Below are 144,179 nucleotides of genomic sequence, written 5' to 3' on the forward strand. Positions count from 1 at the left end.
TACTAGAAATCGATTTCCTGTTAGATTCAGGAGCAACATTGAATTTACTAAATGAAGATACTTGGAATGAGATAAAATATAATAACCCAGAAATACAATTGGAAAAAGCAAACAAAACATTAACTGCAGCGAACAACACCACAATAGAAATATACGGAACAGTCAAATTACCTCTTACATCAGATAGAATCTCGAATAACAGAAGCAAACCCCAAAACAATTTTTACATTCATTTTTATGTAACCCAATGCAATCATAACATCCTAGGCACCCCTTTCTTCAAAGAATATATTGAAACGATAAATGTAAACACAAATAGACTAACCTTAAATACAAATACAATCCTAGATAACGATATTATATTCTATATGAATAGTACAAAAGGTTACCCGTATTACTCTCGATTATACCCAATATTTAACAGAGAAACAATTTATATCGAACAGAACCAAAATAAAAGCATAACATTTCCAATACCTATATTTAAACAAATGAAAAAATCAAATGAAAAAACAATTCATAAATCACATTTCTATTTTGAACCGATAAACAAATATCACAATATATCTTTTACAGATATAAAAGACTTCATAGCAGATGAAGAGTACTTCATAGACATTTTACTAGTTAACAAAAATAGACATAGAATAACCATAAATACAGGGTTAATTGGTTTCATGAATAGAAATTTTACATTTAAAAAACAAAATAACGAAATATATCAATTGACTTATTCACAGCATTGTATCATCTAACATACGAAAGTGAACACGATATTAGTGAAATACTAAACATACAAGAAAACGAAACAATCAAACAAGTAGCAACATTTGAGAGAAAACCAAACTTTAAATGCAAATTTAATATTAACAAATATTCCGAACAAGAAAAAGAATTTATACAAATGTTTGATTTTCAACATTCACACATAACACAAGAAGAGTTCGAAAAAGTAGTAACAACCATATTACAATACAAACAAGCATAGGAAACAACGAAATTTGACGTCGGAAAAACAAAAGTAAAATTGAACCTACCGATGAAAAAAGATGCAATTTTCAAAAAACAACGAATAAGCAAAGTACCGATACACCTTCGAGAAAGAATACAAAAACTATTAGATATATTAAAAAAAATACGACATCATCGCACCCGTTAACAAAGAACAACTATCAACAGGGAACACATTCACAAATCCAAAAATCGTGCTAGATGCAAGATACTTGAACAGCATGATAGATGAATCCAAATGTAACTGGCCAATCGAACCAGTTGATGTAGCCCTAACAAGGATTAATGGATTAATATTCACAACAGCAGATCTAAATAGCGCATATAACCAAATACCACTAGACGAAGAATCAATGCGATATACACATTTTACAATCGGAAATGAACAATACTGTTTTAAACGCTTATTCTACGGAATATCAATTGGACCAGCAGCATTTGGATCAATACTAACACATTTTCTATATCCCTTAATTAGAAAAGGAACAGTCATTACATACGTAGATGACATATTTATCCAAACAAATTCATATGAACAAATGTTCGAAACATTGATAGAATATCACAAAATACTACTTGAAGAAAACCTCAAAGCAGCACCCGACAAAACATATTTTATGTTAAAGAAAATAAAATTCTTGGGACATATAATTGAAGATAAAAAAGTGAAACCACTTACATCACGGATTGATGGATTCCAAAAACTGGAACCACCAACGAGTATGAAAGCTTTACAGCGATACCTGGGAACAATAAATTTCCTAGCGAAATACGTATATGGTATGCAACCAATACTACAACCATTATATAATCTCTTACACAAAGAGAACGACTTTAAATGGACAAAAGAACAATAACACATAAACTCGGATTAACAATGCCAGACACTAAAAAACCACTTTACATCATATCAGATGCATCCAACACGGGCATTGGAGCAGCATTATTACAACAGCATCCAATTGAAAAGAAAATGAGATTAATATCAGCAAACTCTAGACTTTTCACACCAATTGAAATGCGACTATCTACATTAATTAGAGAATGCTCAGCGATCATATTCGCCCTTACGGAATATGAATTCCTACTAACAGGTTCAAATCATCCAATTATTCTATTTACAGACCACAAACCAATAATCTGTCTATTTACACAAAAGAATAAACCGAATCACAGAGTTTACAGATTTCAACTTAAACTAATAAAATTTCCAAATTTACATATTATTTGGACAGAAGGGAAAAACCTAGCCCTACCCGATCTTCTTAGTAGAACAATAGATGAAGAACATTTTACTAAAACACGAGACATTACAGTAGAAATACCGGAAAACATAAAATTCTTTTTTGCAAAAACACCATTTGCAAATAACCTAGAATGCAAATACAGCATATGTAATAACACAGATGAAGACAATAAAGAAAAAACGCACTATCCAGTTTTAGCTAACATACATAATAACTATTTCGAAATCAACATTGATAAGAACGAATATCACCCAATCTCATACGAGAAGTATAACACAGAGACAAAAACAAATTTAATACCGAAATACAAACCAAAAACAAAAAATTGGCAATCACCAATTGTAGAAAAAGACGACTTGATTATTGAGAAAAACCAAAAAGGACCATATGCGGTTCACCATGACGATGACTATCTTAGACTAATTAACAATGTTAAACAAGAAAATAATTACGATAACGCAAAAATAACAGACGTTTTCTATGATGAAAAAACGAAAATCACAGAAGATCTCATTAGAGAAACACAAATCATAGATCCAGTACTTCACAAAGTAAAAATGTGGAATTTTATATTTACTAACGAACGAAATTCCAATATTAAAACAACCTACTATAAAAACATCACACAAGAAACATATAGCACAAGATGACATTCAACAAACTCATAATTACAATCTTCGTAAGAAGAAAACTTTATTAACACAATAACGAAAGAACAATAATACATAATATTAATAATAATAATAATCAATTTAACACTAATACTAATAACCCGTGTCAATTAATAACCCATATCAATACAACGCTATTCACTGTATTTGTAACAACCGACATTGACGAATTCATACATACGTACCGTAAAACAACCCACTATGGATTGGGGATTCAACTTTAATAATCTCACTTTAATACTATCACTAACACATATAATATTACACACAAACTCGAAAATTTCTAACATTATAAAATATTCATTTCATTTGACCGACTATACCAAAAGTCATTTCATAATCATCCGTGCATACAGCTATCATTAGTAAAACTACTAAACAGATCCCGTAACCGTTTAATGCTCCAATACTACCTAATATAATCAATTTTCAAAAATCATCTTCATAGAGTATTCGAAATATCATCTATGAACCATCCGAAAAATCTGTCACATTACAACAATAAATCTATCTCTATGTACATTCCTATGTATATTCCTATGTACATTCACTATTTTTACGGGCACACATACCTAACCCGAACCTTGTGTGCAGAACCACATATATATTAGAAAAGAAACGATAAATATATCTAAATTAATACAGAGCATACTACAAACATAAATACATATGAATAGAATTAAAAATAAATAGTACTAAAAGGTGCTATTATTCAACTAACCACTAACCGACTATGATTTATTGGATCATACCCCGAGATATATCATCATAATTTTCGAACAAGTTATAAATTCCGATATTAACATTCCATAAATATCTTTGGGAACAACCATCACCAAATATTTTACACCTTTTAGTGGATACCTTATCTAAATCAACAAAATATAAAAACACAAAGGAGATCTAACTGTTTAGGAACACTGGAAGTTTAAACATACGTTATACATACATCCTCTGACAAACATCCTCTGACATACATCCTCTGATAAATCATCAGTTAGCAAACGCCCACCCGGATTGACAAACGTCCCACCAAGCAGTAATTGACAAACAGCAACCATTGTCATCGATAGAAACAAATAACAAAGATTCAAACAACAAATAACAAATAAAACATATCCATACATGATATTCTAACACAAATAGGTTTTGATAGTAGCCCTTGAAACCTCAACTATGACTGTCACAAAGGGTAATTTCTCATATAAACAAAAATGCAAAAACACAAAATTCAAAACACAAAAGGTATGTTTATTTGATGTTCACAAGCTTAGAACTGGAATAGACGTGTAGAGATAATTGATATTAACAGTAAACAATAAACAAACAACAAATATTCAAATAACAAACAATCAAAGAACAAATAATTTTATATTTTATAAAAAAGATCGAGGATCTATCCACCTCACGGAATGGAATAGATATTTTGAAGATGTCAACATTCACGAACATTAATAAAAAAAGGAAAATTTAGAAATAACAAACAACAACGATAGGAAAGAGTAAAAAATAGCAACAAATAATTAATAACAGGATAAATGGTAATACTAGTAATAGAAACGGAAGCTAAAAATAATGAGTATGAACTAATAAAAAGAAATCCATCTAAAAATAGAGTAACGTATCGAGTGGACGAATATGTTCACCAGAACAAAGGAATAACTTCTGTTCAAAATGTAATGAGAAAGAAACGTAAACAATCTCAGTATAACAATCTCCGTATAACAGTCTCCGTAATAACAATCTCCGTAATAACACGCAATAAAAGCCCATCCAGTAATCTCCAACAACAGGATCTAAAATACACGTTTACTGTCATACACGTTATCTTTGAATACATATATTCACATAGATGGATAATACATCCATTCACATTCTTAACATACACGTCCTACATACATAATTATACATTCGGCTATCAGACATTCGGCCAAATAGAACTTGAACTGAAACATAAACATTCGGCTAAATAGACCTTCGATTCTATGAACGGTCAATCCGCAGTGCACCTTTTTGCACAGAACAGAACAATATACGTCATACATACCCACGTCATACCAAATACGGACGTCATACATCTCATTAGTGAAAATACGGACGTTATTGAAAAGCGGACGTTAACAACTAACGTCATACAACTAACGTCATACACATCATTAGTCCACCTAATTAGAGATAACTCAAACTGTAACTCATTAGTGATAATCACTAAAACCCAACAAAGACATCATTAACGGGAGAAAACTCAAAAATTGACAACATCCATAAGGAGATGACAGAGATGTTAAACAATTCGCAGAGACACACTGTCTCTTTGCAGACGCCATTAGTAACAAAAAGTAAATTTTCAGACCAATTAACATTTACCAACACCACAAACAGATGGTGATTAACAAGACTGATCTTACCAAGATCATTAGTAGTTGAAAGAACATTTCAATCACGTCAAAGCTTCTCAAACAAAGCATTTTGTATCATTGGTACCAACTACCAATTCACATTGCAAAGTTGCAAAATTGCAGAAGATTGCAACAACGTATCCAATTACCAATAATACCTTTTCAGTTATTAGACAGTTTTGCACCAAATTCCTTGGTACAAACTGACGCCACGAACCATACCAATGATCAAAGAAATTACTTCAAAACAAAAGACAACAACAAAGTCGGCACCAACATTAGACTAATTACCATAACATACCATGATGGAAACACGCCAACTACCATCAAATATAATAAACTTCATACCAATACACCAATTACAAAGAAAAAACAACATCTTGAGAACAAAAGTTCTGGAAAATGTCAGAAGTAAATCCAATTCAAGATATAGGAAACTAACATTCTAATTAGACCTAGTAATTATTAAAATTGACAACTTAACAACCCAAATATAAAAACGGAAGATATGTAAATGTCAGAAACATTGTAGAGAACCAGAAACGAGAAAGAAAAAAATCACAATTCTGATTTTGCCTCGTACAATCCACAACTGCCAAACTAACTTGAAAAATTTGAAAAATTGTGCAAAATTTCAGCTAAGCTGAAAAACCGAAATTGTACACTCAAAATTCAAAAATTTTCTATCTCAACAGAATTTTTTCTTTGTTTCTATAATATCACATTAGAAAGAGAAGATAAACTATTTTTCAATTTCATCGTTCAGAATACAAGTTTATCAACAACACTCAATTGCACGACAACACAACTTAACAGGTAAACTGAATTACTTTAATTTCATTTCAGAAAGGTTAATTCACCACTATACATATCACTGTGATGAAAAACCACCAATGTTAGCAGCATCCGAGTTTATGCACTCTTTAAACAGAAACCAGCTTTGCATAACAATAAAAGTACAAAGAGACAATTTTGCTCAACTTAAATTTCCTTTAAATAGTCATATACATTTTGATAACGACAGTATCACAACCACTGATTGTAAAATTTCAACTAAAGATTGTTTATGCATAATTAAAGGAATAACAGAAACCGGACAAGAAGTAAAACTCTTTTGGGGAGAAAAACAGTTCGAATTGTTAAAAGACATAACACTCTGTAACGAAACTATTTCAGAATTCCAAACACTAGAACAACAAATACACACGGATACATGTGTTGATATCAACAAACTAAACACAGTTTTCATAGTAGTTTGTAAAAAAGACGCTATTGAACTTGTAGACGATAAACTAAAAGCCTAACAGATAATATGATACCAATTATTGTTATTGTAGTTTACCAGTGAATTTAAAATTTCATACAATTAGTGCGACACCGTTAAGTGTCAGTTACACAAGAAAATAACTGTCATTTTCCAGTACAGCATTAAAAATCTTTTCCAAATACCAACACTCGTTTATAAGTTTCAACAATTGATTTCTCAGAAACATTAGTAACACTCTATTTAATATTAAATAAAATAATATTATTTCTTACTATATTCTTAGTACCTTGCATAGTAGTAATATCCACGTATCTAGCGATTGTAACAATACATGAAGTAATTAGAAATCGCAGAGTAGTATATGCAAGCCCACCAGTACAATAATTCAATGCACGAAATACATCCTGATATATACCATACATGTAAAACAAACATAGATATTGTAGAACTGGAAATATTTAAATTTGTTAAAATTGCAATAGTTATATATTTCCTAGTACGCATGTGCTTAAGTTTAATAGAGAACTTTGTAAATCCATAAAAATTGATCCAAACCCCGACATAGAAGAATCTATATATCACACATTACATTCACAAAAATTCTATCTACAAATTGGATTTCCTGCAGAATCACCATTTTACGGAAACGTTGTAATATACCAGTTAAACTTAAGAATACAACATAACGAAATTTGGATATCGATTATAGGAGCACAAACACACCAACCAGAACAAGAACTAATACCAGTACTGATATTAACACCACCATATATGCAAATCCCACCACACGGACCTGGTTCCGGAGCTTAAATAATTAAAAATCAGCAAAAATTGCGTCATCAAATAATAATAGTAACCGTAACAATACTCAAGAACAACCACATCATAACGAAGTAACAGATCTAACAAATATACCAACATCGCCTGAGATAGACGATACAGACCCTGGAAACGAAAACCCGTATACAGTACGGCGTGAGAGAACAGAAACTAGAGACCTATTAAGAGGCAGACGTAGAGCATCACTCTCATTTCCCACACAAGACTCTACATTAGTCTCAAACGATTCTACTGATATAGAACCAAATATAATAAGACCTATAGAAGCCGGACAGTCAGAACCACCAAGTCGAACCGGAACACCAACCGGAACACCAACCCGAACACCAACACTCCATAATTTTAATATCAGTTCACCAAACGATCATTCAAGTGTTAATACTATCCCAACACCTACATCATCTGAATTAAGAGTAAATCCATTTCTACCACCCACATTTCAACAAAGACAAGACTTCAATTTCGTACAAGACAATTTTCGTGTACAACCAATACACTCAGCACATAGTTCAATTTGGTCAGCAACTTCACCGCAAAATACGATAAGTACGAACACTACACCACATAGATCACAACAATCTTCATCCTCGAACACCTCAATCAGCGTACCACGAGTAGAAGTAACAAACTCTTTACAACCACCACGAAATACAATACTCTCACCAGCATCATTTATACCAGAATTAAGACTAGCATCAAGTCACCCAGGTAGAACTCGAGCAACACCAGTACTAAATCCAAATCCCCCTACTTTAAGTAGAACTAATGATCATACATATCTTTTTCCATTAGATCATAAGACCTGGAATCCACCTCCACCATTATACGGACCAACTAATCTTGGAGATACCCTCACAAATTGGTCAAGAATTAGACTTACAAATACCTTAAATGTAACACATCGCCAACGAAATTCAGCACTTGAAGTTCTAGCAACACCATCTCTAGAACTAAAAATTAAAACAACGATTAAATACGATACGATATTCAATCATCCATTTCATGCAACAACACCCTCTATAGTAACAACAACGACACCAGCACCGTTTATTTGTATTGACTTTGTCTATAAGTTTGATAGATATACTAAACAAACTTTAGGTTTTGCAACATTTTACAATCCTCATACAGGATTATCATATACATGCCGTTTCAATTAAAATCCATAATACTAATATTAATAATAATAATAATATTTACTTATATGAAAATAGACACACAAATACAATCACAATATAAGATACAAAACAAACTGAAAGAAGATATTAAAGACCGCATCAACGAAAGAATGGAGAAACATATCAAAAAATCAAAAATAAAAACAAAATAAAAATACATACATCAAATACAATAGAACGAGAAAACTTCAACAAACTTATGAAACACGTATCTGACAATCAAACAGAACTAACAGCAGACTCAAACTCAATCCAAGACATTTATAACATCACAGAATTAGAGAATTTTAAAAACAGTTCAGACTATGAAGAAATGTGGAACATAGCTATTGATAAATGGACAAGAAACTGGAATTTCTATAAAGAACATCTCACAAACAGTATTCTAGAAAAATTCCAATTAAACAATAAAAGACAAAAACGTCAAACAAAGGAAGACTACGTAGAATTAACAGGACAAAACATAAACGGCTCTGCAATCGGACCTCAAGATATTTTTATTGAACATTACGATTGCGACGCAGAAGAAATCACGAACGTAAAGTACTACGAACTAAACAAATTTAGTACATGCAAATTTAAACCACTCGATTTAGATATGACAAAAACAGAAGTTCAGCTGTTATCAAAAGCACAAGCAGTAGAGATTAAAGCATACGCAGTTGCAGGAACGATTAAAGAACGAGTAGAATGGTGTTCACAACACACCAACTACATTAGAGCAAACCGACCTAGCTATTATGTATCAGACGCACAAAGAACAAAAATATTAGACCCGGACGAAGTTCGTAACGAACTCGCCAGACTTAACTTACTAAAAAACACAGAATATGAACCCACAAGATACAACATATCATTCAATTACATAGCTAATCCACCATTACAAAAGAGAATTGAAGACCTCCAAGGCAGAATACAATTTCATTTAGATACTCCTATGGTACCACCATATGGCAGGATAGTGTATGATTACACAAACCCAACATGGATACCCTCCGCAATAAAAAACGCACAATCAAACTGTTTAACCGGAGTAAGAAAACAAAACAGAATAGACATACTAGATTGGACATTAGAAATCAGAGATGTATCACTCATACTAAATCTTGATACGGAAGAAATCTCATACATGGGAACAAAACTACCATGCGATCTCCGCAAAGGAGAGTGTCAACCGACACCTTTTACAAAAGCAACAATAGTTTGGGAACCCCAAACACATTGTCAATTATTTGAACTGATTAGATTTGATGCATTCATGGTAAAATATCAAGACCGATACTGGATAGAAACAAACGCAGAATGGACAACAGTACAAAAACCAGATATACAAGAGAAAATAAAATTAAATAAGACAGCCTCAATAGCAACACGATTTGAAATATATCCAATAGTTGAACACGAATGCGGATCACTACAACCCCTACATAAAACAGAATACGATGATATTTACATAATATATGAATATGGCTTTGATATGCATACAGGACAGAAAGTGACAAGAAAGAAAGATAATTCGATGATGAAAAATTCATAAAAATAACACCAAAACAAATCATCTCAACGCACACACGCTACGAAGATGAAGATAACAACCAATTTTATTACGGTTTTATTAACGAAAACACACATTTGAATATGAACATGGACTTATATATGAGTAACATATACTCTAGAATCAGTTTACAAGCAATAGAATTTTATTCACAAATTTGCGAACAAACTAGAAATTTACGACAGTTAACATTAACACAATTACAGAAGAACACACCACTTCTAGGATACATCCTTACAGGAGACAGATCGATATTTGTAAAACAAGAGGGAGTAAACGTTATGAAAATATACAAATGTGCAAAAAAATCATCACCACTTTATGTACCACAAACACGTGAATGTTATGATAAAATACCAATTCTATACAAAAACAGAGTACAATATGTACACCAACTAACAAGCCACACATACTTTTGGGCAAAAAAGGTACCATGTTCACACAGTATTTTTGATCAACTCATATCTATAGATACGGAAGGAGCATCTCGATACAGATTAACACCGTATCCAGTTAAAGTTGAAACAATACTAAACACTATATCTTCTGAAGAAATAGTATTAGACAGTATGTTTAGTAAAGCAAGTCTAATAGAAAGCGGAATCTACAATAAAGAACAACTAATACAAGAACGGAAAAGAGATCTATTACATGAATACATGAGAGACCGTGAAAAAACAATTACAAGACGCACAGTCAGCTAATGCACTAAAACTCTTAGAGCTCGAACAATTAGGTTTATTACAAACATATAAAAATTACGAACAATCACTAAAATGGCTACGAGATTTGAATATCAATGGATATAACTTTCAGATTGATCAACCAAGCGTAAACTGGAAAAAAAATTTTGACGGCGCATGGCTAAAAGACCAAATTCTAACCATCTTTGGTTGGCCATGGTACATATTAGAGAAAATGGCTATTATTTATGCTATGATTAGCATGATACTATTCATAATAAATCTTATTTTTAAATTCTATAACGCTTTTGCTATTCACAAAGCAATCGGAAAGCAAGCAAGTATAACGAAAATACTACTAACCGGAATATTTGGAATATTTTCACAAACACTTACACAATTAGTAGCACAAATACAAGAAGAAAATCTACATGACGACAGTGACGATAACAATTCCCATTATGGAAACTTAAACAACAAAACGAGAAAAAGTAGACCTAACTTTCGTAGACATTCAGCAGAAGTAACAACGTCAAATCATAACAACAATGAGCCACAAACAGAAATTTACGTTGATACAAATTATAAACATTACAACACAACAATCCGTAGAACAGAAAACGGACTACAATTACGAACTTTAGAATCAACAAAAAAGATACAGAAACCACCATTACCAGAAAGGAAATATGAACCAGAACCATTTAAATTAAAACCATTAGAAACAATAAAAGAGAATAAACTACAAACAATATTACCACAACTAATTACACCACCCCCGGCATATCAATGCATCGCAAACAGTTTATCAGCACCTATCCCTAGTGCACCAAAACTTGAACAACATATTAGTTTATTCCACAACCATCCATATGAAACACCAATACCAATTCATCAACCAAAACCATATGAAATCCCAAATCCTTCAATAACAACTAACGAACAAAGACACTTAATACCTACATCGAAACTACTAGATATGCAAAACCCTCCACCAATTGATTTTGAACAACTAAAATTAACGGCTAACAAAATGCATAATCGCAGTCACAGCCTAGACGTACTCCAAAATGATCAGCCACACACAAATGAAGTCACAGACTTTGACACTCATTCGGCTGATACATACGAAATTTAAAACAAAATGTACATTAAAGAACATCTAACAGTATACCCCCCCACTACTATTGACTCGTCAAAATTGTATATTCATAAAATTGTGTATTCACAACAAAACACAAGAGACCTACAGTAAAAATGACAATATGTTTTTAACATATAACAATGTAACCACTAACGAATGAGTTTTTAACATATCAAACTACAAACGGTTTCTATAACAGTCAACATAATTTTTGTAACCATATGTTATTCAAATAGTAATAATCTATGAGTTTTAGCACAATGGCAACAGGCATGGACTACGAATCGCCATACAAATCCGATTCACCATTCAGCTACGAAGTTGAAGAAGGAGAGCTGAGTTCCGGATCAGGAAGATCGAGTCCTGGCACAGTAAGAGATAACGCATCGGACTGTGGAACTCAAACAGACGATCAAATGGGGAATATTTCTGAAACAGTCACTACAATGAGAGTACATTTGGACAATACTCCAAAGATTACTCAAATTCCACCAGAAATTGCACGTAAAATCAAGAATAAATTTGACAACAGACGGAACTTGCAATCCTTTAACACTAACAAAAACACTAATGAGCAAGGAACAAGTACAAATATTCATAGCTATGAACATAGCAGATTAGTTAACACTCAAAACCGTTCAACGACGGAGTCATATACATCACCCCCACTTCCAAACTACCCACCACCAGTGCGACCGCCACCGCCATCTGATTATATTACAGAACAACCGAGAACACAAACATATGCTCAACAACGATTGTTTACAGCTAATAGTAGACCGAACAAATTAAGATTCCCCTACGCGGTAACACAGAGATCAACTAATAGTAAATCATTTTTCCACCAATCAACAAATGAGCAGACACCATCGACAACAGTTATGGAAACAATTTGGTTTCAGGACAAAGATCCTAGAACATTAAATAGCCCACACAATAGTAATTACAACCCATTATTATCATACAGAAATTGGGCAAACATGCCATTCGATTCACGTATTTCCCAGAGTATTTCCCACCTCTGCCACCATAAAATACAAATACTGTCAAGCGTAGTACGAAAAACATGGGGAGAGACAAACTCCACCAGACTATGTACCCAATACTCAAACAGTTTTATAGCCTAACTGAGAGATTTTTATTTGATTATGACTACGAGTTTAAAATTCCAATCACATGTCATTTCGATCTACTTATAGCTAAAGCATCCCAAGACTTATCTGCGTACAGTATTTACGATCATCAGATATTTCAACTTAGTTTCAATTTTCAGCATCCTACACCGAAAGATGGACAGAACAATAACTACAGAGTACATGAAACTAAGCTAATCCACAACCTTATATATTATACATTTCTACGTGACAAAAGCAATAATACATCAAGAAGTTACATACACATAAACGATCAACTCACATCACCTTATTTCCTAAATTACGGATATCGTTTAAAATGGGAACATACATTGGGCACACTTAGAAACTTTGACCCAATCAAGAATTACTATATTTTCCAACCGAAAGATACACCGGAGCGGCCTCTCATGGTACCGATCAAAGCTTTGGAACCTTGCGAAGAATATCACGTCTAGCACCTCGAAGGAAGCGTAACAAACCGCATTTTCACAAATAGAATAAACTTCAATAATGAACGGACTAAAACAGAACTTGAGCACGAACTATGCAACACAGTGAAAGCATCCACTACAGACATTCCATTAAAAGGCCTAACGAACTTACTTGCATATTTCCTATCGAAAGCCGACAACTTTGTAAAGGAATACCGCCATTATAAAGAACGGACAAACTATCCGAAACGGACGGAGAAATTTTAACAATGTTATCATAGTAACAAGTAACAACTCTCAATAGTAACAACTCTCGATAATTTCGACAAGTAACAATAAAAAACCATGAAATTAATCAGTGCATATATGATTAATTATGTTTTCTGATACCCGAAATTCACCCTTTCCTGATAAATGTATTTGTATCAGTCCAATAATTTGTATTCAAATACTTTGTAAACACTTATATTTATATTTTTATCTCGATAAACACACTCACAACGAGCAATCTATAGGTGTACTTCATATTTACACAACTATTAATTACAAAAATAATTGTACCGATTGTTATATATCTTCGCTGTTCAATAAACTCTAAAAAAATAATTTTTTACTTTTTCTATAAACCCTAACCTAATTTCTAAATTGTATATGTATATATGCAAAGATTTTTCCATAGTTAGTTATATGCAATTTTGTAAATAAATAACAACTTGAAATAGGACACAGAATTGACGGGAATTAGAACACTTGCAGTGTAAACAAAGTGTAAACGGACAAACGGTGAGTCATATAACAAGACATATTAACTCTATGTATAAAATATAATAATAACTTTCAGACCTTGAGTCATTGACATGACATTTCAACAAAACTCATCCTAGATTCTTATAGAACCAATTTGTTTACACAACATACAAACTATAATATCAGTTTGAAATCATAATGACATAGCAAAGTGTTATATACTTTTCCAAACAGACTGTAACAATATATCAACTTCTAACATAGATCAAAAAATAAAATATTTGGACTTCGAAATTTTCACATGTAAAAAACATATAAATAAACTGATGACCAAATATATGTAAAACATACTTTCATTTATCAAAGAACAAAACACATGTATATATGGATACATTATATTAATTCTTTAAGCTATAGTAACAACTAACAGCTTCACCTTTACCTAGTAACAACTAACATTGTAGTAATCCAAATACTGAAAGAGTCTTTGGATTATTTGGAATATTGGATATAAGCGCGCAGACAGAGACATTAATTAATTTCCAGAATTGATAAAATACCCATTAATGAGGATCAGGCAATTGACATTTTTGGGCCTAACCATTATAACAAACAATAAGCGAGATCTCTAAACCTTTTACAAAATACATGACACAACACAAATTGTAGAAGTATGACAATACAATTCGTAAGAACTGATTGCATCAGAATAACTTCTGGTTTCGCGAAGAAATCAAAATTATTAATACATGTTCATCTTCAATAATCAAATTTGAACTAATTCAACATGGCTACACATTCAATTGTCACTAAAACATTTCTAGACCATGTCACACACCTTGTGTTGACCTAGCAAGAACTACCCTCAATTGATCCATCGAATTCCATAAAAACATATAACAAAATATACTTAACATAGATCAAATAAATCTCTATTTTCTTTCCAACCGGAAGGGATACTAGGTATAACAGAATATTAAAACCTAACAAAAGGTTACAATAATGAAAAACTTTTTTTTAAAACATCTAACACCTAACAACAAACCAATTCAGGTAAGTCAGGTAAGTCAAGTCACTGGACATCAGGATCGCCTCCAAGCATCAACACCGGACCTACCCGAAAGGATCTTCACCCACTGGACGTGGTAATGGAATAGATACTTTTGTGGTTGTTGATGTTCAATCCTTGCTCCTTGGGCAACCTGTGTCTGGGAACCGACTTACAGACGAACCGATCTCAAGCAACACATTCCAAAAAGAAAGAAAATCCTTCAGAGAGAATAAAGAGAAATTGACTTATTAGATTGTACAAGAGACTTTCAGAAAACTCGAAACCCCGGAAAGATGGAGTCAAATATGACTTCCAGAAAAGACTATTTGAAAGACTTTATTATTTAACCGTGTTGGTTCATTTGAAATCCTCACAATGCAATTTTGTTTTTCGCGAAATGATATTTTTCTAAATTTGTGATGAGATTTTTTTGTCTAGTTTTTTGAAGCATTTGAAGACTTGTTCTTTGTGTTTTTTTTCCTCCACCAGTGACTCTAATAATGTCGTCTATGAAACTGTGCGTTTTTTTGAGCCCCTTTAGAAGGTTGTCCATTGTTTTTTGGAATTTAGCTGGCATATATGTTATGCCATAAAATGCTGCTAAAAACAGGTATGGTCGGTGGCTTGACTCCCTTTTATATTGCGGTTGCATTGTTGTATGGTTGCTTCATATAGCCGTAGTTGGCTATATGCGTATCGTAGGTCGATGGTTAAAAAAGTACCTCGTTTTAATTCGATGAGTCCCAGATTGATTGTGCAAAATTGTCCATAAAGCATGGAGTCAGTGTTGACTTCCAACAAAAAGATTTAGAGAATTTATTTATGTTAATAAATATAAACTAAAATACTCAACCCTGATTGGTTGAAAATATGGAAATACCTTTCCTTTAAATGTTTATCTGTTTACCCGTAGGTAACACAACACGCTACCCCTTTAGTAGATACCAGTCATACCTGATATAATAATAAAGTATATTTCTCACTCTCTACTCCGCTCTTGTTTTAGTATTGAGATATACGTTAGACTTTAGCATTGAGGCCGGTGCACTGTCTACTGAAGCTCAGATAGAAGAGCAACAGACTAGAGATCTAGAACTTTAGTTAGTCAGGTAAGCCTTAAGAGTACACCTTATTCTTGAGACAACCATAAGACAGTTCCAGAAGTATCCTAATAAAGGTAAGCTCAGAACACGTCTTAACTGGTGCAATTATGTCGCACTTTTTTAGTACGTCCAGTATTTTCTGGATTCGTTCTCTTAACTGTATTGGTACTTTGCCTATTCTTTGTTTCTTGAAAATTGCATCTTTCTTTATAGGTAGATTCAGCTTCACTTTTGTTTTTCCAACGTCAAATTTTGTCGTTGCGTAGACTTGTCTGTAGTCTAATATGATTGTTACTACTTTTTCAAATTCGATGTGGGTTAAGTATGAATGTTGAAAGTCGAACATTTGAATAAATTCTTTTTCTGATTCTGTGTATTTATTAATGTTAAAATTGCATTTGAAATTTGGTTTTCTTTCGAATGTAGCTACTTGTTCAATTTTTTTATTGTCTTGTATGTTTAGTATTTCGTTGATATCAATTTCATTTTCATATGTTAAGTGATATAATGCTGTAAATAAGTCTATGGAATTAGTCTGATACATTTCTTCGTTCTGTTTTTTGAACGTAATGTTTTGATACATAAAACCAATTAAGCCTTCATTAATTGTTATTTTGTGTTGATTTTTATTGACTAAGAATATGTCCATGAAGTGTTCTTTTTCTGTTGTAAGAACTTTTATATCCATGAATGATAGATTGTGATACTTGTTAATTGGTTCGAAATAGTAGTTTGAACTATAAATTGTTTTTCCGTTTGACTTTTCCATTTGTCTGAAGATGGGTATCGGAAATGTTACGCAACTATGTTGTTCTTTTTCGAGATAGATTGATTCTTTGTTATAAATCGGATATAGTCTAGAGTAGTAGGGGTATCCTTTTGTACTGTTCATGAAGAATGTAATGTCATTATCTAGAATTGTGTTAGTGTTTATTGTTAATTTGTTCGTATTTACATTTATTGTTTCTATATGTTCCTTGAAGAATGGATTTCCAAGTATGTTGTGATTACTTTGAGTAACATAAAAATGAATTTTAAAGTTGTGTTGTATTTTATTTCTGTTGTTTGATATTCTATCTGGTGTTAGATTTAATGTTATTGTTCCAAATATTTCTATGGTTGTATTATTTGCTGCTGTTAGTGTTTTGTTTGCTCGTTCGAGATGTATATCAGAGTTGTTGTATTTTATTTCATTCCAGGTGTCTTCGTATAAGAGGTTTAATGTTGCTCCAGAGTCCAGTAGAAAATCAATTTCCAATACTGGTTTTTGCTTTGTAAAGTCTTGTTCGAATTTGTTACACTGATACATTGGTAGTATCCATGTTGGGTTACTTTCTAGTGCATTCACTATAGTATTGCATGTGTCTTCGTTCGCGTTGTAAAATTTGTCAAGTATTTCTTGATCTTCATTTGATGATTCGGATGTGTATTCGTATTCATCAATGCCAGGTGGATCTTCGTTTTGTCTATCTGTCTCAATATTATTTATTCTGCATTTATTGTTATTATTGTTATATTTGTTTCCATCTGTTCTTCCGTCTTTTGATTGATGTCTGTTATTTTGTTCTCGATGTGACGAATTTCTTTTATCATTTCTTTTGTTATTGTTTGAATAATGTCTGTTATTGCTATTTGATCTTTGTCTGTATCTATCAGTTCTATTTGAATCTCTGCTATCAAATCTCTGTCTGTTATAATTATTATTACTATTATTATTATTTTTGTTATACGGTGATTGGTGTTTTGATTGACTGCAATTTGTGTATCTTGAGCTTGATCTACTATTATTATATCTATTATATTTATTGTTTCTGTTGTAGCTGTTTGTTCTACTTCTATTGAAATTGTTTCTATTGTAACTTGTATTTTTATTGTTATATTTGTTATTGGAGTCACTGTTTCTTTGATAATTTGACATTTTATTGTAGTTATTTCTTGATTGTGGTCTATATGGCGTTCTGCTTCTTGACCTGTTGTACACTGGTGATGTTGATGGTAGTTGTCTTCCATTGACATTGATAGAGTCGATTCTTCTATTCGGTAAATTTTGATTATTTCTCATGTGATCATAAAATGATTTTTCTTTTGGTCTTGGTATGCTTTCTCGTCTTAGCTTTTTAAAGCATCGGCCTTTTGTGTGACCGTGTGAACTACAGTAACTACAAAATAGTGAAAATTTTGGTCTTCCTTTAAAATTTTTTCTATCGTATGTGTTATTTATTTCATTTAGAACGTTACAGATCGTTCCTTCAAATTGTTCCAAGTCGTTTTGATTCAGGTCGTTTATACTATTACAAGCTATGTTCATTTGTTTTAAGTCGTCATTAATGTTATTTATAGTTTGGTTAATTTCATATAATCGTTTATGATTGTTCGTTATTGTTCTTGTTAAGTCCATTTGATCTATTTTGTCAACTAGAGCTTCGAATGGCATTTCTGGTTCTCTTGGTGTTTGTTTATGGTTTGCATGTTTTTTCAAGGTTGCCGTTATTAGTTCATTATCCAAACATCTTATGACTGTTTGATTCATTACACTATTTCTATAATCTTCTGTATATAGTGAATATGCTGTTTTGACAAGTGTTTCTATTCTCAGAGCAAGTGACCGTAATGATTCGTTTGTATGTTTTTGTAATTACTTTAATACTATTTTTGCTTGTTGTTTTGATTTTTCAGAGTCGTACATATCTGAGAATTCTTTGCAAAATGTTTCCCAATCCAATTTGGTTTCACTCGGAAGAGTTGAATACCATTTTTGAGCTGGACCTTGTAGTGTGTGTAATATTAAGGCTGCTCTTTTTACTTTCCATTGGTGGTGTCCTGGTTTGTTTACTGGCTCTATGCCACTGCTAAATATCATTGCTGCCACTATACTGTTTAGATATTCTTCGACAGTATTTGCTGGATCTGTGCCATCAAATGGTCTTATTGTCGTTGGTACTGAACCACTACTTATGTTTTGTTCAATTTGTGGTTCTTCGTTTATACTCATTGATGTTAATTGTTTAAAGAATGGTAATGGAGGTTCTGTTACCGTTGTTTCTCTTTCTTCTGTTGTATTTGAATTTGTAGTACTTGGGGTTGATCTTCGTGTTCTAATTTCGTGTCTGTTGTTTTGTATATTATTTTCTTCTACATTTCTGTTTTCTGTTCGTGTATTGTATTGCATATTAATGTCATTTAACGTTCTTTCGAATCTGTTAAACATTGATTGTAATGCTTCATCTTGTTTTCTTTCCCTGTTTTCGTTTATTTGTCTAAATTTGTTTTCTATATTGTCTATTAATTTATTTGTATGATCTGTTACTTTTTCTGTGATTTCGTCTTTTAGATCATTATAGTTGTACGTTTGTTGTTCCCAATGTAAATCGTGATTATCATTGTTTTCGTTTAGTGAGCTTATATATGTATTGTTTCTAATATAGTCTTGGTTCATCGTTTGTTGAGTTTTCTTCCTTACTCTCTGATTTACCGTTGGTGGTATCCAATTCCCAAATTTTATTTCTTTTTCTTTCTCATCTGAATCGGAAATATATATTTCGTCTACAATATTTTGTTGGTTTTCAAACAATTTTGAGGTTGGTGGTTTGTCTGGTTTTATCGTTGATTTTTGTTTTGCTTGCAGACTTGTGTTTATTTGAACGTCTTTTGGTGTTGACGTAGTTTTAAGTTTTTTTGACAGGCTAAACGATGAGGAACCCAGTTGTCCTTGATCTGTGATTTGTACACAATCTTCTAGTCCTTGTATGTAATTTTTACTGTCTGAACATACTTTTAATGTACTTTCGAAGTGTGGTGAATAGTACTAACCGTCCCAGATGTGTCTAAAGTCTTCATTTAGATTTTCAATCTCTTCGTGAAATGCTTCTCCAAACTCTATTCGTTTTTCGTTAATGTGTTCAAAATTATCTAACCAAAATAGGAATGTACACTCTGAGATGATTTGAATTATATCAAATGTAGCTGTTTTTAATTCTGTTTTTAGTTCATTAATTTTTGTTAACCAATTATTATAACTTAATATATTATTTCTGAGTCTATCGTTTACTGACTGTATTTGTCTTTGTTGTTCGTTCAAATAACCGATTGTGTTTCGGAGTAATTCGTATGTTGTATTTGGTATTGCTGTTATTTTTGATCTGTCTTGAGAATCTTCATGTCGTTTCAAGAATGTTTTAAACATATCTGATAATTTTGTTTCATTTTGAAAATTATAAAACGTTTTCTTGTTTCTTGTTTCATCTGTTAATGTGAATATATAATGTTTGTTAAGTTGGTCTCTACCCAGTGGTATTACTGGTAGATAATGTGCTAGATGGTTTCTATGAATATTGATTTGTTGTATATGTTTTGTTTCTTTGAAGAAGTTATTCTTCAAATTTATTAGTATTTTGTGTATTGTCTCGCGGTTTTCTAGCGGACAATCATCAGAGATTGTAAACGGTGTTAAGAAATTGTTAGTATTTGTTTGTTGTAGATAACTACTGGCCATTGTTACTATTGTTATGTTAGATCTAGAGATTGTTTTGTTCAATTGTTAATTTTTCCGTTATGGAGAATAAAAGATGAAAATTTGTTATTTCAATATAGTCCGGCACTGGTCGCACCAGATAAGACGTGTGCTGAGGTAGGGTTACCTTGAGAGGTTACTCTACTTCTGTCTTATGGTGTCTCAAGAATATAGTCAAATCTTAAGGCTTACCTGACTAACTAAAGTTCTAGATCTCTAGTCTGTTGCTCTTCTATCTGAGCTTCAGTAGACAGTGCACCGGCCGCAATGCTAAAGTCTAACGTATATCTCAATACTAAAACAAGAGCGGAGTAGAGAGTGAGAAATATACTTTATTATTATATCAGGTATGACTGGTATCTACTAAAGGGGTAGCGTGTTGTGTTACCTACGGGTAAACAGATAAACATTTAAAGGAAAGGTATTTCCATATTTTCAACCAATCAGGGTTGAGTATTTTAGTTTATATTTATTAACATAAATAAATTCTCTAAATCTTTTTGTTGGAAGTCAACACTGACTCCATGCTTTATGGACAATTTTGCACAATCAATCTGGGACTCATCGAATTAAAACGAGGTACTTTTTTAACCATCGACCTACGATACGCATATAGCCAACTACGGCTATATGAAGCAACCATACAACAATGCAACCGCAATATAAAAGGGAGTCAAGCCACCGACCATACCTGTTTTTAGCAGCATTTTATGGCATAACATATATGCCAGCTAAATTCCAAAAAACAATGGACAACCTTCTAAAGGGGCTCAAAAAAACGCACAGTTTCATAGACGACATTATTAGAGTCACTGGTGGAGGAAAAAAAACACAAAGAACAAGTCTTCAAATGCTTCAAAAAACTAGACAAAAAAATCTCATCACAAATTTAGAAAAATATCATTTCGCGAAAAACAAAATTGCATTGTGAGGATTTCAAATGAACCAACACGGTATAAAACCACTAGTTAGTAAAAGAGAAGCTGTACAAATCTTAAAAGAGCCAAGTACATGCAAACAACTTAAGTTCTTCTTAGGCAGTTTTCACCACCTAACTAAACTTGTTCCCAATCCTGCAATACAATGCATAGTTGTTAGCGAAGTACTGAAAAATGGCAACAAATAAGTATGGAACCAAAAACACCAAGCGGCAGTTGGAAACATAAAACAACACATAAATAACATAACTGAAAATATACACTACGATTGCACAAGAAGAACAAGTCTTCGCGGATGCTTCACGATCCGGACTCGGAGCAGTACTCGAGCAAAAATCGAGCAAAGGGTGGGAAACAATTGCGTACGCTTCAGGGTTTCCAAGAAGTTGAATAAGAAAACAGCATATTTGAACTTGAGTTATAAGTTGTATTTTGGTCGCTCGCACATTTTAAGCGCTACCTCTCTGGTCAATTTTTTCATTCCAAACTTATCACAGAATACTTTTATCTGTATGAAAAGACAATGTATAATAAAAGCTCATCAAATCAATTTAACACGTTGGTGCGATAGGTTAACCCCATTCCATTTTCAAATTGAAAACATACCAGGATCAAAGATTGGTTTGACAGATTATATATCTAGACACGGCGCAGCAAAGCCAACTAGCATGTATGATGTAAAAGCACAAATAGATGCTATTGTTTTAACGATCTACGTAATTAAACACCGAATGAGACCACAAAAATTACAAAACTTGAACCGTTCAAGGATTCCATGACATCAAACGTGGGATCAAATATCAAACGCCCACGAGGCCGCCCGAGAAGATTACAACTACAATCGCGGGACGATTCCACGATCAAAGTGCTTGGAGCACAAAGTCATACGACAAAAACACAAACAGTTAACAAACAGAGTCTTAACAACCTACGTGGAGAACAAAACACACCGAACTTAGAAAATTGCGTGACGAAAGATGACGTAATGAGACCAAAATTCACACAGCAAGCAATTGCAAAATCGCTCTTGCCTATTAACTCAATAAAGTTGCTACCAAAGCATTCAAATTCAACAAAAATGGAACCTCAACATATTACATCTCAAAACAATCCCCCAAACATCCCAGCAAAAAGTTCACACTCGTTTTCCACCTACCTCAGTCCAAACAAAGATGAAATCTACACTGGAAGAAAGCCATCAAAGATGTGTTCAGTGCCAAATTAATCGCTGCAATGACGAATAGGGACTCAGTTTTATGTTAGATAGGAGACTGCATCTTTCAAGGAGATGAACACCGATGCAAGACAGTAAGCAGGCAAATCCACACACACTGGCATCGATTGAGTGTAAACTACAGGTGTATCCTCCTAGACAATCGATTAAAGATCGTAAATTCTAGGAAAGAAGCTGTAACCGACGTACTACATGCCACCAACCCAGGCATATGGGGATTGACAGAACTAGCGCAGAGACTATGGCGGCCTTTCATTAATAGAGACCTCATTAGTAAATTAAAAACGTGCCGCCCTTGGACCGAATTTGGTAAGAACCTTAAAAGTATAATACCAAAAAGAAAATATTAACCAATTGCACCATGCGTCACACCTAATAAAGAAATCCAAATAGATTTCAGCGGACCAAAGTTAGAAGGCCAAGGAAGAGAAGTATACTTCCATGCCTGCATCGATCGATACTGGAAATTTCCAACCCTTAAACTCTATAATAATGCTAATGCTAACTTAGAACGTTTCTTTAAAAAAATTGCCAAACAAGGGTACCTAGATCTATAGGTATAGATTAGGCCAGATGCCAAACAGGAAACCTAATCAAAGAATTCTGCAATAGAAACTATATCGAAATAATTTTTCCCCCTGCAAACGACCACCGAAAAGTAGGACTCGTCAACAGACTCGTATAAACTGTGAAACGCAAATTAGAATGCATCAAGCTGGATCCAAAGCAAAACCCTTTCAACATAAAACAGTCACTAAGACAAAATGTCCAGGAGTTAAGAATATGTCGGGTAAAGGCCACCAATATATCCCCGTTCGAAACACATTCCGGACAACCCGCTAACACACCAATAACTAATCTAACATCGCCCCCAGATAAAATTACTTTAAAACGGCCGAATGTTCAACCTGATTATTTAGATGACATCATGTAAATCGTGTGCTGAGGTAGGGTTACCTTGAGAGGTTACTCTACTTCTGTCTTATGGTGTCTCAAGAATATAGTCAAATCTTAAGGCTTACCTGACTAACTAAAGTTCTAGATCTCTAGTCTGTTACTCTTCTATCTGAGCTTCAGTAGACAGTGCACCGGCCGAAATGCTAAAGTCTAACGTATATCTCAATACTAAAACAAGAGCGGAGTAGAGAGAGAGAAATATACTTTATTATTATATCAGGTATGACTGGTACCGACTAAAGGGGTAGCGTGTTGTGTTACCAACGGCTAAACAGTTAAACATTAAAAGGAAAGATATTTCCATAATTTTAACCAATCAGGGTTGAGTATTTTAGTTTATATTTATTAACATAAGTAAAGTCTCTAAATCCTTTTGTTGGAAGTCAACACTGACTCCACATGGGAGAGGATGTATTGATCTCAGATGAACGCTGGGTGCAGGAGAGCCTGGATTGTGTTGAGGAAGTTCGTCAGTCCGAAGAAAGAATGTTAGCGGCCACGATGAAGGACACAGGTAAAATCCCACGCACATTCCGGATGACATCCCAATCACCGCTCGAACCAATGGCCGCAATCAGCAAGGGACTCCAACTAGCCAGGAAGAAAACCACTTCAACAAGAAGCAAGAAACAGCTGCAAGGTCTATGAGGCAATTCTTGAGGGCGCGCTGCTCGTCAAAACCTCTTGATCAAACATGACTATCAAGTACCCGGGCCAAGACGATACAGTACTCCACAAGTCAGAGGTCACCCTCTTCGAAACGCCCGCACAACCACGAGACCCACTCATTCAGTTCGCAGCGAGGAAGACAGTAATTAACCATCACGGCAAACTACAGCGGTCCTTGATCTTCCACCAAAAAGGAGCAATAAGCAAAACTCAAGGATGACGGACAATTCGGAAGAGAGCTCACGATTCCCCCACAAATTCAAGCCTTGCCAAGTTATCAAAAGTCAATCGCACAAAGGTACCTCCTAAAAGAAAATACGTGCAATCACGCAAGATAGGAAAAAGCAGCGCAAAGAGACCACAGAAGGAAACGTCCCCTTCATCGCAGGAGGCCGAGGACGAAGAGGAGAGAAACCCCGTGCCGGACCCCCTTGATGACAGCGAGGACTCAGACTGCAATCCTCATGAAGAACTCAACATGCAGGATCTCACACAAGGCAAGAAGCCACGACGCAGCACCAGCCAACAAAAAAGCCAGTGACGATTCACTGCCAAACCTTCCAGTCAAAAGCTTCAAAAGTATAGCTAACTTTCAACCAGGCCCGATCACACAGGACGATACAACGAGTCGCAGACTGACCAACACCAGGACGAAGAAGCTCAACTTCCACAACAGGGCGAAGGCGAAAGAGAGCTAGACCCCGACGAATTGTGAAAAAACTTTTAAAAAAACTCTTTTGTAACCTTGAGGGGAAATGTGGTACACCAGTACCCAATTATGTTCAAATTTTCATTTTATGTTGTATATATGTAAAAATCCCTTGATGTAAATATTACCTCTGTTAACATTGCAATCGTCGAACGATTGACTCACCCGACTGAATCTAGCAGGTACTTACGCACTCATCTACAGACTGCAATATGGCTAACTGCAGTTCTGCTTTAGTTAATATTCTGTTCAGTTGTGCGTTGACAATCTCTTTTAATTCAAGAGAAAACCTTTATTAAGTGATGGACACGAGGCATCACATGTCGAAAAAAACAAATTGACAAATAAAGGTCTCATCTCATTGGTTGACTCATAGGATTCAAGATCTATTATTTCAACATCTATTTCGAATTATTTTTGTACAATTTGTGTATTAATTATTTTGAAATTTAATATTCATTGTTTGAGAATTAAAAGCGTCATCTACAAGCTGAAAAAGATTACCATCTGCACTTGGCGCCTCTGATACAAGGTTCTCTGCTCTCATAGCAAACTGTTTCGTAAACTCAACTGCCTCTTGTACGGCTCAACACTGCGTTAATCAAAAACAGTCCAAATAAAAGACAGATCAACATAGGTTATAAAATGTTCATTCAAACAGAAATCCCATACCTAAAGCCAAGGCAAATTCAGTACTGAATCAGCACGAATTTCAGAACATTATCTGTACTGATTCAGAGACTGATTCACATGTTGCCCTGAATTTGTCTGATTCAGACTTTTTTTCAGACTCTGAATTTTCTCTGATTCAGACTGTGATAGAATCAGAAAGTTGTACTTGGATGTCTAACATCTATGAAATATATTTCTTTCTGCTTGCAGACATTGTTATTTCATAATTACAGACTGCTTAGAGTTTTGGTGCTATGATCTTTGAATCATTTGTATCTTTTGGATTAGGTTATTTTTCTGGGTTTGATCCTCGAAAGAGCCATAAACAGAACAGACGAATAATAAAAAACTATTGCTTTAAATTAAGTGTTGAATTGGTTGTTGTTTGGAATGATCATAACAAAGCGGGCATATAATCGAGGAGCTGCAACAATTTTTGAGCCCGGCGCTTAAAAAGAATACAACGTTGAACTTATATGCTACTTAATTGATAGTAGACCTGCATTGGCAAACACTCATTATAATGACAAAGTTTTTTCAAATAGCTTTAATTTGAGTATAACAGCATGCACAAATTTTGTTATAACCCCGTGGTCACTAAATTAGTTTCAATGTTTCTTAGAACAACCTGATACGACAACCTTGTTACGACAAAATAGATATAAATCGACGTTCCCCAACTTGACATTAGCCTTTTAGACGTCGCTGCGGACGTGGAGACGACATGTTCTGTTGTTTCTTTTGCTACCCGATGTTCTGGAACCCTACAATCGCTTTTGCTGTACTTACCAGTACATGTGGCATACTGCATAACAGTGGATATGTATGTCTGCATTCTGAAACCCTAAAACCACAAAACTGCACATTTTTGTTTCTTTTCTAACGAATAATGATTTATATACTTCACTGATTTATTATTCACCTGCTCAGAAAATCATAAAGTTTCCTACTTTTCTTAATTGAGAGAGTGCGCTCAAAACGCTAGACCTTAACCACTGATATATAGCAATTTTACTTGCTGAAATGGCTCTTAATTCTAACCTAAATGCATTAATACCACATCGCTCAGATATCCCTAACAAAATACCGAAGAGGAACATTTCCAATCGCCTAATGTAATGATAATCGCTCAAAGGTGATGAAAATAAAAGCATGAGGAAAGTCCGATTTGAAGCACTCTTTCCCATGAACTAAGATTGCAGAATCGGCAATCGTAGAATCACCAACGATCTTGCACTCAGCAGCGATCTTTTAATCGGCAACACTTAATGGTTTTACTCTGCAATAATCTCCCAACTTAAAGAAATTAATTTGTCTCTGCTATGAGACAAACCATCACAGGTTAAAAAATAGCGTTTGATATAAGAAAGAACAATAGGTTTTTGGTTGATTTTTTGAAAAAGTCATTCAAATTTTATGATATCAGACATAAAACAACACCAAGAGCTTCCTTAAAAAGAAACGAAGAAACATTTTTAGATAAAGTTTTTGAAGGATCCAAAAAATTGGTATGCAAGATGTCAGAAACGATCTAACTTTTAATTACCTTGTAAAACTTCACGCCATGAGAATTGTTCATAGAAAATTGTGCCTACACACTTTATGCTCCATTTTGCTTATGACATATCAAATCCTTTAAATGTCTAAACTATTGTTTTTCTTTTTAGATTTTATCGGACGATATATTTTAAGCTGTACATTGATTCCTAAGCATTTTATCCTTATGTGCTTTATCAGAAACGAATCAATTTTCTGTATTATTAATTTAATGGCCCTCGTAAAATTAACTTTCTGTTGGTCCAAACAATATTTGCGCTGTTGGTTACATTTCGACTGACTTCTTTAGAGCTTATAAATGTTCTTTGATGAGATGTTCGTACATTTTCGATACGGGCCAATTCTTGTGGTTCTTTTTCTTGTCTTTTTTGTACCGACCCTTTGAAAGGAAGACATCTAAAAGTAACAGAGACGCAAGTGGAAAATTCAAATGTTTTCGGTCAATTTAATGTTTTTTTATGGTTTCCGATGTCTCAAAGTTTTAATGATGCAACACTGTGTCTTGAAAAAACTGTTTGTGAACATTTGAGTTCTTTCCATTTTTAGCATTTGATGTATTTGTCGTCTTATGATTTGGTCTCACTAATATTAAGCGCAACTAGCTTCCTGATTAGTTTCTAGTTAATTTGTTTTTGTTTCAAATTGAAAGCTTATTGTTTGTTTGAAGTTTTGAAAAATATTTGATGTAAAAAATCAGTGAGCTTTTAATCTTTGTTGTCATGTTTTTAAAACTGTCAATTTTGTAGCTTGGTCTTGGTAACGCCATGTTACATGCACTGTCTAGTAAAGCAAGGTCCAGTTTTATAATGGTTTTATTTTCAACTAATGGTTTCTTAGCTTTGGTACTACTTATTTTCAAAAGAGAATTATGACGTTTTGCCTATTTTTGAGGTTTTTTGTTTTCGTGCCACATTAGCATGCTAATGGGTTTGCCCTTTTGGCGTTAAACAAATGTGCAATTGATGATATTTAAGGTTTTCGACGTTTTAGTTGTTTCAAAAATAGAAACTCAATTTTTGAACTTGGCGCTTTTTGCTCTTTTTTTCGTCATTTTGCAGAGTCTCTTTTCTTACTCGTGATATCATAGCTAATGAAAGACAGGCTAATTTGTTCAGTTCAGGCTTTATCTTATTCCAGTTTTTTTATAAATTGTTTCTTTAATAAAGACATCGAGTTTTGGTTGTAAATAATGACTGTTATCACTCAATTTTTTGTTTGTCTTTTTCAGAACTGTAATAAACGGCAAGTCTTATCTCCCCTCTAATCCAGCTTGTTTTCACTTAATTATTTGTTGAAATATACCCGAATTTGAAAGGTTTCATTTTTATCTCTTCCTCATTGGGTAGACAATTGAATCAAAATTGAATCAAATCTGATGAGCGGGGTCAAAAATTTTGTGCGAACGCACATTAGCGAGCCTCCTTGCTTTATGCGATGAATTTTTGGAGAAATATTTAACAAAATTGCTTAATGTGACGTTATTGTCCTTTTAATAGCACCGACTTCTCATAAACACGCGGAAAACTCTGGATCATAAACTGTTTCTGTCCGCTTGAGTTTTTTCTTAACTTGAACAAATCAAAGTGTGCGTCAAAGGTCATTTTCTTCCTGGGTTTTTTTCATAAACAAAGATGTTCTGGATTGCGGTATAACATAAGTCAAGCTGAACAAGGATCTCACTGTCTTTAAAATAAATGCTTGTGTTCATGGGCAAAAATTTATGTAATTATTCTATTCTCCAAGGGTTCCTGTAAGGTTTTTGATTGTTCGCACGAACGTTCCTCGAAACAGGGTGGGGTGAAGGCAAACGGGAGACATGTTTTGAGATACAACAAATGACCTGAAACAAATGAGCCATTGGTCCGTTAGCCATGATCACAACATCCTCCCCTCCGTGTCGACCTTTCTTAGCTAACAAAGCAGCTGGGTACGTATAGTTCACATGATACTCGTTCGTGTTTGCAGGTGGTGATTGTTCTGTCTTGTACCCAGCCCCGTAAGTCAACGACGCCTGGGTTATGTTTGAATCTCGTCGATCCGGATCATTCATATAACCCAAAATTGGGTTGTTTAGAGGCGGATATCCAGTGATTGCGAATGCGTGGCTGTGGTCGCCTGTCGCTATTACTAAGGTTTCGTTCAAGTTCACGCGATCCAGAACTGCTGATATTGTTTGATCTAACGCGTCAGCTGAAATCAGGTACAAAAATTTAGCCCCCCGGGTTGAGGTTTTTGGGCGAATTTTTGTAAGAAATGCGGTGAATGCGGTGAATTTTTGTAAGAAATGCGGTGATTGCGGTGAATGCGGTGAAAAAAATGATTCACCGCAATTCACTGCATTCTTTAAAAAATTCACCTCCAAACCTTGGCCCGGGCCTCAATAGGATCAAGCACTAGCAAAATAAATGACTTCTGTCAGGAATCTGCTCTAGAACAACTACAGATATGATATTATAACCGATTAAAAAAGAACCTATTTATGCTGATAGAGAGAACCGAATTACGCCATCACTTCGTCTCAATCCGTCTCAATTCTCAGTTAACTACGATTCTTTTTTTTACATCAATCGCACGAGCTCTATGTTTTTTTTTGCAACAATTAAATTAAAATTATAACCATATAGTTAAATATACTTGAAACAATAAAAAACTTCAATTTATTCAAGCAAAATAACAAACATTAAACAATTTTCTTAAAGAGTCACATCATATTTTCTTCCATTTGTTTTCTTCCTGAAAATAAAAGTAACTTTTAAAAGCTCCTACGTTACTTTTCAAAGAATTTTTTCATTTTACACCATCAGAGAAAGCTATAAATATTTTTGAGGAATTTGACTCGCTTACCGGGAACAAACGTCTCCAATGAATCGAATCATATCATCAAGCATGTTTGCCTATCACTAAGACTGGAAATGGAATCCGACCAGCGTCTGATCAGATAAAAGCAGCCAATATTGGTTCGATATCACAGTCTGCTACATTCGTAGAGCTTATAACTGGCCAAAGTTCGACAACAGATCACACTTTTACCAAAATGATCGATGAAAAAAGTAATTGGTTTTTCAATATCGCAAGTCATTGACGAAGTTGCTCTTAATGAATTAATTGAAAATCAAACGTCCGAAAGAGAAAAAGCCCGTTTATTGTCACTCTCTCTGCTTCAATCAGGAGCATGGTTATCGGCAGCTCCCATACCGGCTCTCAGCCTCCCTTTCTTGCCAAACGAGTTTCGTGCAGATGTGAAGAACAGAATTAGCGCTCCCATATATGAAAAAGAAAGGAAGTGTCCCTATTGTAAAACAGGATCTTTGGATACACTCAGTGATCATGCTTTTGCATGTCATGGGCGGGGCGATATGATTTTGCGACACGACCGCCTAAGGGACAAAATTTTTTCCGTTTGCAGCGCTGCCAACCTGTCACCAGTTTGCGAGCAGAAAAACCTGATACCAGAAACAAATTCTTGACCTGGAGATGTGTATTTACCTTATTGGTCTGCTGTGCAACCGGCAGCTCTGGATATAAACATTACCTCCCCACTGCAACCCAATATTATTTCAAACGCGGCGAGGACGTCTAGTTTTATCCTGAGAGCTGCAGAAGACAGGAAGCTGGAGCAATACTCCCAACAATTTACCAACATAGATGTTCATATATCCCCATGGCTTTTTAATCATTTGGAGGACTCTCTGAGTTGGTAAGAAAGACATTGAAGCGAATAGCTCTGCTCACTGACAACAGAAGTTTGTACTCAGCCGGTCTGTCAGTTGCTTTCAGCAGGCTTGCGCAATCGGTTTCAGTCACACTAATGCGAGGACACGATATAATGGTGATAGAACTGTTGCAAGAAGCGCAGAACTGTTAGGCAGCTGCAAGCAAAAGAAGCCTACTTAATGTCTCATGACTTTCGATAGTGCTGGTTTCAGTATCCCAATTGCAAACCAAATAGTGTGGGTTCCAGTATTTTAGTTAAAAACTCGATTTTCTTGGTTTTACTATTACAAATTAAAACACGATTGATTAACTTTAATTAATTATGAGTTTTTATTCTTACCTGACCAAAGTGGGAGAATAAAAACATATATTTCATATCTGGAAAACTGAAATGAACTGTTTAAAATTGATTTGTTAAACTGGTGATCTGCTTTTTTATAAACCTAGTCATGGTAACCAAGTTATTTATTAATTCAAATATCCCCTTTGCGAGAGCAGAACATTTTTCATGTCAGAGAACAAAATTTCTGAAAGAGAAGATATTTGGACATAACCAAATGAAATTACTAATGATCCTACCAAAAACTCAGCCCCTTGTCTACAGATATGCAAAATTATATCTTTTCTGCCCCCAAGCTTAGTGGACAGAGAATTTTTACGCACAGGCGCACGCTTTCGCCATATTTTTTAGATAGTAACTTGCTTGATAACAACACATAGTTTGTATGAGCAAGAAAAATCATTTAACTAAGAAAACATTCTATTCGCTTTATCCTTTGTTGACCCAGTAGGATTTTTTCCCAAAATTAATGAACATAATTGTCAAAGATCTCGCGCTACCTTTTTTCTATAAAAGCAAAATGTTTTCCTTATGGCAATCTTGGGATCTAGTTTCAGAGTCCAGGAGAGTATTCTGCACTGATATGTAAAGAAAAGTATACCTTTTCAATGGGCTCGCTTTGTAGAAAAAATAAGAGAACTAGAGTTATCGAGAAATAAAATTTGTTTACCTATTTATTCTTCATTTATTTTGCAGTAATCATAATTGAACTCAACCCATAAAAAGATCATAGCTTGAAAACTGTTTATATTTTAAATTTAATCTCAATTTAAAGAAAAGCCGTCAAAAGCATATCCATTGAATGAATTTCGGATTCAAATATGACTGTTGTAGTACAATTAAATCTATTCCAATGATAAACTATAAAGTTCATTTCTAATGCAACCGAAAAATTAAATTAAAAAAGTTTTCTCCAGAAATGGTTGAAAAACAAAAATAAAAGCAGAAATTTTATCTTCAAGCTTTTATCTGATAAAATAAAAGGGAAATAACCCCAGTTCACACTGCAACCAATGAAATTTTATGATCCTTGTATGGTTGCCAAGAACTCATATATGATGCTAGTACGATTACCAGAAATTGCACATATTCTTTTCTTTCAGTTTACGTTTTCAATTTTCATCGAAAAAACATGACCTATGTGATTCTCGGCATCCGCCAGAAGACCAAAAATTGTAATATTTACTGCAATGTTGGGTGCTGATAAAAAGATTAAGTCTATTAATATGACTTATCTGAAGCTATTTTATACCTATATTCTCTTTTTAAAAACAAATTTGGCATTTTTTTCTCCATATTAATTGAAAACCATTTCGTAAACAGATAAACACTCCAAAGCTATTCTTTTTAACGTATCATATTAGTCAAAATTAGATTGCGCTCATGTGATATATTTTAAATTTCAATGCAGTTTGAGTGACTATATTTTACTGGAATCTGTGGCGCCACTCAATGTTTTATGTTTCATATATGCATTTAAAAGAATTCCCATAAATTTCAACGTCTACAGATATGAATATTATACAGTTTTTACAATTTTTGATTTATTCCTGTAAAATTTCCAGAAAGTCATATTTGATCTTTTTGTGACTGACAAGTAAATATACAACTATACAAAGAGAAAAGAAAGAAAGAAAGAAAGAAAGAAGAATAGAAGGAAAGAAAAAAGAAAGAGAAAAAAATAGAAAGAAAGAAAAGAAAAAAAGAAAGAAAGAGGGAAAAAAGAAAAGAAAAGAGAGAGAGAGAGAGAGAGAGAGAGAGAGAGATAGAGACAGAAAGAAAGGATTAGAGAAAGAGAAACAAAGAAAGAGACGGTTTGTGTCTGCAAACAAAATTCGTTTAAGTCAAGCTAAAATCGAGCATGTTTGTTTCTGTCGAGCCAAAGTCGAGTGAATGGCATTCGGTGTAGCCAAAACCGAGCAAAAGTTTTTAGTTCCACATTTAAACGAGGAAGTTTAGTAAAGTCGGGCTAATTTCTTTTCTTGGCTGATATCGGCCAAGGACCTTCTTTTTATGGATGACTGTGATACATATGATTGCCTATATATATATCGAAATTTGTATGTGTACTTAATTATCAATCTACCCTCTATCTTATAAAAAAAACATAAATATATCATAACTAAGGTTATGACTTTTTATTATTCACGTATAAATATATTCCCGCTAGTCTACTAAATTATTTCATAATTTGTTCATAGAATTTTATTTTAGTAATCATAATCTCGTTTATCATTCTGAATTCAAGTTGCTCTGCAAACGCTTCTATTTTTTGCTCGTCAAAGTCTAGCTTGGATTTGCTCCGCAATTCCACTAAGTAAATTTAGCCACGCTCACTAATTTTCGTATTCGCTTTGCGATTCCAATATAATTTTGAGATAGAGTATTCGCCACACTATTACGATTCTATCCGCTAAACTAACTTATAACATTGCGCAGTCAGCACTAAAGGACAGTGGCAAATCTCCACTCGGAATACAGCCTTTCTGGGAAAAGGCAACCCTTGAGCCTCCACTTTTGAAAATCCGACAGCACAATCGGAGCGAGATCGACGCACCCGTAATGAACAGGCAAAAACAGCATGGAAAAATAATTGTCAACGCATTATAGCGGTAGGCATATTATGCGGAGACAAACCGTGGAAACTCTGCGATCGAAAAGCATCGTCGTTGATGTACCTGAGTCTGGGAACAGAAGGGCGGAGAATATTCAATTCAAAAAACTCAACTGTTGATCTGGATGAAATTTCGACAAGAAATCTCTGGGATGTTTTGAACACAACTTTCATCCGAATTCACAACATCACCTTTGATCGATATCTCTTTCTTACACGAAAACAGCAAAAGGGAGAGCCAATTGAGAAATTTTATGGTCATCTCAAAGAACTTTCGGAAAATTGCGATTTTGGAGAAAAAGGGGGTACGATTATCAGAGATGTTTTTATTGCAAACATGCAGAATGAAGATATCCAAAAGGAACTCCTTAAAGAAACGGTAGAACCTGACAAAGCATTGGCAATAGCAATTAACATCGAGATGGGTACCCTCAACCAGCTCAAAATGAATGCAAATAAGAATGAACTCAACTCAACCGTCAATCAAGTGCAGCGGATGCGCATCGCAAATGCTACTCCCTTTTCTACCATGAACACTACGGCACGGAAAAAGCCCACAACCTGTCAATTCTGTGGAATGAATTGGACTTCTGAGCATCGCAATAGGTGTCCCGCTTGAGGAAAGAAATGCAATAATTGCGGTATTGATAATCATTTCGCAAAAGTCTGTCGGAAACCAAAAAACCCTAATTCGTACCCAAAACCTAGGCCACGGGTTAATAATGTTGAAAAAGATGATCAAGTTGAAGACGTCAATGAAATTTCGATTGATTTTGATCCTGATTTGGAATCGAATTATTCATCAGAGGAAGATAATTGCGTGGCTACAGTATCTTCAACGGAATTCAAAACTTCAGTGGAAGCAATCAATCTCCCTGTAACGATCGGAAATACAGCAACGAATGTTTTGGTGGATTCGGGCAGCGTGTGCACAATAGTAAACGAATCATTGGCAACTCCAATTGTTTCTCAAGACCCAAATTCAAAGTGGATACGCGAGGCGAATCCCAAACAATTGAAAACTTTCTCCAACGAACCAATTCATACGCTAGGCACTCTTCAAACTTCAATTAAAAGTAACAATTGGTACGCGAATCCAATAGAAATTCAAGTCGTGACGGATGGCCACCGCCCACTGTTAGGTAGAGATTTGTTTCCTGTACTCGGACTCTCAATCCAACAGTCAGATAATCAAACGACAATTAATCAGGTAGAACAAGAATACTGTCCAATCAAGACACAAGTTGCAACTGATTTTCCTGATTTAATCTCCAGAATCGGTAAGTCCAAAGTACATATTGTTCGTTCAAAATTTCATAAAAATTACACCCCTTTACACCAAAAAGGCCGTCGCGTCCCCATAAATCTGTTGGACAAAGTATCTGATGAATTGAAAAAACTCTCTCAACAAGGACATATTGAAAAGTTACAAGAATGTTCTGATAAAAATTTTATTTTCCCTATCGTAATCACAGTCAAGAAGGACAAATCTGTAAAGTTAGCTCTCAATTCAAAAATTTTAAACAAATCAATACATAAAAATAAATACCAAATGCCAAACATAGACAGTCTTATCGATTCAATTTCACAGCACATTAACGATTCTAATTAGGGCGAAAACGTTTATTTCTCAACGATCGACTTAAAGTACGCATATAGTCAATTAAATTTGCATCCAGATACCGCACGTCATTGTAATTTCAATATCATTTGTGGTGACGCAACAGGTACATATCGTTTTAAAACGGGATTTTATGGTCTTACAGATATGCCAGCGGAGTTTCAAAAGGCGATGGATTACACATTGGTTGGTTTGTCCAACACATATTGTTTTCTTGACGACATAATTGTAGTTAGCAAAGGTAGTAAGGAATCGCACCTCAAATACGTCTACGATTGTTTGAGAAAACTTGAGGCCGATAATCTCAGAATTAACTTAAGCAAATGTCACTTTGCAAAACATCAGATAAATTGGCTTGGTTTCACATTTTCACAAAGCGGTGTTAAACCCATAGAATCTAAAACAGCAGCAATTGTGGAAATCAAAGCTCCAAAATCACTGAAACAATTACGGTCATTTTTGGGTAGTGTTCATCACCTAAGTAAGTTTATTCCTAATCTTGCTAAAATATGTCATCCTCTTCGGCCATTATTAAAGAAAAACGAAAAATTGATTTGGAGCGAAAATCATCAAACACATTTCGAGCATATAAAAACCGTTATTGCGAATGCTACAGAAAACACTCATTTTAACCCGACACTGGAAACGCGAATCAAATGCGACGCATCCCGTCAAGGTTTAGGCGCTGCACTTGAGCAATTAGATTGTGAAAGGTGGAAAACGGTAGCTTTTGCGTCCCGATTTCTTAATAGCGATGAAGAACGCTATAGTATAAATGAACTGGAGCTACTTGGGGTGGTTTGGGCTATTGAATATTTTAAATATTAACTTTTTGGGAAGAATTTTACTGTCTTAACAGATCACAGAGCACTTCTTTCAGTCTCAAAATCTCACCGTTCCAATAAATCCTACAATAGCAGATTAACCCGATGGATCGATCGCCTGTTACCTTTCGATTTTAATATCGAACATATTCCTGGCACTAGAATGGGTTTAGTTGATTATATTTCGCGCTAAGCTAATCAAAAAGCAAAAAGCGTCACTCAATATGATGAGGAATTTATGGTAGCAACAATTTCCCGTATTCGCGACGCAATTGCATCTTTATTTAGTCACCCAAATAAAATTCCTTTCCATAAGCGGCACATAAACAATAAGTACAAATCACAAGTACACAAGACTCGCGTCCACTCTTGCAAACCTGCTAAATGTAGCCCGCATAATTCAAATGCCTCAAATAATTCATTCACTATTCAAACTCAAGCAAATAATTACAATCGAAAATTCATTTCTCGCTTTAATTGCCACGAAAATCACTTGCTCAAATCTGACAGTATACTCGCCTCGCGAATCCAGTCGCAAAATTCTAATTGTCATTTAATAGCTAATTCTACACAGCAAATACTTCATATCAAAATGTCAGCAAAAGAGACATCACAAAGTAATCCACCCATCTCACCACAAAACCCGAGAGTGACATTCCGCACCCAATCTACCCCCATTTTATCTACAAGAGCCGAACCCAGTAACGTTCAAGCATCATCATCACCCGAGGAATACGACATCGAGCTATCCCGGGAGGAAATCTTTGAGAATAAACTCAACCAGCTCTTCACCAAATCTTTCCTGGCGGTTCTCACTAGTAAGGACGCGGTGTTGAAAGAGATCCGCGATTGTGTCTTACAGGATGATGAGGCCCGTTGCAAAGAAGTGAGCACGTATATTCACTCCTTCTGGAAGGATCTACACGCAAAATCTGGGTGTCTATGTGTAGATCAACGCGAGGCCATCCCGAATTCTATTGAGGAGGCGGTGCTCGAATCCATCCACATGACGCACCCTGGTAGTTGGGGGATGATCTCTCTCTCTCCCAATATGCATGATGGCGCTATATTAAGACGTGTGCTGAGGTAGGGTTACCTAGGGAGGTTACTCTAACTCGGTCTTATGGAGTCTCAAGAATATAGTATATCTTAAGGCTTACCTGACTAACTAAAGTTCTATTCCTCTAGTCTGTTACTCTTCTATCTGAGCTTCAGCAGACAGTGCACCGGCCGCAATGCTAAAGTCTAGCGTATATCTCAATACAAAACAAGAGCGGAGTAGAGAGAGAGAAATATACTTTATTATTATATCAGGTCTGACTGGTACCGACTAAAGGGTAGAGTTGTCTTGTTGTCTCTGGGAATAACAAATAAACATTTAAGGGAAAGGTATTTCCATAATTTCAACCAATCAGGGTTGAGTATTTCAGTATTTATTTATTAAATAAAATAAGTTTATAAATCCTTTTGTTGGAAGTCAACACTGACTCCATCTTTCCGGGTTTTAGAGTTTTTGTTTTTTGAAAGTCTTCTTTACTGTATAGTAGAATTAATTTCTCTTCATTCTCTCTGAAAGGGTTTTCTTCTTTTTAGGCTGAAGGTGTTGCCTTGTAGTTGTGGTTTTCAGATAATAGATCCCTGGATACAGGTTGCCCACATAACAAAGATGAACATCAACAACCACAAAAGTATCTATTCCACCACCACACTTCCAGTGGGTGAAGATCCTTCTGTGTCGCTCCCGTGTTGATGGATGTGGTGCTCCTGTTGTCCAGTGACTTACCTGACTTACCTGATTTGTATGTGTTAGCTGTTAAAGTGTTTATTATTTTTCTCTATGTAAATGTTCTTTGTTATTACGTAGTATCCCTTCCGGTGGGAAAAAGAAAAAGAATTTATTCTGTCCGTTCATATTTAGAAATCGTTTGATTTCAATGGCGTAGGTTTCCTGGTTAACTCCTGTGTTTTAATGTTTATTGTTATGGAATTCCATGGAGAAATTGAGGGTAGTAGACTTTTTGTGGCTTTCTTGGCCATGTTGGATTTTGTAATTGAGATGAACATGTATTACTTCTTGAATCTGTCCGAGATCAAGAGTTATTCTGATGTCTGTCTGTTTACAATGGTTCTGTTATACTCCTACAACGTCAAATTATTTGACTGCGCTTTTCGTATCTGTATATTTTGTTATGATGCCTAAAAGGTGCTTAGTATTTTAAAGATTGTAATGGGTAGACCCAATTTCACAATTGTTTGATTTCCATTAACGGGTACTTAAAATGATGTAAAATGTTGCCTGTCCGCGCGCTTATATCCAATAACCGAATTTTCCTTTTTGAGGAAAAAGCATTTAGTAATTGTTACAAATAAGATGTTAGTTGTTACGAATGGGTTACATGTGTCTATATGTGTTTACATACATATGGATTATTTTGTTTACGGTACATATTTGTTTTGTTCAGAATTGTTACGTTGCATATTTCGAGTGTTAAGTTTGGATTATGAAATTTTCGAATTTCAAAATATTTGAGAAATTCTCTCAATCTGTTTGGTACAAGTGTAATACTAAGTGCTATGTATTTTGTTATGTGTTGTTAAAGAATCATTTTTGTACAATGAATTAAAGTTTGCATGTCTAAATGTACATATTTCCCTAAAGTATGTGTTTGTTTGTAAATTAAATGATCATGTCTTAACTCGTTATGAGTAATATGTATATGTAAAGTGTTTTGAAAATTTGACATGTCCGGCGTATACATTGTGTTAGTCTTTGCATGTATTCGTGTTACTCATAAAACTATTGTGTTCCTTTTTATTGTCTTTTCCGTTCTATTTACAAAATTGCATACATCTAACTATGGAAAGGCTTTGCATATTTACATGTATACATATGACTAATTTCGGGGTAAAGTAGAAAAGTATTTTTTGGAATTTATCATATTTTATTTCACTTTCATTGTTATACAAAAGGGTATAACTTAGTTGTATAAATGGGGGATATTAAAAGTGAAAGATTATCTAAAAAGGTTAAAGAATAAACAAATATGCGCTGAGTCATCCATGGTTGGATGTATTGTTACTAAATACATTCATTACAATTATGTGTTACGACATAGAGGAAAGTTGTTACATATATGTTTGTTATAGCTCCTTGTTATAACTTTTCAGTTTGTTTCGGATGATTCGTTCGAGAATTATATTGTTCATATTCTTTGACGAAGTGATCGTCGTTTGCCAAATAGAATGCGATCAGATTTGTTAGTTCGTCCAGCGAGACTTCCGTTATAGAAGCTTTAACCGATTTTCGTATTTGTTTTTCTAAGTCTGTAGTTTTACGTTCGTTATTGAATTGGATACGATTTATGACAGCTCTATTTGTTACGCTGCCTTCAAGATGGTACGTATGGTACTCTTCGCACGGTTCGAGTGCTTCAATAGGTACTATCAGTGGCCGTTCGGGAAATTCGTTTGGTTGAAATATATAATAGTTCTTTACGGGATCGAAGTTTCGGAGTGTTCCTACAGTGTATTCCCATTTTAACTTATTTCCGTAATTCAGGAAGTATGGTGACGTAAGTTGGTCGTTGATATGAATATAACTTTTTGTTGTGTTTTTATTTTTGTCTCGTAGAAATGTGTAGTAAATGAGGTTATGAACAAGTTTAGTCTCGTGAACTCTGTAGTTATTGTTCTGTACATCTTTAGCCGTTGGATGTAAAAAGTTAAAACTAAGCTGGAAAATTTGGTGGTCAAAAACGCTGTAGGCAGAAAGATCTTGGGATGCCTTTGCAACGAGAAGGTCAAATGTGCATACGATTGGCAGTTTGAACTCATAATCATAGTCGTACAGAAATCGTTCTGTAAGACTATAGAATTGTTTAAGTACTGGATAGCATGTTTGATGTAGTTTATCTCTTCCCATGTTCTTGGTACTGCGTTTGACAGTATTTGTATTTTCGGAGGGTAGTGGGGGAAAATACTCCGATATGCGGTCTTTTAAGTTATGTAATGGAGCCATTATAAAACAATAATCGCGGGAGTCGAATGGCATATTAGACCAATTTCTGTAACTAAGTAGGGGGTTATAGTTACTGCTGTGAGGGTTTGTTAATAATCTAGGATCGTTATCCTGGAACCAAATGGTTTCCATCATTGTGGCTGTTGGTGACTGTTCGTTCGTTGATTGATGAAAGAATGATTTATAATTATTACTTCGTGGTGTTATCGCATAAGGGAATCTCAAATTATGTGGTCGTATAAAAGATTTATTAGATGTAAACTGTTGATTGTTATATATTGTTCGTTCATATACACGATCTGTAGGAGGGGGTGGTCGCACTGGTGGAGGATAGTTAGGAAGTGGTGGCGATTGAAACTCTGTATTCGGTTGGTATACCGGTTGTATGTTTTTATTACCATTGTTACTAGGTCTAGTATGTTGATAACTATGTACGTGTGTACTAGTTCCTTGTTCATTCGAATTGTTCGGTGTTCTATTCGAAAACGCTTCCTGATTGTTATTTTTACTTGTTAATCGCTTATGAGTTACCTTTTCCTTGATCATTTGTGCAATTTCCTTTGGCGTTGGTTGTAGTGAGGTCTGTGTCTGTTGATCATTGGTGTCTCCATCGATCTCAACTCGCATGGTTGTTATTCGATCGTCGGTTTGTGTACTACATGTAGAGGCGTTATCGCGAACTGTTCCTGGCGAGGAACGTCCAGATCCAGAGCTGAGTTCGCCCTCCTCAACGTCGTAGCTGAGGGGCGAATCCGCTCTGTATGCAGATTCGTACTCAAAGTCCATCTTATGTGCCATTATTAATGGTTAGCTAAAATTGCAATTAATGTGTTACTCATTTACATTTGTTATTACTGAAGAGTGTTACTATACAATAGTACAAATTGTTACTGATTTACAATGTTATAGGTGTTTTTTTGTTACGAATTTGTTTGTTGTTTAATATCGTTACTATTTAATAACGTTACTATTGTTAACAATTCATTGTTACTGCTTTATTTGTCGTTGGACATACTCGGTAAGTGTGAAGTTTTCGTACAAAATTAGATAGTATTAAAGTGTGTTGGCTAATAGTGTGTTAGTTGTTCTTAGCAAGATTCACGGTTACACTTCATATGTATTTGCTGAATGAGTGTCGAAATATGTGACTTCATTCGTGTGTGGTTGATCGTCATCGTTCAATATGTCTAAACTATGGCTGCGGTTATTCATTTTATTTGCTGCTAGTTTCAATTGGGTGAAATCAATTGGCGGTGGATTTTGTATTTCTATAAGCTTCACTGATGGGATGAGATTATTTTCAGTTTTTATTTGTGATGGTTGTGGTATTTCATACGGTGTTGTCTTATTGATTCCTAATTGTGGTTCATATGATGTTCCGTGAAATGTAGAAGTTTGTTGTATATTGGGTGCACTTGGGGTTGGTGACACATGGGGGGGGTGAATTGTGTGTTGTACTCACTGGTATGTTATTTCCTTAACATTGATACGCTGGTGGAGGGGTAATGAGTTGTGGAGGTAAGGTAGCCATTTTGTTTTCAGTTATTGTTTCAAGGGGCTCGATTTTTAATGGTTCTTGTTGTTTGTATTTCCGTTCGGGTAGTGGTGGTTTTTGTTTTTTAGGTGGTGATTCTAGTGTTCTCAATTCTAATCCTTGATCTGTTCTACGAATGGTTGTGTTATAATGTTTGTAGTTTGTGTCAATATATGTTTGTTCTGGTGGATTGTTTTCATTACGTGTTAAATGAGTAACGTCGGATGAATGACGGCGGAAAGTGTGTTTCCTATTTTTATTATGTTTATTGTGTTTAGTATAGTGTGAGTAGTTGTTATCACTATCCTGGCTATCATGACTAGTGTCATCTTCTTGTATCTGTGCAACTAGCTGTGTTAAAGTTTGTGAGAATATACCAAATATTCCTGTTAGTAGTATTTTAGTAATACTTGCTTGTTTACCAATCGCTTTATGGATTGCAAAAGCGTTGTAAAATTTAATTACTAGGTTAGTTATAAATAATATCATACTGATCATTGCGTATATAATTGCCATCTTTTCGAGAATATACCATGGCCAACCAAATATTGAAAATATTTGGTGAAAAGTTGGTGAATATATCCTGTGGTCCTGTTGCGGAACCATTAATGTTCTGTCCTGTTAATTCAATAAAGTCTATGTTTGTTTGTCGTTTCTGTCGTTTGGTATTCAAGTTAAATTTATTTAGAATACTATCTGTTAGTCTTTCTGTGTAGAAATTCCAGTTTCTTGTCCATTGGTCTATAGCTGTTTCCCACATGGCTTAATAATCTGTATCGTTTATATTTGTTATATTGTCGGTATGAATATAATGTTTATATTCATTAATGTGTTTAAACTTGTTTGTGAAGGTATTTGTTCCATTTCGTGTTCTGTTTTTCTGTTTAAGTTGTTCAATGTGTATATTCATTCGTTCGTTAATTAGGTCTTTTATTCTGTGTTTTGCGTTGTCTTTAAGTCTTTGTTCATGTTGAAGTTTTGTTTCTATTTTCATACATATATAGAATATTAATAGTAATAATATACATATAATGGCTTTTAGTTGAAGCGACATGTGTATGTCAATCCTGTATGTGGATTATAGAATGTTGCGAATCCAAGTGTTTGTTTTGTATATCTGTCAAATTTATATACGAAGTCTATACAAATGAAGGGTGCTGGTATTGTGGTTGTTACAATTGAAGGTGTTGTTGCATGAAATGGATGGTTAAATATAGTGTTATATTTGATTGTAGTGTTAAATTTCAATTCGAGAGATGGTGTTGCTAGAACTTCTAGTGCTGAATTGCGTTGTCGTGCTGTGAGATTGAGTGTGTTAGTTAGTCTATTTCTTGCCCAATTTGTAAGTGTATCTCCAAGATTTGTAGGTCCGTATAAAGGAGGAGGTGGGTTCCAAGTTTTATGGTCTAATGGGAATAAATAGGTATGTTCATTAGTTCTGCTCTTTGTTGGGGGGTTAGGATTGAGTATGGGGGTTGATCTAGTCCTTCCGGGATGGCTGGATGGTAATCTAATTTCGGGTATGAATGATGCTGGAGATAGCGCTGTATTTCTAGGTGGTTGTAGGGAGTTCGGGATGTCAACTCTGGGTATGCTTATAGATGTGTTGGATGATGTTTGGTTTGTTCGTAATGGTGTTGTGCTTGTACTAGCTGATTGGGGGGATGTTGCTGACCAAAGTGAACTGTTGGGTGATTGCAATGGTTGTACACGGAAATGTTCTTGCACAAAGTTGAAATCTTGTCTTTGTTGAAATGTTGGGGGTAGGAAAGGGTTTGCTCGTAATTCAGAAGGTGTTGGTGTATGATCTGTGTTTACACTTGAGTGTTCGCTTGGTGAGCTTATACTAAAGTTGTGTAGTGTGGGTGTGCCCGTTCTACTTGGTGGTTCTGAATTTATTGTTTCTATTGGTCTAATGATATTAGATTCTATGTCTGTTGAACCGTAAGAAACAAGTGTAGATTCTTGTGTGGGGAAGGATAGAGATGATCTACGTCTTGCTCTAAGAAGTTCTCGTCTTTCCGGTCGTTCTCGTTGTACTGTGTAGGGATTTTCAGTATCTATACTTACAGTATCTTCATTTTCTGGTGAGGTTGGTATATTTGTTAGATCTGTAACTTCGTTATGGTGTGGTCTTTCGGAGTTATTGTTACTGTTATTATTATTAGACGACGCAATTTTTGTTGTTTTATGCTTTTATGCGTTTATGCGCCGGTCTCAGGTCCGTGTTGTGGTATGTGTATATATGGTGGTGCTAATATTAGTACTGGTATAAATTCTTGTTGTGGTGTATGTGTTTGTGCTCCTAGGTTTGATATCCAAATTTCTCTATTTGCAGTATGTATCTGTAGTTGGTAAATAATGACAGTACCGTATAACGGTGTATTTTCGGGAAATCCTATTTGTAGGTAGAATCTTTGTGAATGTAATGTGTGATAGATATATTCTTCTATATCTGGAAGTGAATCAATTTTTATGGGTTAAGAAAATATTCTGCTAAACTTAAACACATTCGTATGAAAAAGTATATTATTAGTGCTATTTTGATGAATTTAAATATTTCGAGTTCAATAATATCAATATTTGATTTACAAATGTGAAATATGTCTGAGTGGAAGTCCTGCATAAGGTGGTGTGAGTTAGGTGGTGTGATATATTTGTGGGTGATGTTGTGTATAATTTATTGAACTGGTGGGCTAGCATATATAACTCTACGGTTACGAATAACTTCAGTAATGGTTACCACTGCTAGGTATGTTGAAACAACTATTATACATGGTATTAAGAAGATTGTTAAGAAAAATAGTACTTTAGATAATAATATATATATTGCAACTAGTGCCTCTGTGAAATCAATGGTTGAAACTTATATTAATTTGTTCACTGTTTGTTCACTGTGTAAATCAGATACAATGCTACACTGAATAGTGACAGTTATTTACTATTGTAACTGACACTAAACGGTGCCGCACTATTAAATTTCTGTTACGTTTATTTGTATAATATTATAACAATGAGAGGTATCATGTTATTTCTTTGTTCTGTCATCAGCGAGGAATATAGCTTCTTTCTTGCAAACTGCGATAAAAACTGTTTTTAGTTGATTTAAATCAACACACTTTGTTTGTGTTATCTGTTGTTTTAATGTTTCGAATTCTGTTACTGTTTCAGAACAAGGTAACGTATACTTAAGTATATCAAAATGGTGTTCTCCCCAAAAGAGTTTTATTTCTTCTTTTGTTTTTGTTACACCTTCAAAGATGAAGAGATAGTTCTTTGGTGAAATTTTGCAGTTTGTTAGTACAACGTAATCGTCGTCAAAATGTAGATGACTACCAGTTGGGTATTCAATATCTGTAAACTCGTTTGTTTGTATTGCAATTTTGATTACAAGTTGGTTTTTGTTAAGAGAATTTAGAAATTCTGATACTGACAACATGGGTGGGGTTTCATTACAATGATAGTTGTAGTGATGTATCAATCTTTCTGATATAAAATTAAGGTAGTTCAGTTTACCTGTGATTGTAGAACTGTGTTGTGAACGGTTGATAAAAATGTGAAAGATGTTGATATTCTTTCACTGGGAATAGTTATTGAAGTTTTGATTTACAGAGAGATGATTGAGGAAAGGTTTATAGGTGATTGAAAAAATTTTTTGAAGAATTTATAAAAAGGAATCTGTGAGAATTTTTTCAGAGATTTTTACTGAAACTATGATTGAAATTAGAGTTACTCGTCAACTGAGTTGAATTGTATGAGAATTTTTTAGAGTTTTCAGCTTAGCTGATTTTTAGAGAATTTTTCAATTTTCGGAGAGAAGTTGTTTGCGCAAGACAAAATTGGAATTGTGATTCTAACTTTCTTGTTTCTTGTTTTCTACAATGTTTGTGACATTTGCATATCTTCCGTTTTTCGTTTTTGGTTCTTGAATTGTCAATTACTGGGTCTTGTTAGCTTTTGGATAGGTCTTTTTTGATTTTTGAGTACTTTCTTAGATTCTTTTAGCTTTGTTGTTACCATTCTTTCTTCTTATAATTAGTTGGTGTTTATGATTATGTTGGTTGGTAATTAGTATCTTTGGTTACGATATTGGTAAGTTTAAGGGTCTCTTTAAAGATTTGTTGGTGCCATCAAGTTGGTGCCATTTATTTGCCATTTTGTTATTTGTTAAATTGTTACTTCTTTTCTAGCAATTAGCTTTCAAGTTGATGATTAGTGATGGTGCCATTATAGTCGGTGCCATCTAGTTGGTGCCAACTTCTTGGTCTTCTAATCTGCGTCAATTTCGTAAGATAGTCTAATTGGATGGTGCAAGTTGGGGATGGTATGACGTTGGGGATGGTATGACGTTAGGTTTTGGTAGTGATTAGTACTGAAGTGTCTACTTCAGTATGTTCTGTGATCTGTGTTAGATCTATTTCGTAATTACCATTTTGTAATGGTTGTAAATGTTAATTGGGTTGACATTTTCTAATTTGTTACTTGTTGAGTCTGCAGGGGTATGTTTCAAGTCTCTTATGTCCGTAATGAACATATCACTTTGTGCCTTTTTCCTTCTGTTGATGATCTCTCTACATATTTGTAGTAATCGATGTATTTCTTTAATGGTAATACTAATGAGGTTGGCATTTTACAAATGCTACTAATTACGTTTGTTATAATAACGTCCGTGTTGTTAACGTCCGTTTTTGTTAATGACGTAGTTTAGTTTATGACGTACAGTCTTGTTTAAATGTCATATCTATTTAGCCGAAGGTCGTCTGACCGAATGATATTCAAAGTTGAACTAAATTGTTTTAATCCAGTTCAAATTTGAACTAAATGTTGTTGTTTAATGTCTGAATCTGTGTTTTAGATGAGGCGTTGTTTCATCGTGGATTGTTACTGTCTGGAACGTTTATATGTGTATTTGTTACTACGGATTTATTGTTACACGGAGATGAATTCAACAGATTACACGGTGATGAATTCAACATCATGGTTATGTTTCCAGATTGTGTTGTTATTACTTCACGTTTATTTTTACTTTGATGTGAAAAGAGGAAGTTACTCCTTTTCTTATATTTTGTTTGTTATTATCAGTAATGAGTGCGGAAGATGTTATCCTTTGTATTTTGTTTCAACTCCTTATTTTAGTATTTATGTTTCTTTGTATTTCGTATTTTACCTGTTTTAATATTAGTGTTTTGTGTTAGCCTGTTATGTGTGTTATATATATTTTCCATTTTTATATTTTGTATTTACTATTCCGATTTATCAATTTCTATAAAATATCTATTCCATTCCGCGAGTTTATCAATCGTGGATTTTTATACTTTGTTATTTGAACTTATTTGTTATTTGAATTTTGAATATTTTGATTGATTGTTTATTGTTTTACTTCAATTGAACTACAATAACGTCTATTCCAGTTCTAAACCTGTGAACATCAATACCTTTTTGTTTTTTGTTTTTGTTGTTATTTGCTTGAATTGTTTATATGAAAATTTACCTTTTTGTTAAACTTAATGTGAGAGGTTCAGGGGCTAGTATCAATATCAGTTTGTTTTATACGATTTGTTATTTGGATTATTTGTTTTATTTATTTTGTGTTACTATTGTTGGTGTATTCACGATGGATGAGAAGATGGAATTGCTGTTGATGGAATTGCTGTGATTGGATTGCTGTGACGGAATTGCTGTTGATGAGATGGAGGAAGATTTGTGACAATGGAGGAAGATTTGTGAGGAAGTTTTTTGACAATTTTAAGAAGAGTTGTGATGAAGATTTGAAGGAAGAAGTGGAGAGAATTGATGATGAAGAAGAAGTTTGTAGTGGAAGTTTGTATGTGAAGAAGAGTGAAAGTTTTTAGTCGTCATGTGTCATTTATTTTATATTGATGTTTGTTTTTATTTCCTTTCGATGTATTTATATATGTATTTGGATGTTTTATTTATTTTTTGTTCTCATTTTAATAGAAATGTTCTTTTGTAGTTAAAAATGTTTGTTTGTCAATAGAAATGATCGTTTGTTAACGTAAATACATTTCGTTTTGTTTATTCGGGGGAACATATACGGGAAAATACACACGGGTTAGGGTTAGGATGTGTGTTACGTAGAAATACTGGATATATTATTTGTAGGAATACTGGAATTCTAGATCTATGGTTGAAATTTTTGTTTCATTAGTGAATTAATAGGGTTAGGTGTAGTAGAAATACAGGTTTCATTTTGATATTTTCTAATATTCGTTATAACTTTTGCAATGTCTGTCCATTGAATAGAATAACTTATAAGTTATCATAGTTAGTTATATATAAGTTATCATAGTTAGTTATATGCATATTATTATAAGCGTGTAATTGGATGATATACATATTAATATGTGTTAATATATTTATTCTTACATGTTGAACTGTATACTTAATATTTATATCACGGTTTATAATATGTATTTATTTTTATGTATGTTCATATTATTTATTTATTATTATTATTTTATTATTATTATTGTTGTTTCGGATTGTTTATTATTTTATCATTGTGACCTTTCTTTTGCGAAGGTTGTATTTGTGTGTATGTTTTGGTTCTGTATGGTTATTATTTTTATTTATTTTATTTTCATCTGTATGTGAATTTGGTTGCTTTAACGTTGGTATTTCGTTTGTTAATAAGTAATTTTGTAATTCTAATTTGATATGTTTTTCTTTCGGGTAGTATGGTACAATGTGATTTCTATGTATTGTTATTTGTTCTTTATTATTATCTTTTAAGATGTAGGTTGTATCTGTTGGTTTGTCGATAATGATGTATGGTCCTGTTTTCAGTGGTAGTAGTTTTTTCGATACTCCTTCAATTTGTTGTTGATTTGTAAGTAATACGAATGTATTCTTTTCAAGTGGTTTCGCTGTGCGAAATCGAATGTTCATCTCGTCTGTTAGTTTCTTTCTGTTCTGTAGAATCTTTGTTATTCTTTGATATGTATCATTATAGTATTTTTCTTTGTCTAAAAACCATTTTGCGAATGTTCCTTTCTGTAATTTCGCAATTTTCGGGTGATTAAATTGTTTTTCTAAATGTGTATGTGTAGGTTGTTTGTTACATGCACTTGTATCTGATGGGTTACAGTTGCCCATTTCATCTGTTGTTGTTCCGAGTTTAATCTTTGTTGGTTGTCTTGGTTTTTGATTAAAAACAACTTCATATGGTGACATTCCAAGTCGTGTTTGATATTGCGTGTTGTAAGCATAAGGGAAAAATTTTGCTTTTCGTGACCAATTGTTATATTTTTCGTTCAGCAGTGTTCTTATAAATTCTCCAATTATTCTATTTGTTCCTTCTACTAGACCGTTAGTCCAAGGTGCATATGTTGTACTTGGTTTAAATTTGATTTCGAAGTAATTACATAAGTGTGTTAGTTCTGTATTAATGTATTCGGATCCATTATCAGATCGTATTTCATCGGGTAGTCCGAATTTCATGAACCAATGCTCGAATAATGCGGTAAATGCATAGTGTGCTGTATTTTTCGGTGCACACATTATTGTTACATAGTGAGAAAATGCGTCAACTATAACGAATATATAGTTGTTTCCTTCTGATGTAGGATAGATTGGTCCTTTTGTGTCTATCATTATCATTTCATTAAAATACTTTTTTGTTGGTGCTAATTGTTCTTGTTTACTTTTTATTTTTGTGTTGGCGAATACCTTGTTTGTTTGGCATGGGATACAGTCTGCAATAAGAATTTTTATCCATGTTGTGAGGTTCGGGAAGTAAAATTTTTCCATTATATTTCGTTTTGTTTTTTCGAGTCCTGTATGACCTACGAGATCTATGCAATGATTTTCGTAAAATACGCATAGCAATAATGTTAATGGTAAGCAAATTCGTTGTAATGACTTTTTGTGAACATTTATTATAATTTTTATTAATTCTGTTGTTTCGTCAATTATTATTGATTTATATTTCCGAAAGTAAGCAAATAATCCTTTGTTGCCACGGATCTCCAATGTTACTGAGTGTGGTTTTGTTATTGTGTTTTTTCCACATTTTCACTCTGTGTAGTACAGGATCTAATATTTGTGTTTCTTTAATAAGTTGTTCTGTTACCTTCGTTTTTTCGTCATAGAAGATATCTGATATTTTTGCATTTTCGTATTCTGAATTTTGTTTTATAACATTAATCAGTCTGAGATAGTCATCGTCGTGATGAATTGTGTACGGTCCTTTTTGGTTCTTGTTAATAATAAGATCGTCTTTTTCTATTGTTGGTGATTGCCAATCTTTTATTTTTGGTTTGTATTTTGGTATTAGGTTTGTTTTTGTTTCTGTATTGTATTTCTCATATGAGATCGGATTATATGTATTTTTATCTATGTTAATCTCAAAGTAGTTGTTATGTATGTTTGCTAATACTGGGTAATGTGTTCGGTCTGTATTCTCATCATTCGGATTATTGCAAACGCTGTATTTGCATTCGAGGTTATTTGTAAACGGTGTTTTTGCAAAGAAGAATTTAATGTTTTCTGGTAATTCTACTGTTATATCTCTTGTTTTTGTAAAATGTTCTTCGTCTATTGTTCTGCTTAACAGGTCTGGGAGTGCTAGGTTTTTTCCTTCTGTCCAGATTATGTGTAAGTTTGGGAATTTCATCAGTATTAACTGGAATCTGTAAACTCTGTGATTTGGTTTATTTTTCTGTGTAAATAGGTAGATGATCGGTTTATGATCTGTAAATAATACTATAGGATGCTTCGACCCTGTTAGTAGGAATTCATATTCTGTTAATGCAAAAATTATTGCAGAGCATTCTCTGATTAGTGTAGAGAGTCGCATTTCGATAGGTGTGAACAATCGAGAATTTGCTGATATTAGTTTCATTTTCTTTTCAGTAGGGTGTTGTTGGAGTAATGCTGCTCCAATTCCTGTATTCGATGCGTCTGTTATAATGTAGAATGGCTGTGTAGTATCTGGCATTGTTAATTCTAGGTTATGTGTTATTGTTTTTTTCATTTGTTCAAAAATCTGTTGATGTTCTTTTGTCCATTTGAAATCTGTTTCTTTGTGTAAAAGAGTATAAAATGGTTGAAGTATTGGCTGCATGCCATAAACATATTTGGCAAGGAAGTTTATTGTTCCTAAATATCTTTGTAAGGCTTTCATACTTTGTGGAGGTTCAAGTTTTTGAAAACCGTCTATTCTTGAACTGAGGGGTTTTATTGTTTTATTTTCAATTATGTGTCCAAGAAATTTAACCTTTTTTAACATGAAGTATATTTTATCGGGTGCTGCTTTTAAGTTTTCTTTTAACAATACTTTGTGGTATTCAATAAGTGTTTCGTACATGAGTTCGTATGAGTTTGTTTGAATGAAAATATCATCTACGTATGTAATGACTGTTCCTTTTCGTATTAAAGGATAGAGAAAATGTGTTAGTATTGAAGCAAAAGCTGATGGTCCAATAGATATTCCGTAAAATAAACGTTTGAAGCAATATTGTTCATTGCCTATTGTGAAGTGTGTGTACCTCATAGATTCTTCATCAAGAGGTATTTGGTTGTAGGCGCTATTTAGATCTGCTGTTGTAAATATTGTTCCATTTATGCGTGTTAGTGCCACGTCAACTGGTTCGATCGGCCAATTACATTTTGATTCGTCAATCATACTGTTTAAGTATCTCGCGTCTAGTACTATCTTCAGTGATTCCCCTTTTCGTAATATTATTACTGGATTTGTGAATGTATTTCCTGTTGATAATTGTTCTTTGTTGACTGGTGTAATTATATCGTATTTTTTCAAAACATCGAGTAATTTTTGTATTCTTTCTCGTAAATGTATCGGTACTTTACTTATTCGTTGTTTTTTGAAGATTGCATCTTTCTTTATAGGGAGGTTTAGTTTGACTTTTGTTTTTCCCACATCAAATTTTGTTGTTGCGTAGACTTGTTTGTAGTCTAGTATAATTTTTACTACTTTTTCAAATTCATCTTGTGTTAGATATGAGTGTTGGAAATCAAACATTTGAATGAATTCTTTTTCGGATTCTGTATATTTGTGGATATTAAATTTACATTTGAAGTTCGGTTTTCGTTCGAATGTTGCTACTTGTTCAATTGTTTCGTTTTGTTGTATGTTTAGTATCTCATTGATATCATTCTCGTTTTCGTAAGTAAGAAAATATAACGCTGTAAAGAAGTCTATTGAATTGGTTTGGTACATCTCTTCGTTTTGTTTTATGAATGTAATGTTTTGATACATGAAACCAATTAGGCCTTAATTTATTGTTATTTTATGTTGTTGTTTGTTTATTAGAAATATGTCTATAAAATGTTCGGTTTCTGATGTAAGATCTTTAATATCGGTGAATGATATGTTTTGATATTTGTTTATCGGTTCAAAATAGTGTTTGGAACTGTAAAGTTTCTTTGCGTTTGAATTTTCCATTTGTTTAAATATTGGTATTGGAAATGTTATGCATTTATTTTGTTCTCTATCGAGATAGATCGTTTCTTTATTGAAAATTGGGTAAAGTCTAGAATAGTATGGGTATCCTTTTGTACTGTTCATAAAAAATGTTATATCATTATCTAGAATTGTGCTAGTGTTTATTGTTAGTTTGTTTGTGTTCACATTTATTGTTTCTATGTACTCCTTGAAAAATGGAGTTCCCAGAATATTGTGGTTACATTTTGTTATGTAGAAATGAATATTGAAATTGTGTTGTAGTTTGTTTCTGTTGTTTGATACTCTATCTGTTGTAAGATTTAATGTTATAGTTCCAAGTGTTTCTATAGTAGTATTATTTGCTGCTGTTAATGTTTTGTTTGCTCTTTCCAGATGTATTTCTGGGTTGTTATATTGTATCTCGTTCCAAGTGTCCTCATTTATGAGATTTAATGTTGCTCCAGAATCAAGTAGGAAATCGATTTCTAGTATTGGTTTTTGTTTTGTGAAATCTTGTTCAAATTTATTACATTGATACATTGGTAGAATCCATGTCGGGTTGTTTTCTAATGCATTCACTATGTTGTTACATGTTTCTTCGTTTGCATTGTAGAATTTATCAAGTATTTCCTGGTCTTCATTCGATGAATCTGATGTGTATTCGTATTCATCTATGCCTGGTGGATCCTCGTTTTGTCTCTCAGCTTCTATGCTATTTATTCTATTTTTGTTATTATTATTATATTTATGTCCGTTCGATCTGCGATCTTGTGATCTATCTCTGTTATTGTATTCTCTATTTGATGAATTTCATCTGTCTTTCCTAGCATTGTTATTATTAGTATTTGTGCGATAGTTGTTTGAATTATGCCTACTATCGCTGATTGATCTATTTCTGTAGTTATCTCTTCTACTTGAATCTCTACTATTGTACCTCTGTCTATCATAATTATTATTATAATTGTTATTTCTGTTATTATTGTTATTATATGGTGATTGTGGTCTTGTTTGACTGTTATATCTTGAATTCGACCTACTGTTGTTTTGACTGTTATAATCATTGCTTCTGTTGTAGCTGTTTGTTCTGCTTCTGTTATAGTTATTTCTATTGTAACTTAAATTTCGGTTATTATAATTGTTATAGTTTTTGTTTCGTTGATCATTCGGTGTATTATAGTTATTTCGAGATTGTGGTCTATATGTTGTTCTGCTTCTAGAACTGTTATAGACTGGTGACGTCGATGGTAATTGACGTCCATTAACATTATTTGAGTCAATTCTCCGATTTGGTAGGTTTTGGTTGTTTCTCATATGACCGTAAAAGGTTTTTTCTTTTGGTCTTGGTATGCTTTCTCTTCTCGGTCTTTTAAAGCATCTGCCTTTTGTATGACCATGAGAGCTACAGTAACTACAAAATAATGCAAATTTTGGTCGTCCTTTAAAGTTTTTTCTATCGTAAGTATTGTTAATTCCATTAAGGACATTACAGATTGTTCCTTCAAACTGTTCTAAATCGTTTTGGTTTAAATCGTTTATATTGTTACATGCGATATTCATTTGTTTAAGATCGTCATGAATACTATTTGTTGTTTGGTTGACTTCATATAATCGTTTGTGATTGTTTGTTATTGTTCTTGTCAAATCCATTTGGTCTATTTTGTCTACTAAGTTTTTGAATGTCATTTCTGGTTCTCTCGGTGTTTGTTTATGGTTTGCGTGTTTTTTCAGTGCTGCTGTTTTTAATTCGTTATCCAAACACCTAATAAATGTTTGGTTCATTACGCTGTTTCGATAATCTTCTGTATATAATGAATATGCTGTCTTGACAAGTGTTTCTATTCTTAGTGCAAGTGAGCGTAGTGACTCGTTAGTATGTTTTTGTAGTTGTTGTAATACTATTTTTGCTTGTTGTTTTGATTTTTCTGAATCGAACATGTCTGAGAATTCTTTACAGAAAATTTCCCAATCTAATTTTGTTTCACTCGGTAGAGTTGAATACCATTTTTGGGCTGGGCCTTGTAATGTATGTAATATTAAGGCTGCTCGTTTTACTTTCCATTGATGGTGACCTGGTTTGTTAACTGGTTCTATGCCACTGCTAAATATCATCGCTGCGACTATACTGTTCAGATATTCTTCGACAGTATATGCTGGATCTGTGCCATCGAATGGTCTTATTGTTGTTGGTACTGACCCGCTACTTATGTTTTGTTCAATTAATGGTTCTTCGTTTATGCTCATTGATGTCAATTGCTTATAAAATGGGAGTGGAGGTTCTGTAACTGTTGTTTCTCTTTCTTCCGTTATATTAGAATTTGTAGTTTGTGAATTTAGTACTCTTGTTCTAATTTCGTGTCTAGAATTTGTTAAATAGTTATTCTCTGTGTTTCTATTTTCTAAGGGTCTATTGTTTTGTGTGTTCATGTCATTTATAGTTTTTTCTAGTTTGTCAAACATAAACTGTAATGCTTCATCTTGTTTTCTTTCCATGTTCTCATTTATTTGTCGAAATCTATTTTCTATGTTATCTATTAATTTATTTGTATTGTTTGTTACTTGTTCTGTTATCTCGTTTTTTAAGTTATTATAGTTTTGTGCTTCTTGTCCCCAATTTCGGTCGTTATTATCCGTTAGAGTATTTATATAATTATTATTTCTATAGTTGTTATTTTCTGTCAATTGAGTTTTCTTTCGTACTCTTTGGTTCACTGTATTTGGTATCCAATTGTGTAATCCTATTTCTTTTTCTCTTTCTTCGGAATCCGAAATAAATGTTTCATCTGTAATTGTTTGTTGATAACCAAATAAATTTGATGTTAACAGTTTATCTGGTTTAATTGTTGATTTTTGTTTTGTTTGAAGATTTGTATTCATTTGAATATCTTTCGGTGTCGAAGTTGTTGTTACCGTTTTCGATAGGTTAAATGTGGTAGAACCCGTTTGTCCCTGATCCAATATTTGTATATAATTTTCTAAACCTTGTATGTAATTTATGCTATCTGAGCATACTTTTAATGTGCTTTCAAAATACGGTGAATAATACTCACTGTTCCAAATTTGTTTTAGTTCCTCATTGAGTTTTTCAATTTCTGTTCTGAATGCTATTCCAAATTCTTTTCTTTTTTCGTTAATATGTTCAAAATTATCTAACCAGAATAAGAATGTAAACTCAGAAATTATTTGTACTGCATCTAAGGTGGCTGATTTCAATTCTGTTTTTAACTCAATAATCCTAGTTAACCAATTGTTATAATTTGTTATATCGTTTCGAAGTTTATCGTTAACTGAGTGTATCGGTTTTTGATGTTCATTTAGATACTCAGATGTATTTCGTAGTAATTCGTATGTTGAAGTCGGTATCGCTGTCATTTTTGTTCGATCTTGGGATTCTTCGTGTCGTTTTAAAAATGTTTTTAACATGTCTGGTAACGTTATGTCGTTTTGGAAAGTATAGTACATTCGTTTTTGTTTGTTTTCGTTTGTTAATGAAAATATATAGTTTTTATTTAGTTGGTCTCTTCCTAGTAGTATTACTGGAAGATAATGAGCTAAATGATTTCTATGGATACTTATTTGTTGTATATGTTTTGTTTCTTTGAAGAAGTTATTCTTCAAATTGATTAATATTTTGTGTATTGTTTCGCGATTTTCTAAAGGACAATCATCAGAGATTGTAAATGGTATTAAGTAATTGTTATAATTGTTATCATCTAGTTGTTGATGGTAATTACTGGCCATTGTTATCTCTGTAGTGTTCTTAATTTAGAGGTTATTCTGTTTTTATTGTTAATTTTTCCGTTACGGATAATGAAAAATAATTGTTCGTTATTTCAAAATTAGTCCGGCACTGGTCGCACCAGATAAGACTTGTGCTGAGGTAGGGTTACCTAGGGAGGTTACTCTAACTCGGTCTTATGGAGTCTCAAGAATATAGTATATCTTAAGGCTTACCTGACTAACTAAAGTTCTATTCCTCTAGTCTGTTACTCTTCTATCTGAGCTTCAGCAGACAGTGCACCGGCCGCAATGCTAAAGTCTAGCGTATATCTCAATACAAAACAAGAGCGGAGTAGAGAGAGAGAAATATACTTTATTATTATATCAGGTCTGACTGGTACCGACTAAAGGGTAGAGTTGTCTTGTTGTCTCTGGGAATAACAAATAAACATTTAAGGGAAAGGTATTTCCATAATTTCAACCAATCAGGGTTGAGTATTTCAGTATTTATTTATTAAATAAAATAAGTTTATAAATCCTTTTGTTGGAAGTCAACACTGACTCCAATATGCATAGGGAAATTTTAGCAAAAACATCCGATTGCGTCCCATTTACAGATATTGGTAAGAATTTAAAACCTATCATACCAAAACCTAAATGACATCCACATAAAGCTTGTCAAGAACCAAACGAAGAAATAAAGATTGATTTTGGGGGTCCAATAATTAACGATAAAGATAAAGATATTTATTTCTTAACATGTATTGACCGCTAGTCCAAATATCCGACAGTTAGAATATTCGACAACGCTAATGGGGTAAATGTAGTAAAAATTCTTCGTGATTATGCATATACTCATGGAATCCCGAGAACGATACGTTTAGACCAAGCAACTTGTCTTGTAGGTAAACAAGTTACAAACTACTCCAACGAAAATAATATTAACATTCTCGACGCTCCGGTCGGTGATCATAGAGCTATTGGATTGGTGGAGCGAATGATCCAAACAATTAAAAGACGTTTATCCTGTATGAAAGCTGAAAATAAAGATACGTTTTCAACATCTAAAGCGATTAAACAAATAGTTTCTGATTTACGACTAACTAAACAGAAAACAACAAAGATAACACCTTTTGAAGCTCATTTCGGCCGCACTGCAAATACTCCTTTAAAGAATATTAGCACACTTCCATCAAGTTTAAATCTAACTTATGAAAAAAATTTTAATCACTATTTAGATGCTGAAACGGTTCCTGCGGAAGACTTTCTGGATGAAACTGGGTGAATCAGTGCTAACAGAAGCGACATCGAAATTGAACAGAAGATGTGTCAGGCCTCTTTAGATGCAGGTCAGCGCTACCGGGAATCGGAAAACAAAGTGTCGCGCTTCATAACACACCCGCAAATTACGGATCCCATACCGAGAACGGAACAGTCTCTTAAAGTCAAGCTGGCACGAAAACTCCCAAACAAAAAACGAGCAAAAAGACAGTTGGCAGGTCTGTACGAAGTACTTAAGCCTGGATCTTTTGTTACGACGTTGTCACCCACGACAACGATCTTCAACGAGCCTGGCAGATCCCCGGTAAAGGTTCGAGATAGTGATCTAGCCAAATTTGGGACAAAAACTGAAAGATCCACAAATTTGTGGGTATATGCCCAACAACGCCCTGCTCCTTACGAGAAAACAACGGAATTTAAAATTGCAAAACACAGCAATGACCTTAAAAAACAAAAGAGGGGCGAGATAAAAATCAGATACCGTCAACGAGATACTATATCGGTAGTTTCGTCCATAAACTCAAATGTATCGCGTGCGCTGATGGTACGAAAACCGACAAAGCCACAACACAAAAGACGTCAGAATGCTATCTCTGATGGCTCCACCTTTACCCGCTTCACAAGTCCCACAATCATCACTTATACCCCCGCACAGGGCGATCAAACAAAAGGCCGCAAGCGAAACCGACCTCAATTTTATGGATTCACGGATGCGGACATATCTCCAACAAGTTCTTTGGCTTCATCAAGTTCAGCTAAACCAAAGAAGCGAAAGAATAAAAAAGACAAGAAAGCCTCAAAACCAGAAAATTCGGTAGTAGCCCTTATTCAAAACGCCGAACAGTCAAGAATCCCGTCACCACCTCGACCTGATCTACAATTTGGACAAGTTTCACCATCGGACCCCGGAATTAGATATTTTGAGAACGAGCAAGAACGGGAAATGTCGTGTGGGACGCAGAGAATGAAATATAATGAAAAAATTCAAACTTTGAAAACTGAAACAAACTACAATTTCGTTATTCAATTATGTATTTGCTCTGTATTCTCAATTTTCAATTTAATTTATTCAATTTGTTGTTCTATCCCAATTTAATTTAATTCATGTACTCGCTCTGCGAATCCATTCATATTCGTATGTGTAATTTCATTTATGCTTCTCAACTTGTTCATTTACATAATTTCATTTTACAATGTATTTGCCCTGAAAATCCAACTTTATTCGGATTTTCCAATTCAATGTGCTGTAATGGTCATTCTTATTTCTCATTTCAATAATTCTTTACATATGCTTTGCATATAGACAAGTTCACTATTATTGTCATTTAAATTGAGCATTTGCGACGTAATTTCAACCTATTTTGAGTTCTGTTAACTTCTTGATCCTTGGTGTTGTTTCATTTAAAAATTGTAAATACATTTCAATTTTTGTCACGGGGGAAATGTGATACATATGATTACCTATATATATATATATATATATATATATATATATATATATATATATATATATATATATATATATATATATATATCGAAATTTGTATGTGTACTTAATTATCAATCTACCCTCTATCTTATAAAAAAAATCATAAGTATATCATAACTAAAGTTATGACTTTTTATTATTCACGTATAAATATATTCCCGCTAGTCTACTAAATTATTTCATAATTTGTTCATAGAATTTTATTATAAGTAATCATAATCTCGTTTATCATTCTGAATTCAAGTTGCTCTGCAAACGCTTCTATTTTACGCTCGTCAAAGTCTAGCTTGGATTTGCTAAGTAAATTTAGCCACGCTCACTAATTTTCGTATTCGCTTTGCGATTCCAATATAATTTTGAGATAGTGTATTCGCCACACTATTACGATTCTATCCGCTAAACTAACTTATAACAATGACATTGGTTGAAGACGTTTTTATAGCGGAAATTTGCTGGGAGCGTTCTTTCCATTGCTGATATTGGTCGAGGACGTTCTTTTCATGGCTGATATTGGTCGAGGACGTTCTTTTCGTGGCTGATATCGGTCCCGGACGTTTTTCATGGCTGATATCTGTTGCGGACGTTTTTTTTTTCATTGCTGAAATTGGTCGAGGACGTTCCTTTGTTGGCTCATAGTGGTCGACGACGATCTTTTCTCGTCTGGTATCGGTCAAAGACGTTTTTCAAGCTGATATTGGTCGAGGACGTTCTGTTCATTGCTGACATTTGACGAGGACGTTCTTTTCGAGGCCGAGATTGATTGTGGTCTTTGTTTTCATTTCTGATAATCGTCAAGGATGTTGTTTTCATCACTGATATTGGTCAAGGACGTTTTTTTCATGACTTATATCTGTCCAGGACGTTCCTTTATTGCTGATATCGGCTGAAGACCTTCTTATCATGCCTGATATTGACCCAGGACGTTCTTTTTATTGCTGATTTGGGTCGAGGACGTTTTCTCAAGACCTATATCAGTCGAGGCCGTTCTAATAGTATAGAAAACAAGCCAATCTATTTCTCTCTTTACACTTTTAAAACGTTCAACGAATTTTAATTCTGAGCTGTAATTTTGCTGATCCCCTAATATTAAATATTATTTGCAACTTTTTCCTTTCGTCTTGAGTTTGTCCGAAATTTTAACAAATTTTCATAATTTTCATAACTTACTTTGTTATCGTAACAATGGTAGTTAATTTAACAGAACAGCATTTCAATAATTCTGAATTCAACTGTCTGTTTCCAATTTCCACCCGTGAAATTTTCGTTTATACTCTCCCCACTTTGATCAGGTAGGAATAAAAACATATTGTGAATACTTTTTCTGAATTGGCTCAACTACTGAAGTTCTCCCAACATCAACAGGTAAGAACGCAAAGAGGAGCAGTTGTACTTTCAATTAGATGTCTTTGAGAAAATTCGTTTCCTACGGTGAATTCGAAATTTCTCTGCTAATGGATGAGGACAAAACTAGTAAAATTAAACGAAGTCCCCACTCATTGGGTGATATTTAAACAAGGAAGGGCTCCCCTCTCATAAAGTGAGTCCAATATCACTTGAGGTTAGTGAATTTTTCAACCGGAATTTCTTGACCTCTAAATGGACATAGCGGCATAATTTGATGCAACAGACCCATCATTTCTGGCTCATAATTGCGAATCTCTTGCAATCAGCATTGTAGCTGAGCCGCTCCTGGCACTTATTGATACCGCTTGGGTGAGGCAATTGAAGGCTACTGATAGGCCTGAGGGCTGGAAACCCCTGTTATCAGATAAAAGAGCTGTTCTTTTCAATGTTTTCCGCGATGTTTTGGATAGTCCGCCAAAAGTCCCTAACGCCAATGGTATGAAGTGGATGCCCATATTGCTGCACTTCTGCTAATAATGCCCAATTTTTGTGTCTTCCGCTAAGGTTAGAGCAAAACCACATTTCGTTGCCGCATGTGAGTTAAGACTGGCTTAAAGTGGGGACGTAATGTTGACATCTAAAGCTGCGGGTTGTGCTGCTAAAAACTGGACCATTACATGTCGCCTGGTCTTGAATTGATTTCCGGCATAATCTGTTTTTGCCCACATACAGGGGAAATATTGGCCGACAAACAAGTTGCCATTATTGCGTCTCGTACTCTGTCATGAAGAGAGATAATATCGCCACGCCCATAACATGAAAAGGCATGATCTCCAAATATGTACTAAATAGCTGACTTACAATATTGATATCTACTATCGGAATCATAGGGTGGAATTCCTAAACAGTATTTTACAGCAGCTCGGAACTCAATAGGTTGAAGGTCTAAGCCAAGAGCAGGGATCGATGCTGCCGTCAACCAAGCTCCTTATTAAGGTGGGGAAAGAGATAACACTATAGTATTTTCTCTGGTGGAAGTTTGACCTTCAAGAAGGTTGCTTACAGCCGTATTGTCAAATTGTTCTTAAATATTTTGTTGAGTCAAATGAGGAATCCCCAAAATGCTATACTCCTCCGCTAGGTCTGTGAAACTACTTTGGTGAGTTGGGTTTACTCCAGTAATTTGTTCTACTATGTTTGCTGATTGAGATAAGGAACGGACATAAGCAGCTTTGAATTGGTTCAGAGAACGTCGAATTCTAGCTCCTGTTTTGCTCAATAGCAGGCATGCTCCTGTTTTGCTCTCAGGGGACGGAGTGTTGCATCTCAACGAATACAAAATTTTAGGTGCACACAGACAGCTACGCAAATTTCCAAGAGTGCACTGAGGGTCCTCTAAATAGACTAGATTGTCCAATACTTTCTCAAGTTTTTTAACCCGTTTCTCTAAACAAGATGCAACAAAAGTCGGAGTTCCGATTGCTGCGCCCAAAATTTCGATTTCTGATTGGCTGTTTCTTTTTATGCTGCTATCAAGGGCATGAAAACACGTGGTATACCACAACTCGAACTTGTCTCTTCCGAGTTCAAGGCCACACTTGTTGCCATGAGTTAAAATTTCTAATGATTCACATAGCTCCCTTTCCGTTACTGCTATAAGATTTGGTGTTTTATTGTCGAGTTCTCTGATAATAGTCCAAAGTGCTAAAGAAAACACTAAGGGCCCCAGCGGGTCTCTTTGATGGTCTCTTGATTCATTTTGAATGTGAGTTGCAATAAAAAAAGAGCTTGCTATGCTGAAAATAGCAAAAAAAGCAAAAAGGGCTAAAGCAGGAATGAGTTTTTGCGCTGCATCTAACACACTGCTTCTCGTTTTGAAATGAAAGCATTTTTGAAGTCGATCTGAAAAACGCCCGCTTTTTCGTTGTTCAATAACTTTTGAAAATGTTCTTCTGTTTTATGTACAATGCTTTGAGCACCGTATTTAACTGCCACAACAAGTTGTCTGGATGCAGAGAAAACATTCAACAGCCTCAGAACTAGCCTCTTGCGCAAAACATTTGGCTATCAGGCGTCAAAAATCTTATCCCACGGCGATTGGCCGTACATCAGCTTTTGTCTTTTTCAGCGCTGTAAGCGAAGCAGAGCGAAAGTTGTTGCAACAAAACTGGGGAGTTGCCATCAGCTATCAAATTCACTAATTTTGTTGTGCTTGGAATAGAATTTAATTTTGGATGGACCGGATGCTGTGAAGTTTGAGAATGATTGCAATTGTTTGAACACAGACGCTTCGTCCAACTGATAAGCATAACTACTGTAATCATTAGTTTCAACCGGTGACCTTTCTTCTGCTGGATGCCAGTTCATCAACTCTTTCAGCGTTTCTTTATTATCACAGACCACTCCAACCGAAGACAAGATTGCTGCTGTACGTCTAAATTGCCCGTGAAGGCAGCACGTGCTGCAAGCGATTCTATTGAGTCATGATTTATTTTCTTGGCTGGTTTCATTGAGTCTGAACCATAGCCCAGCATAGTCGCCATTCTTCCAACGCTTATATCTACTTAACATGAGCCGTTCTTGCTGCTGTTTGCCTCTTGCCCCCTTTGTTGCTGGCGCGAAGAACGCACTTGCTTATAGCAAAGATTCTTTTTCAATTGTGTGGGGGTTCTTGGTTGAGAAACTCAGCCCTCAATGATAGCTGTTAGCAATTCAGGCCATCTTAGCCGGAACTTGATAGGAATAAAGCGGAGTGTTTTTTTCTTGCAAATCGTTTCACAATTTGAGAGGACGTTTAGCTCATCAATGAGGGCTGCAATATCATGGGGAATTTTGTTACTTGTTGATAATTGACTACTAAACTGAGAGTACACCCAAACTGATCTACAGCATACCCATTCGTCATAGTTTGGGCCCCAGTCTACATATCTTATTTGCATTTTGTTTGATTGATGGTCGAGTTCAACTACTTTATATAAGTTTTCTTTTTCATCAGGGCAGAAGAGAGTTGTACGTGTAGAAGGTCGAAAACCCAAATCAAAACATCAATAGTTAAATTTTTTATTTGTTGAGTCAAATCTGACGAAGTTTTGGTCTCATTCGAAATGATTGAATTTTGTTTTCCGTTCGAGATTCCGCCGCTTTTTTTCCCGGAGATTGAAGCCATATCAACATTATCCAAAATCAGGGATTTTTCATTGCTATTAACCATCTTTTTCTTTGTTGCCATGTTTAGGAAAAACAATTTGCTTGTTTTAATGCATACGTGTTTCTTAACGTGTTTAATTTCCCTAATGGTTTCGTTTTTCAATGTTGTTAACGATTAAAAAAAGCTTCGGACAGAAATGGCAATTGGGTTTTTTTAATTGTTTGTCTTCTGTTACGTTAACGATAAAAAAGAAGCTTCTTACAAAAATTGCATGTTGTTGTTTTTATTCCGTTAATTTCGTTTTTGCCTGAGACCATAGAACTGCTGTGTGACATTGATAAAACCAGAAAAAAAAAGTTCGGTTAAGCACCGAAAAGAAAAGAGAGTTAGAAATTGGTTTGATCTCACCAGTTTATTTTGTCCATTCGCACCCCCAATTAAAATTCTATTCCTCGAATCCAAAAGTAACACTCCATCACCACAAAAGTCTCTCACTGCCGTCCAGTTGCAACTTAAATCGTAAAAAGGGGGGTTATGTTCGGGTCCAAAAGATGTAGCCAAAGTTCAAGATATAGTTTCTGTTAATTTTGTTCTCTTCGGGTAAAAGAGATTAACTCAACGCACGTGCCATTTAATTCTGCAGATTACATGTTAGATTTAGTCAATGAATACTGACTAAATATTGAATAAAACTCTAGAAACATTGTCTTCATTCATTTTTTTAAACAATGAAAACTTTTTTAATCAAACTGTTGATCAGCATCAGCAAAAGAAATTTTAGTTAACCATGCGCAAGGAGCAAATTAAAACATATCTAAACATAGAATCTTCAAATTGAAATGTTTTTGTTATATTACCAAAAGAAGAAGGGTGGTCATAAGTTCTGCTTATTTGGCGTCTGATTCACGATAAAGATTGTTTAACTTCTCAACGTAGATTTAGTTATTGAATATTGACTAAATATTGAATAAAACTCTAGAAACATTGTCTTCATTCATTTTTTTAAATAATGAAAACTTTTTAAAATCAAACTGCTGATCAGCATCAGCAAAAGAAATTTTAGTTAACCATGCGCAAAGAGCAAAATAAAACATATCTAAACCTAGAATCTTCAAATGAAAAGTTTTTGTTATATTACCAAAAGAAGGGGAGTTGTCAGAAGTTCTGCTTATTCGGCATCTGGTTCACGATGAAGATTGTTTAACTTCTCAATGTATTAGAGATTAGACCAAATTAGGAATGGCTTAATATTTACTTACTTTCTCAACTAATTCATATATAGATCAAATATGGTTCAAACATTCAGCAAAATGGCGACATGCAGCGTTATCTCGGAAAAATTAGGAAGGAAAACTTCCATGACTGCAAATATCATACATGAAGTAAAAAGCTGTGCTAATGGAATTTTATACTCCAGCTACGGCATGTATATTTTACGTATCAGATACACATTGAAAAAAAGTTTGTGAGCATATAACCTTCATTACAGCGGTTAATATTAAAAAAAATAACTCTATTCCATCCTCATCTTCAGTTAGAGTCAAATACGGTTCCACCAGGTGCTGGCCCTTGTCAACCTTGGCCCCCATCTTTTTCTTTGTTGCCATATTTAGGAAAAACAATGTGCTTGTTTTAATGCATACGTGTTTTTTAATGTGTTTAATTTCCCTAATGGTTTCGTTTTTCAATGTTGTTAACGATAAGAAAAAAAAACTTCTGATAGAAATGGCAATTGGGTTTTTTTGTACAGCAAAAAAAGCAAAAAGGGCTAAAGCAGGAATGAGTTTTTGCGCTGCATCTAACACACTGCTTCTCGTTTTGAAATGAAAGCATTTTTGAAGTCGATCTGAAAAAGGCCCGCTTTTTCGTTGTTCAATAACTTTTGAAAATGTTCTTCTGTTTTATGTACAATGCTTTGAGCACCGTATTTAACTGCCACAACAAGTTGTCTGGATGCAGAGAAAACATTCAACAGCCTCAGAACTGGCCTCTTGCGCAAAACATTTGGCTATCAGGCGTCAAAAATCTTATCCCACGGCGATTGGCCGTACATCAGCTTTTGTCTTTTTCAGCGCTGTAAGCGAAGCAGAGCGAAAGTTGTTGCAACGAAACTGGGGAGTTGCCATCAGCTATCAAATTCACTAATTTTGTTGTGCTTGGAATAGAATTTCATTTTGGATGGACCGGATGCTGTGAAGTTTGAGAATGATTGCAATTGTTTGAACACAGACGCTTCGTCCAACTGATAAGCATAACTACTGTAATCATTAGTTTCAACCGGTGACCTTTCTTCTGCTGGATGCCAGTTCATCAACTCTTTCAGCGTTTCTTTATTATCACAGACCACTCCAACCGAAGACAAGATTGCTGCTGTACGTCCAAATTGCCCGTGAAGGCAGCACGTGCTGCAAGCGATTCTATTGAGTCATGATTTATTTTCTTGGCTGGTTTCATTGAGTCTGCTTCGAACCATAGCCCAGCATAGTCGCCATTCTTCCAACGCTCATATCTACTTAACATGAGCCGTTCTTGCTGCTGTTTGTGTCTCTTGCCCCCTTTGTTGCTGGCGCGAAGAACGCACTTGCTTATAGCAAAGATTCTTTTTCAATTGTTTGGGGGTTCTTGGTTGAGAAACTCAGCCCTCAATGATAGCTGTTAGCAATTCAGGCCATCTTAGCCGGAACTTGATAGGAATAAAGCGGAGTGTTTTTTTCTTGCAAATCGTTTCACAATTTGAGAGGACGTTTAGCTCATCAATGAGGGCTGCAATATCATGGGGAATTTTGTTACTTGTTGATAATTGACTACTAAACTGAGAGTACACCCAAACTGATCTACAGCATACCCATTCGTCATAGTTTGGGCCCCAGTCTACATATCTTATTTGCATTTTGTTTGATTGATGGTCGAGTTCAACTACTTTATATAAGTTTTCTTTTTCATCAGGGCAGAAGAGAGTTGTACGTGTAGAAGGTCGAAAACCCAAATCAAAACATCAATAGTTAAATTTTTTATTTGTTGAGTCAAATCTGACGAAGTTTTGGTCTCATTCGAAATGATTGAATTTTGTTTTCCGTTCGAGATTCCGCCGCTTTTTTTCCCGGAGATTGAAGCCATATCAACATTATCCAAAATCAGGGATTTTTCATTGCTATTAACCATCTTTTTCTTTGTTGCCATGTTTAGGAAAAACAATTTGCTTGTTTTAATGCATACTTGTTTCTTAACGTGTTTAATTTCCCTAATGGTTTCGTTTTTCAATGTTGTTAACGATTACAAAAAGCTTCGGACAGAAATGGCTATTGGGTTTTTTTAATTCTTTGTCTTCTGTTACGTTAACGATAAAAAAGAAGCTTCTTACAAAAATTGCATGTTGTTGTTTTTATTCCGTTAATTTCGTTTTTGCCTGAGACCATAGAACTGCTGTGTGACATTGATAAAACCAGAAAAAAAAGTTCGGTTAAGCACCGAAAAGAAAAGAGAGTTAGAAATTGGTTTGATCTCACCAGTTTATTTTGTCCATTCGCACCCCCAATTAAAATTCTATTCCTCGAATCCAAAAGTAACACTCCATCACCACAAAAGTCTCTCACTGCCGTCCAGTTGCAACTTAAATCGTAAAAAGGGGGGGTTATGTTCGGGTCCAAAAGATGTAGCCAAAGTTCAAGATATAGTTTCTGTTAATTTTGTTCTCTTCGGGTAAAAGAGATTAACTCAACGCACGTGCCATTTAATTCTGCAGATTACATGTTAGATTTAGTTAATGAATAGTGACTAAATATTGAATAAAACTCTAGAAACATTGTCTTCATTCATTTTTTTAAATAATGAAAACTTTTTTAATCAAACTGTTGATCAGCATCAGCAAAAGAAATTTTAGTTAACCATGCGCAAGGAGCAAATTAAAACATATCTAAACATAGAATCTTCAAATTGGAATGTTTTTGTTATATTACCAAAAGAAGAAGGGTGGTCATAAGTTCTGCTTATTTGGCGTCTGATTCACGTTGAAGATTGTTTAACTTCTCAACGTAGATTTAGTTATTGAATATTGACTAAATATTGAATAAAACTCTAGAAACATTGTCTTCATTCATTTTTTTAAATAATGAAAACTTTTTTAATCAAACTGCTGATCAGCATCAGCAAAAGAAAATTTAGTTAACCATGCGCAAGGAGCAAATTAAAACATATCTAAACATAGAATCTTCAAATGAAAAGTTTTTGTTATATTACCAAAAGAAGGGGAGTTGTCAGAAGTTCTGCTTATTCGGCATCTGGATCACGATGAAGATTGTTTAGCTTCTCAATGTATTCGAGATTAGACCAAATTAAGAATGGCTCAATATTTACTTACTTTCTCAACTAATTCAAATATAGATCAAATATCGTTCAAACATTCAGCAAAATGGCGACATTTAGCGTTATCTCGGAAAAATTAGGAAGGAAAACTTCCATGACTGCAAATATCATACATGAAGTAAAAAGCTGTGCTAATGGCATTTTATACTCCAGCTACGTCATGTATATTTTATGTATCAGATACACATTGAAAAAAAGTTTGTGAGCATATAACCTTCATTACAGCGGTTAAAATTAAAAAAAAAATAACTCTATTCCATCCTCATCTTCAGTTAGAGTCAAATACGGTTCCACCAGGTGCTGGCACTTGTCAATCTTGGCCCCCATCTTTTTCTTTGTTGCCATATTTAGGAAAAACAGTGTGCTTGTTTTAATGCATATGTGTTTCTTAATGTGTTTAATTTCCCTAATGGTTTCGTTTTTCAATGTTGTTAACGATAAGAAAAAAAACTTCTGATAGAAATGGCAATTGTGTTTTTTTGTAATTGTTTGTCTTCTGTTATGTTAACGATAAAAAAGAAGCTTCTTACAAAAATTACATGTTGTTGTTTTTATTGTGTTAATTTCGTTTTTGCCTAAGACCATAGAACTGCTGTGTGACATTGATAAAACCAAAAAAAAAGTTCTGTTAACCACCGAAAAGAGAAGCGGGGGAGAAATTGGTTTGATCTCACCAGTTTGTTTTGTCCATTCGCACCCCCAATTAAAATTCTATTCCTGGAATCCAAAAGTGACACTCCATCACCACAAAAGTCTCTCGCTGCTGTCCAGTTGTAACATAAATCGTAAACAGGGGGGTTATGTTCGGGTCCAAAAGATGTAGCCAAAGTTCAAGATATAGTTTCTGTTAATTTTGTTCTCTTCGGGTAAAAGAAATTAACTCAACGCACGTGCGATTATGTTCCGCAGATTACATGTTAGATTTAGTTAATGAATATTGACTAAATTTTGAATAAAACTCTACAAACATTGTCTTCATTCATTTTTTTAAATATTGAAAATTTTTTTAAATCAAACTGTTGATCAGCATCAGCAAAAGAAATTTTGGTTAACCATGCGCAAGGAGCAAACTAAAACATATCTAAACATAGAATCTTCAAATTGAAATGTTTTTGTTATATTACCAAAAGAAGGGGAGTTGTGAGAAGTTCTGCTTATTCGGCATCTGATTCACGATGAAGATTGTTTAACTTCTCAATGTATTCGCGATTAGACCAAATTAAGAATGGCTTAATATTTACTTACTTTCTCAACTAATTCAAATATAGATCAAATATCGTTCAAACATTCAGCAAAATGGCGACATGCAGCGTTATCTCGGAAAAATTAGGAAGGAAAACTTCCATGACTTCAAATATCATGCATGAAGTAAAAAGCTGTGCTAATGGCATTTTATACTCCAAGGAATCTTTCATCATATACATAATCTACGACATGTATATTTTATGTATCAGATACACATTGAAAAAAAGTTTGTCAGGATATAAGCTTCATTACAGCGGTTATTATAAAAAATAACTCTATTCCATCCTCACCTTCAGTTAGAGTCAAATATGGTTCCACCAGGTGCTGGCCCATGTCAATCTTGGCCCCCTCTACCAACATGAAGTATCCCTCCTTGTTATTGTCCTCTAACAAATCGACAGCTTTCAGTGTCATATTGTACAAAGATGGCTCCCAAGCAGGTTTGCGACCTGTACACTTGTTTCTTTTTACCCCATGAAGCACAGAAACTTCTAGCATAGACACTGGGTTTGATACTTCCAGCATTATTAGAACTACAGAGACCTAGGATCTATTCTGTTTTGGGCAAAACTAAGCTGGGAGGGGGGGCAAACAAAATAGATCCGAGATCTGTATGATATGATATGTCCTCTCTATACTATACATTCCTCGTGAATTGGATATTTTGACGCAAAACTAAATTTTCTCAGCTTCTAAAATAAAGATGTAATTAAAAAAGTTCTTGAAGTTATGCTTTGTGAAGAGCATTTAGCAATTAGAAGTTACAAACTAAGCTTTTTTTTTAACTTATGTGCATTTATCTGATAGGTTGTTAACAGCTATCGCGCAATGCAGTGTCAGATTCGAGTAAACTTACTCCAGCAAAGTGTACGTTATGTCGCGTAATCAACACCTACCTAGGTCAATTTCACTTTCAATCATTTTATTCAATCACAACATTGTTCATAGGGTAAATAGGAAGCAATGCGGTGCCTGTTCCCTCGAAATGCAGATGCGAATTTGCAAACAATCCAAGAATCGGCATGTCTTTGTGATCTAACTTATCCAGAGAGTCCAAATCTCGGACATGGGTACCACCCTGATCTTTCCATGTTTTCAAAAGGTTCTTAGAATCGTTACGAATTGAGAAATCCATTCCATTTGTCGACGATGATTGGTTTTTCGCAGGGATGAAAGATTTCTCTCCTCCACCGAATATCAAGTCTATCGATTTTGATGTAAGCTTTTCCATCAGTTGAGTAGCAATGTCTATAAATAAAATGGTCAATTTTTGTTGGAAACAAAAAACAATGGATTATATGAAAACAAACACCTTAGGTTTGGCCCTATTTGACAGGAAAAGATTTACCTGTCTTGTCTTCTTTTCCTTTGGTTTCATGAAAATTTAACATTGTTCCTAGAGTAACTATTAGTAGCACTGGCTAGATTTTTTGGATTTCAGCCTTTTTAACATGGTTGGTCTTTTTGCAAGAATCTTGCAAGAAAAAAAAAATTTGCAAGAATCTTGCCAGATCTTGGAAGATAAACTTTGCGCCTCGACTTTTCATGGCTGATATTTGTCGAGACGTTCTTTTTGTGGCTGATATTTGTCAGGTTGACCATAGCCTGACTAATGTTGGCTGCAATGATGGTACCACGTGAAAGTTTCAGACGCAAAAAAAGTTGCCAAAAGTCACCAAAAAAGAGCAATGCTGCTCATAAAAAGAACAGTCTGAAATTTGGGGAATAATAAGAAAAAGGGCAGCTGAGAACAGGCTACTGTAGGCCTATACTGCTGTTCCGCTGCGATTACGCAGAAACCAAAATTATTATTATTATTATTAAGAACGTTCCTTTTACGACTGATATCGGTCAAGGACGTTATTTTCATAGCTGATAATGGTCGACAATGTTTTTTTCATGGCTGATATCGGTCAAGAACAGTATTTTCATAATTACAGGCCTAGACTACGGTCACTTATTACAATTAGCCAGCAAGTTTTATAATATCTGCCCATAACCATATATTAGCAAACATTCGTGTCAGCAGATATAAAAAGTTCGTTGCGAAATCTCATTTTCCTCCAAGTTTGTTCTAATTATTCAATAGATTCTACTTCAGTTTTTTCCATCAGCCGTTATAAATCAGTCGTTTTTTGGGTTAGTTGTACCAATTTTGATATTCTTTCACTGCATATTTGTGATCAGTGCTATTTTCTTCAAAATTGAACAAGACGACTTCTGATTCTACCTTTGCATCCAGGGGGAGCCGTTCCCTCCCATTTTCTCGACTCAATCTTGGCATAGGCTGCACCTGGTGTGGCGTGAGTGACCCTTGCAGTGGAGACTATTCCCACTCTCTTGCCATTCTCCTTCATGTGATCAACTACAGTAGGAAGGGGATCTTTCCCAGAACCACATTTTCCCTCCTCCACATTCTCCCCGCTGAAGCCCATCGTATATGTATTGGTCTTCACACCTAATGGAAAACAATGCGTTTATCGGTGGCTACCATAAACGGGAGATTCAAACCTATATCTTGCGCTAAATTTTAGTGTCGCTTTTAGAGATTTTAATTTTCAATTGAAAAGCTTTTTGGTTTTTTTAACGTCTAATTTCTACTGCCTGTTGTAGTGAAAAAAAGTTTGTCTTTACCTCTTCATTTCTACAGATAACTTTAGTTCTACTTCGTAAGAAATCCTCCCCATCTAATAAAGCATACGGTTACTCTCACATCGCTAAGCTACATATTAGGGGGTCTAAGCAGGTGCAACTCCTGTAAAATTGGACCAGTTCTGGGTTCGAATCAGCATCTCTTACTTGCAAGCCTAGTGTGCTCCATTTACACCAACTGGTCTTAAGCTGTCGAACTTGGGCATCTTTTATAACCTGTTCTCACGTTCTTTTTTACTGTTCCTCAAGGCTTCATTTCTCTACCCAGGTATAGATTGAACAAGTAGAGCTTCTTGTTAAGCTATGTCAAGCTTATCTTATGCACAATTTACACTAGGTTGTTGTCTCTCAACCTTCTAACACTGCAACCATCCCGGGTCGAGGTGTCACCACCATTCAGCGCAAACCTTTGTAAGATAAGTGGTGGATGCGGAAAATTTTGTAAAATAAATGGTGAATGCGGTGAAATTACATAAATCAGACGGTAAAGGCGGGGGAAAAAATTTATCCCTGGTGCCGGTGAAATTACATAGTTTCACCGATGATTTAGCGAAGAAATTACATAATTTCATCGTTTTGAAAAAAGTGTCGAAATTATGTGAGATACGCGGTGAAAGTTGTGAAATTACATAAGTTAACCGCTTAACTTAGTGGTGCTTTTACAAAAATGCACCACTTAGAAAAAAGTGTTATAATAGTGTGAGATCAGCAAGGAATGCGGTGAAAAGACATAAACTCACCGCTTATTTTAGTGGTAAAGTCACAGAAATTCACCGCTTAGAAATCGGTTCGACATTTTTTTCTCCAACGAAAGTTAAGACACATCTACTCACGAAATTATACATATTTTGAAACTTTTTAAGCGCTGAATTTATGTAAATTCCACACTGTAGTAAGCGCTGAACTTAAATACAATTACCACACTTCACCGCTAAAATTTGTAATTTCACCGCTAATCTTATAAAAATTCAATGCGCTTGTTCTACAGATAGTAGACTGAGATCAAGAGACTGCAAGGGACAATTGACAAAATATACAGATACATTTGGAGCTCAATTAAGAAACCACCATTGAAAGAAGTTGCAGAGAAGAACACAAACGTGTCTGGCATCAGAAGAACCCTGAAGATCTATAGCATGCACATGAAGATAGAAAAGAGGACCTTGCAAAGGATCGGCCACATACAATGCATGAAATGTGTTTTAAAGACTGCAGTAGCTCTGACTAACCACATGAAAGCTTGCAAGGGGCTCCAATAAGCGAATGCGCTAGATGCGGGAAGATATTACTAGAATGTACCATGGCGAGACACCTAAAACCTGCAAAAAAGAAGAACTCAGGAAACAACAAACAAACGGAAAGACCCTAAACTTAAGAACATCCAAACGTCAAAAGTGCGATCTCTGCGGAACATCAATAACAGCCAGCAATTTTGTACGCCACCGTACCAGATGCGAAACGGACGTTTGTGTCAACCAGGCATGCCCCGACAGGGGCCGAGAAGCCTTTATCAAGAATCAAGAGGTTCGAATCCGTGTAAGGACGGTAATTTGCAGTAAGCGTTGAAATGTGGTGATTTTTTGTAAGTTCATCGCTTACTCCAGCGGTGAAGTTACATAATTTCTCCGCAAAATTATGTACGAAATTTGCAGTGAAAAAAAAAACAACTTTTCACCGCTTATCTTACATATTTTTCCGATTTTTCTTCGACCCGGGATTTCAAAAGCTTTTTTTGCGTCTGATGCAGTTGGATCTATTCTGCCCCCCCCCCCGAAAACCCGAAAAAGAGATAAAACTCGGAGCATATATGGAAACCCACGTCCCAAATTTGTATACTGATATGCTCATTTGTATGCTTGCGCTTTGCGGCTCTCTGAAAATGAATGGATGAGATGTGACCTGACAACATGGCGAATGCAGTAGAGGCAGAATCAGGCACCTGATGGTCAGCGTTGAATGTCTTGCTCAGAGCCACAAAAGGCAGTCTCTCTTCCATTGCCAGTCTGTTCAGCTCTCCCACCTCGGCTGTTTGATGCTTTTGACCTAAATAGGAGATTAATAACTTTTGAAATAAACAAACTTTTTTTCACCCCCTCCCGAAATATATTTGTATCCACCATCATGGTAAATTCACGGTACGTGAATGGCTTGGTAATTTATCCATAAACAACTGAGGCTATCAATTCCTCGCTTTTGGTTTAATCAAAAAGACAGCCGAGTAAAACACCAACAGGTTGCTGAAAGTGTTTTGGACTACAGATAAACATAAAAAGGTATACTTTGGTATAATTGAGTAGCGTTAAACTCCAGTAAACATAAATTTATCTGGAAATTTACATTTTTACCGGTGTAGATAGAAAATTTTTAGTAGTTGAAATTCTCTCCAGCTAGAAATTGGCATCATGAATACAATAGGCACCTCTTCTTTGCCCACTAAATTAGGGGTTGGGGGAGGATATTATTGAGAATTAGGAAAAGCTAGTTGCATCTGAGTACAAAACTGTTGTTGAAAAATCAAAAATCAGAGATCACTACATATGGGAAGTCTAGAACTGTTTTCATCTGTTATTAGTTGCACATAAGCAAAATATAGCATCGGGATTGAAACAGAAAAAGAAAGAAAAGAAGACACATATTGACTGATTTTTTTCTTTATTTCAGTGTCAAATAATGTTCTAATTTAGCGTCCAGTTTCAATTGGTTTCTAAAAATAAACTTAATTCAGCTTCTAAACTGAAAGCTAATAAACTTAATACCGATATCACCTAGCAAACAGTCTAATGAACTTTGATAACCTAATTCTCAATGACTTAATGACCGGGCTTTATCGGTCTATCCCGTCTCTTTTGATTTTGCTCTCTTGACTTTGACCGTATTCACTATATTGCATAATACAATAAACGAAAGAGCTTATAATCCATTCAGTTGAAACAGTGAGTGAAACAAGTCAGAAGTCAAGTGTGCAAATTGTGACTTATGTAACACGAAAAACGTGATCATAAGGTAAAGCGAATTAAAAACATAGCAGGACAAGTCCTGACGCGCAGTTCATAAAGTGTTCATTGACTAAACAAAAATTTAGACATAGAACGGACCGGACTATGAGTGAATTGGGAAAACCATTTTAAAAAAATCAGATCAAAAATTTTTTTAAAAAATCAGAAAAACGATGTCAAAACGCCGCGTGTGAACAAAAAAAACACTAGCAATAAATTGAAATTTGGTTCAAACAAAACAACTAGGCCAAGAATGAACGATGAATGGATCGGGGAAAACCACTTAGAATAGAATCCAATCCGAAAAATCCGAGAAACAGTAAAAATCAATTTAAAATTGCTGCATGTGAACAAAAAACCACTAGCAAGAACGCAAATTTTTGTTCAAACAACGTTTTCTCAGTCTACTTTAAAATTAGAGCAAAAAAATCACGACGCAAAACCACTCGCTTTTTCGCTCCACCTCCTGTTTCGGCGTGACCAAAATTACTACTCCAATTTGACTTCAAAAATCATGAAAATGTGTGAACAGATCTTAAAAGAAAGACAGCGCCCTATTACAATTCAAATTCTTTGAATTAAAAAAACGAGAGCGCACAAATAATAGCTGTTTGAGAGGCTGACAACGGCTTTTAATAATATATTTCAAAAATAGTGGACTTTAATTGCCACAAGGAGTTTTATAAATCAATTTAAACTCATTTTCGAATACTCCATGCATTAAAAGTCTAAATTATCAAGAATTTTTGTTGTAGTTTCTCTAAAAAAATGTTTTATATTTTCATAGGTGAAAGTGGCGAGAAAAAAACGTCAACCCTAAAAACCGCACATCTTACAATCTTACATCAATTTGCCGGTAAAAACTACTGTAAAATTTTCTGCGGTAAATTTTTGTAAAAATTGCGGTTTTTAGCGCTGAATGCAGTGAAGAAGAAACTTTCACAGCTAAAAAACCCCAAATCTTACAGAAATTTAACGCTAAAAATATAAATCTTACAAAAAATCAGCGCTGTCATCGCTAAAAGAAGCTGGCGCTTTGCGGTGCATATTATTTTTTCCACCGCTGCTCACCGCAGTTCTTACATTATCTTTTTAGCAGAACCTCGACCCGGGATCTATTGTATATCGACCCCCAATTCAGTCAATTGAGTTCTTATAAGATGTTTCGACGCACCAAAGCAGAGGTGCCAATTTTTAAATAGTAGCGGGCTCTAGTCCAGACCTAAAATTATATTAGGCGTAAAAAGACTCTCCGGGATAGATTTTTGGTATGAAAAATTTTGTCAGGATTTTAGGTGATGTCTTTGAATTTGGCTGGAACTAAAACAACCGTCCTCGAATTTGGCAAGACAAAAGCGTCTCTTGGCTGGACAGTAAAACGTGTCCTGGAAATTCGCGGGACAATAAAACGTGTCCAGGAATTTGGCTGGACAATAAAAGATGTCCTCGAATAACGCCCGCAGCCGTAGCAACCTGTTGTTTTGATTACCTTCAAATTCAAACACTTTTAGCGCAATTGGTTAACCAATGGGTAAGGTTGGAGAAGGTCACGAGATGTAACCCAGATGTTAGGGAAAATTTTTATTTTGAGTCATTTTTGTATATGAGAAGAATTTGGCTGGACTTATGAAAAGGTTTACCCCGAATTTTAACCAGGGTCGTCGAGCTCTTAATTCAATATTTGTCCTCCTTCTTCCTTCCCACCTGGAATTAATAGGTCTATTCATAAGTCCAGGTCTAGAATAGCGTGATAGCAAAGCACAATTTGTAATGATGGGGACACAAGCGGCAATGATGGGAGAAAATGCGACGTGTCCTGTTTCGGCCCCAGCGTTTTTTTTACCCCACGTAAAATCTTAACTTTATATAATACGTCACTACCATTATAAGACGTGTTTGGGCTTAACTTCTAATGGGTATTATCCAGGATGTCTTATAATCGTCTCAAGAATACGATTAGCCTTAAGGCTTACCTGACTAATTGAAGTTTTGTGACTCTAGTCTGTTAAACTTCGATAGGAGTACTAGTCGACAGAGCAAGAGCCCCAATGCTTCAGTCTAAACTTATTCTCAAATATATTTCACGAGAGGAGTAGAGAGAGATTCATATACTTTATTGCTTAACAAGGTCTGACTCTAAAGTAACCAGTCAAAAAGTGAAAAGAAAGACTTTTCATGATTTTCATGGGGAAAAAATAAACATATATTTTAACAATTCAGATTTGAGCATTTTAGTTCTAGTCTTTTTATTTATTTTCTTCTAAATAAACATATCTTCTTCAAGTCTATTTCTGGATGTCAATCAAGATTGACTCCATCTTTCCAGGTTGTTGAGCTTTTATGATATTTAGTTTTGTTTCAACAGTTTCTTTTTCACTTTTTTCCTCTTTTTGGAGTAGGTATAAGAGTTGAAGGCAGTGGAATCTCTAGGAAGTAGTTGGACATCAACAACCAAAAAAATATCTATTCCATCGGCACTTGGATTGTCTAAGTCCAAGGTTCATCCAGTAAAATAGCGTTGTCTTCGCGCGTGGAACGTCAGGTGTTATTGACCTTCCATATCACCATCTTCCAGGAAGCGGAGTTCAGCTGTTGTGATGTCTTTCTTTGCAGTGTAGATCAACTTACCTGACTTACCTGAGTAATTCCTTGAAATAATAATTGTTAGCTGTAATTGTTATAGTTTCTTATTTTGTAAAGATTTATAGTGCTATCAAGGCTTTCAGGTGCAGGTTCAACTGTATTAGATTGTATTGCAACAAGTAGTTCGTGTAAAAATATTATCTATGTGCCCATGAGGTCCCTGTTAAGTCTACTTTCAGTTATATTCTTTTGGTTGTAACCAAAAGAATTTTTTCTTGTATGAAGTCGTGATGTCGTGAATATGTTTGATAGATGTTAATTTAATTTCAAAAAGTTTTTCGTGGCTGCCATCAACGAGAATCAAGACAAACAAAGACCGATCGATTTTATGTAGTTGTCTCTCGCTTATGTGTACCAGAATATTTCGTCGTATGTCTTATGAAGACATTAATTGATCTGCTTTATTGGAGAAAAGTTGGCATGGACCGAGACGTTCACCTTTGAAATTGTTAGTTGTTAACAACTCGGTGTTTCTTAAATTCACTGCTGCTGTGTTAGTGAAGGCTATTGCACTGTTGTTACACTTTGTTTTATGTTATTACATATCAGCTTGTATTGTAGGTGAACACAATGAAGTTGTACTGTACTGAATCTTGTATTTTGTTTATTACATTAAAGTGAGATATTTCGAATTTCGTAATTTTCGAAGCGGATGATAATCTTTAAAAGTAAAGATTTTTCTGAAGACTGATACGATAATTATGTTATAATATTGGGGTATCATTAGAGTTTTTGTTCTAGTTTTGATTGTAATTAAACCTAAAGGTGTTTATATTGGTAACCGTTGTTTATTTTTACTGCTTTGTTTGTTTTTGTCAGACGTGAACTTAAACGTATCTTTTCAATTTTGGCTTGCAATTAATTTTTACCTAAAGTATAAACTGTGTTACACGTGTTAATTTGGTTTAAATTACCATTTTTTTATTTTTTTACATACCATACAGTTACATACAAAACAGTTTTTTGTTGATATTTACATAAATTCAGTTGAGGTTTATTTTTAACAGTTCAACTTGATTGTAATTATAACTATACTATTTACCACAACAATGAGAACCTAGTATAGTGGTATTGGTGGGGGTGTTCCAGTGTATTAAGTTTAGGTGTGTTTACTTATGACGTATGAAGTCAATGAAGTTTGATTATTAATAATAGTACTCTAGTGCAGTAGTTAATTGTAGTTAAGCTGTATAACAAAGATACACTGGAGAAAAACTTCAGGTGTATTTGAAAGTACTTCTTTGTGATCGAAAGAGTATTAAATGGTAAAGCGTAAATAGAAAGGGTGAAAAGATGAGTTAAGACAAATGTTTGTAAAGAAATACTGTTTAGAAAAGTTTTGTAGACTGGCATGACAGAATGGAGAATGTAATAGTGTACAAATCTATAACTTTGAGGTCAAAGGTAATACTTTCCGAGAACGTGTTACAATATATAATCAGATAGTATAACATAGTACAGGATATTTGTTAATAAATGGTGTAAAGTATTATGGTTAAAGCTGCACAAATGGTTAAAATTCTTCTTAATGAGTTTTACATAAATTTATCCGTTGTTTATACAATTCTTGTTTGTTGTGGATAGATAGGTTTCTTTTTAAATTCGTTAAATTCCTTAATAAAGTCCTTATTCTGTGCTAAGAGTTCTGCAAGAGCTTTTAGTATGTCGAGTTCATTCATTTCGAGAAATGTGAGTAGTAATAGGGTGAGCAAGTCACCCCCGGGGGGGGGGGGTGTAGACCCCATGTATTAAGATAGGGTATAGGAGTAATTTTTGAGAGAGGGTCTACACTAATGTATTAAGATAGGGTATAGTTTACATGTATTAAGATTAGTAATAGCGGCCGCCACGTATTAAGATTAGGAATATGCTCCGCCACGTATTAAGATTAGGAATAGCCGCCGCAACGTATTAAGATTAGGAATAGCCGCCGCAACGTATTGAGATTAGGAATAGCCGCCGCAACGTATTAAGATTAGGAATAGCCGCCGCAACGTATTAAGATTAGGAATAGCCGCCGCAACGTATTAAGATTAGGAATAGCCGCCGCAACGTATTAAGATTAGGAATAGCCGCCGCAACGTATTAAGATTAGGAATAGCCGCCGCAACGTATTAAGATTAGGAATAGCCGCCGCAACGTATTAAGATTAGGAATAGCCGCCGCAACGTATTAAGATTAGGAATAGCCGCCGCAACGTATTAAGATTAAGTATAGGGACCAGGGTATTAGTAGTATAGTGTGAGTAGATCAGCCGCATTTTTGGGAGCCGGTCATTGGCCTTTCCGCGCAGGGAATTGTACAGGCGGGGAATTGTACAGGCAGCGCGCACGGGAATTGTACAGGCGGGGAATTGTACAGGCAGCGCGCACGGGAATTGTACAGGCGGGAAATTGTACAGGTAGCGGGAATTAACGGATAATTCCCCTCGCAGTAAATTTCAACATGTTTATTGGTATAACCAGCGCAATGTATTAAGATTAGGTATAGCCGCCGCAATGTATTAAGATTAGGTATAGCCGCCGCAATGTATTAAGATTAGGTATAGCCGCCGCAATGTATTAAGATTAGGTATAGCCGACCCTAAATAGCAAGATGGCGCAGCGGAAGCGTGCTGGGCTCATAACCCAGAGGTCGGTAGATCGAAACTACCTCTTGCTGATCTGGCATTGTCACAGTACTAGTGGACTTTTACGCGCTCATAACATGGAAAAAAGTTAAATAAAAGAAAAAAATTGAATTAATAAGTACAAAATAACAGACACAGTACAAATTAAGCACATGCAAATACAAATTTAATCAAACGTTTACATGATGATAGTACGAAAGAAAAGAGTATTAAAGTACATTTAGCCGAGTAGTTAATAAAGTCGACAACAAAAATTTGAGTAACTAACGAAGAATTAAGGAATTTAGAAAAAAATTACTGCCGACTTTATTACACTTCGACTTATTTTACATTAAATTTATCTAATTACATATAATTACTTATAAAGTTTAAAACATGAACGTCATGAACCTTGTTCAGTTTTGTCTGAAAAAATTTAAATAGTTGAAATGCTGCAAATATTGTGTAAAATCCACACAAATTATCAGTTTTCTGAACTGGTTGTTGTATCATTTTCTGATACTTTTTATTCAAAAATTTGTATTTTGTGATTGGACGAGCCAAAGAATCAGCATAGTAATAAGTTCGATTGAGTCGAGCAATCATTATCCAATGCTCTCCAGCTTCACTGCTCGGAGAAGTGTTGATGATAGCAAAACTGAATGTGGGTAGCCTTGGAACACAATCTGCTGGAAACGATCCAATATAGCGGTATTTGAGTTCTGGGATTCGTTCAATAATCTGTCTCAGGGAAGTGTTATCCATGACAAACAATTTTTCTCTGCTTTATTTCGCAAGTACCATTAACACACGGATTTCTAACTGTACAGTCAAGCTGAAAAGACTCATTCTCTTCATAAAAGCAACAATCATTGGACTTTTTACCTTGCTCTAATAAAAGGTTGCTTGACTTTTTAATTTTGTCAACAGAATTGTTATGGGATTTGGGGTAGAATAAAATAATTATAAAAAGAAGTACCAGAAAAATTAGGAGAGGAACGTAAACAAAAAAGTTTGAATTAGTTCGCCCCCAGTTAACGTCCATTTTAAGAAATTATTTGGTGAAGAGAATGGCAACTGGGTGACGATAATATATAACCCAAAAATGTTCCAATGCAGAAAGCAATGATGTAAAACCCATAAAAAACTGAAAAAAGTATGAAAAAATTTTCGTTAACGCAAAAATCTTCAGACATTTTTAGCAACCGTTCCGAACTGATCAATTTTAACAGTGGACATCCTTTCTCCTAGAACAATTAATTCTGTCACACTTCTTAGCGGGCGGTCGAAAAACATTTCTAATCGGATACTTTCACCGCTGAGCTCAGGATAATGAATACTTTCTCCAGCATCTTGAAGTGAAGTGAGATCAAATACAAGCACTTAATGGTTCTGAAATAGATTATGTGGTAACGCGGGAATCTCTTCGTTAAAATTCATTGCTTTCATTGTTGTTACATATGCCCTACAGTCATTGGTTGTATCAACTGATACTATAGCTCTACCTCCTCGAACAATTCTTAGTTCTCGTAAACCAAATTTCTGATAATGGAAAGGATTTTCTTGAAAATGTCCTGTGAATGCTGAATTTGTGTTCATCGCAATAGCTACTCTTCTGATTGGAGCATTGTTAAAAACATTTTCCTGAATAAACTGGTTCTGTCCTGAAGGAATAATAAATGTGCGTGCAATTGTTTCCATAAAGTTGTAACAAGCAGGTTGATGAGTTAATTGATATTTGATAGTCTGGTGATACACTTCGTTAACAACAACACGTCTTGTAAACAGGGAACAGTCAAGAACTTTAAGGGAGACGTGAGGATGGTAGGAGATCATGTAAAAATTGGGTCTTGCACGAATCAATTTCAGTCTAACTTTTGTATTTGGAAGCAGTAACTTTTCACATTGGAACAAATCAATTGCTAATTTACCGTAATAAGTAGTTCCATTTTTCAGCAAAAGTTCTTCCTCTCGATCTATAAAAGGGCTTTTCTCAAAATCGCTGGGTTCTTTTTCAAATTCATATCCATGACAAGCCAAAATACCTTCATTATTTCTTGTGGAAGCGTTAAATTCATTGGAAATTAAAGCTTTGTGTCCATAGAGACCATTTGAGTTGTAAACCTGTTGATTGTTCAGATACACCTCACAGTTGGAGAAGAGCGAGTGCAGTAAATTGTTGACGTGAGTTAGATAATGTAAATCATCATCTGTGAAAGACATTCCCATATCTGCTTTTCCATGCTCGTCTTTTTTCATAAAGTCATCAAACAATCTTCCCTTTTGTAATCCAACTTTGATTTGAAGATGGATATCTCTCATATCAAGATATATGCTTCTATCTGTTTCAAACTCGAACTCAATGCTGCTTTCATCCAATGAAGTACTGGGATAAACTTCTTGAACGTGAGAAGATTCAATTGGTTCCAAAACAGGAATTTTGTCAAAAATCTCCAAGCAAGAGTTCGTAAAGTGACCATAACGAAAGTTGCTATCGTTTGTTGATCTAGTATTCAATTTAGCTTAGAAAAAATATCTCTTCTAGTTCGACGACGTCGACTGGTTTTTGGGGTAATTCTTCGAATTATGCGCCGTTTCCTAATTTTTCCACCACCTAGCTGTTTACGTAATGTTTTCTTTCCAACATCTGCAGCCACAGATTTGAATTTTTTCTTTCAAGTTAGAACATTTCCAATTTCAGTTGCAGCTATATCAAGCAAATCAGCACCAACTCTTTTTGCTGCTGGGACAACATATCTGCTCAAGAATGGAATAGCTGTCCTCCCAATTGTTTGTGCTAACGCTCCGAATCCTCTTCCCCTCTGTCTTGAATAACCACGAAAATACGGTAAATCACTATCAGCAACCATTTTCTACAACTTTAAATCTAAAAATGATTGTCAGAAGTTTTTCTAAACATTAGTACCGCTCTTGTCACACCAACAGAGTTGAAAGGAACTTTTTCACCATAAGAGTCCCGGAGCTCGAGTTTTATGCTGTGGAATGAGTTTTTTAGAATTTTTTTAAATTGTAAGTTTGGAAAATTTTGATAATTCATGTATTGTCCCGTTGAGATGATATCTCCATTCTTAACTTTTGATATAAACGGAATGCATCGTAAAAGAGCAGCTTTTGTATCACCCACAATATTGTATTCAACAATATAACTATATATCATTAAGGTGTGTATTCGTACAATGTCATAAGGAAACTTGGGAAAATGTGGACCACCACCACTCATGAAAACACCCATACCATAAACAGCTTCTTCGCATCCAAAGACATGACAAAGATCGGCACTAAAAATGACAAGTAAAGAGTTCTGATTTGGAAGACTCAAAGAAATTCGCTGTGTAATTTTGTTAACGTGTAACTTGATGGGCGTTTTTTCATATTTTTCACGTTCCTGAATTTTTCTATTCATTTCATTGACAATATCAGAGATCGAGGGGTATAGACCTGGATCAAGTGTGTAATAATCCGATGGTTTTGTATCTGGTGTTGCTTCATCTAGATAGAAGAATTTACCCTCTGTTATGTTTTGGTACAAGGAAGGATACGACAGTTCTGTTATCGCTACCTCCCATTCTCCATCAAGATTAATTTGTTCAGGTAGAAAATTCGTGAAAGAACTTAGTGTATTGTTTGGGTAACAATCAAACGACGCATTGGAAACCAACTCAACAGTGAAAGAACTCATCTTTAAATGATACACTTTGAAAGCTCTTGTTCATAAAATTTACCTAGAATTTCATCACCTTGTTCTCCACAAAGGTTATAGGTTGGCGGTTTAAAAGTAGCAACTTTAACAATTTTGAATATTTCATTTGTGAACTGTGATTTATAACCTTTTCTGAATAGAATATCTTTTTTTGATATACGAACATTTTCACCAACTTTAAAACGTGGTCGTTTATATTGGTTAATTGGGTTTCTGTAAAAAATTGACAAAAAGTCTTTGTTTGTTATATTTTTTGGAGCTTTACCTGTTGAGCGATTAACTCTTGTGTTCATAGTTTTGACAAAGGAATCCATTTTTCTCATGTATTTATCACCATTTTCTTCCATATAGCGATAAATAATGTTTTTCAGGGATTTAATGGCTCGTTCTGCTACAGCAGCTTTCGTTTCACTTCAAGTTGAGTAAATTTTAATTTTCTTGTCCATACAAAACTTTTGAAACTCACCACTAAACTCTGTTCCCTGGTCAACCCATACTTTCGCGGGCATACTTTTTTTACGCAACATTTTTTTGAAAGCTACAACTGCATCGGTAGAGTACTTTGACTTCATTGGTTGCACACGAACAAAGCGAGAAAAGACGTCAACACATACTAATAAATACTTCACTCCATTATTAGTATCCGATAATTTATCCATAAAAGCTAGATCTAGACACCAGATCTCATTGATTCGCTTAGCAAATGCTGGTAATCTTTTGAAATGTCGTGTTGCATGACGATACTTTGTGTAGGAATCTTTACTGTGTAGAAAGTAGGCAACTTTCTTTTTGGATAACCCACTTGCCTTTTGTAGATTTTTAATTGATCCATATGCGGCTTTTCCATCTCTATACAGCCTTTGTAGCTTGGCTTTTTCAGATTTTGAAAGGAATCCAGCTCCCTCTGTCTTTGCTTTTGGCATCTTTGTTTATTACTTTTTGCGGATTTATTCCGGTAGCATCAAGTATTGTGTAATATATGTCGGGAAAATCAACGTTCTTTCTTTTTAATGCAAAAATAAAATCTGCAAAAGCTACTTCTGTATCTCTTCCATCTAATAAAATTGTGTCGTTGAGAGATAGCTTGACTCGCGGTGAATTCAAAATTTGATCTACAATTGATTCGTTCTTTAAAGATCTGGTTTTGTTGCTGATTTCCTTGTAATTAGGGTTCAAATGTGTTGGGACAGAAACTGGTTTCTGCTCAAAAGTGTCCAACTTTTTAACTTCTAATTTGAATTTTTGTTCGTAAAGGTGTTGAGGAATCAAAACAAACTGTTCCATTTCAAGACAATCGATTAATGATAGATGGTGTCAAAATTGATATGAGCTCTATTCCTTTTCGTGAACTTAAAATTGCTCTTCTTTTATTTATTCCGGTTCTTTTTAGCACGAGTTGATGAATTTCGTCTCTGTACTTTATTACGTCTTGTTTTTGTATTTCCTGTAGTTGTCCCCCGAGAAGGTTTACTATGCATTCGTTTAGAAACTGAATGAAATCTTTTGGACAATTTCTTAGGAACGATTTCTTGAAGTTCTGGGAATACGTTTGGAACGTTATCAGCGTAGAGAGATGTTGTGTGTTCATCGTTCAAAAAAGTAATCTCTTGTTTCGTTTTAGGGAGAAAAAAAATAGTGGGAATAGAACCACTGTTTCTGCAAAATCTAAGAGAGTCGACTGTTTTCGGAGTTAGATCAATGAGTAAGTGACCATACGGGATTGAAGTAGCTTTTGTATACCAATCTTTTAATTGTGATCCTAACCCGAGCTGTTGACTAAGAGTGTTAATCTGGAGAACATCTCTAGGAGACTTGAATAAAACTATATGAGTATTTTGTAACTCAATATCTCTTCCCAACCTACTCTGATGAAAAAGATTATGCTTTATATATATTGTACTAAGACCTTTGTGTCTTCCAGCTGTCGCGATTTTAACAAATTCTTTCGAGCTTGAGATTTCTTCACAAGAATCATCAAAAATCAGCAAATACTTTGTTCCATTATTGGGTAGACTCTGAATGAACTCAAAGTCAACTCCTTGAATAAATTGAATGTTTTTAATGTTTTTGGACATTAGACCGTAAAGTGATTGATAATGTTGATAAAAATAGTAAATTTTATCAAAATCGGGTTGAAAAGTTCCAATAATTAGCCAATCATGGATAAGATGAGATTTTCCAGACCCGCTTGGTCCCACCAATGAAATAAAAATGCGTTCCTTAGTAGAGATTATTTTGTTCATAGTTTAGGAGAAGGTAAAATATAACCGACTGTACTAGATAAGATAGCAATCCAAACTGTTGTTTCTTCACAGGTTTCGGCAAGAGTTATTCTTACTATACAGCACGCTAATATTAACAAAATAACAAAAAATTGGGACAAAAAAACCACCAGAGATCTATTACAAGTCTGTCCAAAACATTTCCACGATTGTCGTTCCTGGTTATTATCATCAAAGACAAAATTACCTAAATTTAAACCGTTATCTGTATGCTCGGTCATTTATACCTTATTTTTAAGGGAAAATCAATTTTTTGAACTGGGAATGCAACTTCTCTCTGATTTCAAAAGTAGTAAAATAAAAATAATAAATTACAAAACGATCACAAATACAAATACAAATTACAAATAGAAATTACAAATATTATACGTTATCAAAAAAATCCAGAGTCCAAGTTCCGTAAGCATAAGCTTTCTTCTCTGCACAGTGAAATGTCTTTTTGTGTCGATACGGATAATTGCTACAATCCCAGTCAGTATCCGAGTTATTGAGAAGTTTGGAAACTTTTGGACAACCAAGATCATCTAGATTCTCCACATCTTTACACAAGTAATTTGAGAGAAGATTACACTTCTCTAACCCTTTTGCAAAGTATTCTGTTGTAGGTGAACAATGTTGGTGAATGATTGATGACAACTCAGTGTATTCCAGTTTTCCATTGTTCCAATTAATCCCATGTAAATTTTTAGTGTTCCATTTTGCTTGAAAAGTAGGTTTATAGTCTTCGGGTGGGAGGAAACTGTATCCCAATACAATTCCATCCTTGAAAACACCCAACTCCTTGACAATTTTCCCTTCCAAGCACTCAATATCAAACACAACGAGAGACATTCTTTTTTCTAGGTTGAATTATTACAAAAATGATTAGCAGTCTAGCATTTTGAAAATTTGAGGATGATAAAATTTAATAAAGACACAAAAGATTAACCCAGTTAAATGTCCCAAGAAACATGAGCTTGGAAAATTTGGTAACATGTAACAGTATCCTGGTCCCTTGTTTGTAGTTGCTTTAACCGCTCCAGCAGAATCGTGTAGTATAGCATGTAATCGAAAAACTTTCAATCTAGCAAAGAAAAAATCTAAAAAGGAATTTCCATAACCAATAAGTCCTCCATGAGGAAATTTTTGGTTAATTTCCTCAAATTTATATTCTCGTCCCAAATTTTACAGGCCGCTAAAAAACAGTTTTTGCGTTTTTCATTTTCGGGAAACATTGAAAGGATGCTTCCGTAGCAATTGAATATGTTGACAAGAATGACAATATCCATCAACTTTGAGTTCCTTCATCCATGTCAATGCAAGTTTTCTTAAACTTTTCAATATAAGATAAAAGTGTAGGGAGATGCTCTAGTAAGTTCTCGTACTCTTCTTTTTTTAATTCAATATTTGTCAGAAAACTCCACTGATATCCGTTCCAACGATGTTGTGAAATGGTAACTTGTTGTTTATCTGAACGATATATAAGACTTGTTCTGCGTAATCCGTTGTGAATAACCCACTTAAATTCTGAAATTTGGGACTCTATGTTTTTTCTAATTTGGGAAAATTTTGAGCTTCAAGAACAGTATACGAATATCTTTTAAGTTCGTAATGAAGTCTAACGTGAAAAACCTTTGACTTGTCTCTGAGACTCAAAAAAATGTTTCTTGAGCAACCAATATCCCAACTCATTCTCAGATCAAAGATTTTTAAAATGAAAAATTTATTGTAGAGAAGACAAAGACATATTACAAAATCACACAACAATTATTATTGAAATGTACATTGTTCAATGTTAGAAAAGTCATTCAAATTTTGAATCAGTTCCTTGAACTCGTCCAAAGTGTAGCTGACATAAGTCACCTGCTTGAACTCATTGTTTTCCTTGCGACAAAAGAGCCGAATCTGCACATAAATGGAGGCTGGATTCTCCTGAACGTATTGAATGAAAGTCACATATATTCGTCGATTTCGTCCTATGCTGACCTCTCTGACTTTGTGACGTCGTTGCAGCACATCCTCCATACATGGGTTCTTATCAAATTGAGTCGGGTGCTCACTCAGTTCCAACTCCCCATCCAGGATATTGTTCTTGAGGAAACGGAATTTCTTGATTTCGTAATCTCCTATTCGAAGTTGTTGGTACTTCTCAAATGTTCCAAAATTATCTTTTTTGAAGACTTGGAAAGTTGGTTCGGAATAATTTTGTCCGTTTTTAAAAATCTGGGACACCCAAATCTTTTTGGGTTAGAACCAAAGTCTATATAAAATGGAACCGAATCAGTTCCAGTTTTAGGTTGAGAATCGGTAAACATAGACGGAGCACTCGAGTAAAACGGAGAGACTTGAAAGAGAGACATTTTATCAACTTAATGTGACAGAGAGAAATTAATTGAATGATTTGACTTGTAATTTTACTTCCTCTATTGTTTCCGATCACCTTTATTTGATAATGATGTCATTATCCTTCTTTCATTTCCAAATATGGAAAGTTCAATTGCGTCATTTTGCAAAAATTCCTTATAAGGAAACTTAGTCAGAAATTTTAAGTTGAGCAAACATTTGAACTAGAGCAGCATATTTATCTTGATGTTTAGCACGTCTGTGTTGCATTAGCGAGTAATAGTGTTTGAAATATTTAGAACAAGTAAAACAACGGATTTTTCTGAGTTGCTGTCTCTTGAACTGTGTCATTTTTCAAATGAAATTTTCGCTGTGTTTGAACTGAATTGCGTTATTTCCTTATACGGTAGGTTAAAAGAATCACTCCAAAATCACTTTGGTTACAGAATGGCAGCAGTTATGTGTCAAGTTTTACCTGACTTTTATAAAAAATTTTGTGAGAAAGCCTTGTTCATTTGCGTATCAGTTAAGGATTATAAACCTTACTTGCTTACTAGTGAATACTCTGTTGCGTCTCACAATTACACTTTTTGTCCTCTGAAAAATTGTTCTTATCACATAATTCTCATTTCATCTTCCATTAATGAATTACTCCAAAAATTGGATGATTTATCTTTTCAATATCAGACAGTGGACTGCTTATACACCTTATATAAACATCAGTTTTTCGGTCACACAAACGAAGAAGCAGGACTTGTTTTCACCCAATTGAAGAGAGCGGTACAACATAATTCGGAAAACAAATTTGTTGAAAAACTACCCAGCGTGTCTAAGAAGAGATTGAGTAGAAAAAAGTTCAAGAGACATCTACTGAGAGCTGAGCAAAGAAATGCAAGCACACAAACATTGAGATCATCCTTCTTCGACCGAATTCAGTCTCTTAAGAACTCAAAGTATGAGAGTGAATTAATAAAAATTGTTGATTGTTTACTAGATGGTCATGGAATAATTGATAACCCCATGTTGTACTTTGAAGTTAGAAAGTAATAAAGTGTTTGTACTAAAATGTTTTATTATTAGTGTATATTCTAAAAGTCGAAATTTGAAGTCGATTTGTTTGTTAAATGTCGAATTTTCACACAACATTTTTTGTTAAAAGTCGAAAATAGAACCTCAGATTTTTCATTAAAAATCAAAAATGTTACCAAACTGTGCGTGCAAAATGTGCAATTTTTTCTCATTTTTCTTACTTTTACGGTATGATTTTCAGCAAAAAACATAAATTTTAATAATTTTTAAAATGACAAGTTTTGAATCTGTTCTTGCAGCTTAAAAATCGGATTGGTAACAGTAATTTTTTCTTAAAAATCGAATTTTTTCTCGACATTTTTTGTTAAATATCGAAAATAAATTCGACAATTTTCTTAAATATCGAAAATAAATTCGACAATTTTCTTAAATATCAAAATTAAATTCGGTATTTTTCTTAATTTTCGAAAAACAAATTTTCAATAATAACCAAGTACCTAAATTATCAAGTAACCTTTCGTGTTAATCTTTTATTCTGGAAAACTATAAAAAAATTATAAAATTGAAAATGTAAATTTAATACGAAACACCCAAAAGGTATTCAGAAACTTTATTATTTTTACGAACAAATACAAAATAGTTTACAAAATTGAACATAGAAATCATTCAAAAAGAGTTTCAATAACATATTCTGGTAAGTTCTGAATTTCATTACCGAAACCTCTTTGTCGCTCAATTCTACCAGGTAGTTGAGTTGGTTGAACAGTGACTGGAGTATTAGGTACATCACTCAAAAAGATAGGGTTGTGAGCAGTTCCTTCCTCGATCGATGGGGTTGTCATCGAGGGTGTAGTTGACATGTCAGTAGATCCATAGTACTGCGCTGGATCAAAGTTTTCCAGATCGTTAAATGACGTGGTGGTACTAGTATCAATACTCAACTCGCTATGTTCTCTTCTATGAGCTCTTGAAGCTATTTGGAGAAGATTATTTTCCACCTCCGGGCCTGATACCTCACCTACATCCGGTGTAGTGAACCAACTGTTTGGAATTTGCCCTTCCTCCCAAGGAAATGTGTACTGAATATTTCCAGCTACGTAGTTGGCAGGAAAATCAGATCCATTAACGTGAGGATAGTGGTGTCCACTGACAACAGCAACTTCGTGTCCCATCGCGTGAGTTCCGAGTTGATTCTCTGTGATTGGGACCTGTCCCTGATGATATGTATCAAACTGTTGTCGCTGGTGCTCAATAATGTGCCACACAGTAATGGGTAAAGTGATCAGAGACTCATACAGTCCGTTTGATAAATCTCGAACTCCTATCCGAGCAATATCCTCAGTAAAAAAAAATGAGTACAGAAGGTTATTATTTTGAACGGTGAACTCCATTTTGGAATAAATGATAGAAGAGGTTTTTGTTAGAAAGTGATGAGAATGGATGAAAAGATTCTTGTCGAGAACGTGATAGAAACAATCAGTGGAGAGAAAGTTATAAAGCAGCAAATTTCCTTTTTAGGAAGGGAACAGGATATATAAATTAGATTTAAACAAAAGTTAGAACTAAAGTAAGTACTTTTAAACAAAAAGAAAGCGAATGTTGGAGCTCGATAGCAGGATAAAATGTTGAGGAGTAGTTAGTATAGTGTGAGAAAGTAGTGATGATGTTTTCAGAGAAGTTGGATCAAATGATAATGTCAAAATCAACAACCTCTATATATAGTGTGCTCTGTCCAATCAGACAACAATAACCAAAGATGGAAGATTTTATGAGAAAAAGTGACGTTTAGCTTGAAATTTCTGGACGAACTGAAATTCAAATCCAATTTTGGGTAAAATTTTCCAACAAGGTAGGAAGTGAAGGATACATACAGGTTTCCGACTATGCTTTTACCTAAAATGGTCTATTTAAGTTGAAATGAAGTGACATAATTTACCAAAAAAGTCAAGATTTGATAAATTTTTTCCAATTCGTCAAATTTCAGATCAATCTCGGAAAATGTTCCATTTTTGGAATCAAATTTCTGTATATATACGTTAGGTAAACGAATTCCGAACCTGATCAGTACTCCCACTGCATTGTAGTCGTTGTAATAATGGAAGTACAAAGCACTCTGTAGTGAAGAAGTTATTGTTATTGGTTCTGGGAGAGGAACAAAGTTTGTTTGTGAAATATTTCTGTACTGTTCCAATATATCGGGGACGGAGTTCAAAATGAACAACAATTCGTATTTGCTTACATGCAATTCTGAGGATAAATCGAAAGACTGTTTCGCAATAAACTCCTCATATTCAAATTTTTTAATAGAGAACGTTGCATACTCAAGTCCTTTACTAAATCGGATTATTCTGTTGGATTTTGTGAAAATGTCCAAAAAATTGTAAAAAAAAGTATGAATCTACATCAATTTCGTCAATTTTGTATGAATCAGGTATACCTTCTTTTCTCTTGTAAATCTTCTCCAATATTTGTAAGTGGTTTTTGATCAACATGTTTCACAAATGAGTAAAATTTCACGTATTAATCTATTAAAATAAAAAAATGTTAAAAGAGAGAATGAGATAAGCAAAACGATATCATTAACTTTTACAACAAGTTTCTTAATACTAAAATTTGATTGGTTTGTAGTTTGTAATATAATCACGTTAACGTCAATTGTATATAAGTTATCTTCAATTAAAGTAGGAGTTTTCTTCTCTAATGTTTTAATATTATTGTAAAAACACATTTAGTGTTTTATCGATGAAATTAGAAAATTAGTTTGTTTACAATAATATTTGTATTCTCTAAGTGAGCAAACATCTGACAGATAGATTTTGTTAAGAAGTCTGTTTTGGGATGAATAGTATTGTTTTGTAAAAAAGTAACACAAATAAGCAATATGACAAATAAATATAACTTAAGATTTCCGATTTTCCTCCAAGGAATAAGGTTACACATTTTTGATGTTTTCTGGATTTAAATACAATGTATAATGTAACACTGTGACTGCTTCGTAGGAAGTTCTTGAACTTTCGTATTGCGTAATGTTACTAAAAATAGAAATTTCGTCATTTCCTTATATGGAAATAATTAGTCATAAAAGTTATTCTAACTAAAAAACCAAAAATTGTATTCATTCTCACTTTGTTATCAGATACAGTTGCTCGGCAATTTACTTAAAATTTATTCAATTTATTTTGGATCACAACAATACAATGCCTTCTCTTGATAGAAATCTACCTGTCAAATGCTCAAAGTGTGAGAAAATGGTTGTCAAGCAGCAAATGGCTCGACACAAAAAATCGTGTGATAGTGGGACTTTAAAATGTCCCAAGTGTCCACATTTCTACACAAAGAGGAAAGAGGACTTGAACTACCACCTTGCTAAGCATCACGCTCCTCAAGAAAAGAAGCTTAGTACAGTGTGCACTATATGCTTGGAGGAATTTCCAAGTTTTTATTCTCTTCAACAACATAAGAGACGGAAACACGGAACATCGACCAAAGTTGGAACCAAATCCAGCGAAAGCTTGAAAGAAGTACTAGAATCGGAAGAATTGGATAGGAACAACGAACAGTTACAGCAGGAACTTAGTGCCTGTCAACACTTCTTTGACAATACTGAGATGGAGAATGGGAGACATAGAGTATTCAATTTTAAATTGTCGAGACTTGATCCCAGCGAAATTAATGAAAAACTGAAGGAAGTGTTTGAAAAGCTTAACTGTGCTGCAAAAATAAATTTATCCCTGGGATTTATTTTACGAAATGTTGACACAGACGAATACCGATACTTTTATGCTCATGAGAACAACACCTTCTTTGAGAAGTCTCATTTACTTTGTTCTAGGGGAGACTTAGTCTCACTTCAGGATAGAGTAGAGAAATTGGATTTGATTGAGACTTGTGCTCAAGAAAGGGCAAACACAAAATGGCGGTATGCACTAACTACGAATGTAACAGTTTTCTGTGCTCTTCTCAACAATATCCCAATGGGATGTTTAGATGCTGTTATACCTGAACAGTTGTTGAAGAGAAACGATGTAAATTGTCTTGTTACGAATGGATACGGAGAAACCTACAAGGACTACCTTTGCTTGTTTAGAGCTGTGGCTGTTCACTTGTATGGATCAGCTGAGCTGGAAACAAACGCAGCTAAGTTGTTCAGTGACTTTCTCCACGAGTCTGGTCATGACGCAATTAACCTTAGAGGAGTGTCAATGGATCACCTTGTGTTTGTTGAAAATGCTATAAAACACAACATTTTCATTTATGACATTGACATTGAGGACGGGGATTTTGTAGGTGAACTTGCCAGAAGAAGTACTGAGATGTACGAGAACAACATTAATCTACTGCGCTACAACAACCACATTTGCTATGTTGATGATATCAACACGTTTTTCAAACGATTCCGCTGTCCTAATTGTGATACCTTTATTAAGCGTGCTGGTAATTTCCACCGTCACGTGAAATCTTGTAAAGATAGGATACAGCACATTTATCCGAAGAGTGTTTACACTTTGAGAGAAACTTTGTTCGATAAACTTGACGGTTTTGGAATTGGATATGAGGAAGAACAAAAACTGTTCAAAAACTTGGCTGTATTTGACTTCGAATCAATCTGCGTTCCATCTAATGAACTAAAAGATACCAATACAACTACTTGGATAGGAAAACATGAACCAATATCTGTGTCAATTTCCTCTAATTTATTACAAGAACCTATTTTCCTTTGCAACAGAGACCCCAAGACACTGATTGTATCTTTTGTTGAAGCATTAGAAGAATTAGCTAGCAGAAGTAAAGCAGAAATGTTGCAAAAATTTTCCTCAATTGAAAATGCAATTAAAAACAGAGTAAGTTCTATTTTCGAGAAGCTAAAAGGAAGGAAAGATGAGAGTACTCCAATGTTTGAATTTCAATATATCGAAGAAGAAGAAATTGATATGTCGACTCAATTCCTCCAAATTCAGAAAAATCAACTTCTCGAACTACAACAACATTTTGAACGTTATGTCAACATTTTACCTGTATTTGGATTCAACAGCGGGAAATATGATCTGAATCTTATCAAGTCTTATTTACTACCCGACCTCATTCACGAGCGCGATATTCAACCAACGGTTATTAAACAAGCTAATCATTTTGTATCCTTTAAATTTGGCGATGTTCAGTTTCTCGATATTCTAAACTTTCTTGGTGGAGCAACATCACTAGATTCGTTCCTCAAAGCTTACAAGACAAATGAGACCAAAGGATTTTTCCCTTATGAATGGTTCGACTCACCAAACAAATTGGATGTAACTTTCCTACCCCCTTACGAATGTTTCTTTAGTAAGTTGAGAGATCACAATCCCTTGGAAAAAGAATTTACGGATTTCACAAAATTGTTGAATAGTGGACTTTCCCAACAGGAGGCTCTGAAAAAACTTAGGTTGAAGGTAGTGCCCCCCTCGGGATTCGACAACTACAATTACCTGGAAAGTGTGTGGGAGCACGAACAAATGACCACTTTTCAAGACTTTGTCAGGTGGTATAATAACAAAGATGTTGTCCCGACACTAGAAGCGATGCAGAAAATGATGGAATTCTATCATAACAAAGGGATTGATATGTTAAAACTGGGTTGCACACTACCTAATTTAGCAAATATTTGTCTACACAAATCAACTAATAGCAAATTCTATCCTTTCGTTGAAGCAGACAAAGATTTACATGATAAAATACGCGAAGATATGACCGGTGGTCCCTCTATTGTGTTTACTAGAAAAGCAATTGTGGATCAAACCTACATTCGAAACACAGAAAACATTTGCAAATCAATTGTGGGTATAGACGCCAGTCAACTTTACCCCTTCTCAATGTGTCAAGAGATGCCCACTGGACTTTACACTAGATGGGAGTTTGATTCAGACTCTCAGAAGTTTAAAGCTAGACAAAATAAATCGAGGAAATTTGAGAACATGGTTATGTCGCACCTACAATCTCAACGTCCTAACTGCACTATTGAAAGCTACTACACAACTGGAACTCAGAAAAAGATTGATTGTTTTAATGTAGACGGATTTTGTGCTCACTGTAAAACTATTTTTGAAGCAATGGGTTGTTACTTTCACTTTTGTGCATGTCAGGAAGCAAGAGCAAGCATGTCAGAGGAAGAGACTCAGAAAGGATTAAAGAAACGGGAATACGATGAACTAAGACGAGACTATTTGCGAAACAAAGGATATAAAGTCGTTGAGATATGGGAATGTAACTGGTGGGAAACTGTCAAAGGTGATGAATCTGTAAAAATTCACGTGAGAAACAATTTCCCATTCAAGCTACCTCTGACTCAAGAATCTCTACTTACAAAGATAAGAGAAGATAAACTATTTGGTTACGTTCAGTGTGATCTCGAAGTTCCAGATGGGTTGAAATACAAGTTCTCGAACTTTCCACCAATCTTTAAAAACTTTAATGTTAGTCGAGCAGATATTGGTGATTATATGAGGGATTATGCAATTGATAACGATTTACTCAAGCAACCGCAACGCATGTTAATTTCAAGCTTCAAGTTGGAGAATGGAACAGTCATAACACCATTACTCAATTTTTACCTTAGTCTTGGGCTAAAATGCAACAAAATTTATCGCTTCGTTCAGTACACACCCAAAAAATGCTTCAACAATTTTGTCCAATCGGTTGTTGATGCTAGAAGAGTTGGAGATGAAAATCCTGAATCAAGCGTTGTAGCAGAAACAATGAAATTGTTAGGGAATAGTTCCTATGGTTACCAAATCATGGACAGAAGCAGACATACAGAGACAAAATACTTGAACGATGAAAAGACACACAAAGCTATCAACGGGAAATTGTTTAAGAGACTTAACAGTGTGTCAAAAGAACTATACGAAGTTGAACTTGTAAAATCAAAAATTGAGCACCGTGAACCGATAATAGTCGGCTTTTTTATACTTCAGTACGCAAAATTACGTATGTTGGAGCTTTATTACAATTTTTTTGATAAATTTTGCGATGTCGACACGTTCGAAGAGTTAGAAATGGACACTGACTCCTTATACTTAGCTCTAGCGCACGATAATTTGTACGATTGCATTCGTCCATCTAAAAAAGCAGATTGGGAAACTCTGAGGGAACACGATTGTGATGATTCTTTCAAAGCTGATGCTGTACAAAATTTCTTCCCTAGAACTTGTTGTGATAAACATAAAAAGCACGATAAGCGTGAACCAGGTCTGTTCAAGGAAGAATTTAGATGTACTGAAATGATTTGTCTCTGTAGCAAAAGATATTGTTGCTACGATGCCAAATCGGATAAGTACAAAATCAGCAGCAAAGGACTGAACAAACGAACATTGGAAGAGACCGGAGATGGACCATTGGAAAAATATCGGCGAGTGATGGAAGAAATCATCAATTTAACATCTACAAATAGAGAATTTCGGACAATCAACCACTGCGTCGCTACCTATGAACAAACAAAGAAAGGACTCTCATATTTTTATCCTAAACGAAAAGTGTTATCTGATGGAATTCATACTGTACCCCTGAACTTGTAATTTATTGAATCAATTTTCGTATTGTGAGCGCTCTCTGTTGTGTTTAAAATTACTTATAATGTACTTGATTAATACTGTGTCTGTATTTTTGTACCTTCATAATTCATTCTTTTAAAAATTTTCAATTTTCTCAATTTTAGTGGATATAACTGACCTTAATACATTGCGGCGGCTATACCTAATCTTAATACATTGCGGCGGCTATACCTAATCTTAATACATTGCGGCGGCTATACCTAATCTTAATACATTGCGGCGGCTATACCTAATCTTAATACATTGCGCTGGTTATACCAATAAACATGTTGAAATTTACTGCGAGGGGAATTATCCGTTAATTCCCGCTACCTGTACAATTTCCCGCCTGTACAATTCCCGTGCGCGCTGCCTGTACAATTCCCCGCCTGTACAATTCCCGTGCGCGCTGCTTGTACAATTCCCCGCCTGTACAATTCCCTGCGCGGAAAGGCCAATGACCGGCTCCCAAAAATGCGGCTGATCTACTCACACTATACTACTAATACCCTGGTCCCTATACTTAATCATAATACGTTGCGGCGGCTATTCCTAATCTTAATACGTTGCGGCGGCTATTCCTAATCTTAATACGTTGCGGCGGCTATTCCTAATCTTAATACGTTGCGGCGGCTATTCCTAATCTTAATACGTTGCGGCGGCTATACCTAATCTTAATACATTGCGGCGGCTATACCTAATCTTAATACATTGCGGCGGCTATACCTAATCTTAATACATTGCGGCGGCTATACCTAATCTTAATACATTGCGCTGGTTATACCAATAAACATGTTGAAATTTACTGCGAGGGGAATTATCCGTTAATTCCCGCTACCTGTACAATTTCCCGCCTGTACAATTCCCGTGCGCGCTGCCTGTACAATTCCCCGCCTGTACAATTCCCGTGCGCGCTGCTTGTACAATTCCCCGCCTGTACAATTCCCTGCGCGGAAAGGCCAATGACCGGCTCCCAAAAATGCGGCTGATCTACTCACACTATACTACTAATACCCTGGTCCCTATACTTAATCATAATACGTTGCGGCGGCTATTCCTAATCTTAATACGTTGCGGCGGCTATTCCTAATCTTAATACGTTGCGGCTGCTATTCCTAATCTTAATACGTTGCGGCGGCTATTCCTAATCTTAATACGTTGCGGCGGCTATTCCTAATCTTAATACGTTGCGGCGGCTATTCCTAATCTTAATACGTTGCGGCGGCTATTCCTAATCTTAATACGTTGCGGCGGCTATTCCTAATCTTAATACGTTGCGGCGGCTATTCCTAATCTTAATACGTTGCGGCGGCTATTCCTAATCTTAATACGTTGCGGCGGCTATTCCTAATCTTAATACGTTGCGGCGGCTATTCCTAATCTTAATACGTTGCGGCGGCTATTCCTAATCTTAATACGTTGCGGCGGCTATTCCTAATCTTAATACGTTGCGGCGGCTATTCCTAATCTTAATACGTTGCGGCGGCTATTCCTAATCTTAATACGTTGCGGCGGCTATTCCTAATCTTAATACGTTGCGGCGGCTATTCCTAATCTTAATACGTTGCGGCGGCTATTCCTAATCTTAATACGTTGCGGCGGCTATTCCTAATCTTAATACGTTGCGGCGGCTATTCCTAATCTTAATACGTTGCGGCGGCTATTCCTAATCTTAATACGTGGCGGAGCATATTCCTAATCTTAATACGTGGCGGCCGCTATAACCTATCTTAATACATGTACACCTATACCCTATCTTAATACATTAGTGTAGACCCTCTCTCAAAAATTACTCCTATACCCTATCTTAATACATGGGGTCTACACCCCCCCCGGGGTGACTTGCTCACCCTATTACTACTAATGTGGACATTACTGCTGTTCGAACTTCGCGCTCTTTTTCACTCGGCACACGGTGACTGTAGTACTTGACGTATTTACGTAGTACTCGGCGTTACTGGCACACTACCATGAATACGGTAAATGTGATACTGCTCGCAAGGTTCTAACTTTTCAATTGGAAGGATGAGTGCCCATTCCGGGTACTCAGTAGGTTGAAAAACATCATAATTAATTACGGGGTCGTAGTTGCGTAGGGTGCCTTTGAAATATTTAATTTCAATCATATAGGCATAATTTAAAAAATATGGTGAAGTTAAAACCATTTTTGTAATTAAAATTACCGATTGGAAGTTTGTCTTGAAAAACCGTGTAAAAAAGTAAATTTTGTGCGAGTTTAGTTTCATGTACACTGAAAATCTTATTTTGTACATCTTTCGGGGATGGGGTGCAGGATAATAACACTAAGCTGAACTACTTCGTGATTGTATATCTTGTAGCCTGTACAGGTTATTATATCTTGCGACGTTTTCGCAATGACGTGGTTCAATACAGGATTTCTGGGTAGATTGAAATGGTGATCGGAATTATACAGGAATTTCTCTGCTAAGCTTTAGAACTGTTTTAGGTGAGGATAGCCTGATTGGTGAACTTTATCCCTATCCATTTTCTTAATGTTATGCTTGACTGATTCGACATTCTCTTTCGGTAGTGTGGAATAAATTCACGAAGGCGGTGTTGGTGCTCTTGCAAAGGTTCGTTGCTGAATGCCTAAAGAGTGGACTCGTAAGGAATATTAGTCCAATTTAAAAAAGACAGTAACGGATTATACCTTTTGTTTTGTGATTTGGCATAACTTCTAGTGTCGGTGTTATATGGTGTAAAGTATATGGTATAAAGTTTGCTAGTGTCAAAAATGGTTTCACTTATGGCTGTACTCGGGGATTGCTCATAAAAACTTTGGTGGAAAAAACACTTTGGATTATTGCTTCGAGGTGTAACAGCGTGTGGAAAACGTAAATTATTTGTGATTAGTTGTGCTGTATCTCCTCGTACTATTTCAATAAAATGCTCGGCAAGGATTTTTCCTTGTTTGCCTTAATCACCCTTGCAAGGTCACTGGTATGGTAGTGTTGATTTCAGAAGGTGGTTCTGGCATTGGTAGGATAAATTGCACTGGAGGTGGATTTACTGGCATTGGAGTTGGGTTGATATAGGGGTTACCATTACTAAGGTACGGTTATTATAATATTGTTGATTTACTATCGAGATGGTGTGTCGACCTATTATAGGTGATGATTGGCAAAAAAGTGTAGCGTGTTTTTGATTTGATTGGAAAGCTTTTTTGCGACTGGCTAATTGTTTGGGTTAAACTGAAACTCTTGAAACTTGTTTTGTTGGGTTTGCGCGGCTACATGTTTGCGTTTCTGTCACAGACTTTTGTTTGACAGACTGGTCTGCCGGATTGTCTATATGGACAATCAGGTTCTTCGGTGAGTTGGCAGGTGATGGTGAAGGTGACTCCTGTATCCATAGTTTGGGTACAGTTATCTACTTCAGTGTCAGCTGGGCTGTTGTGACCTGAGCTGATCTCGCCCTCTTCAACGTTGTAAATGATTGGTAAACCAGGGTGAAAAAAAAGAATCTGTTTATAATACTTCATAATATTTTATGTGATGTCTTTTTGTTTATTAGGTCTTATTACGATTATTTTAGCACCATATTACGATTATTATGATATATTATGGTGACATAGTAGATGATATAATAGGTTAGATGTGAGATGTAATATAATTGAAGCGATTTGAATAAAAATGAATAACATAGATAAGTTTAGATGTGGTACATGTTGTATAACTTCGTAGTTCTCCATAGATTGTGTTTTGAAGTAGGTTACTTCATTTGTGTGCGGTCTATATTCTTCACTTATTATATATAAGCTTAGGCTTAAACTACGGTTATGTGTTTGTACAGTTCCAAGTGCTGAAAACCAAGTGGTGGTGAATTTTCACTTTCACTCAGTTTCACTGAAAGGATTATGTGTTGTTGAGTACTTTGGATTGGTGTTCTTTGAATCTGTGAACTCTCATAAGGTGGTCGGGTGTCAAGGATATGTTCCGGTGCCTTTGGAGATTGGTATGGTGGAGGTGTAATGATCAGTGGTGATGGTGGTGGTATTGGTGGTATCGGTTCGTTTACTGTATCTTTTTCCGTGGTTGTTGCTAATAACTCTTTGTGAAATGGTTCGTGTATGTATTTTTTTCAGGTAATGGTTGTTGGCTTTTTACTGGGTGAATAAAATGTTTTTAATTGGACTTCTTTATCTATTCGACTGCTGTGGTTTTATGGTGCTTGTATTTTGTGTCAGCCTAAATGTAATTATCGTCGGTATCATCCATATCGACATGAATGGTGACTCGTGTATATTTACATTCTGTTTTCGTTTTTGTTTTGTATTTTTACGGATTATTGTGTGATTGTTTTCATGTTTAATATTAATACTATTGTCAGTATTGTTATCGTCATCTTGAATTTCAACAATTTACTGGGTTAGCGTGTGGAAAAATATGCCGAAAATGTTGATTAATAGCATTTATGTCATACTTGCTTGTTTCCCAATTGCGTTGTGTATTGTAACTTTCATTTTTATTACTACCTTTACTAGAGACAAAACGAAATTTAACATAGCGTATAGTATAGCTAATTTTCTTAAAATATACCATGGCCATCCAAAGATTGTGATAATTTGATTTTTTAGCCATTTGCCGTCAAATATTTCTTTCCAGTTTACACTAGGCTGGTCAATGTGAAAAATATATCCGTGCATGTTTAAGTCTTTTAACCATTATAGTGATTTTTCATAACTTTTATAATCATCTAACAATCCAAGTTTTTCTAATTTTAATAGATTTTGTGCGTTTGCTGAGGTTGCTTCTTCTAACGGTTTTTCTCTACATATTATTTAATCAAATCTCGCTTTCTTTCTTTTACTAACTCATTTCTGCTGAATATTCCGTTTTCTGAAAGACTAGCTTTACTATGGAAGTTGTCTCAATTAATTTTGTCCGATGAATTCGTGTGTAATGTAGGTTCTTTTGTAACAGGATAAGGTGTTAATGTGTAACGAGTGGTGCCTTCTGTATCTACAAATATAAGTTGGTCGATCTTGTTATGTGTGCAAGATACTTTTTTAGCTCATGCGTAGGTTTGTCGTGTTAATTGGTGTACGTATTGGACTATATATTTGTATAGTATCGGTATTTTATGATAACATGTAGGTTCACTTGGTACCAAAAGTTGTGATGTTTTTCGTGTACACTTATAAACTTTCATTGAATTAATACCTTCTTGTTTTACAAAAATTGAACGGTCTGCTGTTAAAATGTAACCTAAGAGTGGTGTGCCTTTTTGTACTTGTGTAAGTGTTAGTTGTCTAATATTACGTATTTGTTAACAAATTTTGAATAAAATTCAAAAGCTTGTGGGCTTAATCGTGAGTAAGTTTTGCTCGTACATAAGTCCATTTGCATTTCTAGGTGTGTTTCTTCAATGACAAAACCGTAATAGTAATATGGGTTTTTGGTGTTATTTTGTTTTTTCTGTTGTTTTGCTATATCTTTGGAGGGTATTTTAAAGAATTTATCGTTTTCAAAATTATTAATGTTTTTGTTAAAAGGTTTGATTTTCCTGTATTCATGTTGATTGCGAGTTCAAAAAAAATATAGAAATCTTCATATTCGGTGCTGTGTAGTGGTTTTGTTGATCCACATTGGAATTCAGTTTTTGAGTAAATTTTAAATCTGGTGGTTATTTGTGAATCTGTTTTGTTAACCTTAGTGTGGTTGTCATTTAATTCTTGTACTATTGTCCAATCTGAATTTGTTTCGATCCAATAACGGTCATGATATTTGACCAAAAATGCGTCGAACCAAATTTTTTCAAACAATTGGCGACGTGTTTCAGGTTCCCATACTTTTGTTGCTTTCGTTAGTGCGGTTGACTGACAATGTCTTTTCTCAGTTTTACATGGTAACTTTGTTCCGTTCATGGACTCTTCATTGGTTTCAAGGTTTAATTTTAAGGATACTTCACTAACTCCTAATGACCAATCGAGTAGAACGACTCGATTTTGTAGTCGTCTACCGCTTTTACAATTAGACTGCGGATTATATCCCGCTTGGTATCCAGGAATGTTCACTATGGCTATATGCTAATCTGCCATATGTCGTCGATGCTTGCCTGCTAAATTGTACTTCGCTTTGTTCTACTTCTATAAGGTGTTGAAGGCTAGGATTATCCATGAAATTAAATGAAATGATATATGCTCGTGGCTTGTATGGTGTGTGCTTTAATAGTTTAAGTCGAGCGAGTTAGTTGCTTACTTCATATGGGTCTAGTACTTTTGACCGTGTAGCTTCAGAATTATACTAGCTTGTTCTACTTGCTCGAAAGTAATCGGTGCGTTGGGAGCTTCAATGTACTTCCTCTTTAATTGATGATTCTACAGCATAAGCTTCGATTTCGAGTGCTTTTCCTCGGGACACCAGTTTTACTGCTTTTCTTTCCATTTCTAAGTCTAATGATTTTAATTTACAAATACTGATCATACTGAGTTTGTAGTACTTAGAATTAGTGACCTCATCTATTTCATAGTCAAGGTGTTCAATAAATATGTCTTGTGGTCCTGTTGGTGATCCACTGGTTGTTACGTTATTTTTATCCAATTGTTGACGTTTACTTCTCTGTGTTATAATTCTTCGTGATCGTTTGTGTGTTTGGGTATAAAGATCTGACGTTCTCGAAGTAGTGTTCTTATTGCAGCTGATGGAATGTAATCGTTTGGTTTCGTTTTAGTAATAATCTGTGTGTGCATAATGAAGCAGGATTAGGTAATTTGGTGTTATTTGTTGTTTTAAATTTGGGCATTTATGAACATTCTCTTGTAGTGTTTGATTATGTGTATGTGGAGAATTTGGTTGAGATTTACCATCTTTTATACATCTGTTTGTTTTTTCCTGCCTCTGGTGCCGTTATTATCCTAATCATTGTGATTATTTACATTCTTATCCGTATCAGTTAATGGTGATTTGATTTGTGATGGTGTGTTTGAATTGCCCCACTTATGTAACCAATAATATTGTGTATTCTCCCACATATCTTGAAAATCCTGTTTCGATATTGCATATTGAGTCTATTATGTTTTGAAAGGGGTTATTAAATATTGGCTGCTCTGTTTGAGATTTTAATTGTTCAATAGTGTTAAACTGGTTCAATACGTCACTGTGACGGTGAATAATTTTAATTCGCATCTTGACTGGTCCTAAACTGTGTTGAAAATGTGCTAGAAATAAGAAAATTATGTTGAGATGCATACTTAGAACACTTATTTAAACCGACATGTGTATGTTAGTCCCTTTTGTGGGTTATAGAGTGATGCGAAGCCTAACGTTTGTTGTGTATATCTATCAAACTTATGAAAGAACTCAACGCTAACAAATGGAGGTGTTGTTGTATGTGTTGTGATCGGTTGCGTTGTAGCGGGAAGAGGTTGATTAAAAAATGAATTATATGACTGTGTAGCTAATACGTTTAGCGCTGTCTGTCGTTGTCTTTGGGTCAAATTTAGAGTGTTGAACAGTCTCGCTCTTGCCCAGGTTGAAAACTGTCTCCTAGATTCGTTGGTCCGTTTGGTGTTGTAGTGTTGGACGTGTAAATGAAGTATAATCTAATAGGAAAGTCTGTGTTTCTAGTGGTACACGGCTTCGGGTTGGTGAGTTTTGACTATAATTAGCGAACTCAGTGGTCCTCGTGTTCCTCTGTAGAAATCAGGTAAAAATATGACAGCTTCAAATGATGTAGATAGTGGTGTCTATGAAATGATGGACGTTTCAATCTGTCATGGGTTAGTTTGTGAAGCGTTTCCAAGCGGTGACGTATTTGTTGTTGATGGAATGCTTAAACTTGATCTCGGTGTAAAAAGTGAACAATCTGGATATAATGCTGACCAAAACGAACTATGTGGCGGATGGGCTTGTTGTGAACGAACGTGTTAATGTACGAAATTAAAATCTCGACGTCGTTGTTGTGTGGGTGGTGGGAATGGATTTGGTCTTAATTCAAACGATGTTGGGGTAGCTATTGAGGATTCGCTGGGTAATTCAGGTGATTGTATATTAAAGTTTTGAAAAATCGGTGTGCTCATTCTACTGGTAGGTTTGGAGCGTCCTGTATCTAATGGTCTTAATTCGTTACTTTCTGTTTCTATATCTGAGGTTGCATATGCTACTAGTGGCGATGTTTGGTTTGGTTTTCAATATGATGATCTTCTTCGGGCTCGTACTATTGTACGTCTGGGTTGGACACTATCGCGTCTTATTGTGTACAGGTTTTCAGTACCTCTCTCTGTATCGTCGTTTTCTGGTGATGTTGGAAAAATTGTTAAGTCTGTTACTTGCTTGTAGTGGGGTCGTTCTATGTTATTATTGTTTGAAACAAGGTTGTTTGTTTTAATTAGGCGCCCCTGTCTGAGGTTCCTTGTGTGTTAGTGCGATTATTTTGTCTTTGTTGGTGTTGTTGTTGTTGTCTGTAATGTTGATCAAAGTGATTTTTTATTAGGGTTGCGTTATTATTATTTCTGGGTTTGGTTATGCGAGTTTGATTTGTATTATGTTGTTGTTGTTGTTGGTATTGTGTATCTGTTCTAGCTACTTGATTATTAACTAGATTGACTGTGTTACCAGTGTTATCTTAAACTGATACAGTGTTATTATTGTGTGCATGCGCAGTTCGTGTGTGGAGGTTATGCGAAATTTTAGGATTATGTGGCTTAGTTGGATTAAAGACATTCGTTGGTGAAATTAATAATAGTGGTGTTACCGTTTGTTCTGGATGATGTGGTTGATGTGATATCAAAACTTCGTGATTTTATCTTCCGCTTAATTGATATACTAATGTGTTTCCGTAATTTTGTATTTTCTGGAAAACCGATTGTAGGTAAAAAATTTTGTGCTATTGAAGTATAATAGATGGTTTCTTCTACGTTCTGATTAGGATCAATTTTGAACGGTTACTAGCAGTGTTTATACAGTGTCAATAGAGTGGTTAATATTAGTGTTTTTATGTCTATTTTATTTTAAAACTCTTAGTTAGAAAATGTACTTGTTAAGGTTGTTGCGCCTTAACACAAAAAAGTAGATTAGGAATGCGTTTTTAAGGAATTGAAGGTTTTCAGACTCGATACTTTCGCTGAACGATTTGCAATAATGGCACACTGTAGTATTTCCTTCAACTATTCCTTGTCCGACATTTAATTTATTGGCGTAGTTGCGTGTCTGGCTCTATTTCGACTTAATGCGAAATAGACTATTGCGAATGCTAAGTATATCGATATGGCTACAATACAGGTGTTGTAAAGACAGTTATGAATGCAACAGTAAATTAGAAAATCGTGAAAAACTATTTTCAGTAGGTTTTTAATAATGGTTGATTAGTGATGTTTAGTAATGGTTGATTAGTAAAAAAGTTCTGTTGCTGCCTCCGATAATGCTACAAATGATGTATGATACTGTGTTATATCGATACACTTCTCTTCGCTCAGGAGACTTTATAGTTTTTCGAATTCAATTTCTGATTAACTGCAAATGGGTATTCGTTTAAATAAATCGAAGTGATGTGTGCCTTGAAGAAAGTCTCTTTATTTTTCTACATTTTATCAATAGAATGATAGATTGACTAAGGTGGTTTTACCTGTATTGGTAGACTGAAATATCTCAGGTGTTATTTCGGATACATCAGGTGATCCTGTTTCCTAATTGATGTCTTCGGCACAATCACAATTTGTGAATTAGGAATTCGGCTTCGGAGCTCTCTTTTGGCAGTTGGAAGTGTTGACGTTAAATATGTAAGAAGTTTAGTGAACGGAGGTGATAAAGGTTTTTGAGTAAAACAATATAAATCAAAGTGTCTGACTGCTGACAATCAGAATTTAATGAGTTAATTGTTTTATTCACTGAGAATGACTTTGAAGTAATGTAAATCTCTAGTAGATCAGTTGTGTCTGTATTCAGATAATGTCTGAGTGAATGGTGAGATCGGATTTAGTTTTGAGATCGAATAGTTTGTTTATTGTTGAAGATTTTGATCGAATGATTTAAGTGAATAGCGATTGAATAATGAGATCAAATATTGAAAACAAATATTGCGAGTGAAACTTGCACGTACTATTGAACGCAGTGAGATGAGAATTGCTAGTAAGCAGTTATTATAGGTGTTGTATAGAGAATGTTTAGAAGTAAGAAGAGCAAGAGAGAATCTTGAATTTCTACGCAACTGTTTTCTATCACGTTCAGGCAGATCTGCGATTGTGTGTTTTCACACCTATCGGCCAATGACTAAGTACCAGTTGGTACTGTGTTTAACGGCTAACAAAGCTAACACTCAAGATTTACAAATCCTCTCCAAATGGTGAGGTGTTAACAGGCATCAAGTAGCAATTTGAAACTAAAGAAGTATGATCTCCGGTTGGAGGTGACAAGATATAAATAAGTATGTATATAGTTTAACAGTGTTTATAATAGTAGTTGGTATGCTTGGTTGCTTTAGGTGGAATCTTCCACCACACTCCCCTCTCTGCTATTTTTTGGCTTTAGTCAAAGAGTTTATCGAGGGCGGCTATATCTTCCGTATTCAGAGAAGATATCGAGCTAATTGTCGCGGAGTCGCAGTTGTCTTCTTCCATGTGTACTTTTTCGACGGGTTCGTCGATGTTGTCGCGTTCTTCCGGAATGTCTTTGTGCTTATCTTGGTTGTCTATCTTAAAGTTTTGTTTAAGTCTCTTGTTGGTTGCTCTACCAGTTGGCAAACTCCGGATGGTGTGTCAGAGTCAATGTTGATTGGTTGTTTGTTTGTTACCAGTTGGTTGTTGTTTGCAGTGTCGTCTTTTGGGTTATCTTGTGAGGTGGTCGCTATGATGTGTAGTTGTGGTTCTACTGGGGTTGATTGGTGTGCTGGGATTATAGATATGAGGTCAGTGCGTGGGCTCGTATTGTCCGCTGGGGTGATGGAGATAAGTTGTGGTTCGTGTTCCTGGTTTTGTTTCTTTGGTGAGTGGGTTATACGGTGGATGATTTTGTCTATCTTTCTGTTCACTCGTTCCGGGGTCTTTGTATTTTTGTTGCTGGAGTTGTCATGAAGGCCGTTGGATCGTTCGAGGTGTAGATCTTAATGGGGCTGCCTTGCGACGAGTCTGAGATCAAATTTATGACCTCTATTGATTTGTTTGCTTGTAACTTTGTTGTGTCCAGTTGGATCCTTGGGGATTGAGATAATTGGCGCTGGCATTCCTTGGCTTTATTGAGTTTTGATTGGGCGATTGCTGCTTCCTTTGATTTTTTCTCGAAAACGCTGATGGGTTTTTGGGTCGTTTGATGGGCTTCTGTTTTCGTTTGCGTTCTTGTGGTTTCGTCTTTCTGGGTCCTGGGATGTCCGGTTGGTGCGACAGTCCTGGTTGTGGGTTGTAGTGTATGTCATTCACGTTGTCTATGCATCTGGGTCTCTCCAGTTGGTGTTTCTGCTGTGATTGTTTGGCTTGCTTCTTTTCTGTTAAAAGAAATTGTTTTATTTTTTCTTGGTTTCTATTGTGCTCTCGTACGGTTTTACATGCTACGAATTGCATTAGTCTTGGTTTGGTTTTGTTTACTATTGCCAAATCATTTTTTCTTATTACTGTGTTTTTTCTGGTGTTTGTTTCAAGTGTTAATGTTGTAGGTGAGTAGTTAGTGATAGTACCGTCTGGTATAATATTCCATAATGGTTTTAATGTGCCACGTGGTTCAGTTGCTCTTCGTGCGAGTGTTCTTCGTGCTACTTGTTTTCTTGTGTTTGTTATTGTTGTTGTTTTATCACAAATTGTGAGCATTAATTTATCAGGTATTATTTTTATTGGTGAAATATTCTTACGTTTGATGGCTTTTCTCTTCACGTTTTGTAAAGTTGACTGGTCTGATGATTCTTCTTCTTCAATTGGCGGGTGTAATTGGATGTCTAGTTCTGGTTCTGAGTCTGATTCAAGGTTCCAGATGGTGTCTGCTTTGAGCATTGGTTGCTTCAGTCCTCTCTTTTTATCTAAATAGAATTTTGTTATATCGTTGTTTGATAGGTTTTTTGTTGAAGTTTGTGTAGTGATGTTTGATATCGGTGTATTGTGTTTTCTGCCGAAGTGTGCAGTGAATGGTGATATTTTTGTTGTAGTGTTTGGGATTATTTTTATTTCTTGGATTATTTCGGCTATCTTATCAGCAAGTTTAATTTTTGACCACTTGGGGTCGGTGTTTAGAACTGAGAGGCGTCGTTTAATTGTTTGTATTCATCGTTCTATCATACCGTTTGCTCTGTGGTCTCCAGCTGGAGCTAGAATAAGTCTAATATTATGGTTGTTACAAAAAATTTCGAATTGTCTTGATTTAAACGCTTGGGCTTGGTCGCATCTTATGTTTCTAGGTATTCCATGAAATTTTATGTATTGTTCTAAGTATTCTATTGCTGTGTCTGTGTCGCAATTGTGGTAGACTTTTGCGTGTGGATATCGTGAGAATCTGTCAACTGATGCTAATATGTATTAGTCCTTCTGTTGTTCGTCAGTTATGGGACCGGCGAAATCCAAATGGATTTCTTCATTTGGTTCATAGAGTGGTGGTAGGTTTGCTATTTTTGATTTGGGAATTATTGGTTTTAAGTTCTTACCGATTTTGATGCACGGTTGGCAGTTCTGTGTCAAAGTAACGATTTCTCTACGAATTTTCGGAAACCATCTGAGATTTGCGAGATGCATCATTCCCGATTGTCAAGGGTGGTTGCGGTGGATTGAATTCATAACTAATTTGCGTAATTGTGTGGGTATGAAGAGTTTTCCATCGTAGAGTATACAACCATTTGGTGTCGTGCTGAGGTCTCTTTTGAGGGAGTGCCAATATCTACTGAAATGCTTTAATGTGTCCCAGTTGTTTTCTTCAATTATTTGGAATATTTTTTTGCTCTGCGGATCGCTCCTGGTGGCTTCTGCTAAAAAGTTTTCTCCGAATACCCTGTATAGTTGTTTCAAATTGTCGGGAGAGTTTTCGTGGTCTATTTATGGAAGGGGGTTAAAGTTTTCCATATCTGTGAGGGGTTTTCGTCCTTGTCCTATGTTGGATGTTTCTTCAGTTTGTGTGGCAATGGTGTTTGTTTCTTGTGGGGTTGACATGTTTTCTGTTTTCTTTCTGTTTGGTCCTCGATAACGTTTTTTAATTGGGACTGTATAAGTGTTTAATTGGGATTTAATTGTTGTTGTGACGTGTACCTTTCTGCTAAATAAAATTGCTAACTAAAGAATTTTTTCTACTGGATTATGATTTAAATAAATGATTTGGAGTATAGGATTTGGATGATTTATAAAGATGATTTGTATTGATTGAATTTGGGGTAATATGATTTTGGATTAATTGTGTATTGTTTGATTTATTCAACGTAAGAGAAGACAACTGTTTGGTGGCGTGTAAATGGCAAAAAGCGTTTTGTTTTGTTTTGTTCAGATTGGAATGATTTGTGACGTCATTTAATGTCCTTCGCTTGCGTGCGATTTGATTGGTTAATTTTCTGTGCGTTGTGTGTAATGTGTAGTGTATTGCTTCTATAATGTTTATAACGTGATTCTTGTCAAAATTTTCACCAGTTGGTTGTGAGTTCGGATGGCGGCTCAGATAATCCGCGAATCTCAAGTTTTTGCCAGCGGTGTGTTCTACTTTGAAATGAAATGGTAGTAGCCTGTCTACCCATCTGGTTAATCTACTCTGGTATGTTTTATTGCCTCTGTTGTTTTTCAGGGCTGATAATAGTGCTTGGTGATCCGTTTGGAGAGTGAAATGTGATCCAAAGAGGTTGTATTTGAAATGTTCAAGTGACCAAACGACGGCTAGTAATTCTAATTCATTTATGCTGTACCTTTGTTCATTTGTGTTTAAAAGTCTACTGGCATACGCAATAGGTTGCCATGTGTTATTTTGTTTTTGTTCTAGGCATGCGCTTAGGCCTTCTTTTCTTGCGTCACATTTTACTCTTGTCTGGCATTTAATATCGAAGTGTTTTTGTTCCACTATTGTTTTAATCGCTTTTTTTATTCTGTTAAATGCAGAGGTGTGTTTATCCTCCCATTCTAGTTTTTTGGGTGTTTTTTGTGTAGATTTTGTTACTAGTGGTCGAAGGGGTGCACTTAATGTCGCTAGGTTTGGTATGAATTTAACCAAGTGGTGAATGCTTCCCATGAATGATCTCAGTTGTTTTAGTGTTTTTGGGTTTTCCATTTGGATTATTGCGTCTCTTTTCCGTTTTGTTGGTGTGATTCCTTCAGAGTTAATTTTGTATCCTAACCATGTAATTTCTGTTAGGCCAAATTCGCATTTGTGCAAGCTGATTGCTAGATTTTCTTTGTCTAATCTCTTTAATGTTTTGTCTATTTCGTTTTCATGTTTTCCTAAAGTTCCTTTAGAAATTATTATTATGTCGTCTGGAAATGCGTTTGTTGAGTTTATTCCGTTTAGTGTTGTGTCCATAATTTTCTGAAATGTTGCTGGGAGGTCTGTTAGGCCGTAAAAGCCGTTAAGGAATCTGTACGTTCCGGTTGCGTTGCCTCCTAAAATGCAGTGTTTTTGTGTGTCGGGGTGTAGTGGTAGTTGACTGTATGCGTATTTGAGGTCTATTTTACTGAAATATAGTGTTCCTTCAGTTGTTTTGAGGTCAGATATTTTCCTTGCTATTTTGTCCATTAGGTGGTCTATACTTTGCATTTGATATTTGTTCTTGTGTATTGCGTCGTTGAGTATTTTGAGTCCAATGCTATCTTGATAGATTGATCTGATTTGACTGTTATTACTACTGGACTTATAAAGTATTCGTCTGAACATGAAGTTTGTTTTTTAATTTGTTTTTCTTCGATTAATTTTTTGAGTTCATTCTCTACTTTTTCTGTTAAATGGAGTGGTATTCGTCCACCCTTGTGTTGTGTTGGGATAAAATCATTTTTGAATGTTGATTTTGCTACGCGATTTCTTGATCTACCTAGTCTCGTACATAGGTGTGGGTATTTGTGGAATATCCATTTGGATATTTTTTGGTGTGTATTGGATATATTGAGTAATTTTTTCTCACCTTGTGAATGTGGGGGTGTCATTGTGAGGCGTAGGCCAAGTTTGTCCATAATGTCTCCTCCCATGATGTTTATTGTGTTTGTGTCTACCAGTAGTATGTTGCAGTTTTTTGCGGTACATGTACCTGAGGTAATGTCCACTTGGATTGTGCCGAGTATATTGATCTTGTTGTTGTTTAAACATCTGAATTCTCCTAGTGATTTGTTGGGCTGTTGGATTTTTGTGTTGTTATCGACCAGTAGGTTACGGGCAGTTTGTATGTTCATGAAGCTCCTGGGGCTTCCTGTGTCTGCTGACCAATCTGTTTGTTTTTTGTTGGTGTTTGTTTTCAGCCAAAATTCTCCTCTTCTGGTCTTATTAATGTCGGTGACTTTTTCATTTGTGAAGTTGATTGATTGAATAAAATTAGTCGTGTTTTGCCAATCTTCCATCATTTCCCTGATATAGCAAGTCGATTCTGGGTCGATTGTTTCTTCTGCGTTCTTCTGTTTCATGTGCGTCTTCGGATTCCTCTTCGTTTATGTTTCGCATTCTTTGTGTTGTTTTTCTTGCAACCAGTTGGTTGTTTCTATTTTGTTGTTGATGACCTGTGTAGTTTTGTTGACTCGTGTAGTTTTGTTGTAGTCTTTCTTGTGCATTGTATTGTGATCGTGGTGGCATCTCTGATCTACAGAGTTTTGCAAAGTGGCCGATCTTTTTGCATATTCTGCAGGCTTCGTTCTTTGCGGGGCATACATTTAGCTGGCCCGGTAGGAATTTATTTCCACATCGTCGGCAATCTTGTATTTGTCGAGATTGTGGTGTTGGGAGAATGGGCACTCTATTTTGGCGTTTCATAAGTTGTATTTTCTCGAACCATGGGTTTTGTGGTGCTGGGTTTGTGTTTGTATTTATCATCTTTTGTTGGCTTTCTTGTCCTCTTTCACGGGCTAGTGCATACTGTAGTGTTTCTGACGGAGTTTTTTCTTCTGAAAGTAGATCCATCTGGATGTGCTGGTTGTTCATTCCTTGTATGAAGATGCTTTTTACGAGGCTTTCTTCTAAGTGTTCCCAGTTGCATAACGATGCGTGTTTTTTGATTCGTGAATGGAAGACTTCTAGCGATTCGTTTTCTTTTTGTCGGCATCTGAAGAATTGGAATGTATCGAATGTTTCGTTCCTTGTTTGTTTAAATGCCTCTCTGAGTTGTTCCACTAGTGCGTCCGTGGTGCATTTTTGTATGTCTGTGTGTGGGAATCTTTGGTGGAATATGTTAGTTGCTTGTGCTCCTAGTGAAAGGTATATGTGACTTTTTGCTTTGTTTTCGGCTTCATCCTACAGTATGTTATCTACCTGGGGTCCTTTGTCCTCTATTTCTTTGCAGGTGTTTTGCCAGTCGGTGCGTCCTCTGACATTTCTTTGTTCTCTTTGCCTTCTTTGGGCTGTTGTTTCGTCCGGTAGTGCTGGTTCGCAGTGTGGCTCTGTTGGGTAATCTAGTTCCTCGTTTTCTGGTCTAGGTTGTAGTAATTTGTCCACTTGGATGTTTTCTTTGACCATTATGGCTAATTTTACAGTAGCTAGCCATTTTTCCCAATCTAATTCCGGTTGGTGACTTTTGTCCCAGAAGAAGTGTACTCCAAGAGGAGAGCGAGCCATAGTTGACTGCGCCATGTTGTATAGAGAATGTTTAGAAGTAAAAAGAGCAAGAGAGAATCTTGAATTTCTACGCAACTGTTTTCTATCACGTTCAGGCAGATCTGCGATTGTGTGTTTTCACACCTATCGGCCAATGACTAAGTACCAGTTGGTACTGTGTTTAACGGCTAACAAAGCTAACACTCAAGATTTACAAATCCTCTCCAAATGGTGAGGTGTTAACAGGCATCAAGTAGCAATACGAAACTAAAGAAGTATGATCTCCGGTTGGAGGTAACAAGATATAAATAAATATGTATATAGTTTAACAGTGTTTATATTAGTAGTTGGTATGCTTGGTTGCTTTAGGTGGAATCCTCCACTACAATAGGCTAGATTATTTGACTTTATTATCGATTTCAACTGAAAAAAGCTAACTGTTGAGACTTCTGTTAATGAAATTCAGAGACGTTGTGATAATTTCAAGTTAGATTAATTCAGAGATCAAGATAAAGTTAAAGTTAGATAGAATCAGAGATCCAGATAGATTGCAAGAGGAGAGAGTATTGAAATTAGATTAAATTTTATCAGGAAACCGACCAGCAAGAAGCAAAACTGAGTTTTTGATTTAATTTTGCGAAATCCGAAGATTTGGGGGTAGTTAATGAGTTCTTTCTAGTTTTTTTCACTTATGCTGAGTTTGACTTCTGAATACCTTTAAGTGTTTTGCCTTCTTTTAAATTAGTTGTGAATGCATTCTTCTCGAGATCCAATGCATCTTAACTTTGTCTACCCGTGGACATTCTGTCGACTTTTTACTTTAATTGAGTGTACTTCATTCAATCTAATTCAATTTGAGGCATTGCTAAATGAAACAAAAAGGAGGTATGGCTCCCTAATTGTGTTGTGAATGTCGCTATTTACCTTGTTAAGTATCGTTGGTGTGTTTTTAAAGAACTATTTGTTGTGAGAAATTGGATTTCGGATGCATTTATTTCCTTGTTCAAGTGTTTGCCTATGTATTGTTTTTGTGCCTATGCATCGCTAATTGATGATAATAATTTTATTGGCACGTGTTTTTAAACTTTCAGTTTATCGATTTAAATCTCGAATTTACATAATGTGTTGTTTAGAATGGTTTTCTGACGCCTTTAAGAATGTATTGTGTGTTTTGGCTTCTTTTAGGGATGTGCTTTATGGTGGACAACATTTATGAAGGAGGTCTTAATGGAAGGAGGAGAGGATTGTATTGGAAGGTGGAGAGTGTTTTAATGTACATTAGAATTGCACTTTTAAGATTTGTAAGTGTGAAGTGTACATGAAGACATCATACTGTGGAATTGAGAAAGTGTGAAGTGGTTAGAGATTTGAAAGGGAGTTTGAAAGGATGTATGAGTGGCATGTATGACAGTTTAAACACTCAAATGAAAAACACTCTGGTGTAAAAGGGAGTAGAGTATGTAGTTGCTAATTAGCTATATATTTGTGTAATGTTCCTTAACGTGAAAGTTGAATTAGACGAATAGTTAGATGTATATTAACTAATATATAAACGAATATTCAGATGTATAAATTGATTATTCAAAATGGTTATAGAAACTGGTTATTATATAGGTTTTTGCTGGCTTTATATCTTCTTTAGCGGTTATTTAACTGTTTATTATTATTTAACTAGTAGTTTTGTGTTTACAGTGTGTATAAATGTAGCCGGAGTAAACACATACTCTCAAAAACTATGACAATACAAATACATATGGTAAGGGTTGTTCTTATTAAAAAGGAACACAATGGGGTCTTTCCGATTATATTCCCCCCCCCAGCTTAGTAATCAGATAACCTGCAGCCCCCCAATCATGGTAAATATACCATAATGGGGGTCTATAATTTCATGGGAGTGCTGTAATGGGAAAGACACCACAAATGTATTTAGAAGGTGGATAAAACGCTGTACAGCTTGTAGTTGCTGGACGCGATTGTTGATTATTAATGTGTCTGTTTGTATTTCGGGTGCGTGTGGGGTCTGAATGTGCATTCTGTTACACAGATATTCTGGATTGTATTCTATGCGTGGTCCAACATACAACATTATGGATTACGTTATGGTTTTATCACTATTGGTTATCTAGTCTTGGTTACGGTTGTTATCCGTGTGTTTGATATTGTGTTTATCTCCGTTTTTATGTTAATTTTTGTCTCACTTGGACTGTAGTGTGAATTAAATTTTTCTTTGGTGTCGATGTTGTTGTTGTATTTGATGGAGTTATCATTGATAAGGATCCTGCTTGTTGTTTATCAATTATTTGGATATTTTGACTCTTTCCGTCTATCTAATTTATACACACAGAGTTTACTTGAGCTTACTTGTAGAGTTTTTTCAAAGAACGATGACTATTAATTCCTATCCCAGAGTTGTTGCAGTTCTTTTTTTCGAAGAATTCGGTTTCTTTTTCATACGAAGATCCAAATTACATTCGTGCTTCGTTTATGGATTCGATATTGTTTAGCTAAAATAGATAACAGATTTCCGAGGTTTTTTTTTCAAAATAACTCTCTCGGTTTAATCAGATATTTCTTTTTTAACTTCGACTATTGTTCTTAACCAATTTTCAAAACTTTTCATAACTAGTCTTAATTTGTCGTGCACTGATTGTCTATTTCTTTCGCTATAAGCTATTAACAATTGCGTGTTATCTTTCAACAGATTATAGGTTGAGGTGGGTATTGAGGTTATTTATTCTTATCTTGTTTTAATTCGTGTTCGCTAAGTAATATTCGTACCATTTCTGCTAAGGTGTAATCGTTATGGTTATTATATTGTGTAATTGTTTTTTCCAATTTCATCGGTTAACTGGAATATGTAATTTTGAAAATTGATTAGTGGTTAATAGTATTGCTCGTATATATGGTGAAAAATGCTTTCCTAATAGAGTTAGGTGTTGTACTGTTTTTGTCTCTTGGAATAAGTTTAAATTTAAATTTTCAGTTATACGGTGAAAAAATTTTGATCATCTGGTGGGCATTCATGATGAAAAGTGCTAACGGTATATCTTTATCCATTTTTATCAGTTAGAGGTAATTGTTAATCCAGGTGTTATACAGGTGATTTTAGTATAAGTGTATAACTAAATATAAAAATGTGAACATTATTGGTTAAGTTTCTGAATGCTACCAACACTGGTTGCACCAGATAAGACGTGTTCTGGGCTTACCATTTAATGGGTATTATCCAGGCTGTCTTTTGGTTGCCTCAAGAATACGATTAGTCTTAAGGCTTACCTGACTAATTAAAGTTTTATGACTCTAATCTGTTACACTTCTATAGGAGTACTAGTCGACAGAGCACGGGCCCCAAAGCTTCATTCTAAACTTAGTCACAAATAGGTTTCACAAGAGGAGTAGAGAGAGATTCACAAACTTTATTTTTAAACCAGGTCTGACTCTGAAGTAACCAGCTAATGAGTGAAAGGAAAGGCTTTTCATGATTTTCTTGGAAAAAGTTTAATTATATATTTTTAAACAATCTGAATTGAATGTTTTAGGTTTAGTCTTTTTATTTAATTTCTTCTGAATTAATATATTTTTTTTCGAGTCTATTTCTGGATGTCAATCAAGATTGACTCCAATTATAGCCCACCATAAAATTCTAGCCCCTATTATGGTGTTTAACGCGCTGAAGTGGTGGAAAGATGATTCGAAAATTAGCGTCTGGGGGGTTACACTTTCAGACAATAATTCCATTGTCTGGATCGTACTTTTTGTCGCACAAATTCAAATAAAATTTGCATTTGCTCGAATCTTAAGCTGACATTTTCGGATAGTATTACTCTAAATCTATTCGTAGAATCCGCAGTTTCGAACAAAAGAACGCTATTTCGAATCATAAAAGTATTCCCTTGTATTCATCATAGTTGCACAGTTTCTTTTAGTCGCACTTTCGGATCAGAGTCGCGAGCTTTTGAATGGTCACGCAGAGTCGAAACATGAACGCACTTTTTCGAATTACTTCGCAATAACTCGCTCTAATACGCACAAATTCGAATCATGGGCAAATTTTTGTCTGGATCGTCTGATCATGGCCACCCGGTTCATACTTCCACCACCTCACCACGGGTTTGGATCTTTTCTGTTTTGCCCCCAACCCTAGCTTAGTCATCATATGTCTTTTATGACCCCCCGGCGCACATGCTATTTTCTTACATAGTAACGTGCTATATAACAACATATAGTTTGTAACGGGGGGGGGGGGCGTCATAAAAAACGGGTCTTTCCCATTATAGCCCCCCATGAAATTATAGCCCCCCATTATGGTATATTTACCATGATTGGGGGGCTATAAGTTATCTGACCACTAAGCTGGGGGGGGGCTATAATGGGAAAGACCCTAAGAACACTGGGGACCGAAATAGAAAAGATCCGGTATTTTTAGGGAAAACTAAAGACGCGCGCTTTTTCATGAGTCGAAGCTCCGATGTGGTGAAACCAGATCCGATAGATAGAGAGAGATGGAATCCAATGACCTTGAAAAATCCTGGAAGCCACAAGTTCTGACAACCCGAAACCATCACCAATGAACAGAATGACGTTCTTTGCTCTCCAGTTCCTCGTAATAATACTTTCTACTTCAGACAGTTCTTCCACATTATTCTTTTCCCAAAAATCTTTGGATTTATAGTTCAAAGCTGAAGTGGAAATTGCCAAAATATGAAAATGGAAAATTAATAGATACTTGGTATGATTCATGTTGTGTATTTTTGAGCTTGTACTTGTTTCGTGTAAAGGATAAGTTAGATTGAATGAGCACGTGCTAGTGTACTCCGGAAAGAATGATTGTATGCTACAGATTACGTGACACCAATCAATTTATGCATACAGTCAACTTACTGTTCGGAAACTATGTAAATTAACTTCTGCAACTGTAGAATATCAGTGTGATATGTTAAAATTTGCTTCAACCTTCCAAAACATTTGAAATTATTTGGGGTCGTTCCCATTATAGCCCCCCCCCCCCCCCCAGTTTAGTGGTAGTCAGATAACCGACAGCCCCCCCCCCCCCCCCCCCCCCCAATCATGTTAATTATACCATAATGGGGGGCTATAATGGGAAAGACCCATTATTTGTACCCACGGATTTCAAGGTACTTATTTCCAGTGTCTGATTGCATTTCATATCATTTCAAGCAATAAAACAACTCTAAAAAATACTGGATCTATTCTGTTTCGCCCCCCCCCCGTGTTTTTTATCACCCCCAGTTTCAAATTATATGTTGTTATATAGCACGTTACTATGTAAGAAAATAGCACGTGCGCCTGGGGGTCATAAAAAATTTATGCTCACTAAGCTGGGGGGGGGGGGGGGGGGGACAGAATAGATCCAAAATACTTGTTCATTAATTTAAAGTGAAAAGGTTCAAAACCCTGGTCTAATAAACAGAACAAACTTTAAGGCCAACATATTGCAGGCCAAAAACTAGTGTGCTACCTATTTTGTTGCAAAATCATGCTTATGAAGCATGAATCATGTTTTAAATGCATAAAATATGCTGCACGTAGCTTTGTGGTACCATAGTATACAGGTTTACAGCATGCTGCGACAGATTCAACACAAAAATCAAGAGGGGACTGTTAAACCTTCACTGATATGCGACAACAAAAACGAAAACAAACTTCAAGGGAGAACGCAGTCCAGTTGGCATTGATACAAGTCCCTCAATAATAGGGATGGTTATAACCACATCAAATTCTATCATTACCCGGGTCAAAAAGCCCGAAAAACGCAAAACTAGATCGTACATATTTTTTGTGTTTCAACGCCGAGATTTTACATAATTTTGGGGTCCCTATGCGTAGATCTTAATTAGTTCTGGTTGTTCCGAGCTTGTGTCTTACATAAATATTGAGTTTACGCTCAGATCTTAAAGATTTTTGGTGCTTCGAAACGTAGATCTTACAAAACTTTGACATTCAGTAGCGTAGACTTTACATGTATTCAACGCCTAAGTTTCTAACGTTGATCTCACATAACTCAACTTTTAATTTAGTGTAATGAAAAAAAATATTCTAGACTTTTGGTTGCTCTTATTTGGTTGCAACTTCCTGTCAGATGTTTTCGGGAAAGAGTAACTCTCAGGTTTTTGGCGGTAAAGTAATCATCGACAAAATTTATGCTTTTCGTGAGTTCACAAGGTCATTGGGAACATGCTCCAAAAACGAGGGCAGGGGTTGAAGATCATCTTGATTGTCGTTTGATCCGATGTCCTTGAATCTATATAAATGGAAAGGAAAATACTGTAAGGGTAAGGACATCAAAGAGGTGGATGTAGCTCATGTTGCCTAAGGCCGGAGCGAAAATTTGAATAAAAAACTACGGAGAAAAACCCAGTGCGAGGCCGGCGACCGGACGCACGAACGAGCCGTAAGCCGTTTTTACTTTACAACTCGTACTTCACCGTCTCGTCCAGGGGATGTTTCCAGAACTCTTCCAAGGGGCCAAATTCCTCTCGGCGTCAAGTCTTTGAGTACCCACACAACATCTCCAACCTTCAAAGGAGGCTGGTTGTTGTCTGTCCATTTACGTCTCTTGAGTAATGTCGGCAGCTACTCCTTAATCAAATGTCGCCACACGTGGTTCATCAACTGCTGAACGTGCTTCCAGTTCATAAAATTAGCTGGCTGTTGATCTCCAAAGTTTCCGGGTGGCAGGGAACTGTACGGGCGTTGAATGAGGAAATGGTTAGAAGTGAGTGATTCTTCGTTTTCAGGCTGATCGGCAACGTTTATCAAGGGATTGGAATTCAGGACTTCTTCAACTTCAAACATTATTGTTTCAAAGGTGTCGAAGGAGAGACGCTTAGATCCTAGAATGATCAAGAGTGCCTCTTGACGCTCTGAATCAATCGCTCCCATGCGCCACCGAAATAGGGGCCGTACGGTGGGTTAAATATCCATGTGGTTTTGACTGCAGCTAGGGCTTTATAAATTTTGCCTTTGTCTAAAGCTTTAACCGACTTCTTTATCTCTTCGGAGGCGCCGAGAAATGTTTTTCCGTTATCGCTGTACAATAAAATAGGTTGGCATCTTCGGCAAGTGAACCATCGATATGCATTGAGGAAGGAGTCTGTATTTAAATCTGAACAGGTTTCCAAATGGACTGCTTGCATAAAATCCAGTCCTGTGTTGACAAGCGGAAACTTGGTTTCTTCTATTTGGAATCGAAGTGCAGGAAGTGGGGCCATTATTGGTTGCATATTCTGTTGTACGAATGCTTTGACCAGTTCCGTTGCTTGGTGAGCACAAATTCTGTGGACATGCTCAAGGTAAAGTCTCGCAATCTTTTCCTTTGCGTCCAAGATTATTGGACAATATTCGATCTCCAATTATGTTGGAGCAAATAGGAGACGGCCACTAGGTCGTAGGAGTCCGTTTTGGTCAATTATTGGATTAGGGTTTCTCAATTTGTATTTGGCGTCTAACTTTTGTGTTCTTTTTAATGCGTTGATTGTTGAAGAAAAAGCATTGTTTTGAGACAACTTAAGCAGAAAGTTTTGAGAAAAAAAATCTATTTACTGTTGTTGGAACGATTCTTCTTAGCCCTGTAAATAAAATTAAAGCCAGTTGAGAGGGTTAAACGTAGATGATTCCATGTTGAAAAGCGGTTAGGGTCTAGAACAGTTGTGATTGGTGTTTTTTTTTATTTCTGGTTACGGCACAAACGGTTGAAATCTTTTTCATATTTTTCCAAGAATTTTCAGTGTTTTGCAAAAACTGTGGGGCTGTAAGCCATTTCGGGGAGATTTTTGAAGGCTCAAGACTATGCGTTCCATGGTCGGCTGGATTAAAATTAGTTGGGACATGAGTCCTTTCATCAGTTTTAGTTGTTTTCTTAATTTCTTCGAGTCGATTCGAGACGAAAACGTTTTGTTTCTCAGTTGCACTGATCCAATCTGAGACAACACGACCATCGGTCCACAAGTAAAGTTTTTCAAATTTTAATGTCAATTCGGTTTGTATCAAGGTGCTGAGGCGTGTACCTACAACGGCAGCTTCGAGTTCTAATTTTGGCACAATGTAATTTTTTTAATTGGTGCGAATTTGCATTTTCCAAGGAGAAGTGATGTTTGAAAATTTTTGTCCTGTTTTTGGGAGCGAATATAAGCATCAGCAATGATGTGAAGCTGATAATTATTTTCCTGATTCGTTGAAGAGTTCAGCCATCTGGGCATTTTGATATCTGGCATTGCAAAGTAACTATCAAGCACTTTTTGTAGGTTGGACTGTAATTCGGAGGGAAGTTGTTCATCAAACTTCTTACCAAGCTTCCAGACTTGTTGTAGAAGCATCTTGATTCTAATTGTGAGGGGAGACAATATTCCTAGGGGATCGAAAATGGTTGATACTAAGCTGAAGATTTTCCTTTGTGTATACTCACCCGAATTTTGGGGAAATGGTTTTAATGTCTTCATTAGAAAACAGTCAGTTCTAATACTCCATTTCTGACCAAGAACTCTAATGATCTTTTTCAGTTCATCCCGATCTTCTTGCTCAATGAACCCCAGAGCTTCATGTTTGTTTGACACAAATTTTGTCAAGCGAAAGCCACCTTTTTAAAGACCATTTTTAATCTGGTTAATGGTTTCAATTGTTTCTTTTATAGACGGCGAAGAATGAACATAGTCGTCCATACAAAAATGGTTTTTTAATTGCATTAATTGCATTTGTAAATTCAATTGCATTTTCTTCGGCGCAACGGTTCAGCACAAAAATTGCACAAAATGGGGGGCAGTTTGGTTCTCATGCCTAATTGCTATCTGCATGAACAAGCCTTCGATATCACAAAGAAGGCAACTGGGTTTTCACGAAATCTCAGAAGAATTCCTACCAAGTTGTTCAGCAAACCTGATCCTGTGATCAAATTGGAGTTCAAAGATTGGCCTCTAAATTTGGCCACAGCATTTGCTACTCTGCGTATTTTCCGGGCTTGCTTGGATTCACCACCGGGTGATGAGGCAAATACCAAATTTTCTCGGGTTCTGGCTGCTGCATTTCAACTGGCTTGACATAAAACTTTTGAGGATATGTTGTGAGAGTTTGCCCAAACAACTCGTTGAATTGGATATAATTACTGAGGCGGTTCTGAAGACTTTTCAGCTGGTTTAGAGCTGCGAAATAATTATTTTCAATTCTCAATGGTTTTTTCCAAGGTAGTCCAATTTCGTACCTCTCACCCTTGTAGCTGATTGTCTTGTTCAAAATATCAAGGGCTTCTTTTGCCTTCAGCTATATCTGGAAAGTCAATGTGACGCAATCCTTTGAACGAATCGCAAAACTGGTTGAGTTCAAATGTATTAGCTGGTGCTACATTTAAACAGGGAGAGCTATAAGTTGTTGTAATTTGAGACTTTTGATCCAAATTTTTGTAGGGTGCAACTGTCTTATGTTCAGAAATTTTTGAAAGTGGCATTTCAATTTGTCAGAATTATTAAAATTGTTTCTACGAAGGTTATTTTGTTGGAAGTTTTTGCAGGGTATCTTATCGTACACATGTGCTTGAACTTCTAACCATTTCTGAAATTCTACGAAAGTAGCTGGCGTTTCGATTGATGTAACGATGTGCTCTGTCCATTTGAGGAGGAAGTTATACGGGACATTTTCTTTAGCTTTCTTCAAAAGTGTTGAGCTCTGTGGGTCCGCTGTGTATCTCAGGTATTGGAAAGCTTGCACTAAACTTTTCAGGAACAAAGAAAAAGCTACAAAGTTTTGCTTGTTATAGTCATTAGTCGATTTCCAGTTTTCCAATTGATTTATGAAGGCGTTCACAACTATTGTAGGGTCACCAAAATATGACATGAGTTCAATTAAAGCTGTTATAGTAAGCAGGATCACACAAATACGCTTAAAAGACATCTTTTGATTTGCCAGTAACTGCATTTTGCAAGTAGGTGATACGATGTGTGTCAGTAATTCTGCTGTTGTTATGTACGAGGCAAAAAAGTTATTTATCAATTCGTGGTACTTCAATGCATTGCCATTAAAGTTTTGAATCGTAAGAGGTGGTAACTTGATGGGGAAATTGTTCTATTGTCTTCAATAGAAAACAGTCAGTTCTAGTATTCCATTTCTGACCAAAGACTCTATTGATCTCTTTCACTTCATCCCGATCTTCTTGCTCAATGAACCGAAGAACTTCATGTTTGTTTGACACAAATTTTGTCAAGCGAAATCCACTTTTTTGAAGACTATTTTTAGTCTGGTTAATGGTTTCAATTGTTTTTTCTATAAACGGCAAAGAATGGCTATAGTCATTTATATAAAAATGGTTTTTTAATTGCATTAGCTGCATTTGGAAATTCAATTGCATTTTCTTCTGCGCAACGGTTCAGTACAAAAATTGCACAAAATGAGGAGCAGTTTGCTCCAAATATTAGACTGGTGAACTTCTTTGATTAACAATCTCTTCACTAGGCCAGAGAAAGCGTAGTGCAGATTGGTCCTCATGCCTTATTGCTATCAGCATGAACATGCCTTCGATATCACAGAGAATGGCAATTGAGTTTTTACGAAATCTCAGATGAATTCCTACCAAGTTGTTCAGCAAATCTGGTCCTGTGATCAAATTGGAGTTCAAAGATTGGACTCTAATTTTGGCCACAGCATTTTCTACTCTGCGCACTTTTCCGGGCTTGTTTGGATTCACCACCGGGTGATGAGGCAAATACCAAATTTTCTCGGGTTCTGGCTGCTACATTTCAACTGGCTTGACATAAAATTTTTGAAGATATGTTGTGAGAGTTTGCTGATACAACTTGTTTAATTGGATAAAATTACTGAGGCGGTTTTGAGGACTTTTCAGCTGGCTGAGAGCTGCGAAGTAATTATTTTCAATTCTCAATGGTTTTTCCAAGGTAGTCCAATTTCGTACCTCTCACCGTTGTAAGTGATTGTCTTGTTCAATATGTCAAGGGCTTCCTTATCAACGGGTTTCGTAGATTCACTCTCAGGTTGAGTTTCTTCCGCTTCGATTTTCCAGAATTGCTCAAGCAACTCATCGAGGGGCTGATTGTCGGAGATTTGTTGTGACACGTACTGTTTCTGCTGGTGAGATCGTTAATTGGTTTGCTTTTGTACTCTTTCATACTCGCGTGCTAGGGTCCTTCTTAGACTTGTCCTTACGCTGAATGGCTGGTTTTTTGTTGCCGGGATGACTTCAATTGGATGTGTGAAAGAAAAAGTGTTTATTCTCAAAAGGGCACCGATTTTGCCTTCAGCTATTTCTGGAAAGTGAATGTGACGCAATTCTTTATACGAATTGCAAAGCTGGTTGAGTTCAAAAGTATTAGCTGGTAATAGATTTAAAAAAGGAGTGCTATAAGTTGTTGTAATTTGAAACTTTTGATGCAAAATTTCGTAGGGTGCAACTGTAGGACCGCTGTGTATCCCAGGTATTAGAAAGCTTGCACTAAACGTTTCAAGAACAAAGAAAAAGCTACAAAGTTTTGCTTGTTATAGTCATTAGTCGATTTCCAGTTTTCCAATTGATTTATGAAGGCGTTCACAACTATTCTAGGGTCACCAAAATATGACAAGAGTTCGTTTAAAGCTGTGCTATAATAATCAGTATCACACGAATACGCTTGGATGACATCTTTTGCTTTGCCAGTAACTGCATTTTGCAAGTAGGTGATACGATGTGCGTCAGTATTTCTGCTGTTGTTATGTACGAGGCAAAAAAATTTGTTTATCCATTCGTGGTACTTCAATGGGTTGCCATTAAAGTTTTGAATGGTAAGAGGTGCTAACTTGATTGAGTGTTTAGTTGTTGGGTTCTGCCAATATGGAGTTGTGTTTGGGGTCCATGGTAAATAATTGGTTTGAAATGAAGGGTGTTTGAACTTTTTATTTGATATTCGATGCAGTACGCTTGAAAATTGATGTGAATGTGGAAATTGTTGATCGTGTTTGCTCTGCTGAAGGCAGTGCCTATGGGGGAAACGTTGAGATTGACGGAGCAATGGGAACGCTTTCAGTTAATGATTTTGAACAGCTCGTTTGTTGAACACCCAATGGGTTGAACGGCTCAATGCCAACGGTTTTGACGTGTGAATGTGGCTGGAATTGAGTAAAGCTTCCAAGTAAAAATTTATTCTCTGTGTTTTTAAATTCCTGTCCATTATGCAATTGTAAAGAAGGTAAACTAGAAGTTTGAAAATTGTTTGGGTTTTGGCGGGAACTTTCAGAGAATTGATTGAAAGTTTGTCATCGTGTTACTCAGTTCAAATGGTTGGTTTGTCTGGAGGAGATCAAAATCTGGGTTCTGTGGGTTTTCTTGACTGTAATACCTGACAGAACTGGGATTCATCAATTGGGAATTATGTTTTCCTTGGTATTTGGAACAACCCATGCTCATTGGTTGAAACGTTTGCATCTGAAACGTTCCTCTGCAAAACCTAGAGAGAATTCAGAAAGCATGTTTTTTGAATGAAATTGATTATTAAGGTTTTCCTCGGGAGAATGGTTTGAATATATATCGCGTGCTTAGAAAACTAAGCGGCTGGATTGAATCATTGTCTGCTTGAAGCTGCTGGTGTTCGACTGTAAAATTATCAACAGCAGATAACGTTGTATCACTGAGAGCATAGCGATCGGGAGTATTTGTGACGGTTGTCACATGTTTTGCAAGTTTTAAATCCGAGTATTTTGCTTCTGTTTTGGAGTCCGCTGTGTTATCAAGGTTAATTGGTCTGAATAAACTTGCTGTGCTCATTCCAATAGCAAGGGCATTCTCGTTGTTGCCAATTAGAAACTTTGACAACATTGGTTTGGTTCTTTGGCATTCAGACAAAAACAGGGATGGTTTCTCCGGTCTCGGTGTTAGAGGTTGTGTTTTGTTGGAGAATGATGAAAGTTCTGGGTTGCTTGCTTCTGGAATCTCGTTCATTGATGATGAGCATCTCCGTGAGGTTGGATATCTGGCAGTCGTATGAGTTGTTACATTGACATTATCGCGTATCCTAGTTGAAGATTGGCTGAGGAGTCCATCGTCTTCTAAACTATCATTTTCGTGTTCAAAGTTCTCTAGACGTGACAAAAGGTTTGAAAATTTTTCCATGACAAAATAAGTGCTGCTGAAATTGAGACTGTCTTTTAGCACGGCATCAAGTGTTCCTTTCAGCTCGTCAACATTTGCTTTTGCTTTATTGATGAGCAGGGTGAGTGATCTGAAACTCTGTCGCTGATCGATTGAAGATTGTAAGAGGTCCAGCTTGCTTTTCAAACCCAACTCTGCAATTTTGAATTTGTTTAACACGTTCTGACAACTTTGACTGTTCTTCTTTGTCATCTTGCTCTTGTTGGTCTTTTTTGTACTAACAGGTAAAAAAGGGCTTCGAAACCGGAGAGACGCAAATTTCAAAGTTGAAAAGCAATGTTTATGACACTGCGAGGCTAATCAGCCCCAGGTTTTTTTGTTGATGAAAAATACGACGCAACTTTTCTGAATAAAGTAGAATCCCAGTAAAATTCGTCTACTATGGTAACTACTGGCACCAAAAAATGCTCTCTTCTTCTATCTGGTGACTACTGAGACCAAAAAGGGCCAAAAAGACTTCTTTCGAGACCGCGGACAAAAAGGTAGAGACGTTTGAGTTATACAACTCAAAAGGCATATATGCGTGAGCGAATGTAAAACAGGAAATATTTCGAGCTTTTGATTTTCTCGCTTTTGAGCTAAAGAAAAAGAGTTCTTAATTTTCCCTTTTTTTGTTTTTCTTGAGAAGTTGTTTTCAGTGCATGCTACCCCACTAACTAGGCCCGCGGCTAGTAGTATGCATAAATTGAATCTGAAAAACATTTTGATTGTCTGGTTTTCTTAGCAATACCTACTAACCCATTAATTAGGCACGCGGCTAGTAGTATGCAATTAATTTCAAAGAAAACACAAATTCTTTGTAGGTTTTTTTTGAAGAAGCATTTTTTGAACTTTTCTCTCTGTTCTTTGCGGTTTTGCAGTATGATTAAAAAATTTCTTAGCTTGTTTTGTAATGAACTGAGAAGGCTGATTCACGAGGTCCTCTTGAAACTCGATTGATGATTTAAATAAACATTAGAAAAAAATGTGATTTCATTTCTATAACTCAGAGAAGCAATATTGCCACTTTTCTGTTCCTTCTTTGCAGTTTTGCAACAATGATAAAATTACTTATCAGCTTGTTTTGAAATATACTGAAGGGGTGCGATCGATATGTTTTCTTGTATCTGTTAAATGATTTAATCAAAACGTTGGGAAAACTTTTTCAGAATTTTTTTTTGTGAGTGAAGGAAGCAATTTTGCCAATTTTATGTTGCCTCTTTAATAAAAGCAAAAATTGTAATACTAATTCTGAAGCTTGTTTTTTAATAAACTGAGGGGGCTCAATGAATAGATTTTCTTTGATCTTCTGATCATATTTATCAAAACGTCAAGAAAACGTTTTTTGAATTTTTATAGTCAAAAAAGCAATTTTATCTAAACTCAAGTTGTTCCTTTACTAAAATGGAAAGCCGACAAACTAACTTTAAAACTTGTGTTACTACATACTAAGAGGGCTCATTAAATAGGTTTTCTTGGATCTATTAACTGTTTATATCAAAACGTCAAAAAAACGTTTTTTAGAATTTTTTTAAGTCAAAGATGCAGGTTTGCCAAATTCTATAGCTTCTTTGTTAAAGTGCAAGATCCATAAAATAACTTTAAGGCTTGTTTTATAGCAAACTGAAGGGCCCCAATCAATAAGTTTTCATGGATCTACTAATTGTTTATATCAAAACGCCAAGAAAACGTTTTTTGAATTTTTAAAGTCAAAGATGCGATTTTTGTCAAATTCTAGTTGCCTCTTTGTTAAAAAGCAAAATCCATGAACTAACTTTGAAAACTTTATTATAGCAAACTGAGGGGCCCAATCAATAGGTTTTCTTGAATCTACTAATTGCTTATATCATATTGTCAAGAAAAAGTTTTTTGAATTTTTCAAGTCAAAGATGCAATTTTTGTCAAAAATAAGTTGCCTCTTTTGTAATATGCAAAGTTTATAAACTGACTGTGAAGCGTGTTTCCTAACAAACCCAGGTGGCTAATCAATGGGTTTTTTTGGATTTATTAAAAAGTTTTCTTTAAAAGGTTGAAATAACATTTTTCGTTTTTTGACGCTTAAAAAAGCACTTTTGCGACTTTTTCGTTTTTTGAGCAAAAACTTTAAATGAGGATTTCAACGTTAAAAGGTCAGTTTAAGTTCCAACTGAAGTGTTCTTTTCAACTAGTAATTTTACTTTCATGTAGATTTTTTTGCGACAAAATCAGAAAAATGGTTTTAATTTTTTCTGATGCAAAAAACGCTATTTTTTTCGTACAATTTGTGTGCTTTTTGCTAAGTGTGACATGTAGTTTCTCACGGCTATTTTTTTTTCATACACCATCCACAAAAGCTCGTTGAGGGACAATTTTCTTGTTTTTTGAGAATTTTTGTCTCAAAAAAACTTCAAGTTTTTTTGGATACGTCTAACCGGGGAAGGGACTTCTGAGGTGACGTCTGGAAACTCGGGGGTGATCATGTCTTGGTGACGTCTGCAACCAAAAACAGTCAGGTCTTCCTAATCGGGTGACGTCTGGAACCCTTGAAAAAAATCTTCTCGTCTTTGGTGACGTCTGAGACAAAAAAAATCGTTTTGTGGGGCTTTTCTTGATGCGGATGCATCTTCCTCTGTGGCTCTGACACTAACTTGGAGTGGTCAGGTTTGTTGTTTTTGTTGTTGTGTAACTGGTGGTCAGGTAGACCCTTTTGTTCGGACACTTGGCACGGTTTCTTTGTCTTAAGGGGGGGGGGCTTTTCTTGATGTAGATGATTCTTCCTCTGTCGCTCTGACACTAACTTGGAGTGGTCAGGTTTGTTGTTATTGTTGTTGTGTAACTGGTGGTCAGGTAGACTTTTTTGTTCGGACACTTGGCACTGTTTCTTTGTCTTTGTTTAAAAAAAATCTTTGTTTACAAAGAGGGAAACACTTGGCACTGTTTCCCTCTTTGTTTAAAAAAATTCCGTTTCAGAAGGTGGACTATGTTTCTTTATCACGGAGGTAGGTCTCCATTTTATGTAATGTTCAGATGTTTTCGGGAAAGAAAAACTCTCAGGTTTTTGGCATTAAAGTAATCATCGACAAACTCTTGAGTTCGCAAGGTCATTGGGAACATTTAGTGTTGATCTTACATGAATTAAACACTTAATTCTTAGCTTTAACCTTACGTTTTCACCGTTCAATTTAGCGCTGATTTCACGCAATTTTTCAATACTCAATAATTGAATTTATTGAGTTTCTGCGTTCATAGCCAATTGTATATTTCCATTATTCTAAAACCAAAAATTTGGTACAATGAAACGATTTGTTGACCTGTTTAGAGTCCCCAGGTCGAGGTGGCCAGACCGAAGTGACCCCTGAGCAGACGAGTTTCGAGCGCACACATGTTCCAGGTGCGCTCGAATTACATGGTCTGGAAAAAAGCTTCGAGCGCACTTTCGTCTGGACAATGGTCTGGAACTTGTCTGATCAGGGGTCACTTCGGTCCGGGACGGTCTGATCAGAGGCGGCTTCGAGCGCACATTTGTCTGATCAGAGATAATTTCGAACGCACACTAGTCTGATCAGGGGAGGTTTTCGAGCGCACACTAGTCTGATCAGGGGAGGTTTCGAACGCACTTTAGTCTGATCAGGGACGTTTCGAACGCACTTTTGTCTGATCAGAAAGACGTTTCGAGCGCACTTTTGTCTGATCAGAGAGACGTTTCGACCGCACTTTTGTCTGATCAGAGGACGTTTCGAACGCACTTTTGTCTGATCAGAGGACGTTTCGACCGCACTTTTGTCTGAGCAGAGGACGTTTCGAACGCACTTTTGTCTGATCAGAGGACGTTTCGACCGCACTTTTGTGTGATCAGAGGACGTTTCGAGATCTGAAATAGGTTAAATACTGTCGGAAAAAATCTACACTTGAACTAACGAACAAATTTTTGAGATTTTCCAGTATGTTTTTGAGATTTTCCAGTATGTTTTCCACCTCCACCTCGATCGCACGCAAAACTAATAGTTTTTGGTTAATGTTTGGTGCTTTGATCAGAAAGTGTGCTGAGTAGAAAAATGGGGAAGAGTTTCCACGTATTTTATTTTTGTGTCTGACCTCGGACACAATTTTACAGAATTTATATTTGCTAAACTATCTTATGATACCTTTTCTTAGTTGAAAATTATTTAAGTATTCAGATAGCATCGACCTCCCAGGAGAAGAGAAAGTTCTCGTAATGGACGACTGTGTGTGTGTTGATTTCAGCTTCACATATCAAATGTTGCACACACATGGAGCGAGTGATCAGCGCTTAAAAACTCAAAAACTTGTAAAGTTGGAGGTAAATACATGCGTTGAATTTATATAGGATGTACGCTAAACGTGTATTTTTGTAAGATATACGTTTCTATGAGTAAATCTTATATAGTTTTAGCGTTTCTCAAGCCTAGATCTGGAATATTTTTGCCGTTAATAATGGTTTATATTGCATTATTTTGACCTTTTTAAGCGTAGAGCTTACACAATTTCAACGCATAATTTTTATACTTGCGTCTGTGATTTTTGAGGCTGTTTTTCCGGGAATACTATTTCTAAGAGACCTATGCTAGTTTAACACAAAGCGCTAAGCGAGAAAATAGTGCAAGAACAACGCGTACAAGCCCTAAATTTGTGTAAGATCTGCTCCTTCAGGTGCTTAGAAACGGAAACAAGCATGCAGGTGGTCTGTGGTTCGAGTCTTATAAACAACAAATATATGTAATATGATAGCGCAGAAACGCAAAATTATTTAAAATACACGTTTAGAAACGCAATAACTATGTAAGATCTACGATGATAAATGTCAAAGATAATAAATCACTTAGAAGGTAAAAAGCTATCGAACTGCATGGTGATAATAGGAAAGATGTTACATGCGGATAATATTGGTTTTTATTATTTGCTGATTTTTTGGTACATAACTGCATGGGGATAATACGTTGTAGAATTGTATTCGGATAAGAGCGCTAAATTTTAATTAAATGTTTAGCTGTCTACAAATTATTTCGTGTTCCCCTAATTTTTGAACTTAGGCTAAACATGTTTTGTACGAGGTAAATTGTTCATAAAATTGAAACAACGCGGACCAATTTGAAAGCAACACATAACACAGAATCCATCCAGAGCAATTTCAAAAGAAGATAGCACAGCAAAGTGTTTCCTTACAAAAACAGAACATCTTAACTACAGCGCCCTGTTTCTCTCACTGGTTTCTAATCAAATGTCAGAGCAAACACTTTGTTCTCTTCTGAACTACTTGCTTTATCAAAGTCAAAAATTGCATCATCAAAAAATTCCGGAATTTTGTTGAACCACGGATCTCTGATCCACTCAACTTTGATGAAGCCGGCATCTGGCGGCGAATAGTTGTTGGCTTTGTCGAGAAATGAATTCAAGTTTTCACCGCAGTGTTTGTGCAGTCTTTCTCATTCCCCGCGGTTTGGTACACAATTTTGAAAATCTCAGTCCACGTCAGTTTATTTGACAAGATCGCTGAAGTTGTCATTGTGATCGTCATAGTCTCAATTTATTTCAATCTTTTTGGCAGTAAAACCATACTAGTGAATCATTATTAGATGTTCCGATTTCATTATCCGTTATAACAGAGTAACGACTAAACGGCTGAGTTTTTAACCCATGCTCATAAATGTATTTTTTATTATTAAACGCTGTTTGTTGGCTGTTATAGTTAATAATAAGTTGTTGGCCAACTTGCTTATAAGATCGATTTGACAATAGTAAATTCACAAACTTTGGTTTCAGCGGTAAATTAGCACGGAAACATATGGGCTAGAGTTAGAAATCAAATCATGCAAAAGTCAAATTAAGAAACTTGCGAAATATTGAAGCTTGAGCTTCAACAATCCGCGAGGAGAGGAGGGCGCGCTTTAAAATTAGGGCTAGACCTGAATACTCTGGTACTAATTTAAAACTAATATAAAACATATTGAGTATGTGACTTGTAATCTCTTTCGAAGTTGTTGATCTTCTCTTTGCATTGTAAGCTGCATTGTATAGTAGGCAATCTTGTGAGCTGCTGGTTACTTGATTTGGAATGGACCGGTTTGATCTATTTGGCTTCTGATGTTGTTCTGAATTGCAATTCGCTATCACGTGGTGGCTTGACATCTAAAAGCTAATTGGAATTTTTGACAAAATTCACAATCTTCCCACACAACGAGAGAAAAGGGTTAATAATATTATTGAATGTTGAATGACTGGTTTCCAGGAGATGAGTAAGTAAACAATTTGGTGATAATTTTAATATAGTTTTAAATCAAGTTGGTTTTGTTGCTGCGCTCCTTGTGATGTCCGCTTCTTCTTCACCATGACTCGTGACAATTTTACTGCAGGGCGCGTTAGTGTACCTGTTGCTGTGTGAATGTCAAATGATCTTGGTATTTCGTCGGCTCCATAATGACATTTGGTTATCCGTCCAAGGGGCCAAATACCTCTCGGGGTAAATTCGTTCAGAATCCAGACTAAATCGCCCACTCTGAGTTGTTTTGACTGCTTTGTCCATTTTGCTCTGCTTATTAGGTCTGAAGTATACTCTCTTTGAAGTCTTTTCCAGAAGTGGTCCAAAAGCGTTTGTGTATAGTTGAAATCTTTCTTCCTGAAAGTTTTCAGTTTTGATGTTAGAGGGGCTAGGGCTAGATGTGGTCGTCGAAGAATGAAGTGGTTGGGTGTTAGGGCTTCTTCGTCGTTGTTATCAGAAGAAACGTAAGTTATGGGGCGGGAGTTTAGGATGCCTTCCGTTTCTGTCACAATTGTTTGGAAAGTCTCTGCTTTCAGTTGCTGACTTCCTAAGATTATGAGAAGAGTTCTCTTCGCTGTTTGAATTATTCTTTCCCATATACCTCCGAAGTGTGAGGCAAGTGGTGGATTCATCTTCCAAACTATGTTCTGCTGCGATAATTGTTGAGCAATATAAGAGTTGTCAATGCTGATATTATCCAAATTCATAACCTTTTTCGATGCTGTAAAATTTGTTCCGTTGTCGGAGATTATTATCTCTGGATATCCTCTCCTTGAAACAAAACGTCTAATTGCAAGTAAACAACTTTCGGTGTCTAGACTATGGCAAACTTCCAAGTGCACTGCACGGGTTACTAAACACGTGAAAATGCAGATGTACTGTTTTTCAAGCTTGCGAGTATTATCCTCAATATAGAAAGGTCCAAAGTAATCTAACCCTACATTAATGAATGAGTATTGTTTTTCGGCATCAGCAAAGCGAAAGTGCGGAAGATCAGACATCATTGGTGTAATATTCTGAGCTCTCCATCGGCGGCATATGAAACATGTCCGGCTGAGTCTTCTTAGGAACCTTCGAAGTCGATTAAAAATGTCTGTTGTAGGTGCGCTCTGACAAACTCCGTTCCCATGTGTTGACAGCTGTTAGTGTGAGCGTCTTGAACAATTAACTGAGTGACATGGTCTTTGATGTCTAGTATTATGGGGTGTTTTTGATTCCAAGGTATTGGCGCATGTCTCAGCCTTCCTTTGGCACGCAAAACTCCATTTCCATCCAAAAATGGATTGAATTGAAGAATTGCATCCCTTCGTTCCAGTTGTTGTCCAGTTTGCATTCTGATAATTGCTTTTCTAAAAGTGTTTTGTTGTGAAATCTTTATCAGGTAATTTTGGGCTTCATTCTGACTGTTTAGTGTATCTCTTTTCCGCAAAATGTTTGTTGCTTTGTACACGGTTGTTGTCCTTCTGAGCAATCGTTTCCAAATTGAAAATTTTGACAGTTCTATGACAGGGTCCATACATTTAGGTAATACTAAATTTGTCGTTGTTAAAAATTTTGTTTGATCAAAGTTCCAGTTTTCAGGGTCTTGAAAAAGAAATTTTGGTCCTTGTAGCCACTTCTCTTCAAGCTCTGATGGTTTCAAACCTCTGGTACCATGGTCGGAACTTTCCGGGTATATGTTTCCATTCCTCTGCTTTAGAATGTTCCAAAATTTTGTTGACACGGTTAGCTACGAAAACTTTTTGCCGTTTGTCTGAGTTTATCCATCCTAATGTTGCAGTACTATCCGTCCAGAAGTGAACTGAGGAAAAATTTTTTGTCATTTCTGTGACTACAAAACTAGCTAGTTCGGCTCCTATTGTGGCTGCCTCTAATTCAAGTTTAGGTATACTTGTGTGCTTTATGGGGGCTACTCGGGATTTGCTAATGACATAGTTCACAATGACATTCCCTTCAGTAGTTGTAGATCTCATATAAATAACCGCTGAAGTTGCTATATTTAATGCATCTGTGAAGACATGAAGTTGTTGACTGGTCGTTGGTCCTGTTACAAGGCATCTTTTTGTTGTAATATCTGGCATGCTGTTGAATTCGTTAATCCATTTCTTCAGGTCAATATGAACTTCGGCTGGTACTTGTTCGTCCCATTTCTTGCCTTGTTTTATGACTGCTTGAAGAAGGCTTCGAATTTGTATCGCAAATGGCGTTATCATCCCCAGGGGGTCGAAAAGCGAAGCTGCTGTTGACAAAAGTTCTGTTTGTTGTAAACGTTCAATTTTGATGTCTAAATTGGGTTTCCTAAATATGAAGGTGTCGTTTTTGACATCCCACGTCTGTCCCAGAACTCGTTGCGTTAATGCTATATCTCCTTCAGTGTCGTCAAATAAAGGAAAACTCGAATCGTTGCTGAAGAATTTCGTTAAGTTGAATCCTCCTTTTTTAAGTGTTTCTTTGATGCATGTTGTCTGTTCAATTGCTTCGTCTGCTGTCTCGAAACTCTTTAAAAAGTCGTCCATGTAAAAATTATTCGTTATTGATTGACTGGCTTCAGGTGATAAGTGGTGATTATCGATAGCACATTTTCTAAGTACATAGATAGCACAAGAGGGCGAACAGGTTGATATGAGTCGCTTGTATTTGTATATTGTTTCGGTGTTGTTTTTGTACCATAGAAACCTTAATGCGTCTTGATCTTCTTTCCTTACTGCTATCTGCATAAACATGGCTTCTATATCTCCGGTAACTGCTATGGCAAACTGTCGAAAGCGTAGTAGGAGTCCAACTAAACTGCAGAGAAGATCTGGTCCAGTTAGAAGCGCTTTATTCAGTGAATGTCCTTTATAAGTAGATGCTGCGTTTGTTACACGACGAATCTTTTTCTTCTGTTTGTGCTGTACAGGATCATGAGGAAGATACCATAATTGGCTGCAAGTTGGGGAAGGTTCGCGGTCCGCCTCCTCAACGTAACCTTTTACAATATCGTTCTGAATTAAGCTGCTGTAGATGTCGGCTAACTGTTTGTCTTCATTGAGGAGCTTTTCCAATGATCGTAAATGGGCTTTTGCTAGAAAGTAATTGTTAGGTAATTGTATGTTTTGTTTCCAGGGTAGTCCAATCTCATACCTCTCTCCGTTATGTTTTACTGTATCCTAGAAAATTTGTAGGGCTTTCTTGTCTTCTTGGTTTACTGTATTAGGTGAAGCCTTTGTTGTTCTTGTTCCTTCACAGGTCCAAAATAATTGTAGCATGTCTTCGTCCAAAATTGTCTCTTCTGACTTAACCCTATTGAACAAGGTTATATTACGATTGCATTGGTTCTTCTCTGTAATTTGTCTATACTTGTTTGGGACTGGTCCTGTTATTGTCCATCCTAATTGTGTGAGAACGCCGTACGGTGTTCCCGGTGGTCCGATTGTGTACTTGAGTGGAACTGTTGCTGTAAAAGCATCGGCTCCTATCAGAATACCTATTTTGTTGTCTCTGATTTGAGGAAAATTGATATCGCTTAAATGAACGAAGTCTTTACAAACGCTGTTGAGCATCTGAATTGGCACCGTCGGCATTTGAAAGTCTGTGGTAGAAGTCGCAAAGACTGGTAAGTTAATGATAGGTCTACTGCTGTCGATGGCTCCAATCCCAAGAAAAATTTCTGTTGATTCAATCGTGTGTTCTTGGTATAGTGATGCTACGGGTATTGTAACACATTTCCTATCACGAATTCCTAAAGCATCTGCTATTGTCTTGGTAATTTGCGTATTGTCACTTCCACTGTCAAGGAGAGCGTAAGTTTCAATGGAGACCGTCTCCGAAAACACTGTTACCGGTATTGCTTGGAGCTGAACATGTGGTCGGATCCAACTGCTCGGCTGGTTATTACTGCAAGTGTAGTTCTGGTGTCGGTTATTGCTGCCTGAGAAGCTTTGCGAATTTTGGTCTGTTGAGTGCTGATATTGCTGATTAAAGTTTCCTGATGTTGGCTGCTGTTGTTGAACATTGGACGTATTGGGCACTTGATGTGATTGCCCGTAATAAGAGTTCCGGTTATGTCTGTTGTAGCTGTTACTATTGTTGTAGTTACCATTTGTGCTATTGTTGCTGTTGCTGTTGATGCTGCTGTTGTTGTTATAGTTGTTGTTGTTGCTGCTGTTGTATCGGCTTCTGCTGCGTTGCCGGTTGTAACCACTGTTACCATTTTGTCTAGTTTGGTGATTGCAGTTGGGGTTACTGCTGCTCAAATTTTTGTTCCACGAAGAACTGTTATTTGTGAAATTGAACTGGTTTCTGTTTAAGTTATCTCCGTTGTGTCGATATTCAGATATTGATTGGTTTTGTCCTTGATTACTAGGCTGTGTTGTGTTGAAATTGTTACGGTGTATTGTTGAGTGATGAAAACCGTTACAATTGTCTACCTGGCATCTGTATTTGCTGTTGCATTGTCCTTTTGGATGTTCGGTAAGACAATTTGGGCATAAGTGCAGTTGTCGCACTGTCTGCTGTCTGTCGTACACGTTTTCACTCGAAAATTTTTGACATTTTCCTAAATTGTGGCTTTGTGAACAAAGCGGGCAATTCTTTCTGGCGTTGATCCTTTGTTCAGATTTTCCACGTTGGTGTGTTCTCTCATAGAATGAATTTCTGTTGTGAGTGCGTGGCATATCTTCGCACGCTTCGGCATACTTGTCTATCCAATCTTTGAAATGAATCAAATTTGGGTTAACAAGTTCTTTGCGGATGACATTTTCGTTCCACTTTATTATCATTGCAGGAGATAGTTTTTCTTTGGCTACTCTGAGAACGGCGGATGATTGCAGGTCCGGCGTAAACTCGTGAACAAGAAAAGTTTGTACTAATTGTCTGAGAAATGCTGCAAATGAAATGAAGCTGTCTGGGTTGTCTGTCGAAGGCTTGGGCCAGCGTTCCAGTTTGTCAAGATATGCTGCAATAACAGTTTGTGGTCTTCCAAATCTTCTCTTGAGTTCGGTTATTGCATCGTGGTAAAATTCTCCATTATTTGAGTATCCAAAAACGCTTTCCTTTGCGCGATCTGTGAGAGCGTTTTGGAGATAGGTGATTTTCTGTGCGTCCGAAAGAGACGCGTTATCATGTATTGTTGATTTGAAATAACAATACCACTCGTGCCATTTGAGGGGGTCTCCGTTGTATGTCTTCAGTTGTGTCTTTGGCAAATTGATGTTTATGTGCGGGTTTCTCTGATTTGGTGCAAATTGCAGATTGCGAAAATGTTCGTTGGTTGAATTGGTTGTGTGATTTTCATGTAGTTGTGTTGCAGATTCGAAGTGAACTGTGGGTTGTCTGACATTGGAGCTGTCTTCGTATCTCTCCATACTGTTCTCTCTGATTTCGTGTATTGCATGAGACTGGTTGCGGCAAGACCTTGTCTGTATTTCCGTGTCAGATGTGTCTGCTGATACTGTTGGACGGCTGTAGGTTGTCTGTGTTGACATGGTTTTCTCATTGCAACGAGGTTGATTCCGATTTTCGGGTAAGAAGATGTTTCTATCCCTTGTTTGTTTTTGTTTATTCGAAGCAAGAGTTCGTGAATTTGTTAGGCAACTTTCCTGTTGTGTTGATTGTTGGTGAGTTGTGCTTCCCCCAATAATTTGTAGTTTGGATGCTTGGTTCTTTGAGGAAACTTTTGCACGCGAATCGTTTCGTTGGTTTGTCTCTTCATCGCTGTCACTCTCACTGTCGTCATAGCTGTCCTCTGAGGGACAATTGCTAATACCTTTTTGTGCTATGAGCAGTTTTGAATTTCTGAGTTGTTTATCTGGAAGCTGATGGCTTTTAAATATTGTTGAGTGATTTACTATTGATGTTGTTTGGGGGTCCTGATTCATTTTGCTGGATTTCACAAACTGAAATGGTTCGGCAAATTGATTATGCCAATTTGTTCCAATGCACTCGTTATGTTGATTGCTCTGGGTTCCCTTGGAACGTTCAGGTTGTCGTTCGTTTCCTTCGTTTGAATCTTTAGGTTCACTATTGGAGGTCTGTTCAACAAATGTTCGAGAAGACCCCTGTTGTAAACTGTTCCGGTCCCAATCTATTTGTTGATTACTAATTCCTATGCTGTTGTTTGCTGTGTTTTCTACAGTTTCTCCAATGATACGTTTGCAGGATTTATTCGACACAACTGTATCTCTGCCGTTTTTTCGATGACTGTCAGGTGAAGAATTGTCGGTGTCATTTCGAAAATTCAGTGATTGATATCTATCAATGCTGAGTCCGATTTCATTTGAGACAGAACAACTGGTATTGTTTCTTTCGGTCAGTGTCGGGCATGAATCTTGTGACTGTGATATAGAGATTGCGTTGCGCAGACTTCTATTTGATGATGATTCTCTCGAGTTGTTAGATGAATTATGTCTGTTGCGTAAGTTGTACCTCCGTGTGATTTTGGGCTGCATTTTCTTTGTGCCTGGTGTATCTGTTTGATATAATTTCGATGAAGGCGCATACATTGTTGTTTTTGTAATAGGTTTGTCTCCTGAAGCACCAACTGTGTTCATCTTTGATTTAGACAAACCATTTATGATTTTCTTCCATTTCAGCAATGTTGTTGTGCGTTCACCTGAGCGTTCGGCAAGTGTGATGTTCTCGTTAGTTGTAAGGGTAAACTCGGAGATACTATCCAATAGCTTGTCCAAGCATGCCTTATGTTCCAGCAGTGTGTCATACGTGAGTTGAAGAACGTCAACGTCATCGGTCTGATACTGTTCCTCAAGAAAGTTAACTGCTGAGCCCCACTCAACTTCACGTCTCATGATTTGTTGGATCAACGTCTCTTTCCTTTTATTTGTTTTTGGTGCCATTTGTTTCGGTCTAATTGCTGTTTGGAATTGTTCGGGTTATTCTTGCTTAGTGCTTAATTAGTTTGCAGTTTTGAACAGTTTCAGTTTCTATGCAAATTTAAACAGCACTATCAATGAGAGCCCCTGTATTGTTGCGCGCAAGAGTATTCAGTGTTACTTCAGGTTGGTAAAGAAGCTGCTCTTTCTACTTCCGTTGTCTGTTTTTTGTTTAGTATTCTCCAATCTCTATGCAGCGTAATGGTTGTGAGTTCTTTTAATTGTCAGCCTATTTGCTGATGAACGATTATTTTTACTTTTTTCGAAAGAAAATTCCTTTGTTATGGTGATATGTTAAAAGAGCAAAATTTATCTCAGACCCGAGTGTGCTTCTATATTGTTGTGATATTAGTGAAGGTATGGTCTGAGTTTCTTTTATCCTAAACTTGGTTGGGTCTGTTGGACTTTGCAGATGGTCAGAGAACATCAATTTTTTTAAGGAAAATTAATGTCAAAAGAAATTATTTTTACCGACTTTTGATACGTGGCGTTACTACTTGACGTTTAAATCTTCTCTGCAACGAACAACCTAAATCCGAAGCTTTGTCTACTGTTTAACGTGCCCTCTGAAGTAGAAAGTGTTTGACTGTAGTTGCCGTGTTCTTTCTTGCTTTACATTTTGAAGAGATTGAAAATTCCAAAACTTCGATATCTATCTACGATAAAAAACAAATTTTATTGTGTTGTTATTTTCTTTATGTGTGTGTATGTGATTGAACACTATCTACTTCAAAGCAAAGAACGATGTACACGCATCTACAGCTATTAAACTGCTTTCTAAAAAAGGCAGTGGTTTTTTTGCAAAAAGTTGTGATGCTGTTTAGGCCTATTTACACAATAAAACTTTTTCAATGATAACAAAGACGCGTGGACAAAGTCTTTTTGTTTATAAATATGATATTAGGTATATAAATATATATAGGTAAAATAGGCTTATATAGATATAGGTTACTTCGGATTGAGACCCTTTTACTTTTGTTACCTAGTTCTTTGTTAGAAAGATAGAACTATAAAAATTAGTTGCTGGCAAACTATGCTTCACTTGTCATATTCCGAAACTCTTTTGGAATTTGTATATGATTATGCTATTTCTGCATTTTTTCTGTTCTCCTTCTTTTTTGTGAGTTTTGAGTTTTTTCCTCTCTCTTTTTTCGTATTCGTTGACGGGCTGTAGTTGCAGTTCTAAATTGTTCTAAAATAAAGAAAACATTGAGTTATGTGAATACAGAAATTCGGTATTGAAAAGAATTCAAAGGTACTCCCTGTCTTTACGTCAATTTTTTTTAATGTCTTTACAATTTTAATTTTATCTCAGAAGATTTTTAGTTGCAGTTCGTTGTTTCGGGGTCACCAATGTTGACCAACTTGCTTATAAGATCGATTTGACAATAGTAAATTCACAAACTTTGGTTTCAGCGGTAAATTAGCACGGAAACATATGGGCTAAAGTTAGAAATCAAATCATGCAAAAGTCAAATTAAGAAACTTGCGAAATATTGAAGCTTGAGCTTCAACATAAGTAGTTATCAGACGCTATCCTTGGAATGAACGCTCTTAACGGATTCTATATATTCATTGTGGCTTCGCAGAATTCGTTTGTTGCGCAGCTTTGGTGACACCATTGACGGGCGCCTTGCGGTAACCCAAAACAGTGAAAACATGTTTCAGAATTAACATTGTAGTTTCTAAGTTTCTCAATGAGCCTTTCTGAAAATTTATCTCTGAATTTAATCAAAAACATCTTGGGCTTGAAGCGTACGAATACAGATATGATGGTTATAATAATAATAATAATAATAATAATAATAATAATAATAATAATAATGAATTTAACTAAACTTGGTTGCACCAAGCTTAGTACGTCCCTAACGGGGCTTGAATTTGGTTTCCCTCAAACACTGTCCATCCATATGGGTACAATGTGTAATTAAAATTCTTCTTAGCTAAATCAAATAGATATTCTTTGACTTCTTTTTTGAATTTGCGAGGACCTGAATATGGGTTATAGTTGGGAAAATCACGCGCCAGTGACATCGAATTGTTGAAGTTTGTAACTCGTTGGAAAAAATTTGATCGGCAACGCTGGCGATTAAATTCGTTTGAGTATAAAAATATTTTCTCGTTTGATCGTGTTTTCGGATGTCCATTCCTTATTTGCCAAAATTGCTCTGCCTCAAGTGGAAGTTTTCTTGTCAAAATTCTATTCAAAACTACGAGATCCAAAAAGACAAGTTGATATGTGATCGGAGGTAAATTTACTGATCGAAGACAATCATTGTATTCTTTATCAGTAAAATGACTGTTTGATTGTATCCATTTTAAACTTTTTCTCTGAAGCCTTTCCATTTGCCTGACGATAGTTTTACTGGCATACCAGACATTTGATCCATAAAACAAGATTGATATAATGTAAGTTTTGACTAGGTTGCATTTAACTGACAATTTTGTTTCACTTGGAATTGATCTCTTTAGATAAGCAAGCTTCTGATTGGCTTTTCGTAGAACAAAACTTAAATGATAGTCCCATGACAAATTTTCGGAAAAATATATGCCCAGGTCTTTGAAGTGTATTTCCTGTGGGATGTTTCTGTGGCTGGGAAGACGCAAAATTTGCTTGTTTTGATTTTTACGTAAGGAAAATTGCACGTTTTTAAATTTATCGAAATTGAAGTTTAACCGATTCTCCTTGCTCCACACAATAGCATTTTCAATATCTTTTTCCAGCTGCATTTTATTGTCTACAGTGCTGACGATTTTTGTGTCATCCGCGTATAAAAAGCACTCATTGACAATTATTTCGGGTAGGTCATTTATATAAACGGAAAAAAGAAACACAGTGAAGATTGACCCTTGAGGCCCACCGCTGGTGATCGGTCGAAAGTCCGATTTTCCGCAAGATATTACAACTCTCTGTTGTCGATCTGTTAAATATGACGCGAAAAACCTCAAGAAAGCACTATCAAATCCCATTCGACATAATTTTACAAGTGTGATGTTATAATTGATGGTGTCAAAGGCTTTTGCTATGTCTAGATACACTGTCATTGGCATTTTGTTGGCTTCAAGTAACTCATACAACCTGTTGCATTAGACAAGTAATTGAGTGATGGTTGAACGATTTTTCCTAAAACCATGTTGCTCTACGCAAAGCTTTTGTTGCAGAAAGATTGAGAACTGTTTATACACCATACGCTCAAATAGTAGTGACAAGGAGCTAAGCATGGCAATCGGTCGGTAGTTTTTGATATCTAATTTGCTACCACTTTTGAAATGGGGTCGTACATGCACTTTTTTCCACAAACTGGGAAACTCACATTTGCTGACACAGCAACTGAAGATAAACAAAAGTTGATTCGAAATGTACGGTAAAGCAGATTTCAGAAATTTTGGGCTGATTCCATCAGAAGAGTTAGCACCACTACGTATGTTTTTGACTTCCTCGCTCATAGCCGCTTTGCTAAACTGAATATCATCAAGAAATATTTCTGGACTTTGATTAAATGGAATAACAACTTCAGTATCGTCTTGAACAAAAACAGAAGCGAAATAATTGTTAAAACAATCTGCAATGCTCTTGTACCCAAAGACTTCTTTTTCCATGTACACCATTTTCTCTGGAAGAGCTGGTTGTTTTGTTATTTGTCTCATCAATTTATATGCATCGTTTGTTGACCAGACCTTGCTTTTTTCAACGAAATTTTTCTTGTCATTATTTAGAGAAATGGATAATTCTTCTCTAAGTCGTGAAATTTTCTCTGCGTTTTGTGTATTTTTAAAGCTGTTCTGAGTTTATTTTCTAAATGGATACTGTTAGAGGACATGTAAAAAGGTGCATTCGTTCTTCTAGATGTTTTGAGGGGAATTGCAATAGAAGACGCTACTTCTAATTTATGGTAAAAGGAGTCGACAATATTATCAACTGAGTCAAATGAAGACATTGGAAAATTAAAATTGATCGTAAATTCGTTCCAATTAGCTTTGCCAATATTTAAACGTTTCATTTTAGGCAAGGGTTCTTGCTCAGCATATTCAATCGAAATTTCAGCGCTAACAAATACTTGTGATCTGAGAACGATTTCTCCTCTAATATTTCGCTACACAA

The 144,179-nt window shown here is 35.6% G+C and overlaps 1 protein-coding gene across 1 annotated transcript; it reads right to left on the reverse strand.

The window, feature by feature from the left end:
- Positions 1–26,692: 26,692 nt before the first annotated feature.
- Positions 26,693–118,669, reverse strand: LOC142353581 (alkaline phosphatase-like). Its single transcript, XM_075405862.1, has 7 exons — positions 118,350–118,669; positions 73,938–74,081; positions 71,617–71,844; positions 70,359–70,634; positions 69,677–69,835; positions 29,550–29,899; positions 26,693–26,996 (listed from the first exon to the last, which is right to left on the reverse strand). Exons 1-7 carry the CDS (start codon positions 118,570–118,572, stop codon positions 26,733–26,735), a joined length of 1,644 nt encoding a protein of 547 aa, XP_075261977.1. The 5' UTR covers positions 118,573–118,669; the 3' UTR covers positions 26,693–26,732.
- Between the last annotated feature and the right edge of the window lie 25,510 nt (positions 118,670–144,179).

Source organism: Convolutriloba macropyga, chromosome 14, assembly GCF_964194025.1.
Source record: "Convolutriloba macropyga chromosome 14, txConMacr16.3, whole genome shotgun sequence".
Classification (NCBI taxonomy): domain Eukaryota; kingdom Metazoa; phylum Xenacoelomorpha; order Acoela; family Convolutidae; genus Convolutriloba; species Convolutriloba macropyga.

Bases quoted from the DNA above. Each gene is read 5' to 3' on its own strand.
- LOC142353581 (XM_075405862.1), bottom strand. From the start codon at position 118,572: ATGAATCATACCAAGTATCTATTAATTTTCCATTTTCATATTTTGGCA. The intron at 70,635-71,616 runs GTAGAATCAGAA...TTTTATTTATAG, and splicing joins GGCTCCCCCTGGATGCAAAG to ACATTGCTACTCAACTGATG. The intron at 69,836-70,358 runs GCACCGCATTGC...ACAAGTGTACAG, and splicing joins TCTGCATTTCGAGGGAACAG to GTCGCAAACCTGCTTGGGAG.